The 142590-nt window shown below is 41.1% G+C and overlaps 10 protein-coding genes and 1 pseudogene across 14 annotated transcripts in view; 4 read left to right on the forward strand and 7 right to left on the reverse strand.

The window, feature by feature from the left end:
• Positions 1 to 10665: 10665 nt before the first annotated feature.
• On the reverse strand, positions 10666 to 33532 carry camkk1b (calcium/calmodulin-dependent protein kinase kinase 1, alpha b). Its single transcript, XM_078245570.1, has 18 exons — positions 32544 to 33532; positions 32189 to 32251; positions 26372 to 26689; positions 26209 to 26256; positions 26061 to 26114; positions 25914 to 25965; positions 25727 to 25836; positions 24652 to 24688; positions 24536 to 24557; positions 24351 to 24439; positions 23674 to 23873; positions 23384 to 23437; positions 23212 to 23285; positions 22448 to 22535; positions 21689 to 21817; positions 20188 to 20291; positions 16001 to 16051; positions 10666 to 11662 (listed from the first exon to the last, which is right to left on the reverse strand). The coding sequence occupies exons 3-18, from the start codon at positions 26609 to 26611 to the stop codon at positions 11590 to 11592; spliced, it is 1425 nt and encodes a 474-aa protein (XP_078101696.1). The 5' UTR covers positions 26612 to 26689; positions 32189 to 32251; positions 32544 to 33532; the 3' UTR covers positions 10666 to 11589.
• On the forward strand, positions 33506 to 35487 carry LOC144514472 (vacuolar protein sorting-associated protein 37D-like). Its single transcript, XM_078245567.1, has 4 exons — positions 33506 to 33652; positions 33854 to 34025; positions 34112 to 34185; positions 34900 to 35487. The coding sequence occupies exons 1-4, from the start codon at positions 33551 to 33553 to the stop codon at positions 35341 to 35343; spliced, it is 792 nt and encodes a 263-aa protein (XP_078101693.1). The 5' UTR covers positions 33506 to 33550; the 3' UTR covers positions 35344 to 35487.
• Positions 35488 to 35616: 129 nt separating this feature from the next.
• LOC144514458 (dicarboxylate carrier UCP2-like) lies at positions 35617 to 42454 on the reverse strand. Its single transcript, XM_078245560.1, has 6 exons — positions 41947 to 42454; positions 40679 to 40886; positions 39829 to 40032; positions 39098 to 39199; positions 38828 to 39008; positions 35617 to 38726 (listed from the first exon to the last, which is right to left on the reverse strand). Exons 1-6 carry the CDS (start codon positions 42070 to 42072, stop codon positions 38612 to 38614), a joined length of 936 nt encoding a protein of 311 aa, XP_078101686.1. The 5' UTR covers positions 42073 to 42454; the 3' UTR covers positions 35617 to 38611.
• A 2659-nt stretch (positions 42455 to 45113) lies between these two features.
• Positions 45114 to 65275, reverse strand: c2cd3 (C2 domain containing 3 centriole elongation regulator). Of its 4 annotated transcripts, none has more exons than XM_078245559.1 (33): positions 65056 to 65275; positions 63869 to 64138; positions 63634 to 63791; positions 62560 to 62738; positions 62264 to 62427; positions 62034 to 62166; positions 61782 to 61934; positions 61534 to 61681; positions 61308 to 61408; positions 60731 to 60934; positions 60519 to 60634; positions 60301 to 60419; positions 59689 to 59820; positions 59130 to 59588; positions 58842 to 58993; positions 58015 to 58258; positions 57429 to 57612; positions 57154 to 57337; positions 56798 to 56970; positions 56572 to 56707; positions 55283 to 55551; positions 52151 to 52228; positions 51469 to 52068; positions 51049 to 51375; positions 50811 to 50949; positions 50642 to 50706; positions 50359 to 50564; positions 50138 to 50268; positions 49912 to 50061; positions 49515 to 49699; positions 48017 to 48797; positions 47232 to 47340; positions 45114 to 45349 (listed from the first exon to the last, which is right to left on the reverse strand). In XM_078245559.1, exons 1-33 carry the CDS (start codon positions 65105 to 65107, stop codon positions 45212 to 45214), a joined length of 6639 nt encoding a protein of 2212 aa, XP_078101685.1. In that variant the 5' UTR covers positions 65108 to 65275; the 3' UTR covers positions 45114 to 45211. The 4 variants fall into 4 exon arrangements, with proteins under 4 accessions (XP_078101685.1, XP_078101681.1, XP_078101679.1 ...); XM_078245555.1 differs by having other exon boundaries at positions 50138 to 50271; XM_078245553.1 differs by having other exon boundaries at positions 52151 to 52231.
• A 280-nt stretch (positions 65276 to 65555) lies between these two features.
• On the reverse strand, positions 65556 to 78957 carry p4ha3 (prolyl 4-hydroxylase, alpha polypeptide III). Of its 2 annotated transcripts, none has more exons than XM_078245573.1 (13): positions 78658 to 78957; positions 77282 to 77436; positions 76936 to 77159; positions 74954 to 75103; positions 74827 to 74878; positions 74497 to 74660; positions 73476 to 73652; positions 70501 to 70565; positions 70206 to 70365; positions 70034 to 70096; positions 69452 to 69520; positions 68720 to 68816; positions 65556 to 68185 (listed from the first exon to the last, which is right to left on the reverse strand). In XM_078245573.1, the coding sequence occupies exons 1-13, from the start codon at positions 78843 to 78845 to the stop codon at positions 68115 to 68117; spliced, it is 1635 nt and encodes a 544-aa protein (XP_078101699.1). In that variant the 5' UTR covers positions 78846 to 78957; the 3' UTR covers positions 65556 to 68114. The 2 variants fall into 2 exon arrangements, with proteins under 2 accessions (XP_078101699.1, XP_078101697.1); XM_078245571.1 differs by having other exon boundaries at positions 73476 to 73655.
• A 2011-nt stretch (positions 78958 to 80968) lies between these two features.
• On the reverse strand, positions 80969 to 81937 carry or95a1 (odorant receptor, family 95, subfamily A, member 1). The gene has a single exon (XM_078244765.1). It carries the CDS (start codon positions 81935 to 81937, stop codon positions 80969 to 80971), a length of 969 nt encoding a protein of 322 aa, XP_078100891.1.
• Positions 81938 to 90127: 8190 nt separating this feature from the next.
• On the forward strand, positions 90128 to 92179 carry diabloa (diablo, IAP-binding mitochondrial protein a). Its single transcript, XM_078242959.1, has 6 exons — positions 90128 to 90264; positions 90564 to 90696; positions 90835 to 90960; positions 91321 to 91431; positions 91569 to 91665; positions 91974 to 92179. Exons 1-6 carry the CDS (start codon positions 90128 to 90130, stop codon positions 92177 to 92179), a joined length of 810 nt encoding a protein of 269 aa, XP_078099085.1.
• Positions 92180 to 95090: 2911 nt separating this feature from the next.
• LOC144513622 (odorant receptor 131-2 pseudogene) lies at positions 95091 to 95915 on the reverse strand (annotated as a pseudogene).
• Positions 95916 to 98866: 2951 nt separating this feature from the next.
• On the reverse strand, positions 98867 to 99799 carry LOC144513630 (odorant receptor 131-2-like). The gene has a single exon (XM_078244790.1). The coding sequence runs from the start codon at positions 99797 to 99799 to the stop codon at positions 98867 to 98869; it is 933 nt and encodes a 310-aa protein (XP_078100916.1).
• A 17646-nt stretch (positions 99800 to 117445) lies between these two features.
• Positions 117446 to 120905, forward strand: LOC144514523 (diablo IAP-binding mitochondrial protein-like). Its single transcript, XM_078245574.1, has 6 exons — positions 117446 to 117504; positions 117914 to 118046; positions 118150 to 118272; positions 119517 to 119627; positions 119811 to 119907; positions 120364 to 120905. Exons 1-6 carry the CDS (start codon positions 117461 to 117463, stop codon positions 120567 to 120569), a joined length of 714 nt encoding a protein of 237 aa, XP_078101700.1. The 5' UTR covers positions 117446 to 117460; the 3' UTR covers positions 120570 to 120905.
• Positions 120906 to 125505: 4600 nt separating this feature from the next.
• The window catches only part of nectin3a (nectin cell adhesion molecule 3a), a 38161-nt gene continuing 21076 nt past the window's right edge, over positions 125506 to 142590 (forward strand). The window contains exon 1 of the mRNA XM_078245580.1: positions 125506 to 125714. Within this exon, the coding sequence (XP_078101706.1) occupies positions 125642 to 125714 (73 nt within the window). The 5' untranslated portion in view covers positions 125506 to 125641. The remainder of the gene's footprint in view (positions 125715 to 142590) is intronic.

Here is a 142590-nt window from a genome sequence, read left to right on the forward strand (position 1 = left end):
GTAATGGGCGTTGCTATAGTGACATGCAATATGTGTATTTAGTTTGTTACTGAAAGTAAAAAAGGAAGATAAAAAATCACCAGTGATCACTTAATCTTACCAACTGGTGTTTGTCACATTGAATTATGATATATTTTGTTCTTTGAACAGTATTGAAGTACTTTTTTCATTTGTCATGCTATCCAGTTTAAATAATAATGGTGAAGTTTTCAGGCTCAATGTTTCTGTTATAAATTCACAAACACGGACCATATTTTATTTCTGACAGTATACGTTTTCTGTTTGTATGTTTTTATACCTTTTAGCTGTTCCTGAGTGACAAAATATCTTGAATGTGAGTCATTATGTAGCAGTTGCACAAGAACCGAAATAATAGCTATGATAATAAAAAAGAATATGACTAAATTATACATGCACCATTTCCGTGGTGGTCTAGTGTATTGTTGTATCATCACCCATCAGACAATTGTGTTTTTAAGGAAAAAACATTTCATGGGGGAAAAAAATGTTTTAACGCTTTGTGTTGTGCTCAACTACAGTATGTGCTTCCTTTTTGCCTGTATCATTATTTAATATGCCTCATGTGCAAGTTAACCTTTACAGGAGAACAGCATTTATCTGCCAGTATTTTAAGTTCCTGCAAGCATGTGTGCAAGTTGAATATTTTCCTCACAATATGTGTCAGATGGTACTGCTCTCTGTACAGCACATATACATAAATATTTAACACCAATGCACAAGTAGAGTCACAGGGAAAGCATAAAGGCAATTCAATAGAATTGGGTATTTATTAGCAGATGTGATAATTGACATCTTCAGAACAAACTTTAGACACTAAGGAGCTGCTTAAGAGCACAGAAAGCTGCTGAATGGATTCATCTTCATAATGCTGCTACTTCTAGATTATTACATTACTATATATTCATACAGATGGCAGTTTGTTGGGACTTTATTTGTCCTAATAGATGGCAGTTTTATTTTTTATCTCAGATGTGATGGCTTACAGTAAGAGAGAAACCAAAAGCCTTAAGGTCAGTCACACAACCTCGTTTATCATGTATGCCAATTATGTCATTATCATGAGTCAGCCTACATGAGCTCACACAGTATGTCACAGCTGCTTTGATTTATTTTTAACATAGTATAAAGTTGATGATCTTGAAGGCTCACCAGGCAAATAGCATGACATCCTGATGCCAATCTGCAACACTGCTCACACAGCTCATGAGTATTAGAATGGAGTTGAAAGTTTTGTGTGTTAAAAAAAGCGGAAACTGAAACTTTCCCTCATTTTTTTGTTTGAATATTTTTTTTAAAACCACGTCAGGAGACTTTCACCCACTGCCAACAATACCTGAATTTTGTTCCTTTTTCATTAATTTGTATTTTCTTTTCTGTGGTTTTTCTTTTTAAGTTTATATTATTTTGGATGTTGATCCTTGTTTCTGTTGTGGGGGGGGGATGAATTCAATTAGATTAAAGAAGAGCTGACCTGCTGGAAATTAGCAAAAGGGGGGCGATAGGGATACACACCGTATGCTCTGAGGAAGTTTTGGTTTCCATCTGTTGCCCATTAAAAGTTATTTGTTTATCGGTATTATTCTTTATTTTCATTTCTCTCTGTAACATAGCCATTTACAGTCACAAACACCACAGCTCATTTTCTTTTCATTCTGTAACTTCAGATTTTCAACATTTCTGTTGAGTTTTTACAGCCTAAACATTGATACAGGAAGTTAATATGACCTCATGTAATCCCTTGTGGGTCACACAGCAGGTGTGTGTGTGTGTGTGTGTGTGTGTGTGTGTGTGTGTGTGTGTACTGTATATGCCTGCACCATTGCATGTGTTGAGTGTCTGTGGGTAAACGTATGAGATGGAGTCTTTTTAGCTGCAGTGCAGAGACACCGCCAGCTCACACAACAACTACAGTATGTCTTAAATGAGGCTCTTTTTAAGGCCCACTTGCTAATCATTAACTAAATTAGGGCATAGATCAAAGAATATTGCTTCATAAGACAGCAGGTTTTATGATCACAGCAGAGGAGCAGTGCGCTGTAATAAAAATAAATTCCTGCATCTCATGATGGACAATGGAAGGAAAATCTGCTTCCCTTAGGTGTTTAGATTTGCATGCAAGTCGTGTTTTTTTTCTTTTAGTTTTTTACAACTAAACGTCAAGTTTATCTGAGTAATTATACCTATCTGTGTGTTTCAATGTGGGAGTCACACTAATTGATAAGCTGAAGTGGCAAGCTGCTGGATGGCCCGCCCTCAGACTGCAGCCTCTTGCTGCAGCTTGCTGCACTGAACCTTTCATGAGATGAAATTCTGTGCTGTGAAAGGTTCTCCTCACCAGCCAATCACTGACAGGCTCACTCTCCACAGCCACCAATCCTCATCCTGTTGCTAGGGCTATAATAAGTATCCCACTATTAGCCCAGCTCCTTGCTGCACTGCTCAGACACCTATTGCATCCCGTAAAAAAAAGACAAAAAAAGAAAGCTCCAAACCCACAGCAGGCATTAAGATTCAGCACCAACCTATCTTCCAGTCTGTGTTTTAATGCACTGCCACACTTTCAGGGACATTGGTGTCATCATTATTGGTAAATGTTGGTCACATCGTAAAACACACAGAGGCCTACTAATGGACATGTTTTTAAATCTCCAACAGCTACAGATTTAATTTAGCATGTTTAATGACAAATTCTGTCAAATTAAAGTAAAACTAAATACATGCCCCTCATAAAATAATGTGTAATTCATGTTGTTTACATTAAACATTATTCAGTTTATTTTATTGATGTAATTACATCCCTGGAGAAGATTATGCTTCAAAGGTCACATCTTTAGGATGCATACAAAACAGAAAATTGTTCAGGCGTGCTTCACTTCCACTTATACAAGAACTGCTCTGTCTGATCACTTTAATCACATGAAGCGCTATTTCCCTGAGAGAGGCTGGGATGACAACGCACAAGAGATCATTGGATCATATTTATGTCACACCAAGGCAAATGCCTTCTAAATCACTGCATCAAATTCCTCGTTAGCATCAGTGGACGGCCGCTATGATGCCATTTTCAGCAGCGTCTCATTGAAATGGTCCTGATGATATGAAAGCATCTATATCTTTGATGATTCAAAATAAAGTGAGGAAGCCAGGTGTATCTTGAAGATGAAACAGGTAGCATATTTTTGCCCTCTCTGAAATTCACAAGCTCTTTCAAGTTTGTAGAAAGGTAGTTGTGTACACATCCCCTCTATTCTTTTTGGGTCAGGTGCAGGATGATAGATTAAATAAATGAAGGGAAAATGGAGAGTATGTGTAGACTGGATTTAAAGAAATAGTTCAACATTTTTTAAGAAAAACCCTTATTTGCTTTCTTGCTGAGAAGATCAATACCACTCTCATGTCTGTCTGGTAAAGACACTGCTAGCAGCCAGTTATCTTAGCTTAGCACAAAGACAGGAAACAGGGGGAAACAGCAGGCCTGGTTTTGTCCAAAGGTAACAAAATCCACCAACCAGCACCTTGTTTGTTACAAGACTATTTATTTCTGGGAGTGTAGTTGGAAATAGTGTGGCACATGAACCCCCTTACTGTACATATATTGACTTAAAATTTTATTTTTTTGTACGGATTAAGAAAAAAGATATAGCATGTCAAGTTTGTTGGTTTAGAGGTGCTCGTAAGCAGCTTGTGTTTGGAGCAAGGCTATAGCTGTTTCACCCTGTTTCCAATATCTATGCTAAGTTAAGCTAAAAGCTGACTGTAGCTTCATATCGGACATACATTATTGATATTAATCTTCTCATCTAACTCTCAGCAAGAAAGAAAATAGGATTTTCCAAAATGTAAAACTATTTCTTTATGCTCCACAAAAAAAAGGCAATTATTCACTTGATGAGGAATCAAATTCCTTTTTTCCAATAAAACCTTTTTAGCTTAAATCCAGTGTGCAGATACTCCATTTTCTGACTTTCAAGTTTGTCTCAGCTCAGTCTGAAACAGCCTTTTGGGGTTTTTGGTTATTTTAGACTTTTGTTTTAACAGCAACATCACATGTTTTAGCCATGATAAAGATGTGGTGCAAGCTTGCAATGTCAGTTGGTCCACCACTTTGGTCTAAACTGAAATATTTTGACAAAAATGAGATGGATTGCCATGAAATCTTCTACAGACATCTGTGATCCCAAGGGGATGAAACCATACTGACATTGGCAATCACCTGATTTTACCTCTAGTGCCAGCAGCTGGTAGACATTTTTGGTTTGGAGTGACATACATCGGCAATTCAGGAAGCAATGTGTTTAGTACTAAGCATGCTAAGATGGTGAACATTATACATTATACCTGCTAAACATTGTATGTCAGTTTTTTCATTGTTAGCGTGTTAGCATTTAACTCAAAGCACCACTGTGCAAACAACAGAAACTCACAGAGCTGCTAGCATGGCTGTAGACTCTTGATTCAGTCTTAACAAACCTTTTTTCTTTGTTCATTCTAGACTTTTCAACATCAGATTACCAGTTTTCTCAAATCAAGTTTGCCGTTTTTTTATCCAAAAGACATGAGGTCAGTGATTTTTGTCAAAAGGTCATTGCACGGTCTGAGCATTGTTGCAGTCTATTGATTTCCTTTGCCAACTCCACATTGAATGCAGCATTTCTTGCTGTCTACAAATTCCTGCACTGAAAGGCGTTTAACCTCCTGTGGCTCTGGCTTTTCACAGCCGTTGTTGAGCCATTAATCATCAACCAAACCACATGGCTGTCATGGATGGTTTTGGGGCTCTAGGGCAAAAGTGGCAGCTCTGTGGACTGGACACACAACAAACAGCAGCCTGAAGTTTGACTCAGAAGTAATTGCATCTTGAGAATATTTTGTCTCATTTTAAAACAGTATGGATCGAGATTGATGGCTTTGTGAGTTTTGCGCCTGGAAGTGAAACCTGGCAGCTTGTGACCAATCAGGTGTTAGAAATAAATCCTTGGATTAACAATTCAATTTGATTCAAACACGAGGATTATATATTTCTGAGCAGCACAGCCACACAGATAATAAAAGAGACAGACACGTCGGAATTTAAAAAAGTTTATGATCTGACTCAACGTGATCTGCACCTCAAAGATGCAAAGAAGATAATAGCTGTGCAGCTCCAGAAATATCATCCCATTAGAGGGGGGGTGGGGGTGGGTAGAAAACAGAGATGGAAGAGAAAGAGGGGACCGATGTAGAAGCAGAGAAAAGAGACATATCTATAAATAGGCCTCCCTGCAGCCTGTGAGTAGACAGTGAGTAGACCAGAGACATCAATGTGACAGCCCCTCCTCTAGAGAGACTTTCTGCCTCTGTATGGATGTGAGAGTTCATATCTTCGGTTAAGAGTCTGATTCCATTTCACCTCCAGCTGAGCAAACACCTGACACAACATGAAGTTACACAATAATCAGCTACGATATCTGCTGTTTTCTTAAAGTTCATTCCACCATGATGTTTTTTCAAAGTTATGACAGGACAAAGAGCACTGCTGCTGGCACAAAGACAGTTGGTATGCATGACTGCTGCAAAATAAATTATTCAAGATAACATTTAGACTTTGTATTATTTATCAAAAAGTGCCACAACGTTCAGTTGAAGGTTTTAAGAGACTATTTTAAGAGAGGCAAAACATTGCAGGGTAGATTGAATCTGATAGGCGGTGGAAAGGTATCATTGCATGATTTTTGGGAGAGCTTCAACCCCCTCGAATACTGTAAATGCTTTTTTAATTTGCCTGCAACATACAACAACACTGCTGTCATTGAGATAGTTTGTCATTTTTTAGGATCAAATCACCTAATAATACTGGAGGTGATTATTAATAACTACAGAGGCTTGTGTGATGAACAGAAGTTTGTAAAAGGTGAGTCTAAAATTAAGTCCTCCCCCCTCCCACTCCCGTCTGTCTCACAGTTACGTCACTCTGCATGTTCTTTCAAGGCCTCCCATTGCAGGAGGATCACAGTCACACCACGTTCCCTGAGACAAAATAACATCATCACCATCATCATCAAAGTAACACAAGTATTATTATTATTTAAACTCTTATTTGATGTGTTGGTTACATATCTAGGAATTCATGAAGATGATTTACTTTATTGTAGATAATAGTCTATTCTCAAATATACACTTAAAACATTTCATCGGTTTCCTCTAAAAATACAGTTTCAAATTCTTTTTCTCCCACAATCCTCCTTTACAATAAATATCTGCAAAATAACCACATGCTAATTGATAAGCAAGCACAGAATTTTAACTTGTGACAAAATATATAGCCGTACTGTACGTATACTAAAGTGTACAGAACATGTTTTGTAAAGCCTAGGATAAAGATAGTCCTGTGACTTGCCATTTAAGAAACTACTGTGATATGTAAAGAAACTCATCTGTCATCTGTAGGAAAAATAATTTCCTTTAAATCGCTGTTCCCCAACTCATCCAATACTAACGCGTTGTCCTGGCCCTGTCAGTGTCTGATGCCGACGCACCATGCACTCACATGCACTATATTGAACTAACATGCATGTGCAGCCAGACCGGCTATCAAAACAGGGAACAGAGAAGCTCGGATTACAACACACACAGAGGGAGTGTGACTATATTCTCTGCTCAGAACACTATTACTCCTCCATGTCTTTACATAGCAAATACTTGTTTACTGCTATATTCATGTTCTGAATGTTGAGTACAGTCACTTTAATAGTGAGTATCAATACTATCCTGGTTAGGATGTGGGTTTTGGAGTATCCTGGTTTTGTGCACGTAAACAGCTTATCCTGGATAATACCTTATCCCGGTTTTGAGAAACCTTGATATGCTATGTTGCATGAATAATGTTACAGTCCACATTCCATTCTGTAAGAACTCCGACGAAAGTGATTCTCATCCATTTTATTTATATCCTAAATTGCAACACCGTTTTCTATCTGTGTGAACAAACTTTGGGACAATCCTTCCGCCCATCCTGACTCTTTCGTATCTTACCACATGTCATCTGAATGAATGTAGCGATTGTTAGAAAAAATATATATCCTTGTGTGTCTCATTAAACCTTTAGAACATTGTGAACTGAACCATGCTTCGTGTCGCATTGTTCTCTTTGTAAACACCTTATCCTGGTTTCTGAAGGCTCTTTGTTAATACAGAACATGATGACTGAGAAATCAAAACAGACCTGCAGGCAGATGATCAGAAACATGGATACTGTTATCACTTATACAGGGATGTGAACAACCAGGTGTGGTATGTTCCATGTTAACGCTACATCCCAAATATGATCAAAAACAGGATAAACACACTCAAGGATGTTCTTATACAAAATTAGATGAGCTTGTTGATAACAAATGTGTATTAGACCTGTTCCTGTGTAGGGCTGGGTATCGGTTACCAAAAAAAACTCAGTGAAGGGATACCTGCATTTGATCCTTAATGTACTCAGATCTAGAAATAATTACTATTTGTATGGTTTTGCTCGCAGCCAATCACCGCAAGCCTTCTTGGATTTAATGCGAGGTGTGACTGGCCCACTACCATAGCAGCTAGTGGTGGTGACATTTTAAGCAACTGAATGCTTCCATTCATATGAGTATCAGATGAAGTAGAAAAAAAAGGTATCAAATGAAGTACGCCACTGGTGTCGGTATCTGGTACCGATACGGTAACGATAGCCAGCCCTATTCCTGTGCAACAAGAGTCACTGGTGATGGGTAAGAGACTTCTTGGAGCCCATCCTCAAGCATCTAAAGCCTCCCTGGACAGTCGTACAGTGGGAGGATCCTCCACAGTCAGCCTTTTATCAGAGGAGGCGACCTATCTGTGTGACCTCCTCTGACAGAGCGCTGACCAGGGAGGTGTCCGCAGCGAGGAGGCCACACACAGTGAACAGTTAACGTCTCACGTTGTGCTAAATTTAAATAGCTGCATCTGTAGCCTATGAGAGAGTTCTTTCTCTTTTCCACTTGGCATGTTTTTCTCAGGTTTTTCTTCATAATCATGAAAGTGAGAATGAAATGGCATCACCTGGCAGGCTGTGGTGTGAATCTACAAATCATATGTAACGTATATTTTGGAAGTCTCAACTCCCAGACAGGCTGACAATGTGATAATTAACTGTTTATGACTTAAATAGGATATAGAGAATTTTGTGGATTCATCTTTTAATGCTAGGTTTGATAAAGATATGCAGGGTGTTGCTTTCTGCATATCGATTTTAAACAGTTTTGGATATTTCTGTGTTCTTTTACCTTTACAGGATCTAGCCCGTCATGCTTTTTTTTTTACAATTAGCTTCTCCAACTGGTTGACAAATTATACCTTGAGTGTTTGTGGGTCTGCCTGATGTCTGAGCTGGTGACTCATTATATATGTGGGCACAGGGGATTCCCAACAGTGCAGGGAGGACGATAAGAAAAAATTAAATAAAAAACCTTCCTCCACTCAGCAGCCTTGAGGGGATGTACAGCTCAGTTGACAGCGGGCCAGTGGGGTCGTTGTTGTAACAGGCAGCGAGCGAGACAGACAGAGAGACAGACAGAGAGAGAGAGAGAGAGAGAGAGACACAGAGAGAGAGAGAGACACAGAGAGAGAAAGAGAGAGAGAGAGAGAGAGAGACACACAGAGAGAGAGACACAGAGAGAGACAGAGAGAGAGAGAGAGAGAGAGAGAGAGAAAGACACACACAAAGAGAGAGAGAGAGACACACACAAAGAGAGAGAGAGAGACACAGAGAGAGAGAGAGAGAGAGAGAGAGAGAGACACAGAGAGAGAGAGAGACACAGAGAGAGAAAGAGAGAGAGAGAGAGACACACAAAGAGAGAGAGAGACAGACACACACAAAGAGAGAGAGAGAGAGCGAGAGACAGAGACAGAGAGAGAGAGAGAGAGAGACACAGAGAGAGAGAGAGACACAGAAAGAGAGAGAGAGACAGACACACACAAAGAGAGAGAGAGAGAGCGAGAGACAGAGACAGAGAGAGAGAGAGAGAGAGACACAAAGAGAGAGAGAGACACACAAAGAGAGAGAGAGAGACAGACACACACACACAAAGAGAGAGAGAGAGAGAGAGAGAGAGAGAGAGAGAGAGAGAGAGAGAGAGGAGGGTGGCTGACCAATGCTGAAGGGGTGAAATGTGGTGTAGTGACAGGAATACAGGGTTAACATTGAGAGCCAAGGGTCAGTGTTCAGCTAAATATCTGAGGTTGAACTACAGCTGGCTCTGGCTGTGGAAACTGAAGGGAGTCTGGGTGTGGAACCAGTTGCTGAAGCACAGTTTCCCCTGCCCATCCACAAAACAATGGCACCACAGTTACAGCCCAAAGCATAAAGACCGTATTATGTATTTGAAAATACAGTAGAGTAGAATAGAATGGAATAGAATAGAATGTGCATTACTACTCCAGCAGTGAGCTCAGGAAAAAGAGCAGTCATACAGTGAAGTTACTATGTATGAGCTCAGTATTGTGCTGTTGCATGGCAACAGTTTCCACAGAAATCTTTGCTCAGAAACACTCCTCTTTGGTCTTCACATAACTGCAACGGCAGAAAAATGGGCTGACTGCAGGAATACAAATGGTCTCATGAACCATTTCAGCTTGCAGAGGCTAAAGAGTTCATATTTCCAGAGCAGCCGACAGAAAATGTAACATAAGAGTTTTATTCTATTTCATATTCTAAACAGTTTTTCAGACTATTGTATTAGAGGCTGTAGGCCACTTGATGTTCCTCTGTGATAGAATATGTGCTACTACAGCTTCCATTCAACATGTCCTGAACTGATCAGATAATGGTACTAATTTGATTGCAATCCTGAATATGTCAAACTTTGTGCAAACATCCAGCTTCTCTCTCTAGAATGATTTAAAATGATTTCTACTGCTTCGATGAAAAACCCAATTGAGAGCAAATGATACATGCTAACCGCCGTATTTGTTCACAATGCTCACCCAAATCCATCAAATGAATAATAGTGCTTTGTTCTGTGAAAGTAATTGTTTATTCGCTTTATGCTGATATTAAAAGTAAGAAGAATGGTATCAGTCTTGGCAACAAGGTCCAATCATTTTTCCCAAAATGTGGAACTATTCCTTTTAAAGTTGTCATTGTATCATTATAACATATAGTCCTGTGATGGTCTATCTTTATGGACCTGACATCGTTGACACTGTTCCCATGTTTCATCAGTACATTTTCATAAACCTGGATTGGCTGTTCACCCGTTTAGATTATTTTGTTCGAGGTTTTTCAGTCCCTTATAACCAACAATTTGCAATACATTCAACGCTTCTTGTCTCCGCTCAGTGCTTGTTGCCATTGTCTCTTTACCACATTGTTCTGCTCTGTCTTTAGACCATCAGAGAGATTGTTCCACCTACTACACACACCTCCAGAGAATCCTTCAGGCCTTCTCTACAGTATGCTGAGTTTACATCATTACAACCTGCCTCTCCCAAACCTCAACGTGAAATATGATCAGGTCACGTGATGGACAGTAACGCTGTGATGGCGACTGTCAGTGGCACTCAAGCACTTTACATTTTGCAGCATCATGCCTCCAACTTATCCTCAGAAGTAGCTGAAACATCTATTTTTGCAGCACTATTAAAATGAGAGAACAGAGCAGTGTTGGAATACAGTTTTCATTTGGATAAAATATCTCAACGGTTACTGAGAGATGCTCTTTACAGATGGGGTTTGCAATAAAAAACAGAAGGTCTGAGATACTCATAACATTATTCAATATGATTGAAAATGTCTTAATCTGGAATTACATATTTATTTTAAGGATTTTGGAAGATATTTAGATTTTATTAACATTTTACATTGTATTCATTTCATTTGGTGCGGGGCTTTTTTTTTTGGCTTAGCAGTTTTGAGTTGTTTCAAATTATAACAAAGCCTAAAATATACCAATAATGAAAAGGGTGCAATGTTAAATTGTTAAATTGTTGTAAAGCAGGTATGTGTCAGAGCAGTGTATCCTGGAGTTGGAAGAGATCAGAAGTACAGAGTTGACCTCTTTACTTGTAACACAATGCTGCCGTCTACTGGTCTGGAAAACAAAGTGCATTTTCATACCGAAACAGGCCTTAGAAATAAAACCAGGCTACAGTTTGTTGGTTTGAGAGTGCACATAGAGATGTAAGGTCCTATGTGATGCTGCAGAGCATCTGTAAAGGTTTGACTAGAATACGCAGTGAGGTGGAGTATTTCAAATTATATTATGGCTGAAATATTAAAGGCCTCCTGGGGGAAAAAAGCATAACAACTTTGCTGAAGGGAACGAACAGAGTCAAACCAAGGACACAACTAAGAAAACAATGCAGCTGTAGTCACCAGGTTGCCACCTAGTGTTTCACATTCAACACGGCAACACTGCTATGGCCTATTCAAAAGGCTATATCAAATAATTATCAGTGTTATGCTATATAATGTGAGAAACAAAATTTAAGAATAAAAAAATAGGAAAGAATTAGGACAGAAAGAAAAGGTACAAAACAAATAATTTTATAATCTGTGTTCATGTGTCAAATCAATCTGTACATTTACTCTGCAAATGCATCGTCTTCATGCAAGTCCTCCAACTCGGCATCTCGGCTCCCCTCTTTGCTGACTTTCCTGTGGGGCGACAAACGCTCGCTCATGTTGCTGAAGGTGCCAAGTGAGATTGCAGATAATGGGGGGGAGACTGAACTAAAAATGTAATGGGAGTACATCATGTTCTCAGCAGCTCAGCTCATCACTGCTTATCCACATCAAGAGAGGCAGGGAGGCAGACCCAACGCAGCCAACAACACCTCCTGTGTGTCTTTTTAGTTTAGGTACAGCTTGTTGTTGGGCTTTGTCTGCCTTAAAGAACAACTCGGGGCAATTTTTACGTTAATCTTGATCGCTATACGTATGTATGTGAGTACTGTCGACAGCAAAAAAAAAAAAAACGAGCTGAATCGGTGCTAGCAACACGGAGCTGCTGCAGCTAATGCCCAGAGCTCACATTGCTAAAATGGCAGTTATGGGGGCATAATATAGGGTGACCAGATTTCCCGGAACTAAAACCGGGACACTTTGCGTGTGACCATAGTGCTCGTGCACGCACACGCTTTTTAACGTGAACATGTGCCAGCGCAGGTCAGACATAGACACAGACAGTGACTTCATTATTTGAATCGTAGGCTCCTCATCTAATAACAGTGCTTTTTCCTGTAAAATTAACAAAATTGCAGCAACAGCCTTTCAGTTTAGTGAGAGATTTGTTGAAATTTTTTCTAAAAAAAGTTTTTTTGAAGTGTTATTTTTAATTTATTTATTCCAATAACACCAAAAGAATTAAAATGATTGTGATGGTGAATTTTTATGCACCTATTTCTACTTTTTTTTTTAATCAATGTATGCTGCAAATATCTTTATGTAAAGAGAAACAGATTACAATCCAAATATAAAAAACATAATGGGATATATTGCAGTAAGACTCTCAGACATTCTGTATTACTTTCAACTATTTCTTCTCCTGTAGATCGACTTTACTAATTATATCTGAGTCAGCACACATGTAGCCTAGCATCATTTACTCCTCCCTGCTGTTTTGCGTCTTTTGTTGGGGAATTAACCTCCTTTAATGTGCATATGACAATTATTCACCTCAATGATACATTAATTCATTTTAATTTATTTATAAAGACCCTGGACTGTAATATTTCAGATGTTTGAGCAAGATTTCTGCTCATGTTCAAAACTTTGTGCACATTCAAAATACAGTAAACTGTGTTCTCTGTGATTTAGAGGTCATGATATTTTGAGAAAAATAAAGTGATAATAGGCTATTACAAGAATAAAGTCACTATATTTCAGAAAATAATCCACCATAGCCTGCTGTGCATTACGTGATTGCTCTGCTGATACGGTAGATCTCAGACCTCCTGACAGACTCAGAGCCCCGTTTGGGTCTCTGAATGAGACACATAGTTTAGCCACGGAAGTGGAAAACTGAAACTACTGCAGAAATACACAGAGCACAAACATAACACATCTGCCGCAGCATGTCCACAGCAGAGCACGCCCATAAACCTGAAGCTGTCCTGCATTTTACAGCAAGAGTGGACACTAAGCGACGCACAGGTCTGCTTCAGAGCTCCGTGTGTCAAACTAAATCATTAGTATTGCCCTCCTAAACTTTGTGTTGATGGCATCAATGTATTAGACTGATTTGGCTATGATTCCTCCGAAAACTTCACCTTTCACAGCTTTTCTCACTTAGAGACGGTTGCTAGGTGATAGCAAAGCCCGTCTGCGGAAAGCCGTTCCACTCCCCATTTAGCCCCATTATACCTATTTTGGTTGCAGTTCCACCAGAGTTCCACTGGGGGTGATCACGGTCCAGTGCTAAATGAATGGGACCCTATGGAGCTAGACAGCTAAATTTGTCTCTTTCGCCTGATTGTCGTTGAGAAATCTCAGATTTGATTGTAGTTTTTGCAAGTTCAACATGGATTATAGGTCAAAAGTTGAATGAACGAGTACTTATGTCCTTTTGATTTCTTACAGGTTGAGTCATTGTTGCCCATAACATGCTAGCATTCTGCTAATGAATGCTGATTGGTCAGTGAAGGACTGATTACGATCAGAGATCCCGCTTGACGGCATCCAAAGCAGAACCAGAATGTCAGAGTGAATATTTCAGCGTGGTCTTTAAAACATTAGAAACCTCTTTCTAGCACGTGTATTAACAGGGAGAGTCTAACCTGTCAGCTGTGGTGTATTAACAGAGAGAGTCTAACCTGTCAGCTGTGTTGTATTAACAGGGAGACCCTAACCTGTCAGCTGTGTTGTATTAACAGGGAGAGTCTAACCTGTCAGCTGTGTTGTATTAACAGAGAGAGTCTAACCTGTCAGCTGTGTTGTATTAACAGAGAGAGTCTAACCTGTCAGCCGTGTTGTATTAACAGGGAGAGTCTAACCTGTCAGCTGTGTTGTATTAACAGAGAGAGTCTAACCTGTCAGCTGTGTTGTATTAACAGGGAGAGTCTAACCTGTCAGCTGTGTTGTATTAACAGGGAGAGTCTAACCTGTCAGCTGTGTTGTATTAACAGGGAGACCCTAACCTGTCAGCTGTGTTGTATTAACAGGGAGAGTCTAACCTGTCAGCTGTGTTGTATTAACAGGGAGAGTCTAACCTGTCAGCTGTGTTGTATTAACAGGGAGAGTCTAACCTGTCAGCTGTGTTGTATTAACAGGGAGAGTCTAACCTGTCAGCTGTGTTGTATTAACAGGGAGAGTCTAACCTGTCAGCTGTGTTGTATTAACAGGGAGAGTCTAACCTGTCAGCTGTGTTGTATTAACAGGGACTGCAACCAGTTCAGAAGCTGGAAGTAACGAGAGAGTGGAACTTCTTCCCTTATTAGAAATTCTTTGGTGATAGCAACAAATACAGCATGGTCGGACCCCTACACATTGTTTAAATTCACCTACACTGTTAGCTGCTAGCTGCCGTCTGGGATGAGTGAGTGTGTTCAGCCAGGCTTTAGTAATAATCAGCAAGCAGCAGTTCCTTGTGTTTATTTGTAGCACTAGCCTGGTGCATGTCATCCAGAAAGCCATTCATGCCTTCGCAGCAATGAACTGTAGTTTATTTCTTCCTCAAAAATAGGTAATTGAGCACTGTAGTGGTTATGACCATATCAGTGACTATGTAACTACATGAAAATGGTCCCAATTATGTGTGTGCCTTGTAAAGTAAACTAGTGTTACAGATGGCTAACTGTAGCATCGCGCTGTCTCCTGGGAATTCAGTTGTAGCAGGAAAAGGTAAACAGTAGTGTGCAGATCGGAGCCTAGTGTGTGAAGAGTGAAGAGCGGAGGTGTTCACAAGGGAAGAAGCTTGGAGTAATGTAACTATGGAGAATATAGCAGATATACAACACACGGAAGAGCCTTTTGAGTTTGATGGTCGTCATTATTTATTTGAACCCGAGTATACAGACGATGAACTAGCCTCACAAGAGTTGGAAAGAACGAGACAGACAGAGGGGAAACAGGCAGATGAAGCAGCTGCTCCAAGCGCGAGCTAAAGCTAGGTTTCAGTAACGCTATTACTGTACAAGGCACAGACATAATTCTGCCCGTTTCCATGTAGTTACAAAGTCACATAACCACTACAGTGCTCAATTACCTATTTTAGAGGGGGAATCAACTACAATTTTCGCCGTGATGGCATGAACGGCTTTCTGGAGGACATCCACCAAACCAGCGGGTGCTCGTTGGATTGTTGTCGGCCGCGGCAAGCGAGAAGGGAGGAAGCAGAAGCAAGGACGCCGGCCGGGCCTGCTAGCCCGGCTAAGGAAACTACCACATCGATCGCCACTGCATCGCCTCCTACTCACCAACACCAGATGGATCACACACAAAATGGATAGATAGATAGATAGATAGATAGATAGATAGATAGATAGATAGATAGATAGATAGATAGATAGATAGATAGATATGCTACAAATAAAGAAACTGCTGCGTGATGATTATTACCGAAGCCTGGCTGAACACACTCATCCCAGACTCATCCCAGACGGCAGCTAGCAGCTAACAGGGTAGGTGAATTTAAACAATGTCTGAGTTGAAAACGCATCTTGTTGTCATGTATGGGGCCAGTTCATGTTGCACAGACATTTTAATTGCATTTTGTGTCTGTTAAGAGGCACAAAGGCACTCTTTATCTTATACCCCCATAACTGCCATTTTAGCAATGTGACCTCTGGGCATTAGCTGCAGCAGCTCCATGTTGCTAGCACCGATTCAGCTCGTTTTTTTTGGCTATCGACAGTACTCACATATGTATAGCGATCAAGATTAACGTAAAAATTGCCCGGAGTTCTCCTTTAAATCCTCTTAAAAAGACTGAACAAAACAACTAATGAGGTGTGCTGTGTATGAGCCGTCAGAGGTCAACCTTTTATAAAAATGTACCTTAAGGAAGGATGAACGTGAGGCGAAGACCGAGATAAGCCCCAAGAGCCACTGCAAAAAGGAGATGTAATGTAAGAGTCCAGAATTAGTTTGCAACACAGATCATGAAACACAAGATTTTATTGTAGCAGGATTGTAGTAGTTTAAAAAGGCATGGTCAGACGTTTTGGAAAATAAACCTCTTCTCTTTTTTAGCCAAGAGAAGAGAAGATTGGTACCACTGTCATGGCAAGGAGGGGTGGGGGGTAATAGGACACGTGCCTTTGGTGTGGGAGATCTGGGTTCAATTCCCACTGCGATACATCAACCAATGTGTCCTTGAGCAAGACACTTAACCCCTAGTTGCTCCAGAGGCGTGCAATCTCTGACGTATATAGCAATTGTTAAGTCGCTTTGGATAAAAGCGTCAGCCAAATGACATGTAATAATAGCATAAAGACTGGAAACAGGGGAAAACAGCTAGCTTCATTTCAAGTCCACCAACGAGTCCCTCTAAAGCTCATTGATTAACACTTTATATCTTGTTTAATTTGTAAAATGTGTGGTTTTGCTCTGTGTGAGGTTATGTACCAGACTAAAAACCACAAATTTAGGCCTACTTTTTGACACTTTGCTTTAGAGGTGCTCGCAGGCACACTTTATTTCTTTTGGACAGAGCCAGGCTAGCAGTTTCCCCGTTTCCGGACTTTGTGCTTGGCTAAGCTAACTGGCCGCTGACTGTAGCTTCATATTGAAAGACCAGATGTGAGAGTGGTATCAATCTCTCCTCATCTAACTCCCAGCATCAAAGTGAATAAGTGCATTTCAAGTTTCAGCATTTTTGAATTTTTTAAACCTTAATGATGGTGCCTCCATCAGGAATCTTTTATCATAGTGCGCCCCCATATGGATGATGATTCAATTTAATGCGTTTGGGTCTCCATCCAAAGTATTCAATATAAAATATTGAAATCAGATATTTTGAAATAAATAATTCTGTGAATAAATAGGCAAAATACAGAAAAGTGTTATATTACAATACATCAGCCAAGAAGATCAAATTAAAACACTTTGATCTTCTATTTTAAGCCACTGAGCCAAACTACACCTATTAAACTGGGAAATAATCTTTATTTATAGCCTCCCTTTTTATTCAGGTGCTCAAATGTAGTTGGAAGTTTTGTCCATAAGACCTGCTGCTGTCTAAAGATTTCCATCTCACATGATCTGTATAGATTTGACATGTGTGGGAGCCTGCAGTGCTGTGGTACTGCTGATGGTGGTGGGGCCTGCAGAAGTGTGGAGGAGGATGTAGCTGCAGCTCCACATCTCTTCACATGGAGGTGTAATCACTGTGCCAGCAGCCCCCCACAGACAGGACTGGCTTGTTAATGGAAAACAAAAGCAGCGCAGCCATTACCGCTGCCACAGGGGATTCCATTTACCTTATCAGGGGAGGCCAAATGCTTTCATCTGCCTGAGTGTGCTGCTAATTTCAGAACAAAACTAGATAAACAGAGTATAACAGCTAGTCGGTGTTCCAGTGGTGGAATGTAACGAAGTACAAATACTTCGTTACTGTACTTAAGTACATTTTTCACGTATCTGTACTTTACTTAAGTAGAATCAATAGTGCATACTTTTGACTTTTACTTAGTTACATTTTGCAGCAATTATCTATACTTTCTACTCCACTACATTTCTACAACGTTCCGTTACATTTTCTGATCAGTTTTTCCCCCTGCCAAAACGCCTTCCTGACCGTCACACGTTTGTCTCACCAGCGAAGTTTGGTTGCCATAGATACTGTATATATGGGGCACCGCCGAGCCTTCCTCCTGTGCTCCAGAGACCGGGCGCAGCGCCGCTGACCCTCGGTAATACAGCCTCCGGTAAAAGTGAAAATGTTTGCTTTTTATTATTCCCGTTTTTAAATCATAGTGGCCATCTATTTCTGTCCACAGCGTCGTTCACTTCTCCGCCAGGCTGCGTAAGACGCGTTCATATCTACAGTGGGGCAAAAAAGTATTTAGTCAGCCACCAATTGTGCAAGTTCTCCCACTTAAAAAGATGAGAAAGGCCTGTAATTTTCATCATAGGTACACTTCAACTATGAGAGACAAAATGAGGAAAAAAAAAAAAAATCCAGAAAAATCACATTGTAGGATTTTTAATGAATGTATTTGCAAATTCCTCGGGGAAATAAGTATTTGGTCACCTACAAACAAGCAAGATGTGAGTCTGCTCTCACAGACCTGTAACTTCTTCTTTAAGAGGCTCCTCTGTCCTCCACTCGTTACCTGTATTAATGGCACCTGTTTGAACTTGTTATCAGTATAAAAGACACCTGTCCACAACCTCAAACAGTCACACTCCAAACTCCACTATGTCCAAAACCAAAGAGCTGTCAAAGGACACCAGAAACAAAATTGTAGACCTGCACCAGGCTGGGAAGACTGACAGAATCTGCAATAGGTAAGCAGCTTGGTGTGAAGAAATCAACTGTGGGAGCAATTATACGAAAATGGAAGACATACAAGACCACTAATAATCTCCCTCGATCCGGGGCTCCACACAAGATCTCACCCCGTGAGGTCAAAATGATCACAAGAACGGTGAGCAAAAATCCCAGAACCACACGGGGGGACCTAGTGAATGACCTGCAGAGAGCTGGGACCAAAGTAACAAAGGCTACCATCAGTAACACACTACGCTGCCAGGGACTCAAATCCTGCAGTGCCAGACGTGTCCCCCTGCTTAAGCCAGTACATGTCCAGGCCCGTCTGGAGTTTGCTAGAGAGCATTTGGATGATCCAGAAGAGGATTGGGAGAATGTCATATGGTCAGATGAAACCAAAATATAACTTTTTGGTAAAAACTCAACTCGTTGTGTTTGGAGGGGAAAGAATGCTGAGTTGCATCCAAAGAACACCATACCTACTGTAAAGCATGGGGGTGGAAACATCATGCTTTGGGGCTGTTTTTCTGCAAAGGGACCAGGACGACTGATCCATGTAAAGGAAATGAATGAATGGGGCCATGTATCGTGAGATTTTGAGTGAACACCTCCTTCCATCAGATGAAACGTGGCTGGGTCTTTCAGCATGACAATGATCCCAAACACACCGCCCGGGCAACGAAGGAGTGGCTTCGTAAGAAGCATTTCAAGGTCCTGGAGTGGCCTAGCCAGTCTCCAGATCTCAACTCCATAGAAAATCTTTGGAGGGAGCTGAAAGTCTGTGTTTCCCAGCGACAGCCCCAAAACATCACTGCTCTAGAGGAGATCTGCATGGAGGAATGGGCCAAAATACCAGCAACAGTGTGTGAAAACCTTGTGAAGACTTACAGAAAACGTTTGACCTCTGTCATTGCCAACAAAGGGTATATAACAAAGTATTGAGATGAACTTTTGTTATTGACCAAATACTTATTTTCCACCATAATTTGCAAATAAATTCATTAAAAATCCTACAATGTGATTTTCTGGATTATTTTTCTCATTTTGTCTCTCATAGTTGAAGTGTACCTATGATGAAAATTACAGGCCTCTCTCATATTTTTAAGTGGGAGAACTTGCACAATTGGTGGCTGACTAAATACTTTTTTGCCCCACTGTATATATGGACCTCTTCACATCCGCCTCCCCATTTCCGCTGCTTCACACACTTTATTTGAAGTGAAATAAAAATAAAAAAAACGTCTTAAAATACATATTCCGATTCTAACAACATATTTCCGTTTTTATGCTGGTTAGGATAGGAACGTGTTTTAAAAGCCAGGCCTTGTTTGTGGTAGTGGACAGTATGGATACTGTCGAAGCTCAGCATCAAAATAACTGAACCAGCCCTTTGTAAATCACTGACCAAGGTGCAAATTAACCAAACTTTTTTTTTGGTAATATGCAAATAAAATTGAGAATAAATCGTTATGCAAGTACTTTTACTTTTAATACTTAAAGTACATTTAAAATCAGGTACTTTTACTTAAGTAGGGTTGTCATTGTGGCACTTTAGTACTTCCTCCACCACTGCAGTGCTCAAGATTAAAATTCAGGATATGATGGTAGATCTAACATATTTCATATGTGAGAGACATACTGTATAAAGTATGTTACTGACTGATCTATTTTTATCCAAGCATCTGCTCACTGCTTTGTTGTGTTAGAGGCCTTTAATCGCAGATCAGGATTTGCAGAGTAGGCCACTTACGTAAGAAGACCTCCAGGGGCAGACATGGACCTCTCAGCCCGTCTGCGCAGACAGTCAAAGGGATTACTGAAAGACCGCTTCCTCAGCATGGACTTCACCAGAATCTGCAGTGGACATCAGACAGAGTAGCAATACAAAACGTTTTCCTATCGCCAAGTCTCCACACCAAAGTCGGTATATACACTTTTAAACGTCAATGAAATCCTGATAATTAAACTGCAAACCTTTAATTGGTTAATCTTCAGGTTGTTTTTTTTTTTTAAAATACTATTATACCATCACATATTTTCTTAATTAATCTCCCCTTCATCCATATTGCAATTTCACAACTTTAGAGGAAACATGATCAACTAAATGGCTTTTTGTGTCCATCTATATCTTTGATTGCCCTGTTATTTGTGCATATAATAAAATAAAGCAAAAGGGAAGAAATACACAATAAAATAAGAAATGCACAGGTGGGCTTGTAAAAGAAACCCAACTAACATTGAAATTAAAGAAAGATGCATATACTTGCCACCAATTTACAAAAAGACAATTTTTTTTTAAATTTTTTTTTTTTAAATATATCTAAAAGAAAGTAATACAATTTCCAGACAAGAAATACCATAGATAAAACAAACAAGGAAGAAGACATAAAAACCAGGATTTACAATAACAGGCCTATTATCTGCATGGCTTTCATATACTTTTTGCTGTACTGCACATTGCTGCAGCTCCTCTTTTCACCCTGTGTTCAGGTCTCTGTTTTAGCTACAGAGTGAGAGATTGCACTTCTATCCCATCTTTGTTGGCAGTCGCACATGCTCAGTAGCTAGGTAAGATCACATCAGCTAGCCGTTTGTTTCTACAACTTTGGCCTGTACAAGGCAGGTTTAGCCAGGAGACTTCTCCTAAACGAGGGCGCACTTCTAACTTTGCGTGGAATACCTGCAGAACAGGGACATGGAAGTAGTTCTTTTGTAGATTATGGTGAACTAGTGTGTGTTGCAGCAGTGTTTTGCCATTCAGAACGAGCTAGCATGCCATGCTAGAGCCACCTCATTTCGGCCAGCCCTGCCAGTTTTGACCAGCTCACCCAGAGACTGAAGGCAGGACACATTCAGAAACCGTATCTCACTCAAAACAGCATGGATGGGTATTTTTTGCGTGTGGAAGCACCAGAGACACAAAATAACACCCCTAATCTCAGAAAAAGTGATTTTTTCATAATATGGGCACTTTAAAAACTGGCTAAAGCCAGTTCTATCAAACTGTGTACCTCACAGTTTGACAGTGCAAGAGTTCTACAGTCGTAAAAGGTTGAGATTTCATAAAAGTTAAATGCATTGTCCCGTATGTCTTTAAGACTATTTTAGGACATTTCAAGAAAATGCCTTCAAGCAATTGGCTGAAATAAATGTAAGTATTGGAAATGAGAAATTTTAATTGAAATGCTCAAACCAGCTGTGGTCTTGAAAGTGTAAAATAGTGACTAGTGAGGGAGCAATGTGCGACTCACCACAGTGGAAAGGCTGGGGATGAGTTTAACACTGTTCTGCACCTCCTCCTCAGTGACCTCCACCGCCGTGCAGTGCTCCTCCTCCAGAGGAAGAGGGTCGGAGCCGTTCTCCGTCACCCACACATGGAGCTGGAACAACACAACTCCATTAGGTTAAACAGTAATGCACATCGATCATGATGAACACTCTGTACAGTATGGTTTTATGGGTAATATTAATCAGATGTGGGTGTAAGAGCCATGTTGTATTGTTTACAATTTGTGGTATTTTATTCTCACTGCAAAAGTAAATTGTTTTATGAAATTTAAAATATGTAGTCCAATATACATTATAATGTAGGTAATGTTGTTGAATGTGCTTTGATGTGTGTTTTGCCCTATTAAAAAGACACACTCCACTAGTCTGTCCTGTTATTGGACAATTTTGAGTTGGTTTCTTTAAGTAGAGTTAGAGTAAGTTAGGCTTCAACGGAGCAGGATGTGGAGCAACTCGTTTTCTGACCACTGATTGTGGACTGTATTTTTGGTCAGTTTTTTGATAATCCAGCACAGTGTATGGATACTTATTTTTGTTTATCTTTATCCGTGGAATAAACAGTTTCTCACTTTCTACGAGCCTCGTCCTGTTTGGATAGTCTTGCATGTTGAAGTTGGACATAGTGGTCTACATGAGTCAGAACACTTTACATCCTACAAGAAATGGCAAGGAAGGTTTGCAACAAGCTGCCATTACAGTGGGAATTTGTCTATTCCGCTCACCTTAATTTCAGGGATGGTGATTCTTGTTACAGGGTTTTTATCCAGCATCCTTTTAATGAGCTCCTTCAATTCGCTGCTTATTAAAGGTCTGTGAAAAAAGCAAAATTATTTTAGATTTACTGATTAATACATTTTTGATAGTGGTTCCTGTTACAACCCACGCTCAGGGGGAAGCAACATGGAGGAGAAAAAAAAGAAAGGAAGTGGAATAAACCATTTTAAGTTTTTTTAGGTAAAATATTTCAAAACAAAGCATAAACAAAGTGTTGTGGAGTCACTGCCGGCTGAGAAGGTTCATTTGGAAACGATATAGAAAGATGATGCTAACATTAACAGGCGTGACATTTTTTCAAGGGACCACTTGTTTTTGATAATATGTGAAGTTAGTTACAGCGGCTATCATCATAGGACATACACTAGAACAGAAATACTAAATCAGTGAACAGAGAATAGAAACTGCAGGTGTGTTTGCTGCTTTCATTACAACTACCAATATCTCTTCTTCCACTAACCAACTATCTGCTTATTTACCCACTTTTTTTCCTCTCCAATCAAGAAAAATGTTTTAAAAGCTAGTCTGTAAATAATGTTTAATATTCCCATCTAATTTAACACCCAAAGTGTGATTGCAGATGTGCCAGCTTTTTGCCCTTCCCCAGAGAAATACTACACTAAGATAGTCTTGAACCCATACTGATATAATGTTGCTACATGTCTCCTATTAAAGCCAGATAGATATCTAAATGTCTTTAATATTTGCTTACATCTCTGGATACTCCACAGGTTTGTTCTTGATCTTGCTGTGCAGAGAGACGATGTATTCATCATAAAAAGGGCACTGGAACAGGACAAAGAAAATTAAATGATTAAAATGTTGAAATCAAATGTTGGACTGGCTTTTTATTCTTTAAATGCTTTTTCATTCTTTAATCTTACTTTCCCAAAGACAAAACAGTAGAGTGTGACTCCCATCGCCCACACGTCTAATGCCTGGTAAACAAAACAAACAGTAATTATCAGGGCTGTGTCATCACTGAAAAGCTCTGCGTAGGCGGTTGGACATAATTATTTGATAATTTCTCACAATTAAACACAGTCTGATACGATGAGTCACATTCAAAGCATAGGCCTATGTGACTCAGTGATGACCATTGTCTGTTTTCCATTTGGCCAACAAAAGAATTATCAGTCTTAGCCATAGGCTGTAAAATAGTCATTGGTCTCACCTTCCCGCTGAAGCTCTGCTCATATTCGGTCATCATCTCAGGGGCCATGAAGGCCGGCGTCCCCGCCGTGCTCGACAGCATGGCGTCTGTCCCTTCAAACTCGTTGCTCACACCGAAGTCTGCGATCTTGACGTGGCCGTCGTCCCCCAGCAGCAGATTGGAGGGTTTGATGTCCCTGTGGATGATCTTGTGGTAGTGCACTGTGATAGAAAATGCAAAGAATGCAAACAAGTGAATTGATAGTCTGCTGCTCAGCAGCCACAAGGAAGCGTGGTGCATTTGTGTAATTGTAGCCATATAGCCTTCCATTACAATGTTAATGACAATAAAATACCAGTGATAATGAAATTATCTCTCTGTCTTAAAAAGTTCCATATGTGCAATGTGTCGAATATTAGCTAAGCCATCTACTGTTCAAGTACTAATTTTTCAATTCAACTTTTAGATTTTGAATTCAACTACTTATTCACATAAGTAGTTGCACATATTAATCTCAGTTTTTTTTAATGTAAATTAAGACATTACTTTTAGCTTTTTCAAGGGCACCAAAGTTGAACATTTTCAGATGGTTTTAACACACAAAAAAAGGCATTATGTGTAATAAAAACAAACAAAAAACAAAGGTTACAAGTACAATAGATGTTTAATTTATTATTAAATCATATCTGTAAACTTACAGTACTCTATTCCCAGGACGACGTCTCTGAAGTAAAAGCGAGCCTGCTCCTCTGTGAAAGGGTTGTCTGTAGGCACCTCCATCACCGGACTGACCAACATGACATGGAGAAAAAAGTAAGTAAATATGTATATTATCTCTTAAGGGACAATTTAAATGCCAACACATAAATGCACAAAAACATACCCTTTTGTCATCAACTCGAAGGCTTGAGGACAAATAATTAGAATTGAATGACTCCCCTACTTTGGTGTGACACATAAGTGGCTAAACTCAATTAAAACAGATGAAATAGTCCGTACCCATATGAAGTCCATCTTCATCAGGATCATCAAGCACCTGCAAGACACGTTACATTCAGCTCAAGTCTAGTTGGTGATTAGGACGATAGGAATAATAATTCTAATAGGGCTCGTTCAAAAATGTTGATACTGCTACCAATACTGTGACGTTTATACTGGTAACTAATTTATACTTTTTTTCGATACCAATTTTATAAAACAAAAAGAAATGACATTACACATTACGACCCAAATCTTTTTATTTATTTTTCAGCTCCTACTACGCGAGTTCTTCCTGCATGTCGCTACAACAAGTACTTTACAGACAGCCAATCACCAGCATTACTAGATCTTGGTAGGAGCATACTGCATACTTATTGGCTCACTGACTCTGCTGAGATTTACTCTCAGCACTATTTTTCAAAGTATTGAAATTGGGTATTGAATGACAAGGCATTTTTCGATACTAGACGCCATTTGGTCGGTGCCTAAAAAGTATTGAATTCCGTACCCAGCCCTACTTATAGTACTTTGTGGGTTCTAAAGGCCCTCTATCACCCATGACACACCCACACAGGGGATTTCACTTATTTTAGCTGATCAGAGCTCTTCTCACGACTGTGTGGGACAATTTAACCCTTTATCTTTTTTATTAGAATATATAGTCTGGTGACAACATGTAATTCCCAGTGTAGCTTCATCACTATCAACCTACGCAGAGGCCTAATTAACCACAATAATAATAATAATAATAATAATAATAATAATAACCTGTAGGTGTGTTCTTTTTCATGTATCTTTAGTTGTATTGTTCTGCATTCGTTATATGCAACAAATAGATTTAAAATATGTTGGGGTTTTTTACATCTATGAAAACTTCCCTTTACAGTATTACATACATCCCTTCCCAATATAATTTTTATTACAGAAAATATACAGAAATATGCCAAACTACAGAAGAATATTCCAATCCCAAAGTGCTTTCATGGGACTCACAAACTGCATTTTAAAAATCACTTTTCTGACGGAAATCATTAAACATGCCAAATAAACAGCATATATGTAGAGCAGGTGAGGACTGAATCTTCTGACTGACCTCCACTAGTTTAACAACATTATGATGGTCCAGTTTCTTCAGGATAGCGATCTCCTTGTACACTTTCTCCAGAGGGAACACAGGGTTTGATCCTTGAGGAGGCATACGGCCTGAAATTGCACACAAGGAATTATGGAAACTCATTAGACATTTAACTGTTGTTAGAGATGGATATTGTTTTACTCACGGAAAAATCCACACAGCCTCATCAGCCTCTTTTTTGAAACAACTTTCATTGCCTGAATAAATGAGATAAAGCAAATTATGGTAATGACAAACTGACATTTAAACATGTACAATACTATAAATGCACAATTGATAGGCTTCAACTCACATAGTACTGCTCAGAATCTTCATTATAGGCTAATTTTACCACTCCGTATGAACCCTAGGGTGTAAAAACAACACATTTATAAACAGCTGCATAAATTATTTGTCATGACTTGTGTTCACTGCTCACTGGATGAATGTACAGCAATCACCTTTCCAATCTCATTTTTCAACTTATATTGGTTGAGCTGGACACAGTCCTGCAGAAAATTAAAAAAATAATTCAATCAGTTAAATATCTCATTAATAAACATGTTGAATTAAGTCAAAAATCCAACTCTGATTATAATTTCCGTAGCTCTGGAGTCTCCTCACATCAGCATCTGTGATGGACACACGTTTGGTCTCGATGGTGGGGTGTCGGGCTATGCGGCTCCCTTTCTCCTGCAGTGACATCTTCCTGTCTGAGAATCGGGTGGTCCTCGGAGCACCACTCCTGTAGCCATTAGGTGGTGTCAGGCGGTTGGCGGCCACGTTCATGGCTGCCACCAAGTCGGCCAGCTCACCTTGGTGCTCCGAGTCCAGCTCGGCCTTGCAGTTAGGGTCCCCGCTCATGGTGGTCAGTCCTCGTTCACTCACAGCTGAATGTCCCACAGCTGGATTGGTAAAATCACGAGAGGATGCATCACTGCACTAAAAGGAGTGGAGGCAGAAACGGGGAGACAAGAGATCACCAACACTGTTGAATAAAAAACCATACAGCTGGGTTTGCAAAGATGTGAAACTTGGCCTACTAAGCCAACTTTTTATATTGTAAAATGTATGTTTTTGTCTTGAAAGTATTCAATGTTGTTGTACTGAAGGGCTTCTGGCAGACTCCAAAATCATCTACCAAACAGAAACCTTTTTAATGCAAGAAACTAAATTCATAATTGCTTGATTTTTTTTTAAATTTTTTTTAACCATAGCTTGCCAATGCAGTGATTTTTAGCAGCTCATATCTTAAGAGATGCAGTATCTTTCACGCAAGTTTAAACTCTCTGCAAAGTTTCATACCATACTGCATGAATAAACATCTTTGGCTGGCTGCATAATGGAAAGTCAATATAAAAAAAATGTATGGTATGCTTAAAGGAGAACTCCACTGATTTTACATATCAAAGTGTCTGTTCACAGGTCCTGTGGTGTATTCCAAACCTGGCGAGCCAGATGGTTTGTTACATAGAACTATCTGAGAAGAACAACCTTTGAACCTTTGAACGCTCCACCAAAACAAGTTCCTTCCTGAGACTATTTTGCAGCGGCACCGTGGCTCTGTCAGGCGCTTAGCGCCGCCCAAGACGATTGTGATTGGTTTAAAGAAATGCCAATAAACCAGAGCATGTTTTTCTCCCATCACAGAATGCTGTGTGGACTAGCCAGACCCTCCTGCGCAGCGCTGTGGAGGAAGGTCTGGCAATGCGAGACTGCTCTTCACCAGACGCTGGTTAGCTGGTAGTTCAGACACAAACGCATTACTTCAAGTTTAACAAGATGGATTTCCATGTGATCCCACGCTGTACATCCGGTAAGCCAGAATAGAAAGAAGTGAGCTTACTAGACCTCCTTGCCTTTGCATGAGGCTAGCGGCTCAAAGCTACATTAGCTGCTACTAGCATAATGCACCTGAATCTCCAACTGAACTGTTGGCGGTTGAGCATTTTGGGTAATTTAAGCACCAGGTTTTGGCAAGGAAGAAAATACTTGAAATAAAAAATGTCTCTGATTCTGCGGCATAAATTTTGATCATCTTTATAAACCGCCCATCATAATTCTAATGATGCTAAAGGAGTGCAATGCTAAATGGGTGGAGTACTCCTTTAAGAAAGTAGTTGTCAGTCATGAAAAGTTTGAACATTTATTTAAATACATTACATTTTTTTTTTCCCATTTTAGTTAATGGGCTAAAATATGCAAACATCAACTATAGTTGTATAATAGAAAAACACGTTTCTCTGCACACCCACACAGGTGATTTTAATTACTCTACCTAATTAATCTCCGGGAACCATCACCTTATCGTGGTGGAGAGGTTTGTGTGTCCCTATGAACCGGAGGGCTGTGTTGTCTGGAGCTTTGTGCTCCTGGTAGGGTCTCCCAAGGCAAAGTGGTCTCAGGTGAGGGACCAGACAAAGAATGGTTCAATAATCCTATGAAAAATCGAGGAAGGGATGAAGTGACCCTGCCCGGAGGAAGCCCGGGGCCCCCGTCTGGAGCCAGGCCCAGATGGAGGGCTCGTGAGCGAGCGTCTGCTGGCCAGGTTTGCCACGGAGCCCGGCCGGGCACAGCCCAAAAAAGCTACATGGCGGACATCTCTCCATCCCATGGGCCCACCACCTGTGGGAGGAACCGCTGGGGTTGGGTGCGCTGCCACATGGGTGGCAGTGAAGATCAGGGGCCTCGACGGACCAGACCCGGGCAGCAGAGGCTGGCTCTGGGGACGTGGAATGTCACCTCTCTGTGGGGGAAGGAGCCGGAACTTGTGTGGGAGGTGGAGCGCTACCGGTTAGATCTGGTGGGGCTTACCTCTATGCACAGTCTTGGTTCTGGAACCATACTCCTGGATAGGGGTTGGACTCTTTTCTTCTCCGGAGTTGCCCAGGGTGTGAGGCGCCGGGCGGGTGTGGGGATACTCACAAGCCCCGCTACGTTGGAGTTTAACCCGGTGGACGAGAGGGTCGCCTCCCTACGCCTGCGGGTTGTGGGGGGGAAAACTCTGACTGTTGTTTGTGCATATGCACCAAACAAGAGTTCGGAGTATTCGGCCTTCTTGGAGACCTTGAGTGGAGTCCTGCATGGGGCTCCAGTCGGGGACTCCATAGTTCTGCTGGGGGACTTCAACGCGCACGTGGGTAATGATGGAGACACATGGAGAGGCGTGATTGGGAGGAACGGCCTCCCTGATCTAAACCAGAGTGGTTGTTTGTTGTTGGACTTCTGTGCTAGTCATGGATTGTCTATAACGAACACCATGTTCGAACATAGGGATGCTCATAATTGTACTTGGTACCAGAGCACCCTAGGCCAAAGGTCAATGATCGATTTTATAATCGTTTCATCTGATCTGAGGCCGTATGTTTTGGACACTCGGGTGAAGAGAGGGGCGGAGCTGTCAACCGATCACCATCTGGTAGTGAGTTGGGTCAGGGGGTGGGGGAAGACTCTGGACAGACCTGGTAAGCCCAAACGCGTAGTGCGGGTAAATTGGGAACGTCTGGAGGAGGCCCCTGTCCAACAGACTTTCAACTCACACCTCCGGCGGAGCTTTTCGTGCATCCCTGTAGAGGCTGGGGACATTGAACCCGAGTGGACAATGTTCAAAGTTTCCATTGCTGAAGCTGTGGTGAGGAGCTGTGGTCTTAGGGTCTTAGGTGCCTCAAGGGGCGGTAACCCACGAACACCGTGGTGGACACCGGTGGTCAGGGAAGCCGTCCGACTGAAGAAGGAGTCTTTCCGGGATATGTTATCCCAGACGACTCCGGAGGCAGTTGCAAGGTACCCGAAGGGCCCGAAGGGCTGCAGCCTCTGCCGTGAAAGAGGCAAAGCAGCGTGTGTGGGAGAAGTTCGGAGAAGACATGGAGAAGGACTTTCGGTCGGCACCAAGGTGCTTCTGGAAAACCGTTCGCCACCTCAGGAGGGGGGAAGCGGAGAACCATCCAAGCTGTGTACAGTAAGGATGGGGACGCTGTTGACTTCAACTGAGGAGGTAATAGGGCGGTGGAAGGAGCACTTTGAGGACCTCCTAAATCCGACTAATACGCCCTCTATGGTAGAGGCAGAGCTGGAGGATGAGGGGGGGATTGGCATCAATTTCCCTGGTGGAGGTTGCTGAGGTAGTTAAACAACTCCACAGTGGCAAAGCCCCAGGAATTGATGAGATCCGTCCAGAAATGCTTAAAGCTCTGGGTGTGGAGGGGTTGTCTTGGTTGACACGCCTCTTCAACATTGCGTGGAAGTCTGGGACGGTGCCTAAGGAGTGGCAGACCGGGGTGGTGGTTCCCCTTTTTTAAAAAGGGGGACCAGAGGGTGTGTGCCGATTACAGGGGTATCACACTTCTCAGCCTCCCGGTAAAGTCTACTCCAAGGTGCTGGAAAGGAGGGTTCGGTCGATAGTCGAATCTCAGGTTGAAGAGGAACAATGCGGATTCCGTCCTGGTCGTGGAACAATGGACCAGATCTTTACTCTCGCAAGGATCCTGGAGGGAGCCTGGGAGTATGCCCAACCAGTCTACATGTGTTTTGTGGATCTGGAGAAGGCGTATGACCGGGTGCCCCGGGAGATACTGTGGGAGGTGCTGCGGGAGTACGGGGTGAGGGGTCCCTTCTCAGGGCCATCAATCTCTGTACGACCAAAGCGAGAGCTGTGTCCCGGGATCTTGGCAGTAAGTCGGACTCGTTTCAGGTGAGAGTTGGCCTCCGCCAGGGCTGCGCTTTGTCACCAATCCTGTTTGTAGTATTTATGGACAGGATATCGAGGCGTAGTCGGGGTGGAGAGGGGTTGCAGTTCGGTGGGCTGGGGATCTCATCGCTGCTTTTTGCAGATGATGTGGTCCTGATGGCATCATCGGCCTGTGACCTTCAGCACTCACTGGATCGGTTCGCAGCCGAGTGTGAAGCGGCTGGGATGAGGGTCAGCACCTCTAAATCGGAGGCCATGGTTCTCAGCAGGAAACCGATGGAGTGCCTTCTCCAGGTAGGTAATGAGTCCTTACCCCAAGTGAAGGAGTTCAAGTATCTTGGGGTCTTGTTCGCGAGTGAGGGGACAATGGAGCGGGAGATTGGTCGGAGAATCGGCACAGCAGGTGCGGTATTACATTCAATTTATCGCGCCGTTGTGACAAAAAGAGAGCTGAGCCAGAAGGCAAAGCTCTCAATCTACCGGTCAGTTTTTGTTCCTACCCTCACCTATGGTCATGAAGGCTGGGTCATGACCGAAAGAACAAGATCCAGGGAACAAGCGGCCGAAATGGGTTTCCTCAGGAGGGTAGCTGGCGTCTCGCTTAGAGATAGGGTGAGAAGCTCAGTTATCCGTGAGGAGCTCGGAGTAGAGCCGCTGCTCCTTTGCGTCGAAAGGAGCCAGTTGAGGTGGTTCGGGCATCTGGTAAGGATGCCCCCTGGGCGCCTCCCTAGGGAGGTGTTCCAGGCACGTCCAGCTGGGAGGAGGCCTCGGGGGAGACCCAGGACTAGGTGGAGGGATTATATCTCTAACCTGGCCTGGGAACGCCTCGGGATCCCCCAGTCGGAGCTGGTTAATGTGGCCCGGGAAAGGGAAGTTTGGGGTCCCCTGCTGGAGCTGCTACCCCCGCGACCCGACCCCGGATAAGCGGATGAAGATGGATGGATGGATGGATACCTAATTACACCTAATTAGGCTGCAAATCCCCCTGGTGCAACACAAGTGACGATTGAGGGAGATGTCAATCAAGCCCAGTGTTGTACACACCCACACATTGCTCTCAACAGGTCTAATCAGGCAACTTAAGTGTAGGGGCTTTGATATTTCACCAATAAATCAAACTACCAAACTAACCTTTAGAAATACAGTCAATACATTGTTTTACCACACTATAGAATGTGATAAAAGTGTCTTACTTACCAGCAACATGCATTTAAACATACTCTGGAACTCCTTATATTCTAAACAACATTGAACATATCGTAATAAATGAGCAAAAGACTTGTGCCTGAGTCTCAGTGGACCTTTTTCACAGCACTTGTCATCGCAGGAAAAGCACAGGTGTAACTAATATCATTAATGCTTGCTCGGACAGTGAGCCAATGTGCACCAAACCAAGCCCCTGGAACTGGCTTAACTTCATGGAGGACAGTCTTCATTTATGTAATTAGCAACACCTGTGCTATTTCTGCTATCGCAAGTAAAACTATCTGCTGTAAAAGGTCTGATTTGGGGCTGTATAAAACCCATTGAGTTGAATCAGAATGCTATTAGAAGTCACTTTTACCATTTGTATTCAGCATAATAAAAATAAACTCCTTTATAGGCTATCCCTTCAGTGTTTATGTCTCTTGGCTTCCAAACTGCAGCTTGAAAACTGTCTGTTCTCTTGTCCAGAGATTTGTTTAACAGATGACACAAGCCTCAGAAAAATAATTAAAGGCAACATTAGTTGAGTAGAAAATGATAAATCTTACCCTCTGACAACAGTCTTAGCAGCAGATAAGAGTCAACTCCTTATCAGCACGACTCACCGTTGCCTAAAATACAGTACGGACAACTGAAAAGCTTCTTATGTAACAAGGTAGAAAGCTTTAATAGGCAAGTCAATTAATGATGCTTACACAATGAACAAGACTGTTATGGTATGTACACATATGTTTTAAAGAAAATATGTAAAGCTATAAAACATTTAATTAAAAATGATACACAAGAGTAAATGTCTGCAACGAAAGCCTTAAACTCATTGGAATCCCCTCTAACACTAATACTGACACTAATAAAATACTGTGTAAGATAAGATATATGAGGTGAAATCTTTGCTTTACTCACCCAGTGGAGGGTTCCTGTGTTGGTGGCTGTTGAGGTTAATGTGCATGTTGCTCTCGGGAGGGGAGACTCCTCTGTGTCTCAGTGCAGGACTTTCACTGACGAGCAGCAGCGCTCATCTTTAAGGATTAACTGAGGATGCATATAGCTGAGGCTGAGTTATTCTCAGACACTCTCTCTCACACACACACACACAGTGAATATATAAAACACATGATTGTACTTACAATAATATTAGTTGGTATAGCCTGCTCTGTATTAATCGTATATTTCTGAAATTAATTTCTGAATGATAAATTATAAAATAAGATACATTGAATTCAACCATTAGCTTTTCCTCATGGTGGTTTCTTACCTGCTTTGTTTGTGTCATTTCAAATACTGATTAAAAGGGCTTTTGAAGAAATTATATATTGAATAAATATACAGGCTACATAAATATACATTCTGCTGTAACATATTTGTAGACTGTGTAGGTCTTCGTGTACAACAGACACTATGGATACCACTCCAATCCTAACCTTAAATGAGGCTTTCAATGTACCTTGGAATTTTGACAACATATAGCCTATATACAAGTCCATAGCCTAGTATCATAAAAGACAGTCATGTGACAAAACTGAACTATGTAAATAAGAAATTATTCTAACGGACCAATTGATGGTTAGAGCTTATGACTGCAGACAATGGCACTGTGTTAAAGCCATTGATTGATAGCCTATTACTTTGTAAAAGCAACAAAAAAAATATTTTGAATGAATTTATCAAAACTTCTGCAGCCCATTGTCATCGACACTTTCCCTTAAAGGCATCATATCTATGAAACTATATCTACGAAACCTAACACGTCACTTGTTAAGGTTGTTTATGCCATATGCACTCTAGTCGTGTCGTTTTCTGACCTTGAATGCAGCATTACCAGCTCCCATAGCGCCCCAGCAGGATGCCTCGGGAACAAACAGGTACTAAACTTTGATGAAGCAAAGAGCTTCCAGTGTGGAGGAGTCATCATGTCTCTGCCAGGCCACTTCGGTGCTCTGAGGACCAGAGAGCTGCGAGAGCTGCTGGAAGATGAAGACAAAATCAATGACATTACCAGGTGCAGTGACAAGGTGAGTATCTGACACAGAGACCGACAGGAACATTAAACAAAGAGTCAGATTTCAGGCCAACACAAAAACACAAATAATTTGGATTGCAGACAAAAACTATTTTGCATATATCATGTGGATTATATTTCTTCTTATTCTTCTAGAAAACAAAACTCTCTCTCTGGATTCACTGTTTTGACCAACTATTTCTGGTTTTTCCAGTTTCAGGGGCTGCAGAAGGCTGCAGAGAAGATGCTGGTTTCAAATCAAATAATAGCCAAAGTCGGTCTGTCTCAAAAACCGAAATTTAGAGACGCTAAATTGCTACTTGCAATGAAGTACAAGGAACTGGAAAATATTAGAAGCATTATCCAGGCCAAACACGAACAACTTGGTGAGTTTTAAAATTACATTCTGGATTTCTGCTGTCTTTTTTTATTACCTAGCTGCCTTAACTCTATTGCATATTTTGTTTTACAGCAGAAAAATACAGTGTTCATTATGCTCAGTGGAGTCTGGTGATGAAGATAAATCATGCAGAGGAGGAGTGTGAGGTAAGTATTCCTATCAGTTTGATTTGCATCAGTGTGTGGTGTATTTTCTTTCATAGAAGAGTTTTACAATACAGCTTATATTCAATTAACATGTTAATAATTTGTTTGAACACAGTAGATAATAGGATCAGGGTGATCTTATCATAAAGAAGACATGCAGCAAATAAGAAAAGTGAGCAAGCTAATGTGTTTCTTCTGAAAAGAAACTTCCCATTATGGAGTGTGTCCGATAAATGTGAGACCAGAGTTCATTACCCATTCTTAGAGGTTTGCTACACTTTTTGTTCGTCAGATATTAAATTACATAAAATGTAAGTAATCTGGTTTTTAGTTGGTATACAGTTTATGTATATACTGTATATTCTTACACCATATGGCAAGGCAGTAACACGCCACCACCCCTCTCATAGAAAAGACCTGGAGGACAAGGCAGCATTGAAGACAAGACAAAAACAGACATGTCAGGAGAAACAGCTGGTTGACAGGAAACATGAGCACAAATAATACATCAGTCTAGCTGTTTCACACTTAAGAAAGCCAATATTTCAGGCTATTATAGAAGCAAAGGACAGGTCTAATCTGGTGTCACGTAATATCCTGTGTGTGTGTGTGTGTGTGTGTGTGTGTGTGTGTGTGTGTGTGTGTGTGTGTGTGTGTGTGTGTGTGTGTGTGTGTGTGTGTGTGTTTGAAAACAATGTATATCCCTCGTAATAGATGCTGTTTCAGAGGTTTGCGGAAAGGAAAACACTGCTGGAAGATTTCCTGGATTCCTTTCTCAAGTTGCGGAAACTCCAGCACATTAACATGTTCCTGGTGAAGAAACTCCAGGAAATGATTGAGTTTAAATCAACTCAGAGGCGCGGTGAGATTCTCCCTGACACTCTGCATTTCTCAGCAGAGCAGCTCCATAACTCCTGCCTCCCAGCCTGCGGTCTAACCACATCTGTGGCCTTACCTACATGTTGCTACCCTTCATTCCTGCTGCCCTGCGGCACCCACATGAACACTGCTCACTGTCTACAGCATGTACCGCTTTGTCATGATTACAATAAGTCCATACGTCCAGGAGTGCACGGACGAGGCCCCAAATGGCCAGCAAGACCGGTGCGTCTTCAGCCTCTGGTGCAGCAGAGGAGGCATCAGCAAGCTCCACAATGAAACATCAGCCTCAAATACATGTTTTGCATTTCATCAAAGTTAACAAAGTGAAAATAGTTTCTGGGCAAAGCTTCCATAGCACCAAGCATGAGATCTAGACGTTAATTTGACGTCATAGGACATCATTTTAACAATTTTTGAGTATTTAAGTTCATTCACAACATTAATAAACACTGATGGAGAGAGAAGTTCAGCATATTTTGTAGGATAGGAAAACATTTATATATCTCAATTGATGTATTGCATTGGCAGTGGTATCCAGAAGGCACTGGGCATAGTCAATGGATGGGTTTATTACGTATAGAGGAAGTACATGTCAACCTTTTCTTTTTGAATAGTCTGGCAATACAGTCTCATACTTTTGACTTGGATTTTTCAAGCGAGAGCCTCTTTGAGTGAGGAAAACTATCCAAATCTGAACTCACTGTGGTATCATTAATCCAACTGTCCAATCGTCACTCTTCAAATACTTTATTCTACTGACAAACATTAACATAATGCTCAGGAAAGGTCAGACTCTTAATCTTTTAGAGTTGCCCCTTTAAAATGGTCCCGTATCACAGAGATCCTGAGGTACAATTACGAGTTCACCCTGTGACTGTATTTTATTAATATAAATTAAATTAACATATTGCTTATAATTTTTAGGTAGTTTTTTTTTAACTTGACATTAGTGATTTACTACATTTCCCAGGAGTCTTCCAACCCCGCACAGAGAAAGGTTCTGAATGGATTAGTATATTAAATAAGCAAAAACAGCTACAAATATCTGTCATTTGCTGTTACACTGTGGCACGGAACAAATCAATGTGCATTTGATTGCTTATATGGAGGAGGTAGTACGCTAGATAACAAGACGGAGTCAGCAAAGCAAAGTGCATCATCATCTGAAAGTGAGAAAACTGGTTCAGCCAGATGACAAGCAACACCCATTTTAAACATCTGATTGCACAATATGAAGACACATGTATCATCATATCTGGTAAGAACATATCTGTTTCCTCCAGTCAGAGAAACGTTGGTCACAGTTGGTTGAGTGAACTTGAACTTCTCACCAACACTCGATATCTCAGTGTGCCGAGACTCCTCCCACTTGATTTACTCACAGTTCCCCCTCTTCCTCCTAACATTTACCAGTATGTCTTTTAATGAAAGGCCAAATGTAATCTTGTTAAACTCATCACTTGTTCAATATCTTTGTGTGTCCCAACTCAATTAACTAGCCTAAACACTCATGAGGGTTAGCCAGAGTGCCATATGGCCAAGCACAGCTTGCCATACTAATTCAACCATGGAGAAACCTCACTGACACTACAGGAGAGGATTACCAAGGTGGAGCATGTTTAGAGGCTTTTGTTACACCACAGACTTCAGTTACATCTTTGTCAGCAGCCTCTTTTGTCCCACAAGACTCAAATTGGGCAATTTTCGTGTCTGTCAGCTGATTCTTTTGTTGCCTCTTTCACCTCCGTGTCTCTGCATTGTTTGATGGAGAAGCCAGTTATTTCTGCACAGAAACGTGGAGCTCATATATACAGTATTTAGACTTAATGATATTAAATTACTGCACACAACAAGCGACATTGGGCCATATTCCAAAAAATATGGCAACACAATAAAAGCCTATTCTTAATGTAAACTCAGCTGTTATAAAAAAAAAAGCCTGAGTCATGTCTGAAAAGTGTCTGCATTGAGCCGTATCTCACAGTTAGGGGGTGTGTTATCTTCACATTGTTCCTTTGAATGGTCCCGTATAAAAGGGATTATACAGTAGAGTATCTATAACAGCCTCCGGTAGTAGAGCAGGTCTGGAGTGACAGTTGGCGGGGTTTGTCGTGTACGAAATGGGGGTCAATGTTGAACTTTTTTTTGTTTTTAGAAAAAGTCCTTTAAAACAGACTTTAAACTTATATTTTTGGTTTATTCCATTCATACTGTATTTCACTGTGGATTATGTCTTGTTGGTGTGGTTAGTGTCCTGTTTTAATGATATGCTTTGTTGATGCATACAGTATTACATTTAGACTTTTCAATTTCTGTATAATGTGTACCATTCATAGATACAAGGTATTAAATACATTTGAGGTATTTTTAGGTTTTAAGTGGTAATTTCCTAAAATGTACTTTGGCAGTATAGCCTACAGAACTGTGGCTCATTCCTCATAGAGCAAACATGATAAGTTGATAAATCAATTAGTCAATTGACAGAAAAACAACAAATCAATCAAATCAAATGCTCCCAGTTCCAGCTTCTCAGCTGTGAGGATTTGTTGGTTCTTGTTTGATGTGACAGTGAATCTGAATGGGAGTGTTTAGTCAGACAAAACAAGACATCTGATGAAATTGTGATGAGCATTTTTCACAATTTTCTGACATTTTAAAGATGATTTAACTCCCGCTCCAACAGATACATTCAAATGAAAGACTGCATTTTTTTCACATCATAAAAACGTGAATGTTTCACCTGAAACCAGATATGAAATGCAATACCCAACCAAGACCAATAAACCAATAAATGACTGTGCTCAATAGACAGCACTGTAAGTCTGACCTGGGGGAACCCTGCATCCCCATCCACACCAGACTTCACTCTGTAAAGAGGCCTTTTTCTCAGCAGACATTTTGATTTGTGATTGTAGGAAAAGCACAAGTGTTAGTCACAACTTTACCGATGGCTCCGTTATATTCAAGTGTCTCTGTAGCCATGACAGTGAGTCAGCATGCACAATACTAGAATCAGCCAAACATTATTTTTTATGTATTATCACACCCTGAAGAAGGCTGTCTGTGCCACTATGCATGGTTTGCTTTTCCCTGTCTTTTAAACGTTCTATTATGAAATAGCCAGTAAAATAAAGGCTTTTTAAATCATTTTGTGTTTTGAGTTCCTTGGATTTTCCCCAAAGAGCACCTTCAAACATCTGACTGAACTTCCTGAGCACCCTGGATTTTTATGTCTTTCCATAATTTTTTATCATTGGCACTTTTCTGTGAAAAAGGCCAATTGAAAACATTATTAGAAACATTGCTAGAAAAGATCTATTATGTGCAAGTCGGTAACAATTCAATATTAATCATCCCTGCAGTTTTTCCGTTGAGATAGGCTTCTTTAATTAAATGTGCAATTTAATCCCTGAGGCAAAACAGGTCCAGACCAGCAGCAGTCTAACCACACTGTCTCTCCTATGCGTGTGCCACTTGGTACAGACAGTCCTAGCTTTGCTACAACAATAACACCAATCCAGTGACAAACCAGCTGCCAGACAGGTCAGAGCGGAGAGTCCCGGGACTGTTGAAATCTCATGACAGCTCTCTTAATCTGCTCGTAGCTCATGAACATCACAATGTTCCAGGAACCCAGGCGAAGAAAGGAGGGCACAAATCTATAAAAAGAATCAAGAAAAAATGGCAGTTTTTCATTAACTTTTTGCTTTTGTCAACTATTGTTTCAGTGATTCTGACATGCTCACTTTTGACTACGTACCCCTTATAGAAAGCTGTGGGTCCCTCTTTCCTCAGCATGGTTAATGCACAGTTAATAGCACCGCTGTACATCCCAGGCGCTGAATTCATGAAGCGTGTTTTCACCACATCCACCGGAGATGCTACGATGGTGGTGCAGAAACCTGCCGCGAAGCCTGCTGTGAAGTGACACGGCATATTGTCTGTTGGAAAAACAATATTTGCTTTAGTTATTAAGAAGAGCTATAATGTGCCTGAAATGCTGGTGAAGAGGTGAAGAGTTTGCACTGACCTGTCATCAGGTCATACTTGAGGATGAGCTCCTTAATGATGTCATATGTCACCAGCTCGGAGCAGTTTACGATGGCAATACGAGTTATATTTGGCAGACAACCTGAAAAGAAAGGTCCACATTTTAAACAGGAAAAAAATCCATGCAGCAGAATCAGAGATATTTGCATTCTTCTTCCTTTGTCAAAACCTGGTGCCTACACTACCCACAATGCAACTCTATCTGCTGACAGTTGAGTCAGAGTTTCGTCTGTGTTATGCAAGCAGCAGCTAATGTAGCCATCAGAGATCAGGAGCAGGCTACAGATGTCTGGTGGGTTCACTTCTTTCTTACGCTACACCCCCAGGTTTATTTTGTGTTCAAACTTGTAGTCTTCAGACCGCCCCAACACAGCCTCAAGTGACATCACTTGAGGTAATTTAGCCAAAAGGCTTTATACTATTTTTTCCCCCCCATATGCAGTAGTTCTTCCCAACACCTGTTAACAGACTTGGATTTGTAAAATTGGTAAAGTTCCCCTTTAAGAAGATTTTCAAGTTTAACATCATTGACAATTTTTTTTTTAAATAAATATAAGCAAAGTTAAGTAAGTTATGGCTGTCAACTTGACATCTACAACTTAGGCTCTGTAAAAATAACTGCAGTGCTTCAGTACTTACCTTTTAGAGATTCTAATTGACTTTGCAACAGTAACACCTACTGTACAGTAATTGTTGCCCATTTTAATTTACCTTTCCAGAGTCCTCTAATGCCCTCATCCCTGGCGATGGTCTTGTAGGCATCAAAAGTGCTGCTGTATCTCTTCACAGAGTTGCTCTCAGGCAGGCGGACCTGAGCCTGGAACCTGACTTTCACCACATCAGTGGGCTGCGCAAAGGCCACCGCCATCGCTCCGGTGGTGCAGCCCGCCAGCAGCTGAGTCCCGATTCCTGCATCTGTGATGCAAGCAAAGACACTTTTTTTTCTCTGATGCCACAAGCAAGTTAAGACAGTAATTAGAGACTGAACAGAGGTGCAGTTTTGATAATGACAGATTTAGCTAGTGTAAATAAGTAGACACAAAAGAATACATTTGGCTGGGGAATTATCCTTTCATAATATCTGTTATGCTTTTTTTATTTGCCTGTCAATAAAATATTTTACTTGCAAACAATCAACAAGAAATAACAACATGCTACATGCAGGTTTTCCTGATTCTGAAGCTTCATGATAAGCATTTGCATTAAACACCACAGGTATTATTGGTGTTAGACTGCTGAACTGTATTTACTTTGAGGACACACTGCAAAGATAAAAGCAAACTATTCTGTTTGTTAACTTTCAAACTGGTTTTACTGGTTATCTGCAGACATACACGGAGGTGAAAATGTGTCTGCAGAAGTCTCTCCAGCTATAGTTGCAGTGATGGATGGAACAGTTAAGGCTTCCAGCATAATCACAATTCTATTCCCTGAAAGAGGAATCTGCTCTGTGCCCTATATGTGAATATATTCAATGACTTTTTTACAATTGAATTTACTGCTTAGTCTTGCATTTCTGCTAAACAGGGACAGATTTAATTGTCTCCATTTGAACACATACTTTCTGAGTCTCTGGTGTAGAACTGCTTCATGGTGTCGTACAGGCCGATGCGGACTGAGGCGAAGCCCATCTGTCTGTGCAGCCCTGCCACCAGTCCGCTGTACAGACTCTTCAGGCCCTCCATCTTCACCATGGTGAAGATGGTGCCGAACACACCTCTGTATTTCATCCTCTGGCCTTTCAATGACTGCTTGGATTCACCTTGAATCTAAAGTCACATAAATGCACAACAAAATGTTAAAAACATTCTGTCACAGGTCACTCATGATGTCTGGAAACCTGCACCAGCCAGCTGTCTGCTGTTCTCCAGCATCTCTTCAACCTGAGCCTGAGCCTGCAGAGGTTGCCGTAGCAATACTACACTGTTACTAAAGATACTCCGTTACATGTAAAAGTCCTGCATTCAAAATCTTACTTAAAGGTGTACTATGAGTTCCTGCATGACGTGACTTCTGTTGACGTTCCAAGTAAATTTCAAACAAAACAGAGCAAGCTCGCCCCTCCCCCTATGTTTCCGTAACTGTCATGACTGACTGTCACTAACCCCCCCCCCAACCATCTTGTCGGTGATTGGCTGGAGTGGTTTGTTGTATTTGAGTGTTTACGACCCCTGTGTTGTCTCCTGAGACCGGGCTGTTTGACAGTGTGTTCAGGGGGCAGGCAGCTAGCGGATCAAGGAGAGATGACTACCTTTTGAGACTAAAATGAAGTCGTGCTGAAACCCTGCAGGAACACATAGTGCACCTTTAAGTACAGTACTAAGATTTAGCATCAAACTTTACTTAAAGTACCAAAGGTAAAAGTACTCATCTTGCAGAATTACCCATATACTGCTTAGTGGCCTAATCTATAATAATACATGATCATTTATAAATGTATTTATAGTTCCTATTAATAATCTAATTCTGCTCAGTAATGAGTAACTAAGCTTAAGGCAAATGTAGTGAAGTTAAATGCACAATATCTGCAGTTGAAATAGAAAGTGCCATAAAAACGAAATACTCATACAAGTACTTCAAAACTGTACTTAAGTACAGTACTTGAGTAAATGCAGTTAGTTACATTCCACCACTGGTAAAGTGCTTTGGCAGCATTGTAGATCACCATGTAGTGCGATGAAATTTACAGAAATATAATTAAACAGTGAACTATATGGCTGTACTATGGCTGTAGTCAAAAATGAGGGGATTGGTTGAGGGGTTTCAGGACCTCAGTATTTCAATCACCACCATTCAGCGATGACTTTATGTACAGGTGATGGTCCTCACCTGCAGTCTGACTTTGGCTGTGTCCAGAGGTAAAGTGACCAGCTCGGCCACACAGCCAGCTGCTCCGGCTGAAAAGATCTTGACAGCGACTGTTGGGGCCAGATCAGCACTTCCTCCACCAACCATAGTTAATGACAAAGAATTAGGGACAATATCAACTGAATGCAGACAAAGCAGCTTATGTCCCGTGTGCGCTTTAAAGCATTATGGACTACAATTAAAATATTTAAACAAGTCAATCCTCTGAGGCGTCATGACAGATCCAGGTGTGCTAGCTGAGCCGACGTCGAGTTTCAGGTATGGAAAAGTTTGTCTTTTGAAAGCCAAAGTCCTCTTGTTGTGCCATTAACGTTAGACATAAAAAGGCTCCAACTTCTCATGCCACTTTTAAACAGTACAGAAACAGCCGGGCTCCGCAGACAGCCGACTGCAGTACTCGACACTCGCTGACGGGTTGAGCCGAGTGTCGGAGGCTTCCTGCACCAGATGTTGACTCTTTTAAACCAAGCTGCTGCACCGCCCTGCAAGGAAACCAGACACACCGCATGCAAACTACTTGCTTCAGGCCTATAATTCGTTTCGTTTATTTCACACGTCATCATTGTATCATTAAACACAATTTCAGAAGGTACAATGATCATATGTAGGATGGGGAAATGGGGAACGCCAAATAAGCTACTAAAAGCTTTCGGAGGGGGCCCGATAATGCAACAGATAATATACAGACACCAGAAACTCAATTTAAATAGACGCAACATAGACAAATACAGAATACTACAACAGAATACAGACACTTAAAAATAAAATAAAATAAAACAGAAACAAATCCAGTCACATAGACAATTTCCACAAACATCCCAGCACAAATATAACACTTATTCATCCTATGTAATGAGCAATTTCTCCTTCAGACTTTTCTTGAAGATGGAGACAGAAAGCGACAATTTCAAGTTTTCGTTCCAGATCTGCGGTCCCCTACAAACTACACTCAGGCTCGTACACTTTAGCCTTTGTTTTCTGCCAGTGATTAGGTGTTAGGTGTGATTGGAACAAGCTCACATAATCGGTAATTTAACCTATGAATGACCTGGAATATCATGCAGGCATTATGAAAGACATTATATTCGGTACGCCTTTTTTCTTGTTAAAGACTTCATTTAGCACTTTCCAAGACTTCTTGGAAGTCACCCTGTGATGCTTGTATGAGGTGTGTATAGTGTTTACTTTGACTTTTCCTTATTATAAGTGTAAGTTTATTCCTTTAATTAGTGTATATTTCCTTGTTCATAGCACTTGGGTTTTTTAAGGAATTTTTGTGGTTAGTTTTTATGCCTGATAGATTTTAAGATAGCCTTTGTAAGCCAGGGGTTGTGACCGGTTGCAATGCATACAGCAGTCTCCTCTGGGATGGCACAACAAATGGAGTTTGTGATCTCACTTATTAGGTTGTCATATGCAGTATCAGGATCATTGCAGTCATAGACTGCTTCCCATGTTTTGGCCTGTAAGCTTTCACTCAGTTGTTGCAGGGTTCTCTCATTTACTTTAGTTTTTGTTTTTCGCTGTGGTAAAGTAATCTTACTAGCAAGATCTAGAATAATACAATTGGAAAATGATCAGTAATATCAGAAAACACAACTCCAGATTCTAGCCTAGTGTTTTGAATGTTTGTAATGATATTGTCAATAGTTGACCTAGTGGAATGCGTTACTCTGGTAAAATGATCCATGGTACAAAAGAAAGAAGAAGAATGTAAAGTATTAATGAAGTCACTTTTTGCAGCATCATTTCTGGAGACATCAATATTGAAGTCCCCTAATAGTCTTTGTTTTTTCTGTTTATGGAAAATTTCATAAAATTTCCTCAAGTTTGTACAGTATCAAGGTCAGAGTCAGGGGGGGCGATAAATCACTCCTACTATAGTTTTTTTTTTTTTAGCATTTGTGAGGTTTATCTCAATAAAAAGTGAGTCCGAATGATTATCATCTAAGACAATGTCATCACAAACACTCATATGATGTCTGGAGTGCACATATAAACAAACACCACCGTCCGTGCGTCCAGGCCTGTTTTTGAGAACTAGCTTATAGCCATCAAGGTTAAGAATATCAGTAAAGGTCCTATCATTAAGCCAGGTTTCACTGCGACCAATAACATCAAAGCTACAGTCAGAGTTTGAGAGTAAGGTAGCGAATTCTTCATAATGTTTCCACAAGCTTCTAATGTTTAGGTGCAAAAATGAGTAGTTATTTGTATTATTTAACTTTTTAATTGTTCAGGAATGTAATATTTACAATTTAAATTCTTATCTCTATCAGTACAGTGTTTTACATCCCCTCCATCATAATTCAAATCATCGAAGGCCATATGGGAAAATATAGTCATATTTAAGTTGATTGACCAAAGAGTTTGCTGGGATCACATAAAAATAACATATACACGTAAAACCCATCCATATGCACGCACATGCTTACACAGATAATGTTAATCTGCTACTATTGTCAACAGAAAGTAAACTAGCTCCCTATTTTATTAGCTCTCTACCCACAACATTATGTTGAGAGCTTTTAAGGAAAGTCTTTGATTTGATGCCCAAGGCTTTCTGAGGACCATGGTAACCAGAGCCTCTTGGTCTGGATGATTCACCTGCCTTCAAAAGCACAAGGCTCGGTCTTATAACTTCATTGAACAGGACACAGACAACCCCCACCATTTAATTAATGATTGTGATCTGTTTAAGGCGCCTGTAACCATAGGACAACTGGGCACATTGTTGCCCCTTGTGGCCGTTTGGGTGAAAACTAAGAAACGCCTTATTAAATAAATATTTGGCTTTTATCCAAACAGAAATGTGCAACAGCCAATTAAGCACAGGTTCAATGTAACCTGAGGCGTGTTCTAAGAAGCAGGTTCTGGTATGACAAATAAAATAGCACTGTTGGTTGGAGCCTGACACACATGCACATGATAGTCATCAGAGGTACAGGATGCATGTAAAGAAACTAGCCAGTGTTTTTCCCCCTGTCCCAGAATAGATAAGCGGTGTAGCCAGCGCTGTGGAGATAGCTCTGGCAATGCGAGACTATGCACATGATAAATAAGAACATTGAACCTTATAAATAACATATACTGTATGTCAACCATATACAAAAGTATCCAGAGTTGAAAACAGTAAACAGTTAATATTTATTTATGAAAATACCAAACATTAAATTTACATGATCTGAAACCTCTGAGCTGTTCAGCAAACAAAACCACCTACGTACTACTGATTGTCATCAAAGTGAGCTGCAAATATTTTTGCTATTCTTTCAGTCTCTTTCTTCATGGACGATGGCGACATGTTGGGACGCTGTCGAGGACCTCTGGCATGTGGAATGCTGGGAAGTGAAGAGCACGGCCCCTGGAAAGTTCCAAACAGAAACACACTTGCAGTGTGAGTGCTGCAGCGAATAATGAGCCAAATAATACTATTATCTATTGTACTCAAAACAAACAAGCGTACTGAACGATTAGTCAAAGGATAATTGATTGTGTGGGTTTGAGGTGTGTGGTAACCTGAGTGACTGCTCAAACAGAACAAGCCTTTCTTTGAATATTGTTCATGGGTAGACAGTTTAACAGGCCTGGCATGTGTCCTTGTAGTACTTGGAGTACAATCAGGAAATCTGCAACAAGTAACTAGCTCGAACTGGTTCTTTAAAAAGGTCCTTCCTGTAAAGACGGGCACATCACGTCCCACTTAAACTCCAGCACCTACACATATATCTCCGCACCCTACTTGAAACAGGATCCATTAACAATGGTGTGACACAGAAATACCTTTCCATCAGTACACTGCGGAACACTGGGGAAACCTGTGTACATAATTAGTGTGCTTCCTCAGTTGTGAAGAATATTTAACAATGCATATCTTTTTTTTTAGTGATACCATAAAGTCTCTTTCTTATGAGAAAACAGTCAACTGAAAGTTACTAGAAATGTTAATGATGCAGCAATTTGGCTAAAGTTGATTGATGAATTAATGTAATCAGGGCAACTACAAACAAAAAGAATTACAAAACACAAGAATCCAATCGATCCATCTAAAGTTATTTTATATGTTTGTATTGTGTTATTTAAAGTGGCAATCCTTAAGATTTCAGTCCTGGTTGATTTAGAATTTCTACTTGATTGAAAGCAATGGAATTTGTGCTTCAAGTTTCACGGTGTGGTTGATACATGAGTTTCAAGTTTTCAGAGTTGTGTGCATAGTTCCATTTTGTGTGTGTATAATGGAGAAAAACTGTAATATAGCATTTACACAGACACCCAGTTCATGGGGTGGGCCATCACCATTGTGTTACATGGTGGTTACTTACATTTCTTTAAATGAAAATCTTCTATATTACAGCTTTAAGTCAATAAACCAACTAACAAACTAAGCATCATATGAAGTTTAACTCATGATGTGACATTTTAAAGACAAAAACACCTCTGGATTTATCGTGTTGCAATTTTTGTTGAGCACAGATGCCTAAACCCTGACTGTCAAGGATTAGGTAAATATGTACTGTACCTATGGTAAACACACAGTGCAGAAGGGAGGGTTTTGTTCTTGCAGTAAAACAGGTGCTGCATGCCTCTGGATACATCACAGCAGTGTCAGAGTGTACTTGAGGTGACAGATGGGATACAATTACACAATATTCAGTTGATCTTAAGATTGTTCAAAGTACTACGTCAACACCTTTCCAACACAACATACTAAGAATTGTTTACGGCGAAAAAAACATTAGCACTGCCACAGAGACTGAATGAGAGCAAAGAGTTGGCATATTTTTCATTGCAGTGTAAACAATGAACACCAGATGTACTCATGCTGATCCTATAACTGTGTGTGTGTGTGTGTGTGTGTGTGTGTGTGTGTGTATATAGAGTGGGGAGAACATGTATTTGATACACTGCCGATTTTGGAGGTTTTCCTACTTAGAAAGCATGTAGAGGTCTGTAATTGTCCAGAAAAAAAAATCCAGAAAAATCACATTGTATGATTTTTAAATAATTAATTTGCGTTTTATTGCGTGACATAAGTATTTGATATATATATTTATTTTTTTAATTTTTTTTAATGTCTACTTTATCAAAACAAATCTCTAAAAATGGGAACAAGTCATACATTCTTTAAATAGGACTGTGTGTAATAAAAGAAAATAACTAGATACTCAGTGAGTGGACAGTATAAAGTGGGGAAAAAGAGTGAGTGTGAGTGAGTGCCAGAAGTCGAGTTGGTTACAAATACTCACCGGGTCACTGGCGGTTTGGGAGAAAGAAGGAGCTAAACGTATGACTCTCATAGATGCCTCCAGTTGGTGAGAAGGGAGGAAGAAATTAGGGACTTCCACAGGGACCAAGCTTAATGTAGGATGTTAAAAAAATAAATACAGTATGATGTATCAGGCCAGTTAAGATCGAAGATTCATGAGATGATAAAGCTGGTAAATGACAAAAAAAGGACATTTTAAAAGTCACCTTATAAATCAAAGTAGGTGTAGGTGTTTATTCGCCTTATCATCCTATGTAGCAACTGTACAGACATTAGCCCTAAACGGACTGTTTGTTCGTTATAGGAGTGTCAGTGTGTGTTTTTTCTTGTGTCTTTTCCCTCCCGTCTCTCTCTCTCTCTCTCCTTTTCCCTCTGGTCTCTGTACATTTATGGAGTTGATTAATAAAGCCCAGAGATAGGTGCTAATTATTCTCATGGGGACATGTCTTCGCCTCAATTTGCACCCCGCTAAGCAAATTTGCATCTTTCCATTGACTTCACATGCAAAGTCTAAACAAACCGTTACAGCAAACAGTTTCAAACAAAGAACCAGTGACCATAGGGTGGCTGCCTCTGTTAATGTCATTACACCTGCACCTACTTCTTTCTGTGTATAGGCATGAAGCTGAAGGACAATTCAGTCACTCAACGAGTTTTGCCATGAATCTTTGATCTGAGATGACCATCTCAAACAAATTATAACAGCAAAAAAACTAATCTGATTAATGTGCTAGACAGACAACAACAAATACAGATCAAGGATACGTTTGGAGTGGAATGTCTCGAATGTCCAGGGAGCATGAAGCATCATGGGTATCTGTGGTGTGCAGTGTGGTGGGTGATGAAGCTCTGTCATCCGACCCCTCATTGGGGTCCTTGTTGGGTTCTTTTCTCTCATCTATAGCTTGTAGTGTCCTTTCACCATCTATCTCTGTGTCTGTAGTGTCTCCTGCTGATCCATCAAAACTGTCATTTTGTTGACGTTCACGTTCTTTTCTGGCACATTTGTGTTTTCCACTACAGTCGTGAGTTTGCAGATTTACCACCTGCCTTTCCTCGTCTTGGCTCAGATCTGGCTCCTCTGGTGCCTCCAGGCTCTCCAGGGAAGCCAGGTCAGGGTCTGACATGATGCTGGTCCAAGGACTGGTTTTGTCTGTTAAAGAGGTCACCTCATTGAGGGGCCTCGGCTTCACCACAACCTCCTCGTAATCTTCGTCTTCCTCTTCATCATCCTCGTCAGATTTCTCATCCCGTGTGCTACCTGTCCCATCTCCATCTTTGTCTGTACCTTCTTTGCTTTCATCCTCGGACACAGCACCCTTGTAGTTTCCTCTGTCCTTTTTTTCCTCAGAGTCTGTATGCTCTTCGGACATCTTTGGCAGTGGAGAGTGCAGAGGAGACAAACCTTTTTGGGAAGAATTGGAAGCTCTGTGAGGACTGGAGATACCATCACGGACAGTTTGTGGGTTGTTGTCTGCAACAGGGGAAGTTGTTGAGCTGCTGTGGGGGTCCGAGGGAATCGTTTCTAGGTGGTGTTCTCGTAGACCTGGATGAAGAAGACAGTGAAGATTTTAGCAACACTGCTCTGTGGTGTTTATGACTTGTTCACAGCTTGAAAGTAAGGTTATCATAAACCCATTTTGTCTGTGATCTAAAACTGTGCATCTGCAACAATTAATTGATAAGTCAATTGACAGAAAACAAATCGGTTATAATTGTTTTCAAGCAATAAAATCCACTAAAAATATAAAAAATATTCAAACTTTTTAAATGCTAGAATTTTATGGTTTTTTTTAATTTATTTATTTATCTTTTAGTTTTGGACTGTTGTTCATATATAAAACAAGCAATTTAAATACATCATCTTGGAAATTAGACAAAACCATATATTTATTAATCGAGAAAATAATCTGCAGATTAATCGATAATGAATAATTGTTAATTTTAGCCCTAAAATACCGTATATTAGCTTGATGTAAATAGCTTGGGCACTTTTAGACGGAAAGCAATGGAGTGTTGACTTTATTCCAATTGTTTTTTTTTTTTCCACATAGCTTTATTCACAGGACTGAAGAAGTGAGAAGTTACAGCGATGTCTCCATTTATGGTTAAAGTGAGCAAGCTAAACAGTAGACTGTGTCCGCAGTGAACTGGCTCAACTGCCAGGGTTGGGTAAACTAGAACAAAGTTTACTTTAAATGGTAAAATGACTATATATTAGACATTTATAAAAGAAATGTACCATCCATGTGTAAGAGCTCACCACTAATGATATTGTTGACTTGTCCAACTAACTGGTTGGACTTGAGAAGAAGCTGACATGTGTCCGTCTCTGTGTTGCTCTGTTCCTCGTGCTTGGTGCGACAGTCACTCGTGGATGGGAATGTGGGAGTTGAAAGCTTATGGCTGAAGTATCTCTGGATGTTGTCCAGCTCACTTAGTTTTTTCCTGTAAAAACAAAGAGTCATAGTCAAAGCGAAGATCTTTAAAAAAAAGGGGAAAAAAAGGGCTAAATTAGCAAATAAAGTCATCAGTAATTGCAAATAAGTATGTAATGCTTTTAATAATGCACAGCAGCAGAAGGAAACAGATATGTTTCAGCCCTAGCAAACATTCACTGTATAGAGACTGTAATGGACTGTATATATGAGGAATGATACCTGAGTGTTGAAAAGAGGAGCGAGCTAGAGGGATTGATGTCACCAGCACTGCTGCTACAGACAGAATGAGTGGCTGTTTGCTCATGCAGACTCTGATGGTAAAGACGTACTCTGTCCATATGCTCAATGTGGCGGTCGCCCTCACAGGACCTGAACAGAAGTAAAGACTTTGAATAAAGACATTTTAAATCATGACTGAATGAAAATGTGTAATTGTTCTACAAACCTTTCAGAGAACAGCCTGTCTGTGTGGTCGGGTGACGAGATCTTCTGCTCGGGGTGTCGGCTGATGTGAGAGGGGAAGCTGCTGTATGTGGCTGTGGTATGGTAGCTGAGAGGGAGTGCCTGGAATAAAGTCTGCTAACAAATGACATCCATTATTATTAAAATAAACTAAACAAGTTGTTTTTTTAAAACTGTATGTACAGTATGAATACTTTCTCTCACCGGTGTGTTTTTAGCAGCTTCTTCATTCACAGTTTTTCTCTGTCCTCGGAGATCGTGGACACCCTTTAGTGGAGTTATGGACACTTTGAGCTGGCCGTGACACTGACCACTGAAGTCTGTGATGTTGTACCAGCCACACACTGACTGGAAGCCACAGACTAAGGGGGACAGGTCTACAGAGGCAAATCCAATCACCCTCTCAGTTTCTATGGGAATAAGAGTGAATTAATATATCAAAAGTATCAATGTAATAAACGTCACAAAGTGAAACTGCTACCTGTACCTCCTTTGTGCCAGACTTTGAACACAAGAGATTGCTGTGGCTCGACCAGTAGCTGCTTTGAAAGCCTGTAGATTCAAAACAAATCATCAGCCCAATATTTGATATCATTATTTCAGTGAACCAAAGATATCCTCAAAGATTTAAGTTAATGCCTGGGATATAGCTCGACCTGCACTCATGTTGATGGTCCCACACAGGGCAGTCGGTGTTGGCTATGACAGCTGTGGACACTGGTTCAGCAGACTCTGCAGTGACGTACGAAACACAGCAGCATGGTGACCCTTCACTGCGCTCTGCTAGAGGACAGCCTGCCAGAGAAACATAACACACACATCATTATTAATGATAAATGTAAGTAGAAAAAAAAAAAAGGTGGAGGGGAAAAAGACTTCAGGTCACAACTTCACCCTTTAGATTCAGGTGCATAGCCCGGTCCACTGCGACAGTCACAGGGAAAGATTCAGCCGTGCTCATTTCTGTGTGCTGCACAGATGTGATGTCTGCAGTTGTTCTGGAGGATTTAGTCCTGTGTCTGCTTTGTGATTTTCTGGGTGTAGTGGGCGAGGGGGCTCGATCTGCTGCTTCCACCTCTTCTGATAAGAGCTCCTCCTGGCTGTCCGAGTCCAGCTGGGCGTCAACTCCAGCAGGGACGAAGCCTGCTGTCAGCGTGATGTGCACCCTGAGAGCAGCCCCTTGTAGATCTGCTGCTGAGCGTCTAAACAGTGGATACACTCCTGTAAAACCAGAACACTGGGATTACACACAGCCATCATTTAACTAAAGCAATCATAATCTGTTAAATTATAACCCAATTAATAAATCCTTACCACTGAGAGTAAGCTTCTGCTTAGGTGTCTTTGCAAAAGAGGACAGATCGACAAATGCTGAACCCACCAGTCGGTCTGTGTCTCGGGGCCTCTGTCTGTTGTCTTTTGTAAAGGCAACCCACACCTGCACCTCCAGCTTCTCCTCTCGAAGATACCACATCAAGGGCTGAGTGCTCCTTAGCTCCACAGTTCTACTTCCCTGGAAGGCCACTGTGGCCTGGCCTTCCTCCTCGACCGAGGGGTGTTTCATCTGGGAGCAGAAGGCATCCTGGTCGTAGAACTTGTACCTGAAGTAGCAGTAGGTGGAGCGCTCAAGCTCACTGAGGCCTGGCAGAAGCAAGCAGTGGACAGGTATCCATGCTCTAGGCATCGAAAAAGTCAAAGACATTTTTCTAATGCCGTCTCCCCAAGCTTCTTCATCATATAGCACTTCATTCTGGGCCATTTCCCAGCTCAAACCCTGACCAGCTTTAATGACTCTTTCCCTGTCTGAGTGGTGGGCAAATTTGACAGAGATCTCGAGGCCCCCGACCAAGATGTGCTGGTGCAGAGAAGAACTTGTTTCCTGAGGTATATAAACTCCAAACCATCCAGAAATACCTTTATGGTTGGAAAAAGAAACAAAAATGACTGTTTGTCAGACAATCTATTTTCCCAGCAGTCACTAAGAGTGCACACATACCTGTTCTTTTATGGAGGAGATCAGCAAGAGGTATTTTCAATGTGCCCAACATCACTTCCTTTGGCTTATGAGTGTATACTGCTGCAACAAATAGCACAAAACAAATGAGTAACTTACAGACAGATATTATTTACTAATATTAAAACTAAACACTTACGCAGAAATATTGCTTCTATAAAAGATAAATTCTGGAATATCAAGATGTCCAAAAACTTGTAGGTAAAACTTATTCACCATCCTTATATACAACTTGGAGAAGCTCTGGTAACAAATAACACACTAATTATGTGGACTTATTTAATTTTGGTTCAAATGTATCCTGTACATATTTTTATTAAAAGGATAAACCGGATAAAAGTAGGAGCACTGCTTGTTCAATAACAAAAATATCACTTGCACGTAAATTGTTACTGCAAAAAGAAATAAACATCATTTAAACATTTGTATTAATGGGTAACTGTGGTAAATCAGAAAAGCTTTATTGCTAAGTACCTTTTTTACACATACAAGGAATTTGTTTTGGTGTTGTAGGTGCATGTCACACATTCTCTAAAATAAGTTAAACAAACAGGTTAAACAGAACAAACAAGTATAAATATATATATATAAAAACACAGAATGTATTAAAAATAAGAGAGTAAGAATTAAGATAAAAAGAGCAGATTAAGTACAGTGGCATGTAGAGCCAGAGGGGGGGTGTGGAGAGAGTCAGGGTGGTTTCCGGGCCTTGTTAATAAGACTAGTGGCGGAGGGGAAAAAATTGTCCTTGTGACGTGAGGTTTTGGTCCTGATGGACCTCAGCCTCCTGCCAGAGGGGAGTATCTCAAAGAGTTTGTTGCCGGGGTGGGAGGGGTCAGCCACAATCTTTTCAGCAAGCTTCAGAGTCCTGGTGGTGTAAAGGTCCTGGAGCGGCGGCAGATTGCAGCCAATCACCTTCTCTGCTGACCGAATGACACGCTGCAGTCTGCCCTTGTCCTTGGCTGTGGCAGCAGCGTACCAGATGGTGATGGAGGATGTGAGGATGAACTCAATAATGGCTGTGTAGAAGTGCACCATCATTGTCTTCGGCAGGTTGAATTTCTTCAGCTGCCGCAGGAAGTACATCCTCTGTTGTGCCTTCTTCCACTTCCACTTGAGGTCCTGGGAGATGGTAGTTCCCAGGAAGCAGAAAGACTCCACAGTGTCAATTGTGGAGCCACAGAGGGTGATGGGGGCGGGTGGGGCTGAGTTCCTCCTGAAGTCCACAACCATCTCCACTGTCTTTAGAGCATTGAGCTCTAGGTTGTTTTGCTTGCACCACTTCACCAGGTGGTCAGCCTCCGACCTGTAGGCGGACTCGTCCCCATCAGAGAGGAGTCTGATGAGGGAGGTGTCGTCCGCAAACTTCAGAAGCTTGACAGACTGGTGACTGGAGGTGCAGCTGTTGGTGTACAGGGAGAAGAGCAGAGGAGAAAGAACGCAGCCCTGAGGGGATCCGGTGCTGATGGTCTGTGAGTTGGAGAAGTCTTTCCCCAGCTTCACATGCTGCTTCCTGTCAGACAGGAAGTCAGTGATCCACCTGCAGGTGGAGTCGGGCACACCAAGCTGGGAGAGTTTCTCCTGAAGCAGAGCGGGGATGATGGTGTTAAAGGCAGAGCTGAAGTCCACAAACAGGATCCTGGCGTAGGTTCCTGCGGAGTCCAGGTGCCGGAGGATGTAGTGGAGGGCCAGGTTGACTGCATCGTCTACAGACCTATTGGCTCTGTAGGCAAACTGCAGGGGGTCCAGGAGGGGGTCGGTGATGGCTTTGAGGTGAGAAAGCACAAGGCGCTCAAAGGACTTCATAACCACAGAGGTCAGGGCAATGGGTCTGAAGCTGGATGGATGGGGAGACAGCATCCGGTCCAGCAGCTTTCCTGGGGTTCTGTCTCCTGAACAGTCTGTTGACGTCTTCCTCATTGATGGAGAGAGTCATCACTGAGGTGGGTGGGGAGGTGGAGGGGGGGACCTTTAAGGGGGGGGGAGGTGGAGGTGATGCACTGTAGCTGGAGCTGTTGGGAGGTGTTGCGGGGGATGGTATCAGGGAAGACCCTTTGTTGGGAGGTGTTGAGGGGGATGGTTACAGGACTGACCCATTGTCCATCAAAGCGACAGTAGAACTTGTTAAGGTCGTTGGCTAGGCGTTGGTCATTGGTGGAGTGGGAGACTTTGGGCTTGAAGCTGGTGATCTGTTTGAGCCCTCTCCAGAAAGAAGCAGAGTTGTTCGCTGAGAACTGGTGTTGGAGTTTCTCAGAGTACCGTTGTTTAGTCTCTTTCACCGCCTTGCTAAACTTGTACTTTGCTTCTTTAAGTCCGTCTTTGTCCCCACTCCTGAACGCCTCTTCCTTAGTCAGCCTTAACCTTCTGAGTTTGGCTGTGAACCAGGGTTTGTCATTGTTGAAACTCACCCTGGTGCATGATGGAACACAGCAGTCCTCATAGAAGCTGATGTATGACGTCACAGCCTCTGTGTACTCATCCAGACTGTTGGTTGCAGTCCTGAACACATCCCAGTTAGTAGAATCCAAACATGACTGGAGATCCTCCACAGCCTCACTGGTCCACTTCCTTGATGTCCTCACTACAGGTTTGCAGAGCTTAAGTTTCTGCCTGTAGGCGGGGATCAGGTGGACCATGACATGGTAAGATAGTCCCAGTGCAGCACGGGGGACGGCGTGATAAGCATCCCTGACTGTGGTGTAACAGTGATCCAGAATGTTCTCCTCTCTGGTCGGGCATTTAATATGCTGTCTATATTTAGGTAGTACATGAGTGAGGTTTCCTTTGTTAAAGTCTCCAAGGACAATAACTAGGCAGTCCGGGTTGGTCCGCTCCACACACAGTATCTGGTCGGCGAGCATAGGTGAGTGCACCTTTGACTAGAATGTCCAAAATTTCCAGTGTAGGGAGAAGAAAAGTAGGAAATAAATCCTCTGGCGTTGTTTCCCTGATGTTCAAGAGCTCTTCTCTGGAGAAAAAGAGCCGGGTACCATCGCAAAAAACACAGTTAAAACACAAAACAAAACAACGCGCAGACACACCGAGTCGACCGTCTGCAGCGCCATCTTAGATCTTTTTTTTCTTAGAAATTTAACAGAATAAGCTTTCTTAAACCTTTGCGACTGTCTCTGTTCCAGACAGTGAAGACAGCAGAGGCTTCCTCCAGCTGCTCAGCCAGGCTGCAGGTTTCTCCACTGCTCCTCTGAAACAGCAGATCACAGGACATCTCCACGTGGTGGTCAAACTCTGGGCAGAAGGTCCTGGCAGCTACGCGGGTGCATCGCCTCTCATGCTCAGGCATGAAGGAGAGCTCGACTGTGACGTACGAGTTCACTCCCACACTGGCAAAGTAGCCAAATCTTTCATCTTGTTCTGATAAAACCCTGAAACAGATAGGCAGAAGGACAATAGCAAGCTGAAGCAAGTGAGGCAGTATAGATATGCATAAAAAGGAAATCAGCAATACTTTCAGTATGTTTTAAGATCTCTGCTGAAACACTTGCCATCAGACCAATTAATGGAGCTGAAGATCACTTTATTTGTTGATCTCAAAACTTACAGTTAAACAACTCAACAGCAATTTCTCTTCCAATGTAATAAGCTGGAGGCAGAAGTTTCAGTTGGTAGAGCTCTAATTCGGCAAATACAATCTAAAATACATTAACTTATGGCTAGATGGCCTTAAGAGTACCTCAGTGTCCTATTTTAGCTTGAACTGCCCTTCAAAAACAAAACAAATGAATTCAAATCCACAAACTTCGCACTTGTCATCCCACAATTAGAAACGGTTTCACACAGATTTACTCAAGCAAACACAGCTCTCTGGGCAGAATTGATTTGATTGCAGGGGAGTTTCCATTCCATTAAATTAAAGTGTTCATATTATGCTTTTTCAAGTTCATAATTGTATTAAGAGGTTGTACCAGAATAGGTTTACATGGTTTAATTTTCAAAAAATATAATATTTTTGTTGTACTGCACATTGCTGCAGCTCCTCTTTTCACCCTGTGTGTTGAGCTCTCTGTTTTAGCTACAGAGTGAGACCTCTCACTTCTGTCCCATCTTTGTTGGCAGTCGCACATGCGCAGTCCCTAGGTAAGGACTACTAGCCAGTCAGAAGCAGAGTGTGAGGGCGTGCCATGCTAGCAGCTAGGCGAACATTATAACGTGTGTTACAAAGTGATGCACGTTTGTCTCTGAAGTAAAGGCTGGACTACAATAGAGATGTTTGGAGCAGTTTGTGAACAGTGTTTGTGTGAACAGTGGCTTTTTCACTTATACAAACCTATAACATGCACAAAAAAGATATACAACACAATAAAGGAAAGGGAAAAAGCCCAAAAGTATAATATGAGCAGTTTAAAACAAATGAAGCTCCCAAGAGGACAGTGGTAGTGATGTACCTTGCGGCGGCCTGCAGCCCTGATGCTCTGTGCACTTGAACCACAAGTGTCACAACACGAGAGGCAGCTCCTTTACCAGTCTGACCTTCAGGTCTCACTGGTCGGTGCTTGTACCGAATGCACACATCTAGTAAGCCTGAGAAACATAACAGATCAGTAACAACATTGAAGATGCTAAATGTATCAATGCAGTATTATATTGCCATAACTCTGTGTGTCTGTGTACCTGAGGGCTGAGGCTGATGTCCTGTGGGACTGTCCGTCCTGGGAATCAGGGGCAGGGAGAACATTTGAGCCTTATTAGGATGCTGTCTCTGCATGGTGACCATGGCACACAACTTGGACAACGGAAGCATTCCTTTGGCCACAAGCTGGTCTCGGACGTTTGGATAATAATATCTGCAGAGACATGTGCATTCTTTATATGAAACCAGTAAGTATAAGGCTATTCTAGGCTATACAAATTGGAGAAGGATTTATGCACAGGAAAATTAATAAAGTTTCAGGGTGATGACAACATTTTAGCTGTAATGAATGCATGTTGAATTCCATTTTTCTCCACTTAGACAAGACAACACAAACCTGCACCAGACTTCAAACTGGACACCCCCTCCACTGCTTAGGCCTTTGCTTGAAAGAGAGCTGAGCAGCAGCCTCTGAACAGGAACTCCTTCAGGAGCCAGAAGCACATGAGTCTCAGAGTGACCAAACAGAGGGTCAGGGATACAGAGAGTTGTGGTAGTACGAAACACCTTCAGGTTCACGCCTGTTGGAGATGAGATACAGGTCAGACTGAAGCAGAGGGAAGAAAAACTTGGGAAATTCTTGAAAATGTCATACAATAAAAAGGGCCTTACTACTCTCTATGAGGTTTTGGTCCACTTTTGCAGCAGGGTCACCCTCCTGAGAGGGGAAACCGTACTGGATGTAGCAGTCAGCCTCACCCCACACTGTGGATTGCAGAGGTGTCAGCCCATTTACCTTCTCCACTCTTATGACAAACAGATGCTCTCTCATAGTTTCCTCTTGTGATGCAATCGCCTGAAGGAGAAACACAATTGTGAAATGAGGTGAAAGAGACTTGACCACTTGTCAGCACAGTTGCTGTGTACTCTAATAGTATGAGATGAGAGATTCTTGATTTGTTTGGTTAACATTTTTATAACTATTCAGCATGATCCTAAATCATCCACTTTCAAGAGTCAAATAAAAACAGGCAAACATGCTTCTCACATACTCCTTTATAAATATCTAAATATAAGCAGCTTTAAACCTTTGTTTACTTATTACCTTATTAATGTATTCGTAATATTTAGTACTTTTACAATGCATCAGCAAAGATTGCCAAATAACTTTTCTATGAACAGCCTTTGAAGGCGCTGTCTACCTGCAATTATCTGCCACACACACACAAAATGTAATGCAACAAAAATGAACCCTGACCTTTGTTTGTGAATGATGTTGGTGATCAAGCAGATGTACTGGTCTCACGAGATGAGACAAGCAGTCATATTCTTCATCCCTCTTGCGCTGGAGGGCAACTATCTGTTCTGATTGGCCCATAGCCAAAACTACCCTGAGATGTCCTTTACAACTACCTGAAAAGACATCAATGACTGGCATGTAGCAGTCCACCCCTAAGACAGGGTACTGCGCCTGGAGAAGAAGGTGGGCAATCTTTGGATCCCTGAAAGGGAGAAAAAACAAAGAGGAGGGTTACTGGTCTTGCGTGCAGCCTCACTGTGCCAGGTATATTTTAGTCCACATTTACAAGGTGTGTGTACTGTCATTTGCGGTGAGTTGGAGTTTCATTTTGAGAATTTAAGAAATGTATGACATGTAGGATGAAAGACGACAACATATTGTACTGGAGGAATACCACAGCGCCTCCCAGAGGGCAGGTTAAATAAAAAAGGATGTAAATGATCCCCATATTGCCTGCTCTGAACTCAGATATCACAGTTGTGATTTTGTAGTTTGAAATTTCTACTAAAGACAAAACTAATGATAATTATCAATTTCAATTAAGCTGCTGACTATTTTCTAGAATAAAAAATAACTTGATTATCAAAAAAAAGTAGATACATTTTCTGTCGAACAAATTATTATTAATTAAGTGACTCGTTCCAGCTCTAATTTCACCATAAAAAGTTACAAAATACATGGTGATCATTCTGTAAACTGACTCCTAATCCAAACAAAAACATTTAGTTTTTACTTATTTCTGTTTAAAAAGAATTCTAAAAACACGTTGTCTTTCTACGACTTGCCTAAATGACATGTAGAACTGGTGGAGAGGTAATTTCACAAGGCCGAGGAGTTGATCCTGCTCTGAACATCTGGTTTTCTGCCACACCTCGATTACCATCACGTTATTTTTCATCCGCTCCAGCAGCTTGGTTGTTAAGGCCATAGGAGTCACCTGAGACAAAGGATAGAGAAAAAGTCACGTGGGTCAGTGAGATTCTTCATTTACAACATAGAAGAATGTTGTTTTCTTTGTAGCCTAATTAAAAAAAAGTAAAATACTGTAAGAAGACTTGATCTCCTGGACTAACCTGAGCAAAGTTGAAAGAAGGATTTGGCTGACCCCAGCTGATGACAGATCTCGCCGTCTCATCACACCAGAGTTTACAGTTCAAGTACACGTTTGGAGCCTGCATGGGCCCACAGTTGAAGTTCTTTCCATCTGGCACCATGAGTAACGTATGCAGCAGGACCTCAGGATCCTCCTCCACCTCCACCTGCTGCCGGGATATATGAGGAGATGTGTGGAGGCCGGGATGGGCAGAGGGTTCTTTCGAGGGTTTCTGAGGACTCAAAGAATTCAGTCTGGAATTTTCAAAAGAACCAGCTGGTAACTCCTCCCTGCCAATGTCCACATGTTGAGATCTGGAGCTGGTCTCTCTCTGTGGACCGGGTGCAGGTTGTGAAGGTGATGTGTCATTCCAAGCCAGCTTGCTTTTACTTTTTTCAGAGGAGAAATCTTTGTTGTCTGTAGCAAGTTCTAGTAACACCTGAAAAATAAAATAACAATCTCTATAAAAGTCACTTGGGTAACAAATATCAGGCTTTCAAACATAAATTCCTGGGTAAAAAAAACAAACAGTACATTACCTTCAGAGGTCCAATCTCCTGTGTTTCACAGTTTCCTTCAACGCTCTGCACAGGTAAGACAACAGACTGACTCAGCTGCTTGCTCTGCAGCAAACAGCGCAGCGGGAAAACTGCCTTGCCAATGGGAACAGGCTGCAACAGGAAAAGTCAAAGTCATCACCAGCGCTTCATTACTTTAAGTACTTGATGATGATTTTTAATGAATGTCTACCTGTGTTTCTAGGCATTATTAGAAACAGGAAGTCGTTTTTAGTTGTTTTATATGGAAGTTGATATTTCATAAAAGGAGTTACATTAAGAAAGAACCTTATTTTTTCAGTGGTGCTAAATGATATACTGTGTGCACACATACTGTATATAATATGCCCATAAAATAAAAATAATCATAAATATCCATTCAAAACCACCAGAACTGTGTTGTGCAAACAGGTCACATTCTAAATTATTATTACCAGAACAACTTACATCACAACTTAATTTAAATAGACCCAAATGTAAACCTTCGATACTTGTAGATAAACAACAGTCACCCTGAGTCAGTCACTCTTAAACCAACCAATAAAACTCATTGTAACCAATCAAATGAGTAACGTTTAGTCCAAAGCTACTTACTTTCTTTTGGTCGTTCTTTCGTGAGTAAATCTTGAAAATCAGATCAGTTCCCCACCACTTTTCAATTGTTGCTGTGCTGAATTGGACAGGAAACACAGAGTGCTGATGGAACTTCACGGCTAAAAAACATAGAAGAGTCAGATTCAGTCACAAACCTGTACCAAAAACTGTTTTTCACTCAGCTAGGTTTCATAAAAGCAGATTGTAACAGGTCATACCTCCTCCTGTGACTTTACTGGCAACAGCTCTGGTCACCTCCGCATATCCTCCCTTACTACCATCATGTCGACTAGAAGTGGAGGCCATCGGGAACATGTACTCGATAAAATATGTGCTGATGGAAAAAGAGAGGAGATATCACAGGCTTTTGTTAAATAATTCCAATATTATTTTTAAATGAGATCAAAATAATGTGAAATGTTTTGCCTACCACTTCTTGCTGGTTAATGGTCTAGGAGGTTTCCCTTTACTAGAGGTCTTTCTAGGTATGTTGGTTGCATTGCCTGGAGGTGCAGTCAGGGAAACGATGGTCACTCTCGCCAGCCGGACCAAACTCAGCAAAGTCAACTGCTCTGCACTCCCGCCAGGAGGGATTTCACCAGCATCTGCAGACCGCTGAGGCTCTGGGTTTGGACTGGACACAGTCACAATATGGTGAATAATTGTCTTAAATGTACTAAAGGTTATATCTAGTCTATTTTCATACTGAATGTTTGTCTGAACTATATGCTATCCCGGTACCGTGCATGTATCCCATATATTCAATGTAAATGGTTTATTTAGCCGGTCAATTTCCTTTTGCGTTCTTTGTAACTGGCTTATTTATAGATGTTGATCAATAACAGTACCTTAGGGAGAAGATATGCCCTTTTAGAGTAGCTATATTTAAAGGTGGAGGGATAAAAAACATTGGATGGCACACACAATCCCAACCCCTACCAGATCTTCTGAAAGGATCTTTTTACTGTCCGAGCAGCATGGCTTAAGGAGCATGTAAAGGCCCTCACCCTCTAATGATCTTGGGTCCGGACTGTGTCGGCTGTTTTTTACTCGAGGACACTGTTGCTTGATCCTCCTCCTCAGTGTCGTTTGGTCTGATATCTGACATCTGAAGGAAAAGATGAGAATGACCATTTGAAGAATGACTTCAAATAACCCTCTGCTAAAAAAATAAATAATAATTACATAAAACATGCTTTTTCCCTGACAATCATTAGAAAATCGTCTACTTACAGGAGGTTTATAGAACAAATTTTCCAGTAAGCTCTGATCATATTGTGGATCATTGAGCTCACTGTCTCCACACACACTGCTATGGCCAGACAGAGATTCAGATAAGGCGATATCTCCATCCCAGAGAGGCAGAGGAGACGTGTTTAAGCTAAACAAAAAAATAAAAACAGTAAAAATCTTGTAAAAAAAATTAAATAGAAATGCTTACATTTTCTCTCACCTTTGGAAGTAAATGTGCACATAAGTACCTGCCGAGGAGCAGATCCACCGCTCTGTTATCCATGTCTACAGGACAGTCTAAGCTGCAGTCTGAGACTACAGCAACATTATCAGAGTGCTTGAGAGTTGAATCAGCATGAAGAATATTTTGAAGAAACATCCCAGAGGGAGAAGGAAAGGGCCTGCAGACAAAGAAATGAAGTATTATAGATAGATAGATAGATCATTATAAGATGATAAAAAAATATTGTTGTTTTTTTACAAACTTTTGAAACACTAACTTGGAAGGTGGCAGGATGTTATCCTTTGGGAGAGGCAAAGGGGTGTCTTTCAGAGCCGGGACACAATCCATGTCACATTTTAAAGATGATACCACCATAGCATTTCTGAGCTTGTTCCCACGCTCTAGAATAACTGAGATGAGAGAAAATGTTGGGTATTTGTTAAGAGACAGTCAAATTTGTGTGTTTGTGGTTATGTACATCTGATGTGTAGTCATGCTGCAACCAACCTGAGAGGATATCATTGGTTGTATGGCCACAAGGCTCCTGATTTGAAGGATTCACAGTCGTTTGACTGTTCAGAGATCTGTTTGTTGTCGGTATCTGATTCTCCAGTGACTCTTCTTTGCCTTCATCTTTCTGGGCATTTTGGAAATATAAGTGGTCTTTCCCTCTGAAAATATAACAGCAATATATACAGTAAGATTATTATGCTCAGAATGAAACTTTCTACCGGTGAGCTCTTACAAGAAGACACAGGCATTTGATTATGAATAGCAACATCACAACAGCAATAACTTTGAACCTTGGAGTGTTTCCACTGCTGCTCCCCGCTGATTCTTTCCCGCTGCAAGCTGAGAGCGATCTGGACTGCGAGGGCACAGTCAGTGTGGTGACTTGTGGTCCTTCAATGCTGATATCTGTGATGGGACCTGAGCTGCTGCTGTCATAGGCTTCAGTTAGAGGCTCCAAATTAAGGGAAACCTGAGAAGGTTAAATAAAAAAAATTAAAAAAAAAGCTAAGATGAGGATTTTACATGGTTTACTACTGCTGATACAAAATGATAAACAACTTGAACATTATAAATGTTGCTATCCATCTAACTATTTATGGGGTTTCACTGGTTTGTTTGTCAATGCCACAATTGTAAATGATGATAAGAGCCAGTTGTGGGTGATGAGTCCTAAATTACTGAATACCCAATAAACACTTTACAGATATAATCATGAAAACAAAAAAATGTTAATAGGCTTAAGAGGTTATCATGGCTTTAAATGTAACTTGTGATACTCTTTTGTCCTTACACAGGAAGGTCACAGTCCGCTACAAAACAGCACCCCTGCATTTGGTAGAGATTAGTTGTCTTGCCTAGTTTAAGTGGAGTCAGGGTTTCCCCTGCCATTAAAAGGTTTAGGTGCAGCACCCAAGCCATTTTGTGCTGCACCTAAGGCGAATGATTCTCAGATTTAATGACTGTAGATTGTAGTCTAAGTTTTGTCTTTAAGCTTTTTGAGTATTATTTATTCATGACCTGCTCTAGCTTTTCCAACGTTTTACACACAGATATGGTGATAATAATGCTACAAAATGATGTGAAAAAGAGACGCAAAACTACCACAAAGGGATACAAACCGACTACAAAGAAAACAAAAATGACCACAAAGAGACAAAAGAAATATATGGGGAAATTGCTGGGTTTTTTTTATGAAAAATGTAAAATTTTCTTGAGGAAGGACCCTTAAATCCTGCGCGCACCTAAGTTGTCAACAAACCGAGGGAAAACACTGGGAGTCTCTCTATTCACTACATTTCAGTATACCAAACATAATTCCACAAATGCAGCTGGCAGGTAATATGTGCATTCAAGTTCCCACTCACCTGTAATTCTCCCAGCTTCTCAGATGTCGGAGATACAAGAGTGTAAAATCCACTGATGGGGTGTGCCAGAGAGAGACGAGAGATGCTTGCAACCTGAGCCCGTGCGATCGGCAAATGATCCGGTTTGGTCAGAACTTCCAGCACCAAAGAGCTCATATCTGTTCATCAATGACAGGTTAGTGGCTGATTTTAAACAACATTTCAAACTCAAACTTATCAAAGCCTTCTTAGTTACCTGTAAGATATGAAGTAAACTGCTTTGGACCACAGCGGATGGGGAAGCGAGCTGTGGTCTTGATGGTCTTCTGCGATGGCTGTGATCCATCTCTCGGAAAGAAGTGTGTCCCGTTGGATGACTCTCCCCACCAGCGCAGCCTCACAAATGTTGCAGATGGAGGCTTCTGAACTGTCCATAATACACGGCTTATAATCACCCGCAGGAAGCATCTTAGCTGGCCTTCGACCAGAGGAGGGAGGCTGGTGGCGGGGGACACATCGCTTGGGACTGCAAAGTGTTATTTTTGATTACAGCAAAGTCAAGACACAAACAATGCAAACACCGTAAATTCTACAATCATGTCACCATTATAGGACAGGCAAGGTAAGCCAGTAAGAGTGGTATTTGCTACAGGTTTTAGCTAGATGTTGGCTGGTATAACAGTTATATACTATACTGTACTGTTCACTGTGCAATCATTTATAGCATGCTGAAATTGAAAAACTAACGAAATAAGTTATTAAAATCTGTTTTACACACAGGACGAGTTGTATGTAATATGCAACAGTGAAACACTGTTCATTAATTTGAAGACGAACTTGACTTGTTTATTTATATTTCTGTGATTTTGCATGAACATTTTCGTATTAATATTATAGTAATAATTTCAGCCATATCACCCAGCCTTACTGTTCAGATGTGTATGCGGAAATATCCTCATGATTCCTTTTGAGCTACTGTATGATGATTTCAAAATGACTGAGTTAATTATACTACTGACAATGACGCATTAACCCAAGAGTCTGACTATAGACTAACTACACAGCAGGCAGCAAATACAGGAATGCAACATTGTAAGAGACCCATTTCCACTAAACAACTGAGTCAATTGTGATTATTATTGACAAAGGACGTTATACTTCGCTTCTAGCATCATTTGGCGAACCAACAAACCCACAAACTGCGTTACAAGTTCAGCTGCTTAACGGTACTTCGGCACATTCACAACAAAACATGCAAAAACAACATTAACCGAGAGAAAGTAAGAGCATATTACCTAACATAACATTAGCTAGTAAGCTTAACCCCTAACCCTAACCCTAACATACGAGGCTAATGTGAGACTGACAGCTGAAGCTAACAGCTATGTAAATTATCGAGCTGTTTTGCTAGCATGTAAGTTAGCTAAGCTAACAACAGCTTACCTTTCTTTTTGCTGCCTCCAGCTTTGACAGACCTCTGTTTTCTGCTCTTCATTCCGCAGCTCAGTACGTATAGCTAGGTTATGAATGACAACCTTGCCAAAGCAGGAGGTGAACCGTTAGCAGGCATGGTTATATCACACTCCATCAATAATCCGTTTAACAGAGCCAACTGAGCTGCACACACGCATACAAATGGCAGCGCGCAAATCTGTTTCCGACTTTCCAGTCTATGGTTTCCGAGACAACAAAAGTCCGAACGTGCCGCCTTCGCTGCCGCTGCTTTTCACAGAGGCATTCTGGGAAATTGAGTTTATTTTGTACAGTGGCCGCCACCTGGTGATAACAGTCTGAGGGCAGGTTTAGCTCAGATTAAAATGATCAAATGTGCCTTTGAATGATTGCACATAATCACTCTAATAATAATTTCCGATCTAAATCTTGTGGAAAAAAAAGTATTGCTCTCATTTTACCCAAATATGCATTTGACACATACCTTAGACAATTTTTTTATTCAATTGATTTATATGTCACGTTTGTTGGCAAGGGGAATACAAAGGCAAGAAAATAAAGCAATATAGTGAAAGCAATAAAACATGAGTGCAATTCCATTTATGCATCCTAAATTCAATCTAAAAAATGCCAGTGTTATCGTTGCACACATTGTGACCCACACTAACATAAAATTGCACCAAACTGGTGGGAGGAAAGACATTCAATTCTATCCACAAAAATAAAGTCAAAACAATATAAATTAAGGAAACTTTACAATAAAAGCACCCCATACATATTATCAGAGTGAAAAAAAACATTTTAACTCCATGCAGCCTTCTTTTACATCACCAGCAGAGGGTAGCACTGACCTAACTAACAGGAGTATTAAGGGATTTTCTCTTTCTCAAACCTGAGATTTAAAAAGCCTTTCTGTACTTCTGCTTCACTTTATTTAGCTGTTGCTGGACAGCTTCTCTGTCAGTCAGTGTTGTATTCAAGTCTATTTTTCCATCAGATATGCACACAATCACTGATGCTGTAACACAATCAACTGGTTCTCAAAATGTTTCACGTTAGGACGGTTCCCAACATGTTAAAAAGTGTAGAATTACTGCATGTACTTGACAACGTGTTGAAGTAGACATATGGTCTAGTCGTATGCTTTAGGTAGTCTGGACTATGCTCTTGCAACAAGCCTATCTGCGGCCATGTTTGTTGTGGTGATCATGGTAACGGTAAGGGCCACTCAGAGTGTTTAGGAAGAGTGCAGAATAAAGCCCTTTGAATTCTGGGAAAAGCCAGCTTCAGGTGGACCTGTGAAAACATTACTTAAACCTTTCTGCTTTCCTGGTTTGTTATGTTTGTGATTTGACTGTACAAAAAAACCCATCAAACTGAAAAATATATATCTATGATTTGCATAGGACATAAAATGAATAATTTTCTGCACTGGTAGCTACAGTATGTGTTTCTATAAATAAGCCTAGAGTTGTTGCAAACCTTTTGTTGACAAAAGGGTGTCCATTTTTTTAATTAAATAAACTTGTGGTCTTACATACTCAGTTTTCTGTCTAAATATACTGTAGCTATAACTGTTTTTAATGGTATAAATCCTTGCAATGAAACAAATAAGAGCTTCAGAAAAACAGCATTTTGCTTTTCATCAAAGCCAAGGGAGAATAATCAAGTCCTGCTGTTTAGTGAACACACAGGAATGTGCAATATGCATCCAGTATACATCCTGTTATATTTTCTGTGTCAGTGTTTGCTTGGAGAGTGTGTCCGTTTGTAGCCTATTCACTTCGGGGAACTGGAAGGAAAAGATTTGTGATCAAGCAGAGATATTATTCCTCTGTCATACCCTTATTTTTCTCTCTCACAGATCCCTTTATTTAATCTGCAGGTTGCCCCCCAAAAAGGTCACAACAATGCTTATAGGGTCCAAGCTCATAAGGGGAATTTGAATACTATGTTTTAATACTTCACTCGGTTTTAAGATGAGTTATGATGACCTAATTAGACACATAGATCTGAGTGGTATGCAGGAAGCGTTGGTTGTGTGAGTTCAGACAAATTCTGGAGCAGACGTGTTCCCAATCGCTTGGCGTGCAGAGTGTGATTAATGACGGCCAGCCTCTGAAGCTCAATAAGAGGCTGACAGATCTGGTTCATCTGTTCCAGCCAGTTATTGAAAGAGTCTCCCACAGGCAGCAATGACCACATCGTCCAGTCAGCTGGAAATAAACAGGCACACTCACAATGACTGGTTCCTTTGACTCATAGCACCAGTCTGAGCTGCTGTCCTGAGGTGTGACAGAATAACGCCAAACAAAATCTCTGTAATATCTGTTGAACTCAGATATTACCTTTAAAGTCACATGTACAATGCCACATGCTCTGTATCTGCTTGTTCTTCCATGCATTTCATGGAAGCATTATCACATTTAAATTGACTTGAATATTTAAATCCAAAAACAGCATTTTATTTTTTGGCTGCAACATTACAAACAGAAATGTCTACACATTGTGCTGTGATTCAGGCACATTAGGTATCTTTGTAAACTTCTGCATCTACAAATTAGAAATAAAGTTCTTAGAGTCTGCACAAAGTACAGCTGTGTTGATTTTTATAGACAGAACCTAGAGTGGGCCCAGTGTAGGAAAAGGGCTGCATCAGTTTTTAAGCAAGCAGGAGAGGCAAACATCCTTGCACAGTTCACTGAAACCAGCACAGTGTGCAAAGGCAGAGGCCTCACTCCATCTGCAGGAACTGGCCAGTAAGAGCAAGAGAGCATTTGGTCTCTGGGGGCTGATTGCCAAATGCCCTAGTCCACTTCTACCCCGCCTCTCAGCCTTGTGCCATCCATATCCACTGCAGCACTGTACGCTTCAGGCTCCCTGGGACCTGGGGCTCCAATCACAGATGCAGGCTGCCCCATAACTGCTTTAACCTCCCCTGCCTGTGTGCTCACTTTCTGGCTTCCTCCTTCTCTCCACCCGCAAGTGTGCCTCTCAATTGTAGAGGCTGGCTCTTGCAAGGGGCCCAGCTATCACTCCACCCCTCTCACTCACTCTTCAGGATTCAGGCTGCAGCGATGGTGGAACTCTTGGCCGTGCTCATGGATCCATTTGTTTGCCACTGGAACATAAAGAAAGATGCAAACTGTTTTAATATTTTAAAGACAGATGGGGAAAATCTGCATAAATGAAAGTTGCCTTTGCATCTTTTAAATACTAGAATACTTGGCTTCAAGGCATTCACATTAATCTCTGATTATGTATGAGTAATTGCTTTAAACAACATAGCCACCAAATGCTTCTGCAGCTGCTTTGTGATGATTAATATTAAGATAGTTTAACTGGGTCCCTAAAACACATTTTGGGAGATTGATGTCTGGGCCAACTGACAGATGTTCAGCTTCCTAGATGAGCGCTCAGTGTCTGAACTGCACTTTGGAACATTTCTAAATGCATAAGGCAACGCAGATGTTGCCTAGCTCCTGTATGACAGGAAAGCTGAACACTGGAAACGGACCATGATAGTGATGCAAAAAAAACCTAATCTGTTTAAAAGAGAACAAGGACTCCTGTGCCTTGCTACTTTCCATATTCACATCCCTTTTTGGTTCCTTTAACAGCATCATCACATCATACTGGATCTACTGACTCTTACCCCATTTGTCCCCTATAAGTACAGGGCAGCCGGCATGCAGTGTGTCTGCGTCTCCTTGACCATTTCTATGGAGATTCCACCAGAAAATGGCAGCTTTCTGTGAAATGAAAAACATGAATCACGTAAGAAACTAAAAAAAGTTGCAACTAACAATTATTATCGATAATGATGACAATTACTTTCTTGGTTAATCTTTTGGTCAATTTTGTTGTACAACAGTCCAAAATATACTATATGAGATACAGAAAAGCTAGGTTTGTCATTTTTGCTTGAAAATTTAGCAAAACAATGAATCAATTACTACAACACTTAATTATCTAATTCATCTTTAATCTAAATATCCTAGGCAGACCCGGATTTCATAAGTAGTAGTTACACTATTTTATTAGTTATTTTCTCTATAAACAGCCAGGAAGTGAGATTAATAAAATGAAAGGTGAGGGGTTTAAACCCCAAGGATGGCCTGGAAAACCTTCCACTGCAGCTCATTTATCAATGAAAATACACCTTCAACCTCCACTGAGGCTCAACTATACAACAGCACCATTGTAAATTTTTTTTAAATCTCATGGCTGTTGTTGCTATGATCTGACCTTTTAGCATTTTGACAGCTGCGCCAGAGAATGTGAGTAAGGCGCGGAGTGAAGTGAAAATAATCTAGATCGAGGCAAAAAATTACACGAAGACAAAAGAGGCTGCTTTTCGCTTATCTTCTACATTTGCAGAGTTTACCTCCACGACGGGAACGCTGAAGTTGGCGTAGATGAAGGCTGTGCACCCACCTGCCTCGACAGAGCTGAGCTGTGGAAAAGGACATTCCTTCAGAGTTGTGTCTTGTGTTTATGTGCTTGTGTTATGAAAAGCCACTGTCCTCTGCACGGTTTTCAAAGTCTTGCAAAAAGCCATTTTAGTCACTATCAAATGTTCACATGGGTTGTTCTTAATGAACATAGCAATACTAATGACGTATAATGTTGCAAAATAGCTAAAAAAAAAAAAAGGTATGTAACAGATTAGTTAGTAAAAATTGCTTTAATAAAAGGAAGATATGGAATATGGAAGAAGGCTGTTCTGGAGTCCAAAGACAGAGTTTGATTTCAGTTTGTTGCATGGCAGAACATCCATAAAAGTATAATTTAAGCACTGAGGTCACATCTAAGCTGAGTTTCTCAGGCACGTTGGTCCAAAGTCTTGCAGCATTCATGGCAAAGGCCTGACCTCTGTGTTTTTAATTTAGACTTTGGAACAGCAACCTGCCCAAGGACCTCTGGCTGCTTTCTGGATCAAACAGGGTCATAAGATGGTTTTACTCACATATATCATAAAGGTTGCCACTCGATTCCCAGTTTTCAGCTTGAACACGGGACTTGAGGGCGACTGGAAAATGTATAACAGTTGATACTGATTAATGTAAGCACAGACAACATGCACAGTCTAGCAATTCCAAGTGCTGGAATGTGTTAAACAAGTCCAACAATCAACTTACTGTAGCATGGTCAAAGTGAGGCTCATAATGGCCACCAATCCCATAATTCACTACTTGGAGGTACTCGCCATATGGATGCATCACATTCAGACCTGTGAGCATGGAGATCCTCTGGTCCAGCTTCCCTACAGTGGAGTGTGCTGAGCCCTTCAGCCATGCACTAGAAAAATGACATTGATAAATAGCGACTTAAGAGGCAAAAGTATATCTAACAATTTGCAAGCCGTTTAGGGTTTTAAGTTTAATTTATAACTACAAGTGTTATAAGTAACCATTTGTTGCAAGTCATTTGTACCTCTTGCTGATGCGGTACTCTGCCGTTGCTTGTTTCTCTCCAGCTGCCACCACAGATCGTTTCAACTTGTCAGCAAAGACAGAAAACAGCATTTTATGAGTGTGTGATTGTTACAGCAGCCAAGCTTTGATGACCAGCTGCAGGCCCTGACAAAATGCGAGTAATAGCATGAAAACTCGCTCCAATGACGTATTCGAAAGAAAGACTGAGGGATAGGAGGTTCAGATGACCATCTTGCCCTGGAGGTATATTACTTTCATCTTATCTTCACCTTGTCAGCATGCATCTCAAAGTCTCAGTCTGGAAGGGAGTCTCGGAAAGTCTGCCCTTCTTAAAATTAAGCCGCCGATTTATTTGGACTGCAGAAACGTCACATTCTGCTTATTTCATACTGTAAATGTTTTCCCAATTTGCAACATGTGCATACACTGGTACGTTTTCTGCAGTAAACCGGTAACACGATATTTCTGATTCATTTTGCAGATCCTTCTCCTGATGACTTCCAGGCAACGTATGGCCATCAGAGACATTACATCATTTAACTCAAAAAAGGACTTCCACAAGAGGGAAAATGCTTAACACACACACCTAATTTCACACATGAAATCATCATCAAGAAAGCAATACAATGACATCTGTTAACTCCAAACAGTGCGAACCGTGCTCATGCTTAACGAATGCTGCCCACTGATCCAAACTAATACCGTACCCTGGGCCTGTTTTCAATAAACCCACAGGCTGACATAATGATGAAATAAGTACAGGGGTTTCCATCTGAGCAAAGCATGGAAAACTCCTTGAACAATGCCAAAACCTCACAGAAACTATAACGCACAAATTGACTTTGCCCACCAAATATTCCCTAAAGTAACTGAGCCAGCTCTGAGAACTGTGCACTGTTGCTTTCCACTAAATGAGCAGAAAAGCGATAGTTGCTTACATATAGATACTGAGGCTCCATGAGTGGACTGTATATCAGTGGAGCCCAGCAGGGTTATTTGGACAGTTTGAGGCGCTGAGCCAAGTTTTTATAGTAATGTATCCTTCATGCCTTACTAAATGTTTGAAAGCAGACCAACTCTTCCTCCACAGGGTCTTTCCAATAAGAGAAGGTTGGCTTCAACCCCAGCAGCCAGCGAGACCCACAGCAGAGCAGATTATCAACACACACACGAGGGCAAAGGGAAAATAGAAACAGTATGCTGGAACAGACTACAGCAGGGCTCGGGAACTGAGGATCGTGGAACTCGGGGACTGCCTGCAGGCAGCAGCAACGACGGTGGATCCCTCTGGTGGCCGGCGGCGAAGGCGAAACCCATCCGGCGGCCGAGCATGAAGGTGGAATCTCTGTGGGCCAAGCAGGACGACGAAGACAGAGCCCCTCAAGCGGCCGAACAGGTCGGTGAAGACAGAGCCCTTCTGGAGGCCGAGCAGGACGGCAAAGGATGAGTTCCTCGAAAGGGCGGACAGGATCACGAAGATCTCAGGAGGTCAAGCAGGACGGCGGAGGAGAGCAGACTCTGGGAGAACGGTCATCGAAGACTCTTGACGGCTGGACGTCAGCTTAGGAACAATGGTCAACTCCGACTTGAGAACACTGGTAGATTCAGGAACAGTAACTGGTCAGCTAGGGCTCAGGAACACTGATCAGGGGTCAGGCACACTGGTCAGGCTCAGGCCCAACAAGAGGTTGATGCAGGGCATGGCGCTGGGAGCCAGGTTTTCCTTTCCTCCGTCTTCGGCCTCCACGAGTCCCAGGAAATATAGCCAGACGGGTCCCCTCAAAGGACTGCTTGCTGTTGGGGATACCTGCTAGATAGGTAGTAGTTGAGCAAACAGAAAAAAGTTCCAGGGAAGCAGGCTGGGTCAGGAACAAAGAACCTGTAGCTAGGAAGCTAGTAGGCTGAGAAACATGCAGACTGGTTGTCTGCTGCACATGTGGCTCGGAAAGGCCGTCAGGCTTGGAGACAGAGAGGCGAGTTGGCTGCTGAAACTCTGGAAGGCTGACAGGATTGGAGACTGGAAAGCTAAATTCTCTTTCAGTAGCCTGCCAGCGAGCCTCCATGATGCTCCTAGCAAGGACAGGATCCTTCTCATACAGCCCGCGAAAAAATTCAATCATGAATTCACCATTAGAGTCCAACGGGTGAATGAGAGACTCACAAACTGCTGGGTCCATTTGGGGTCGGATTCTGTCACGGGATACAGAAAATGGAAGACCCAAACGCAGTAATACAGAATAAAGAATTTAATGGCAAAACTTACAAAAGGTGTCCAGAGGTTGGCAGGCAAATACAGAAGCAGGTACAAGCAGAATCCCAAAAACAGGAACAGGAAAAACACAGAACAGTGGCAAGCAATCCACTGACAAGGACAACCGAGAAACACCAAACAGAACACACAGCAACAGAATACAATGATCCGACAAAGACAGAACAGAGACTAAATAAACCAGATAACGAGGACTAGCAAGGGACAGGTGACACTAGGCTGGGCAAACAGGTGAAACACATAAGACAATCACAAGGGCCGGAAAACTAAAGACAGGAAGTAAAGTAGACAAGACAAGGGAGACAAGAGATTTCAAAATAAAACAGGAAACAGAACATAACAGAAACTCACAATCATGACAACCAGAGCCAACATCAACAGAGGGTAATTTCCTAGTGGAAAGCCACAAAGACATAATATATCCCAAACAACAATATGAACAAAGACACATAAAAAACATATCTGGTAATTGTGTCTTAATTGTAGAAGATTGATTTCAACAGACTCTTTTGAACTTTTTGTGAGTCCCATGAGAGAAAATTCTACAAACATGGGATTACAAAACTATTTGATGACCTAATTGGATAAACTGCAGTGTTGACTGTAAAAACATGGCTCTATTTATTAATTCCCAAAAAGCTGATGTGTTGTAGACATGTGTTTTTTATTTTTTAACTTGCAAGTGATGAGGAAAATGCACTTACTCCTGGCTGGGCGGTCCTCTTGATGTCCTCAGCCTCTGTGTCAGTGATGAAGCTGTGGTACAGGACCACGTATGGCCGCAGGCTCAGCACTTCACGTCTCACCGGCAGCAGTAGCAGTCCAGGATTCCCATTGGTGAAGTAGTCACAGAATAGTCTGGGGTTTTCAAAAAGCATTGGCTGCTGGGAGAAACAGGCATCTGAAGTCAATTAACAAGATCAAGACAATACATTTTCATCTGCAAACAATTACTCTTTGCATTGTTCTCTCTCCACAAAAGAAAATCTGACTTCAGAATAATTCTATTTTTTTATGGACTAGGAAACTCCAATTACAAACTATTGGATAAAGGTTCAAACTTTGTCAAATATGTGACAAACTATTTGGAGCTGTTTAAAGGAAAATGAAAAACATTAAAAAAAGACTTATTTTTGCAGTTATCTTTAGCCAAAGCAGGTATAATGTTCAGTTCAGTGCATGCTGTTTGGTGCATGCTGGCGTTAACATTTAGCTAAAAGCACCACTAGCATGGCTGTATACTATTGTCTATGTGATTTAAATAAAGAAATCATCACAAACTGCTCTGGAATAACAAATATAACAACACAAGGAAAAAATGCATTTTCTCAAAGCCTCTTTCTACATATAAGTTGCTCCCTGGGTTGACATACTGTGAGTCACTGCTGCTTTTCAACATTGGACTACAGATGAAAAATCGTCTTCTGGCTAATTCGAGCATTTTTAACCCATGTATAATGTGTTCTATTCATTTGCACTGCCCCCTTCTAAAATAAACTGAATTGAACATAAAATGTACAATGGCAGATGACCAACATATGAAAAATAAGATTTATTGGTATGTCACAGGAGGACTAGACATGCTATTGAAAAAGCTAAATTTGAATGCACATTTGGTTGTTATTATACAATTAAGAATGCTCTGGTTGTTGTATTCACTTATCTATGATCCCTTTCAGATATTATCCTTATACACGCATGTGTTGAGAACGCTGTGATGAATACCTGAGAGCCTTGGGTCTGGCAGAGCCTCTCATAAGTGTCCCTGGTCCTTAAATTATTGGAGGTGGGTCTCCTCAGCCCATCGCCTCTTATTGATATGGGTGGACTCGTACCCAGCAGCTTCTCGTATTTCTCAACATTCTGCAAAACTCTTCCGTTCATTGGATCTGAGAAGAAACGTGTAAATACTGTAGATTATAGGGCATGTTTTTTTGTTTTTTTTATTACAGTGGAGGCTTCAGTTTAGAGGTGCAAGTTCTTAGAAGTAAAGAGGGTTATAATGCACCACAGACCGGATTAAAGTAAAGGGACAAGTTAAATGAAAAGAATTACCATGGTTCAGTAACTCCCAAGATAGACTGAGAGCGTAGGAAATGTTTCCTGTCTGAAACAATAAAAGGAATTTAAGACAAGTGCAATCCACCGATCATCTTCCAAATGTGCATGTGCTTCTACCTACTTTGAAGTGAGAAAAGGCCAGGTGATCCAGAGCATCCTCTAAAGTCCCTTCATTCTCAGGGCTCCACTCGCCTCCTGTTCCCCTGAAGAGACGCACCGACTCCTCCAACCACTGGACAGAGTGGTAGTAGTCCTCCTGCTCGTAGGCCACCTGTGTAAAGAAACACCTGGGTTACAGCCAGTCTTTCCGAAGGTGGACCAAGAGTCTGCATGTTCGTACAATATAAATAGTACTACTTTCTCAACCTGGTCTACTGTCAGCATGTCAAGCGAGATTACACCTGTCTGACTTTTTAAGCAAGTACATTGTGGATAAAGAAAAGTAAAGAAAACACTGTAGAGTCATGAACAGGGGCTACAGTCTCTCTTCAGCTGTTCTGAATCCCCTTTTGTAGCTGAATTGTCTTGATTAAGTAGGTGCTGACTACAGGCCGGACAGCACCCACAGAAAGAGGGTGACATGTGGCTCCCCCGCGTCACAGATTATATCAACAACCCCTGACACAAACAAAAATGCCAGTGTACCATTTATCCCCCAAAAAACACACTCTCAACTAATCACACATACCAAGTTATCTACTCTACCACTCACCCAGTTCACAACATTGCACCCCGTAATTTGGGAGCTGTTAATCTCTAAAGAACCAATTCATTCTTAAAAATAGTTTAGTATTCTGCAGATCTCAGAATAGCCTGAGGGAAATACCTTTAATCTGCTTTAAAATGCCTCCAAATGAAACCGACAAGCTACAAACCCTTTTTAACAGGAGAGGTCTAAGAGCCATATAAAAGCATGTTTTACTGACAACACCCTCAAACTAAGCAACTCTGTTAAAAGATGCTTTTAGATAATCTCAGCCTCAGTACAAGTAAAGGCAAGCTCTGCTCTTTGCTCTGAACGCTTTTGTTGCGTGAGATAATGTCTTTTCCACACAAGAGGATGTCTCTCCCACACAGTGCCCTGCCCTTATACATCACCACTGTACATAAACAGTGGAATTTTAGTGGGGAGACCTTTTTCTTCTTCTTTCATACTTGCATAATAGTATCTTCACATGTCTCACATTCCCAGGCACGCAATGGAAAGAATTCCACTTTTTCTAGGCTGACTGGATGGATGCCCACCACACAATGACTGACAGGTTTGGAATCAAAGTATTTTGCAGACATTTGGAATGGGATGTTAATCAAGGACGGACTTTTTCACAGTAAAATCTTCCAAATATTTTTCAAATTCATTACTTTACTCAGATCTGGTTCAGAGAGCAGTACCATATTTAGGGAGACTCCACCAAACTGTGCACTAGAGTCTAATAAAGACAATGCAAATTGCCCAGGTGTTTGGGGATGGTACACTCCAAATGAGGGCAGACACCAATACTCCTTGTCATCCTGAAGAGGAGGTGCCCGCTCTGCATCTATGCATGTTGCCATTTATTACAAGGATACAGTCTTTAGTCCTCAGTGTAATACAACTTATATTGTTATGTGTATGTGTTCATATTTGATATAATGCATTTAGTCAATTTAACTCAGCTAGCCATTTAAGTTTGTGTAGCCTAGACAGATGGGTTACATCTGTTGAAGGAGCTGAGGGGATTACAATTACATTTAACTGGAACAATTGATACAATTTCATGTGACAAATTAAATTAATTGATTGATTGAATTGATTGATTGCCTTTACATTCATACTCTAACACTTAACTGGTGTATATGCCTGCTCATGTTTTAATGATGTGATGTGGGCCATTTTTCTGCAAATTGAGTACTTTGACTTTGGATACTTTTTAGCTTATTATGCTTCTGTTCTTTTACTTAGGTAGGCTTTTGAGGACAGGACTTTTACTTGTAATGGAGTATTTTTAGATTGTGCTATTGGTACTTTTTCCTCAGTAAAGAATCTGATTACATCTTCCACCAAAAGAAAATCAAGTAAAAACAACAGGAGGAAACAATAAAGGAAAATAATGGATTGCGTACCTTTCCAACCAGAAAGCAGTCATCACCAGACAGCGGGACAGACACTGCAGGCAGGTAGATATCAATAGGCTTGCCTTTAGTGACTCTTTGGAAACAACCACGCACAAGGCTTGCAACTTGGAGAGCATACACATCCTGCAGCCTCATCAACCCCTTGGCGGCCCCCTGGAGGTCTTCCAGTTTGGGCAGATCGGCCTCTTCCTCCTCATAACTGGACCTGAGGGCTGGAGAGCAGAGGGCCAAAAGGTGAACTGGGGGGGTTGGGTGGTGACAGCTGAGAAGAGGAGGGGGGTCGGGGTTTAGTTATCACCACCAGATGTGTCTGTAAAGAAGGTATTAAGCCAACCTTGTATGTTCTCCAGGGCTTCGTTGCTGTAGACTACATTCAGCCACTCGGAATGTAGCCGCTTGATCAGGGTGAATGCCACCAGCGGGTTGGCCATCGCTGTTGCCGGGCCTTTGTAAAGTTCAGTGTGCAGGTCTAACACTTTGGCATAAAAGCTGTTGGGGGGGGGGGAGGGTGAATTGTTGTTACAAGAAGTATGGAGAGACAGAGTGCTAGGACAGTTTCACATTCAGCAAGTGAGTCCTGGGAACATTGAGGTGCTCTTGAAAAAAAAGAAAATCATTGAAAAAAGCTCTTTCGCAGAGCAAGGCTTTATTTAGTCCGGTATATTGGTTTAAAAGACTGACCAATTACTACCTTACAAGGCAGACATAGTAAAAACCATTGATTAAAACTGGTACTTTATATAGACGATACACTGGAAAGCTTTCATATATATATATATATATATATATATATATATATATATATATATATATATATATATATATCATCCCAAAGCGTATCACTCAAGATGATGACCATCATTGGGCACAATTAAGAGGGCCGTTTATAGAAATGGTTGATAATTGGTCAGGATAATTTAGGTTTTTATACTTTATATATGAGGGATTGAAAGCTATATCTGCAAAGTTTACCTCTATTATATCATCACCATGACATATTGTTGAAACAGATGAATAAAGCTGATGCATGACTATACTTTCCAACCTCACACCACAAAAGCCTCTACAATTAAGCAGCTGTTTCCAATTTCATGGTCAAAAGGGCTCCTGAAGAAAATTAGAGGCAAAAAAACTGTTGAATCATAATCATAAATTGGGGGAAGTGATTTGTTATGTTTCCAGCATAAAGAAGGTTTCTGAGTGGAAACAAGTCCAGTGATAAAAACCTTCGTCCTGTAAAGAGGCACCCTAAAACCGAACTTGCACTGTGTTATTCCCATGAGTTTGGACAGTGAAGACAAATATCTTCAGCTGGTAATCAGACATGAACCAATAATGTCATCAGGTGACATGTTTTGCTTTGGTGGGCTCATGCAATTTTTGTATAATTTCATCCAAATGAGGTTTATTTAAATGCAGGATTCCCAGCTGTGGGTCTGAAAATGTGACCATATCCTAGTTAAACCCCCACATGTGCTCTTATCATGTGCAAACACTTGTTCCATTATTACTCACTGTCTGTGGAGGGGCTACAGGATTTGTCACAGTCTTTACTATTAAGAGACTTTTCTTGAACTAAGAAAAACTGTGAATAAGTCTTTACATTCTTCACAGACAGTTCAGATTTTGTCAGGATTTTGCACCCACAAATCTCTGAGAAAATCAATGAATAGTGTAGGCTAACTCCATGTCCTCACGCATGCCACTCACCGCTTGATGTCCTCCAGTCTCTCAAACTCGTGGTCGATATAAATTCTCAAGTAATCGATCAGCTTCCGTTCAACACTGATCGCCTGCTTCACGTTCAGCAGCGACGTGTACATTTCCCCTAAAGACACGGGAATCACAGCTACAGTCAGGAGACTCCAGCTGAAGCAAACCCATGTGGGATACTTCATCTCCACCGCAGATAATAAACGTATTGCCTCTTTTGTGGAGTAGCTTCAGTGAGTGGGCTCCTCTCTCACTGCTCGGAACCTACTGACGATCCTCAGGATTTACAAGAGTGCCTCTAAATTCCTCACGGGGGTCTCCCTCATCTGCTCTGACATCAGCTTTCTCCTTCTCTGTGGGACTGACCTGCAGCCTGAATTCAGTCAGGACAATTAGTTTCTCATTATAGCACAGCATTATATTTACGCGATTAATAACAGGAATACATCAAACTTTATGGAGTTGGGTCCAGCGCCAGTTTGTGCAGACTGGTTCTGATTAAACGAGCTAAACATTTAGTTTGAGCTTTGATTGATGCAAATAAATGATGGAAATTGATTAAACCAGGATGTAATCTATTCACCTCTTTCATTTAACTATTTTCTATTGCTTTAAAGTGACCGACTAGGGCAAGTAATTTGCTGAATGACAAAGCATTAGGTAATGAGTTTGGAGTCAGTGTGACACCTGCTGGTGAATCCCCTGAATAACAACCAAACTGCCATTTTAACACTGCACAATTTGAGTGACTTTATTGTAGTGCTGAATCTTAGAAAAATATAGGCTATATATTAAAATGTTATTATTGTTATTATTATTATTATTATTATTATTATTATGTGATGCGCTAGATGGTAACAAAACAAACAAGGAGCCTATGCAAGGGATTTACAAGTGACCACTTTACTGTAATATTTTCCACCAAAACAAACTCTCATCATTCCTCATATCATTTCATAATTCACTAAGTGATATGTATGCACAACAATGCACAACAAAGTTCATTATGTGGTCTTTTACACTGGTAGGTGCAAATATAAAATCAGTACATAAAAGATTGATACATAGGCCTACATAAATGACCTATTCACAGGTAAAATTTGCACTCTGTATTACTTATAATTCTGATATTAATATGACAGTATTACCTCCATACAATAAGTATATAAAAAACACAAGACCTGTAACATCATCTTCATCACTTTTGACCAGTATCAAACATGGTAACTACAAGTTGCATGCATGCATTCAACAACACCGGGGAACAGTTTGGGCATTCACAAGCAGTATCAGTGTAGTGATCTACAATAATCTGCAAGCTTTTTTGTGATTTTAGGCTAATAAATATGTGTTATACAGTCTAACCGTAGTGGATTACAGAAAGCTGGAAGCATTAGCTTACCTGCTCCAACCCAGTCACACAGTTAATCAGAAACCCTGCATGATCAGCGCTGCATGCATATTGAGACAATGAGAGGTTATATTCCAGAAGCAGCTGCCAGACTTTATGTAAGATACCTTAAATTCACTCACTCAATTGAGAAATCTTTATTGATGCTGCTGGCACAGAAATACGGTCACTGCCTGGTTTATGTTTAACAGCAGTAGTGACAGTGGGTTCTGCAGGTCTGATAGTGCTGACTGGAACTCCAAAAAAAGGATTGAACGGTTTCATGCGTGCATAATACACTGTCATAAATATTCCCACTTTTCTCACTTTGTTTAACAGTAATAAATAAATAACATTACTGACTGTGGCAGGCAAGAAAAATATGAATTGCTAAGTTTGTTATTTAAACTCAAGACTTTTCAGTACCTTCCAATTCCTTTTTTGAGGAAACTGTACTCACTGCTTTTTAAGACTTTTCAAGACCTGCAGAAACTCTGTTTTAACATCACAAATAGATCTTTTGACATTTGTACTCTAGGTTTGAGAACTCTGTCAAAACTAGGGGTGCACCGATCCGATATTAAGATCGGATATCAGTCCCGATATTGACAAAATAGCTGGATCGGGGATTTGAAAAATTAACAGATCCATGGGCCAATCCAGTTTTGTTAGTTTTTTCAATACATTACATCTATGTTATTTTGTCTTAGTTAGGAAAGTAGTGTTTAGTTAGGAAAGTCTTGTGCCTTTATTGTCTTCCACATGGTGGAAGGAAGGTATAAGGTGGAAGGTATACAGTGTATTATTAATTCAACAATGGTATTGGATCGGTATTGGGTATTGACAGATACACAAAGCCCAGGCATCGGTGTCAGTATCGGGACTGAAAAGGTTGGATCGGTGCATCCCTAGTCAAAACTACATCAGCCAGTTCACGTTGTCCTGCAGCTTGCCTCTCACACCCAGTTTGACTTTGTTTGAGCAGCAGAGAAATGTTTTCTCGATGCAGCCCCTGACACTCTGATCTCTAAAGCCGTAGATGAGCGGGCTGAGAAAGCGTGGAATAAGGATGAAACAGAAATAATTAAAAAAGGCAATGTCCTCTGGCAGCCAGTTGACATGCAGCACTATGAGATTTTCAGTAATGGGGAGAGTGAAGGCCAACATGCACAGCAGCAGCTGAAAGCCGTGGAGCAGCACAGTGTGCATGGCTTTGCTCACAGACACTTTATCCTGTCTCAGCTTCCTGGTTTCCAGCAGGATTCTCACATATGTAAAGAGGATGATAACAGCCACTACTGCAAAGAAGAGAATATTTACAGTAGCTTGGAACAATGCCTGGATAGGAGATGCGTTGACAACGATAGATTTGCAAAGTACAGAGGTAGAGAGGATATCTACAGCACGATCTCTTTGCCCAATGGAGTAGTGAATCATGGGGAAGATACAGCTGATGAGCCACAGGGACAGAATAATGATCCAGATACGGTCTGAGCGCCAGGCGGCCGGCCGCTGCAGGGGATACAAGATGGCAACATATCGCTCCAGTGACATGGTGGCCAGGATTAAAGGTGTGTTCTGGAAAGTGGCAGTGGACAGAAACAGCAGAGGAATACAGTAGACAATAGCAAATTTCACCTGACCCATGACAAAGAGGAAGAGCAGCACAGAGGACAAGAGCTGGAGAGTGTCATTGATCAGCATGTAGGCAAACAGGATGTAACGTGAGGTGTCCAAGAACTGCCTGTGAGATGCAAATATGTGCAGCATGACAAGAATGCAGCAGAGGAAGACGCAGAAGAAAGGGATAACCACACACACTTTGATGATCACAGACAGACTTTTGTGGGAGGTTGCATTGCCTGGAAATTCAGTCAGATTCTGCATTCTGCAACTGTGCACTACTAGAGCAAACCTGTTAACAAGAAAATATGTTAAAAGTTCATACACCTACTAAAATACATCCACAAAAAGACACATTGACAAAATTGTATAGGATAGAATGAGAATAGAACTTAGCCAATATGACGAAAGAGCAGCAAACTATTTATAAATGCTTAATAATTCAGTGAAAACCCTCAACTTTGTAAGAGAAGAATGTACTGTGTTGTCTTTCCTTAGCAACCCCCTCCCCCCAGCCTTTAAAACTGACTACTGTGAATGAATATGTACCCAACCTTTAGAATAAAAGAGGCCTCTACGCACCTAAGAATGTCTTCATCAGTCAGAAGAGTTGACCAAGCTTTAGTTTCCTCTTCTTATCATAAAACGTCAATGAAATACATCTCTGGGATGTTCTTCCTTTATAAAGTGTTTGTCCCAATTCACATCTGTTTGACTCAGACCTGATTCCTCCAGAGATACATTGTTTACATGCTAGTGTCATACAGCATGATGTTTCTCATTATCTAATATTCCAGTGGGGAGATGGGATCCTGTTGCAGTATTTGTGGAAGCAATCAAGCAGACACAGTTCACAAAGTATAGCATAAAAATAACTGGTTTTGATCAAAAACAGAAGAATGCATGGTGGCATGGTTACTTTGAGCATAACTGTAAACTTAACTGTATTACAACTATCTGACCGTTGTTCAAGCAAAATGACGGACAACTTGTTCCGTAACTTGGTCCACTTTAATGCCCGCTGCTACAGTAGGAAAACAGAACACAGACAGAGGCCTAATTAGGCCTAACTTTCAACCTTATCGATTTGCCATGATCAAAAGCGACCCTGTTCTGTGGAAAACCAATTAATCTGGCTTGCTCTATCTTAAAAAACCGTCATCTAAAACTTGTATAATTTGTGGTCACTGTGCAGACTCGAGCCGAGACTCTGAGCCGGTGAGCATCTGTGAAAACTAATAGCACTGAACAGTTTTGGGGGAAACTATGTATAACTCCAGGATAGACTGGACAACCACACTGGTAGCTGCGAAACGTCCCTTTTTTGCTGATGCAGAGTTTCACTTAACTGAACCTTTTCCAGCTGGAACAGGGAGCTTCATATTGATTGGTGGCACTGTCCTGATTCTGCTGAGTTGACATTGTCAAGTGAGATGGGTCAGTTGTTCCAGCTGTGTCTTGTGCAAAGCAGTTTGTTAACTGTCCAGCAAAGTGTTTTGGCAGCATCCTGCAGATTATAGAATTGCTGTAGGCCCTACTCGATGATTACTGCTGACTCGTAAGAAATCATCACAGGACAGGCCCAACGCTACATCGCCACCGTGTCTGCTCTACTGCAAGTAAAACACTTTCAAGCTTTGGAAGTAACTACATACATTTACTCCAGTGCTGTAATTGACTATTTCCATTTTATGCTACGTACTTTAACTCACTCCACTACATTTCAGGGGCTAGTAAAGTTACTTGACAGATTCAGATTATTAATACATATAATCAAAAAATAGATTTGTATTCATTATTAAAGATAAAACTAGCCCCCACCTTTACCAGCTGCAGCATTAAAGTACACATTCCTCCTGAGGGTAAAGGTTTTCTGCTGGAGGAAGGAGGCGGTTGCTCAATCAGCCATGTTTTTATTATCAAACAAAATCTTCATTTACCCATGATGCATCGCATCTAATGATAGTCAAGATGTGCAACAAATGAATTTAGACATCAATTTGAAGTCTGACTATTAGTTTAATGTAAGCCACAGTCAAAGCTTATCTTTGTGAAACTGGCCTCAGGAGATAATAAAAAGTGTTGGTAACGCTTTAGATTACAGCCTGCAACGTACAGCGTAATTACTCGGAAATGATGGTGTACCAGTACAGCATGTACCAATACTTATACAATGGGGAGAACAAGTATTTGATACACTGCCGATTTTGCAGGTTTTCCTACTTACAAAGCATGTAGAAGTCTGTATCTTTTATCATAGGTACTCTTCAACTGTGAGTGACGGAATCTAAAAATCCAGAAAATAACATTGTATGATTTTTAAGTAATTAATTTGCATTTTATTGCATGACATAAGTATTTGATACATCAGAAAAGCAGAACTTCATATTTGGTACAGAAACCTTTGTTTGCAATTACAGAGATCATATGTTTCCTGTAGTTCTTGACCAGGTTTGCACACACTGCAGCAGGGATTTTGGCCCACTCCTCCATACAGACCTTCTCCAGATCCTTCAGGTTTCGGGGCTGTCGCTGGGCAATACGGACTTTCAACTCCCTCCAAAGATTGTCTATTGGCTAGGCCACTCCAGGACCTTGAGATGCTTCTTACGGAGCCACTCCTTAGTTGCCCTGGCTGTGTGTTTCGGGTCGTTGTCATGCTGGAAGACCCAGCCACGACCCATCTTCAATGCTCTTACTGAGGGAAGGAGGTTGTTGGCCAAGATCTCGCGATACATGGCCCCATCCATCCTCCCCTCAATACGGTGCAGTCGTCCTGTCCCCTTTGTAGAAAAGCATCCCCAAAGAATGATGTTTCCACCTCCATGCTTCACGGTTGGGATGGTGTTCTTGGGGTTGTACTCGTCCTTCTTCTTCCTCCAAACACGGCGAGTGGAGTTTAGACCAAAAAGCTCTGTTTTTGTCTCATCAGACCACATGACTTTCTCCCATTCCTCCTCTGGATCATCCAGATGCATCCACTTTCTTCATTCGTTTCAGGGTAGATGGAGTGATGAAATGACTTCTGAATCACCAAATAAATCTGAACTTTGAATTTGTTTTAAAATGACCCTGTTTCTAACAGAGCAAACTACATTTTTCATTTATAATTTGGGGATAGTTAAATTAACAGAGTTGTCATGAAGGGTAGACTTAGCTATAGAGACCAAAACCGTTTTTTGAACCAGGCTTTAAACATGTTTTATTCTGCTGTAAAGTTTTTAACCTGGGGGTCTATAGGAATTGACTGACTTCGGCAGCCAGCCTCAAGCGGCCACTCGATGAACTGCAGTTTTTGGAACTTCCACATGCATGTGCATCACTGCTTAGCACGGGAGATTGCCCCTTGGTCGGTACCGAGCATGGATGTATTAATAGTACCGAGACGTCTTCTCTTTTCTGTAACTTCCTCTTAACATTCAACTGAGAGAGCTAAAAAAAACTACAGTAACGTTGGTGTGCTTTGCTACTGATCATTGCTCCAGCAGGTCCTCGAAAAAAGATCGCCTTGTATTCTATTCTTTTATTATAAGTATGATGCCGAATTGGTTTATAATTGTATTTTGTGTCACCAGAGATGGCAAAAGTACTCACCTCCCGTACTCAAGTACAAGTACAGATACTTGTGTTAAAAATACTCTGGTAAAAGTTGAAGTACTGATTTAACTTCTTTACTCAAGTAAAAGTAACAAAGTACAGGCTTGGAAATGTACTTAACGTATAAAAGTAAAAGTAGCCTTGTGAATGACAGCTACCTGGACCACACTAATGTTAGCAGAGTTCAAGCTGAGAAACTTCAGTGGACATGGAGAAAAGGCTCTTTATATGGCATTGGCTACATTTTAAATGGATGTCTGCCAATAGGCCTAAAACATGACATATATGATTATTGTGACAGAGACTGGGACTCCAGCTTAATAAGATCCTGACTGAGTAGAAAGATATGAATTCAATTGTGATTCTGTGAGAATTCACAGATCCAGTTTCTCTTTTTTAATCTTCCCCTTAACATTTAAATGAATCTACATGTATGTGTGTGTGCTCAAATATGGCTTCTGGAACGAAAATAAAGGATAAAATATAAATTACTAAACAGACATTAATTAAGAAGTTCCCTATACTTTTAGAGTTACGCAGCACATTCACCAGGAGTCATTCTTGATGCCTACTATCTCAAACATCTCTCTCAGATAAGGCCAAGGATGATTGGAAATGTCTTGCTGCTTGTCTGCCGAATCTCTGGGATCTCCGTTTTCTTCATTTTCAATCACGTCTCCGTCCATACTACTATGTGCTAATGTTGCCGCCATCAAGCCGCAGTGATTTGCTGCAAATGAATGGCGCCCAATCTGTCGAGTTGTCTTGTAGAGGTGCGTCAAGTGCAACGTATGTTCCCATCCAATTAGATTGAATTCGTTATTGATAACGAGAAAAATAATAACAGTAACTCCACTGAAATTATTTGAAACTAAAGTAACGAGCCAATTTTGTAAAATGTAAGGAGAGGTACCGATATTCGTGTTAAAAATGTAAGGAGTAAAAGCAAAAAGTTGGCACAAAAATAAATAGTAAAGTAAAAATATCTGAAAAATCTACTTGAGTACAGTAACAAAGTATTTGTACTTCGTTACTTCCCATCTCTGTGTGTCACATGCTTTTTGTGAAAAGTTTCAAAATAAAGTTGTGGTCGGGGATGGTTATCTGGCAGTAGACGGTGGGCCAGGTGTCAGTGTTATAGTCATACTGCACCTTGTAATATAGCCTAGAGAATGTAAAGTAGTTACATAATAACTACAGTATAATGTATTTCTAAATTTCTCCCAAATGTCCAGATTATTGCTCAGTGCGTAATATTAGAATAGGTACATAGTAGGTAAAAAATAACTACAGTATAGGTAACGAGTAGGTAAAAAATAACTACAGTATTGGTAGATAAAAAAATAGTATAGGTACCCAGTAGGTAAAAAAGAAGTACAGTATACCTTATTTGTAAGATCCCAAATGTTACTCCCTTATTCCATAACTTATTCCATGTTTTTCCCCAATACCTATGTATAAGTATTGGTAAGTAGCCTACTGTCCTGGTACACCCTTATTCCGGAGTAATTACCCTGTACATTGCGGGCTGTAATATGAAGCATTAGCAGAGTGTTCATTGTCAGCTGTCAGCATCTAATATGTTGAGAGGCTATAAGGTAGAGCTGTTCAAATTATTCTCAATATACTGTTGATATATATGGACTTAACAATGTTGGTTAAGGTGATAAAGTTCAGGCACATAAACAACATGTGTTACTATACTATCAGGCCCATAGCAGGTTCATGGTTAGCAAGTCAGAGTTAAAGGGCGTTGCACTTCAGAGGCTGTTAAAGTCTGTTTGGTTGTTACCATAGAGAGAGGGGGGGGGGGGGGGGGGGTGTTGACAGTCAGTCGATACAAAGATAAGTACTGGATATTTTAGGACGCTGTGTTTCTTTTGGTTGCTTGTTATGTGAATTGTTTTGGATTAGCAAATCAAAAAATGTGCATCACTGAATATCGTGTACATTTTTTGCCACTAACAATGCATTAGAGTAACCACAGGTTCCAGTTTGTTACCTTATGTGTAAGGCTGCTCAGATCTTTTTAAACTGTAGTGCAAAAGGTACACAAACAGCTTGAAAAACACTGATCAGGCACAAGACATGGACATTCACTGCATTATCTTTTTGGACTGTGTTCCAGAGTCACACTCTTACACAACGTTATTGAAGTCAGTAATCAGAGTAGAGGTGTAACCTTCAGGTGCAACATCAGTAATGTTTTGAAGAAGATGATGAAAACCAGAAAGAGATGTTTCTGGAGTGTAAATGACATACTATGAGTGCAGTAAATAAGATGTAACGTGAGGTACTGTGCGATATCTCCAGAGCATGGTTAGACAGCGTGTCCCCTATCCCCTGCTTAGTAATTAACAGACTGGTTGATTATTAACGCAAGGCTCCGGAGTCTAATTGTGCAAACTGAAGTTTACATTTGTTTGTCAAACAAGTTGACTCCGTTGAGAGCAGTTCACTGGGGCTCATCAGCTCTGTACGCATGTCCTGCGTCAGTAATCAGGACTGCAGGGGATTGGAGCAAAATCTGTGTCCAAAACAAACTTTCGGCCTCTGAACCCCAGTGGACGCCACCTCAGCAGATAACAGTATTTGCAGGCTATCAGACAGAATGAGTGATATTGCCAAACTTTGGGCAGCAAGAATTTTAGGGAAATATGAAATGGCATGAAGAAGTGACAAATAGGCTACAACTAAGGTTTTGTCTGTAAAGCTGAGAAGAGGGATGTGAATTAAAATTGTCATGCTCTTACTTATAGTCCGTCTGAAGTCACCTCCATTATAGTGTTGTGATCATAGGTCATGATGTTGTTCCTAAGGCCATCAAAATGTAAAGAGCATCATTTAGTATTATCCAGCTTCTATGTGTGCTTGTTTTGTTATTTTTGATGATAATGTGGCAACAGGCTAGTGTTATCAGAGACACAAAACAACAAATAGGCCTCATAGCAAGAAGGTGCCTGACTTTAATATAAAGGAGTTTGCATGTTTTGCCCATGTTTATACATTTCATCTAGGTGCCGTGGTTTCTTCCCATTTTCCAAAGACATGCAGGTCTGGTGGATCAGCAATGTATCTGCCTGTAGGTGTAGTTGTGTGTGAAGGTAATTGTCTAGTAGGTATGTAGATAGATATGCAATAACACAGTTTCATTAGGCTTTCCATTTTCTTTTGTAGATTTTCTGTAAATTTGTTTAAAGTTTGCGTTACATTTCAAAGGAAACACGCCTTTTTTGCTCTATCTTTGACTGGACTGGAAGGGCGAGTGTTAGCCCTAAGAAAGCGAAAGTCTGTCACTGAGTCTGTCCATGAGTGATGAAATCACACCATTAGTCGAAGTGAGTGTGATGACTTGAATGTTTGTGTTTCGTTGCCCTTTCAAAATGAATTTCCGCTACACAGACTTTTGCCTCCACTATAGCCCAATCCATCAGCTGATTAACTTCCTCAATACATGGTTGTTGTTGTTGTTGATGATGCTGCCTCCTGCTCCTGATGCACGGCACGCCACTGTGTGTGTGTGTGTGTGTGTGTGTGTGTGTGTGTGTGTGTGTGTAGTAAAGTACAGTTTGAGTCAGATAACTAGTCAAGTGACTAGATGATAAGATGACAACTAAAACCCATAAGTATTTATTAGTTATCCATCAAGGAGTGTTGGTTACAGGGGAGGTTTTTACCAAAGGCCTGGTGTTGAGTTGTATTACTGTAAAAAGCTGTACAAAATAGTCTATATTTATAATACACCATGTGCTTCTGTAACATGGTAGTGTGAGGTCCTGTTTTACCAGCAAAAGAAGTGTTTCCACTGTTTAAAAAAACTTAAAAGTTCCACAGGATGATTCTTCAATAATTTATTAAACATAAAGCAGGTTACTTCGGCACAGCATAAACTGTACTAAAAACAAAACTCTCCTCCTTTTTCTTTGTCCTCCTTCTCCTCTGCACCTGTTTCACATCCATCTTTAACAAGCACATCATACTATCCTGTGGCCAATCCTGAGCTGTGGGGGGGTGTGGTCCAGGCACTCACAGCTGCTTCTCATAACCTTGAGTCCCAGTCAAACAAACAATGAAGAAAACACAGCAAATCCACAAAACCATGCAAATAATAACTGTTAAAACACGCAACTCACCTACCAGTAAAACCAAATGCAAAATACACACTGCTAAAACTCAAACTGGGCAATAAACCAAATCATGCAATGTTGGAATCAAAATGAAAAGTGATGAACAAACTAAGCATTAATTATGAACTGATCAGCGATCATTATCTTTTTGATTTCTTACACCTTGTATTAATTATATGTGGTTTGTATAAAATGCCAGAGCACCTTTTAATTTCATGCACGATCTTGAAAACACCCCAATAATTGACCCAGCGGCAATTTCCAAACCTTTTGAAAAAATAGTCAATTTTCAGATTAAGGTCTGATTATTATTAAATATATTATATTATTTCATCCTGAACTTAAAGTGGTCCTCTTTCTCATGCACACACACTCAAACACACAATAGAGCAAGAGAAAGAGAGAGAGGAACCAGCACAGAGGTTATGTCTTGGTATCTTTTTTTTTTTTGATAAAGCCAATTACGCACATTTGCAGGAAGAGTCAACAGATCAATGCGTTTGACGCAATGGAATGGGGCTGGGGCCTTACAAATACCTGCAGGACATGACAGTTGGTCATCGTCGAGCAAACGGAAAGATTACAAGCATCGAACAAGATCATTTTTCTGACTTTACAAAGATAAGCGAGCGTACAGTAGAGCAGACAGAAAATCTACTCTCAGGAACTAATATATATCATATCTTATAAATACATTCTTCAAGTGCAGCAGATCTAATTCATCTGCAAAATGCAAGCTGTTGGTAAGTGTTCCGTGTGTGCTAGTCGTGCTGCCGGAGGACTTCTGCGAAATCAGACAGACTTTTCACTGCTGCGGAGCAACAAGAGTGTGCTCAGGAGAGGAGCCACCTGTATCCGTTTCCTAAGGTAGGTTATGAAAAATAAGCAATAGTATGTAATTTTAACAAAGCCTGGATCTCTGCCACCTATTGAAGCTTTGCACCTTCAATAGCTTATCTATCTTTTTCTTTGAGTTTAAACAACTTTTTAACATTTTCAGGAGATTATATGAATTGTTTGTATTAAGTTCAGGTTTAACTTCTCCTAGATTTTGCTAATTTAAACCATAATGTATATATATATATATATATATATATATATATATATATATATATATATATATATATCTAACAACGTGTTCATATTTTGTCCTTATTTTTCTGCAGCAGTTCAAAGAGTGACCTATTTAGCAGCATAAAGCCTGGAGTCCAGATGTTTGGGGAACAGACAGATCCTGCACATATGAGCATAGCACCTTTCAGTGTTGGCCATGGGCTTGATGCTATTCCTTCTACACAGGTGGGTCAGTCTCCTACCAGGGACTATCAACTGCATCTGCACAAATCGTGTCCCTTCGGAACAAGTTTGTTCTTGTTTTTCATATTTTGTATAGAAATTGAATGGAGGAGTTAAAATACTGCAATCCCCTCTTTGTAGCAAATGGAAAACCTCTCTCATGACTCTCTGATCAGAAGAGCAGCCTCCGTGGTGACAGACAGTTCAAGTACCTTCCTCTCCCAGACCTCCTTGGCTCTCATAAATGCCCTTAAGGACTACTCAAAGGTGGGTTTTCATCTTATGTGTAACATTTTATCCACAGCTTACGATTGCCAACCTCAGTCTGGGAGTTTAATTCATCATTGGGTAGAAAATATACTCACGCTACATTAAACAGTAGCATGAGAAGGCACATTACCACCACCACAATACAGAGTTGATGTATGTCCATATTGCTAAATGAAATGGGCATAGCACAATCATCATGATTTGAATCTCTACCTCTTTGCATAATTTCATGCTGAGGATAATACCTCCACAAAGTGGCTTTATGTTTTTGCATTTGATAAGAAGTTTGCACATGTACTAATCCAGACTTTCATATTAAAAATGGCCCTGTTCTGTCCTTCCTCTGTTTGCTAACAGGCTTTGCACACACGCATTGCTCTCCAAAGACGGTATTTAGCCTCACTGGGAAAACTGACCCCAGCAGAGAAGGATTCATTCCTGGAGGTTATCAATGGCCAGCGTGCAGAGGTTAGTTTGTGTTGTTGAAAACAAATCCAAATGTTTCCTAGCATTCAATTTTTGCGGTTAAAATCAGCTTTTACTCTTGCTTTTAGAATATGCATTTATTTTATGCATTTGTCTCATCTTTTTGTCCAAACAAACAGGTTAGTGACAGACTACATGAATGCAAACGCTTTGAGTCAACCTGGATCAATGCTATCAACTTGTGTAAAATGGCAGCCGAGGCAGCAAACGTTTCAGGTGAGCGAAATGTGTGCCTGAGTACAGCTATATTTCTCAAAGCTTGATGGAATGTCATAATGCTGTTGTATTTATAATGATGGAATTATGATAATAAAATAAGACATAAAATCCTATTTTTCTTCTGTTCACTTTAGAAAGTGTACATATCAGATGCTGTCACTCAGTAGAACTTTAGTTCAAACTAAATGTATTGGGCAGGAGTGCCATCTTAAGGTCCATATGTTTAACCTAAGATGGTGTTATGTCAAACCTTGAACTTTCTCAGTAATTTGACAATATGCGTGTTTGCATCTGTGTGTTTCCAGGAGCCGAGCAGGCGTCCATCACAGTGAGGACAAACATTCAGATGGCCCAGTCGCAGGTGGGGGAAGCTCGGAAAATGTCAGCGGCTGCAGATAAGATGTTGGCCGAGACTAAAGTAGAAGAGATCCAAAGGATGGCAGAATATGCTTCGTTTCTAGACAATAGCGAGGAGCATGAGGTGCAGGAAGCTTATCTACGAGAGGACTAACACAAATAGACAGAGATATTGGAACAACAACAACAAATATTTGCATGCTTTACCTAGGGCTGCACAATTAATTGAATATTAATCGCGATCATGAATTTGGCTTTCCACAATTATATGGTCACTGCGATATTGATGTTTAAAATGTGTGCTCCACTCATAAAAAACCTCAGTGTTTATGCCAGAGCCCCAGGAAGTGGGCTGGGCTTTGAAGCCAATTTGACACAGAGGCCAAACTGTGGACTTACAACTTCCATGTCCATCACGTGATGCCATGGGGCCCAAAAAGATTTTCCCCCATAGACTTTACATTGGGAAAAGGACATCTAAATCAGTGGATACACGTTTTTGAGTCAAGTCAAGTCAAGTCATTTTATTTGTATAGCACATTTAAACGAACAACAGTTGACCCAAAGTGCTTTACAGCTAGAGCAGGGAAGGCAGAAACAGTATGCCTTAAAGATACACAATCAAGTGTGCAAATAATGTAACATAGAATAAAACAACAATGGAACAAAATTTGCAAATACAAAAAAATAAAAAGTTCAGTTCAGTTCTTAATCTTAAAAAAAAAAAAAAAAAAGGAATTAAACGGAGTTAAAAGCAAGAGAGTAAAAGTGCATCTTCAGGTTTGATTTAAAACTGGCAATTGTGTTACAGGATTTGATATGGGGTGGGAGGGAATTCCAGAGTTCGGGGGCTACTACAGAAAAGGCTCGGTCCCCTCTGGTTGTTAGGCGTGTCTGGGGGATGACAAGGAGTTGGTGGGTTGTGGAGCTGAGTGACCTGGCAGCAGAGTAAGTGGACAGGAGATCAGAAATATACAGAGGGGCTTGACCATGGAGTGCTTTAAAAACAAAAAGTAAAACTTTAAAATGTATTCTGAATTTCACTGGCAACCAATGAAGCTCAGCTAAGACGGCAGTTATGTGGTCATACTTTTTGGTGCCAGTGAGGAGTCCTGCAGCAGCATTCTGGACTAATTGGAGTCTATTTAAATTATATTGGGTTAGGCCTGTGATAGTGAGTTGCAGTAGTCTAAACGTAAGGTAATAAAAGCATGAATTATTGTTTCAAGATCATTCTTAGGTAAAACGTATTTCAGCTTAGCTACTGTTCTGAGCTGATAAACACTACCTTTAACAACAGAGCTGACTTGTTTATTAAAATTAGGAGAGCTGTCGAAGAGAACACCTAGGTTTCTGACCTCACTCTGCAAATTTGATGACCAAGGGCCAAGGGCATTGCTCAGGTTTTTTGTAGCGGTGGGGGATCCAAATAAAATCATCTCAGTTTTCTTTGTATTCAACTGGAGGAAGTTTGCTGCCATCCAGGATTCAATGTCCTCCAAACAGCTAAAGATTGTATTAATAGATGAAGTGCAACCAGGGGAGATGGGTAAGTACAGTTGTGTATCATCAGCATAGCAGTGGTAATATAAGTTGTGCTTTTCAAGGACAGAACCAAAGGACAGCATGTATAGGGAGAATAACAGGGGGCCAAGAACTGATCCTTGGGGGACGCCAAATGTAATACCCACTGGAGAGGACTTAGTACCTAATTTCACAGAGAAAGTTATTTCTGTCAAGTAGGATTTAAACCAGCTTAAGACAGGGCCCTGTAGTCCAACTCCATTTTCCAGACAATAAATAAGAATGCCATGATCAATGGTGTTGAAAGCAGCACTGAGGTATAGGAGGATGAGCAATGCACATGATCCAGAGTCAATGGTAAGTAAGATGTTATTATAAACTTTGAGTAGGGCAGATTCTGTGCTGCGGAGGGCTCTGAAGCCAAATTGGAATTTATCCAATGTATTGTAAACTATTCAGGAAAGAGGAAATCTTCTGGAAAACTGCTTTTTCCAGGATTTTAGAATTAAAAGATAATTTAGAGATGGGTCTATAATTACTAAGGTCATTGGGGTCAAAATTGATTTTTTTCAGCAGTGATTGCACCACTGCATGCTTGAAACCAGAAGGGACAACACCAGTACACAAGGAGCAGTTCACTATAGCTAACACAATTGGACAAAGGACATCAAACACTTCTTTAAAGAGTCTAGAGGGGATGACATCAGAGGGGCAGCACGTTTTTGAGTGTCACAACCCCCATGAAACGACTCGTTTCACTATCAGGTTTGGATAAATGATAGAACAGACTCTCACACTTAGCTGAAATTAAAACAGTGCTGCAACACGTGTCTTTTGAATTCAACTAAAGACATTAATTTTAAAAGATTTAGTTTGAAGAAAAAAACAAACAAACAAAAATATCCAAATCCCAAAATTCAAAACCGAATACCTACCCAAAGAAGGAATATCCGAATAGTCTAGCCCTACTAATGTTATGCAAAGATTTGTACATTAGCATAAATGTAGCACAACATGGAAGTGAAAGTGATTTTGGCCATAATGGTGCAGCCCTACTTTCACCTTTGAAAGCTATGAGTTTTGATTTCCCTATTGTGTTTCTCTTCCTCTTTCTGTCTTTTTGAGCCTGTAAGATGTTTAGGTTACGATGTTTGCATTTACACAAAGAAAATCTAAATTTGAAAAAGGAATGAATAGCTATCAATTTGTGATTCTTCAATGTTGTATAAATCATTATTTAAGACATGCATGTCAGCTGCTTTATAAGCTCCAGGAAAATTATTATTGAATCTCCAGTAAATGTTGTTTGGCAGTGAGACTTATCCAGTATCGGATCACAAAGTTGTTTATTGTATGTTTTGTTGTAACAAAAACATTATTTTATAAAGATATTGTTTGCATCATTGTATTTTTCACTGTTCACATAATAACAACAAATAAAATGAATCTTTGACTATTTGATTTGCATACAGCCAATTAAATCGATTAGAGTTAATATTTACTAAGACATAAACATTATTTTCTGTAGAAAATGTAGGGCTCTAATGTGTCAACTGAAAATAATTATTCTTGACAAAGCCACAGAGAACATAATATTTCAGTGCATGAAAAATTGTTTCATCCCTGAGGCCATAAATGAGAGGACTCAGTCATCTTGGAGCGAGACTAAACAGTATGAAGGTTATGTACCTGACATGATTAAATCATTTGAAATTATTCTGAACTACAGCAGCTTCTATGAAGGGACACCACAGCTGGATGAGACAGAGCAGCAGCTGGAAACCATGAAGAATTACCGTTCTGAGACCTTTCCAGTTTGACTTTCTATTCTCTCCTGATGCAGCTTTGGCCACTTTCATTATTTTAACATAGCAGAATAGAATAGTTATACACATAATCAAGAAGTAAAACTGATACACAGCTGACCTAATGTGATCCTGCCATCTGTACAAAATGAATATCTCAACAGAGCATATACTGTATTGTTTGTAAAACCTATGCAGGGGCATGCAAATAGCCACGTATAGCTCAAGGGTCATTGCTGTCAGAGTAACTGGGGTGACTGTAATATATAGAAGTGCTACAACAGAGATAATGATACTTGACCAAGCATTCATGGTGATTTCAAAATAGTTGAAGATCAGCAGGATATCAGACATGAATAATATAAAGCTATCAGACAGTAGTGTAACAGCAAATAACATGTAGCGTGCAGTTGTGTGTAAGCTCTCCTTTTTTAAAAAGGTCACAATAAGCAAAAAGTGAATGCAAAGAAAAATCATTTCCAGGATCTGCACAATAATGACCTTGTCGTTGATCTGCCTTTGTAAAGGTTCACCACCAACCAGTAAGCGGTTATCTGCCATATACAAACGTATATATATATATATATATATATATATATATAACACTGGCCACTTTTGTTTACTACCCAAAGCTCATAACCATAGCTGCAGGTTGTAATGTGTAGGAGAAATCCACCATTTTTTGGCATAGAGCCATGGATCTGAGGTTTCAAGAATCGGTCAGAGCCTCCTTTCCAGTACCCTGGAATAAACTTTCCCGGGAGGCTGACCCTGATAATTCGAGCACACCCTCGTCCAGTTCAATCTCACTACACAAAAGGGTTTACCAGGCAGCCTCCCCCGCCATCTGATCTCACCACCAGGTGGTGAGCAGTTGACAGCACTGCTCCGCTGTTGGCCCGAGTGTCCAAGACACACAGCCACAGACCTGATCATATGACCATAAAGTTGGTCATCAATCTTTGGTCTAGGGTGTGAACGCTTGTTATGGTCAATCTATGACTAGTGAGTCCAATGTCAAAGCACCACTCAGGTTCAGATCTGACCGGCCATTCCTTCCAATCATCCCCATCCAGGTTTCTCCATCATTGCCCACATGATAGATGACGATCCCCAGCAGAACTATAGAGTCCCTTGGTGGTATCCTTTCTACAATGACATCCAGAGACTCCAAGAAGACTGGTTACTTCAAATTGTTTGGTGCGTAGGCACAAACAAAGAGTCACAGACATCCCTTGACCGACTCACACAGTGTTTTTCCTGCACAGAGAAAGTTTTAGCACCCCCAAAGAGGTTTTTAGGCAGCACCAAAGGAATATCAGAAGTGCCAAAACATCTGATTTTCAGCAGCCGCTATATATTACACTGCAGCTGGCGCTGATTTGACTGGATCTGATTGCTCCGCTGTAAAGCTAGCGCTAATGGGATTTCCGTTACAGAGTTAGAGTATACCCTGGGGGACCAGCGGCGCAGCGAGAAGCTGCTGCTGACGGGCGCGGAGCTCTCAGTCTTTTTTGGCAACAGGCTGCGCTGCCGTCTATCAGTATTAAATTGAGACAGTTTAATAACCTGTTAAAATGTTTCGCAGATGTGTTAAATACTAGTCCAATTCCGTATATGGGTACAGTTGGTTTTAACACCTGATGCGAACCATACGGCAGTATGTATGAAAACCACAGTTGCGACAGCTTTATTGGCATTGACCTGACTCCCTGAAGAAGCTGCAGAGGTGGCGGTAGCCCGCTCCGTCTCTCTGCTGAGCCCCGTTCACGTAACAGCAGCAGTTATACTGTATTTCCCACTATGATGGTTGCATTTGCAATTAATCCACGGTTCACATGCAAACCGAACCGTAGGGGCGGTCCGTTACACTACTACTGTACTGTATATTCAACTTTACTGATAATGTATTGATCAATAGAATGTATTTCTAAATAGAAAACATTACACTTTGTATTCATAACACTATTGTATTATTGTACAATTAGCTTCAAAAGTAATAGCAGTTACCTTATGTAAGTCACTCCTAAATTTTTCAACTTGGGAAAAAAGTTACTGTTATGCCCTATTCATACTTATCAAAAGAACTGGACTTCGTGGTCAAGTGTAGTCGGTTGTGAAAGCCCCAAGGGGTTCTGACCAAGCGTCAGTATCTGATGAGTTGGGAATAAGAAAGGGTTGAAAGCACAAGTGAAGGCACATTGTAGCTCAAGCTCTTTGACCATATGCTTACATTTTTCTACTATGTATAACAGTCTTTGCGAGTCAGTATATGCAAGTGCAGAGCATGTGTGAATGTAAAATCTATCACAAGAGTGTTCCTGACTGAAGTGTAGATCGTGGAGGTCTTTTTCAGTTTCCAGTGTTAATAAAGCATTAAAAAACAGTATAGAAAATGGGTGGATTAACTTTATTTTACAAAAACAGTCAAGTGTCATCAGTTTGTACACAAATATTTGCATTTATCAACACAGATTTCATTTTGTCATTAGGGGAAATGCATTTGGTTCTACCACAATTCAAACCAACACATACTTTGTTCAAATTATTGTATTTTAAATACAACCGATATAGTGTAATACAGTGAACTTGGGCAGACTTCTTTAATGGTCTGTTATGCTTATGAACTGTACACTTTGAATTTGAGCAGGCCAGGAATAGTTTAAATATGAAATTTTTTCAATGTTGGGGAAGTTCAGTGTATTGTTTTCCTGAAGACTTTTCATCAAGAAATTGTGATTGATTTATACAAATATACTGATCTTAGACCCAAAGCTCTGTTTTGCTCTCCTTTTTATATTTTCACACAATTAATACAGAGCCACTGATGTGTGTTGTGCTGAATAATGTGCATACTGTATATCAATGTCACAACTCTCTGTTGGCTCTCTATCTTCTTTCTTTCCAGTATAATGTACCAAAGCCTGATAAATAAAGATAGATAAAATATTTATGTGGCAATGAAGAACCGTGACCCATTAGTGTAATCTGAACTAAAAACCACAAAGCTGCTCAAGGCCCCGCATTAGACTGGTAAAGTTATTAAAATTCAGTTGATTAAAAAAAGTGATAAGCAGCATTATTACATAAAAAGTCAGCAACTTAAAACACACAATTTTGTTTTCTATACTCTCCTACTGTACTTTACTATAACAAGTAAATGATTAAGATTGCTTCAGGCTTTTGAAAGCTGCAGTTGATGAAATACAAAAAAGGTCGGTCACATATAAATTACAATAGCAATGATGCAAACTGTGCTATTGTAGTATTTTCTGGAATAAACGTCATCACACATTGTCCTTGAATCTTGCACCAGGTGTTCATTGTAGCAATACAACATTCATTATTAAATTGGGCCAGACATTTTCAGAAAAAGGTAACCATAATGATCCACAATGATCAACAAGTGCATGGTAAAGGTTGATGGAGAACTGTATCTTTTACAGATTTTAATTGCATGAGTAGCCTATAACAAAGTATTGGCTGCATGTATTGAAAATGATTATGGCAGGTCATGGCACATTGTTTTTTACACAGTAATATCTAAAAGGGACATAGTATTTCAATGCAAGAAAAAAGTTTTCATCCCTAAGGCCATAAATGAGAGGACTCAGACATCTTGGAGCAAGATTAAAAGTTATGTAATTAAAGTACCTGACATTAATGTATAACATTAAATTAATCTGGAATACAGCAGTTTCTATGAATGGACACCACAGCTGGATGAGACAGAGCAGCAGCTGGAAAGCATGAAGAATTACTGTGCTGAGCCCTTTCCATGATGACTTTTTGTTCTCTCCTGATGCAGCTTTGGCCACTTTCATTATTCCAATGTAGGAAAAAATAATGGTGACAGACATGATTAAGAAGTAGCACTGATACACAGCTAACTTAATGTGATCCTGCCATCGGAGAAAGACAAATATATCCATGGAGCATATCCTATATTGGGTATACAAGTTATGGGTGACAGATGCAAAGAAGATGGAGAGAACAACAATACAGGGTACAGAGCTGAGGCCGTGAATGATGAGGATGCTGTTCAGAGCGCTACGAGTGGAGCACAGCTCTCCATGACGCAGGGGCATGCAAATAGCCACGTAACGCTCCAGGGTCATTGCTGTCAAAGTAACTGGGGTGACAAAAGTATACAGAGACAAAGGAATATAGATAATGATGCATAAGCCAATTTGCATAGTAAAACGGAAATAGCTCAGGATGAGCAGGATATCAGACATGAATAATATAAAGCTATCAGACAGTAGTGTAACAGCAAATAAGATGTAGCGTGCAGTTGTGTAGAAGCTCTCCTTTTTAAAAAAGGTCACAATGAGCAACATATTAATGCAAAGGAAAATCACCACCAGAACCTGCACTATAATGACCTGTTCAGTGATGTGACGCCTCAAGGATTCACCACCAGCTATTGAGTTGTTATCTGGCATATTGTATATGTATGAAAAATATTTTACACACTTCCAAACGCCAAATGATATACCTTCTAATATCAAAATGAGATCATAAATCCTAATACTTTAATACCCAAGTCCACCTTCTTTGAAATCAAAAGATGTAAGTGCAGTTATTTACCAAAACCCCTCCCTGCAGTAATGTAGCATTGTGGCACACAGTTTCAAATGTCTTGTGCTGAGCTCTGCAGTCTTTTAAGGGAGGACTGTGCATGTCCCTTAAGTCTCTTAACTGCTAGTACCACTAATTGGCTATCTATAGACAGATGTTAGATACATTGAGTGCTGAAGAGTCTCTGAGTGACCTCACTAGTGCTACTGCCAGAAGGGATTGTAAAATACCACATAGAAAAAGTACCTTTGGGCAGTCAGCCTTTTCCTACCAAGCAGCACATGCCTGGAACACGATAGCCACAGAACTATGGAACATCACATCTTTCAACTCTTTCTCCAAATCTATAAAACTGGTTGACAATGCTGTCAAAATCTGCTGTAGTGGTTATGTTTTACTGTATGTGGTTTTATATGTGTTTATTTGCTTCAGTCTTTGCTCATGTGCTTTTGTATGTTTTCTTTTTATGCAATCAACCTGCCAGAAACGGCAGATGAAAGTGTGGCTAAATCTGGCACATTTACAGGACTAATTGTCCCTTCCTAAATAAAAAAAAAAAATGTTCTTAATAGTTATTCCACATTTGAATATATATAGGTGACTGGAGTTTGTGTCTCAACACAGACTTGCACTAAATGTAACTGTCATTCACACACTGCCATGTTCTAAAATAATTTAAATTTAAAGTGCCCATATTATGAAAAAAACACTTTTTCTGGGATTTGGGGTGTTCTTTTGTGTCTCCAAAAAACTACTTCCATGTGCGCCCTCATTTAGAAGTCTCCCAGCTAATCCTGCCTTGTAACTGACTGAAGGTGGAGAAACAGCCTTTCTTTTACTGTCTATGGAGCTAGCTAGCTGACATGATCTACATCTGAGCTACTGAGCATGTGCGAGTGCAATCAAAGATAGTACAGAAGAAGAAGAATCTGCAGCAGTGAGAGAGAGCGGTGCAGTACAACAAAAATATGTTGGTTTTTTTTTTAAATTAAACATGTAAACCTATTCTGGTACAACCTTAAAATACAATTATGAACCTGAAAATGAGCATAATATGGGCACTTTAAGTGTACGCTATATTTAGAATATTTCTACTGTCAGATAGCCCTTTTCGACAGGAAACCAAAGCTGTTACCTATCCATCCATCCATCCATCTTCGTCCGCTTATCCGGAGTCGGGTTGCGGGGGAGCAGCTCCATCAGGGGACCCCAAACTTCCCTTTCCCGAGCCACATTAACCAGCTCCGACTGGGGGATCCCGAGGCGTTCCCAGGCCAGGTTGGAGATATAATCCCTATATAAAAGGCCTCCTCCCAGCTGGTCGTGCCTGGAAAACCTCCCTAGGGAGGCGCCCAGGGGGCATCCTTACCAGATGCTCAAACCACCTCAACTGGCTCCTTTTGACGCAAAGGAGCAGCGTCTCTACTCCGAGCAGAGATGTTCACAAGTCATTTTTTGAAAGTCCAAGTCGAGTCTCAAGTCTTTGAGGGGCAAGTTCAAGTCAAGTCTCAAGTCTCTGGCCATCTGATCTGTCCCTAACACTGTATTGTTAAATCTTATGAATTCAAAGCATGTCCTGTAGCTCCATCCATACAGTACAGTATTAAAATCAGTTGTGGGATAACTTTATGGGGTCTACTTAACACATCCTAGACCTCGGACCTGGTGAAATATTAAACTAAAGCTGTCACATCATGTAGATACAACTATAAAGATACAATCTGCCTGTTCCCAGCATTAGCACAACACTTTGCGATGGTTAGCTTGTTACCTGTGATTATATATGCTAAATGTAACGTCTCTTTCACTCAAAAAAATCTAATGTCGAAGTGAAAATCAAGAGAAAAGTGGCAGCGCATCATGCATCTCAGTGTCAGCCCAAATTACGCACAATAAGCAGTATGAACTCACTGATGTAATGCAATTTATTTATTTATTTTCTAAGTCTTAGTAGGCTCAGTGAAACTGAGTCCAGCGCGAGGGAGACCCGACTCAGAGGAGGAGAGGTTAGTGAGGCCAGCGTCTCCACGGCAGGTGACAGTGCGCACGGATCTGCTGCGCCACACATGGATGAAATAATGAAATAGTAAATAGGACTACAGCAACAGAAATATGTGCAGAATTAAGACAGTCAAGACGGCCCAGTGTTTGGTGGACCGGGTACACCTTGTTCACTTAATAGCCTACAAATCATCCACGGGATCATTTACGCATCACGAGTTTGCCCACCCGACACAGCGTTTGTTCCTGGGGAGATGGATCCGTGCGTTCCGCCTCCTGTGCGCCATGGATGTCTGAGCCTCAGCAACCACTAACTATAAAGATACAATCTGCCTGTTCCCAGCATTAGCACAAGACTTTGCGATGGTTAGCTTGTTACCTGTGATTATATATGCTAAATGTAACGTCTCTTTTCACATTAGTGTGTGAGTGACTGACCTATTTAGGTGCGTTTTGAGATGCCTGATGAAGTCCGACGTTGTTGATCCGGCATCATTTATCTTGGTGCCACACACCTTGCATGTAGCTGTTAGCTTACTGCCTCTGTTTACCAAGTTATTGAAAGCAAAACTAATGAGAAAAGGCACAACTCCAGGAGGATTTGGTGTCGCCATCGTCAATGTATTTTTTGATATGTGAGTGCGCGCACATAGGCGCATGCGTTATGTTGCACATTATGGCAAAGGGCCGGGGACATGCAGCTCGTCACACGTTTCCCCGTATATGCGCCAATAAAAGAAAATAGAAATACATGAATACATTTTGATTTAAAAAGCAATAATTGCATGAAAACAGGTTGTTGACGAGTCTCGAAGCTCGAGTCCGAGTCAAGTCTTAAGTCTTTTGGGTCGATTCGCAAGTCAAGTCTGAAGTCAGTCTTAAGTGCGACTCGAGTCCAAGTCTCAGACTCGAGTCCCCATCTCTGACTCCGAGCTCCTCACGGATGACTGAGCTTCTCACCCTATCTCTAAGGAAGACGCCAGCCACCCTCCTGAGGAAACCCATTTCGGCCGCTTGTACCCTGGATCTACTTCTTTCGGTCATGGCTGTTATCTATGCTCTCTTCAAAGCCACCAGACTATTGATAAAAACTGTAATATTACCTCGTAGAACAAGGGAGTTGCTGGTCCACCGCTGCCTTGATTGGTTAGTATATTATTGTTATTGCGTGACATTGGTTAAACCAAACGATGCAGTTGCTGAATATGTCTCCATTTAAGATTGACTAAGGTCAGTTTAAAGCCTCTGAGCACCCACACAGGTGATTTTAGTTATTCTGGCTGATTAGACCTCTGCTAAGGTTGAATGTGGGCTTGAGCTTAGTTGGGAATTCATTAGGTACCTTCTTACCAATAAGAACAATAAAGCTGTTATTTGTATCTCAATAACTCATCTATGACTAAACTGTCAGTATAATATAAAATATTTGTAGAAGCCAGATGCACATGTTTTCTCTGGCACAAAGCTCAAAATAAATTTAAACAACCTCACAGCTACAACTGGTGGTATTTGATCACAAACACAATACACATCCGTATAATATTGCATACATTTGACAGAAACACATCAACAAGCATGTGCAAGGCCTCAGATTACCAAACTGTGCCTACTTATAGACACCATAACTCTACTACTATACTCTATACTCTACAGCTATTTGGGTAATATTTATAGGTGATTTAGTAAGGCCTCATGACCATAGAATGTATAAAAGAAGTGGACATAGCCAGCGTGATGTCACCCATTGGTTAGTGGACTAACATTTTGAAGTCTCAAGTTTGGCATTTTGCCATCTCTATCTTGGTGTTTTGGAGCCAGAAGTCCACCAGGAGAGGTCCTCATATCCAAGGACCTCTCCTGGTTAGCCAACACCACTGCAACCATCAAAAGAGTACAGTAAGTATATGAGTAAGTAACAATTTATTTAGCTTGTATATAGTACTTTTTAAAACATGCAGTTACAAACTGCTTCACACACATGCACAATACATATGAACAAATAAAAAAGAATAAGTATTAATTACTGAATACAATTAAATTAAAAATGTAAATACAGCATAAAGGGGCTGTAGACCTCTACAAGAAGGCTTGTGTGTAAAGGTAGCTTTTTAAAAGCCGCTTAAACTGTCCAGAGTTTCAGCAGATCTGACAGACTGAGGTAGAAGATGCCACAGGGTTAGAGCTAAAATAGTCTCGCGTTGCCAGACCCTTCCTCCACAGCGCTGCGGAGGAAGGTCTGGCTAGTCCACACAGCATTCCTAGATAGGAGAACAACGTGGTCTGGTTTATTTGCATTACTTTAAACCAATCATAATCGTCTTGGGAAGCGGTGCTAAGCACCGGAAGCAGCAACGGTGACTCTGCGAAATAGCCTCAGGAAGGAACATGTTTTGGTGGAACATGTGCACGTAGGGAGGCGAGCTCTAGAATTAAATGGCTGTCGAGTGTGTGATGAGGATTTTACTAAAACAAAAGATAAGAATTTTAGAATGCCAACACAAAGAAAGCAGAAGGTGAGGGACATTCGGCGGAACCTCCGGCAGCACCGGTACAATCACGTAAATTAAATATCGTCAATATAGTCTAGAACTAAAATTGCAAATGCACAATCCCCTTTGGTCTTGTAGTTGGAGCAAGGAATGGATAAAAGGCCAATATTTGAGGAGCTGAGTGGGTGTGTAGTGGAGTGAAGAACAAGGAACTAAAAAATGTAGCGAGGTAAAGGTCATGTAATGCTTTGAAGGTAATCAACAGGATCTTGTACTGTATTCTGAATTTCACCACAGACTGCACTTCCTGAGAGTGCTCAGGAGGCACAACACTGAGAGGAAGCTGCTAGTGGCCTTTTACCAGGCGATCATAGAGAGCCTCCTGACATACTGCTTGTCAATCTGGCATGCGAGCTGCCCTGCTGCAGATAAGAAAGCGCTCCAGAGAGTGGTGAAGACTAAGAAAATCACAGGCATTGGCTATACTTTGGGCACATTGAGCATACTGTGGGCACACTGTGGCACATTGGGTATACTGTAGGCACACTGTGGCACATTGGGCATACTATGGGCACATTGGGCACACGGTGGGTACATTGGGCACACGGTGGGCACATTGGGAATACTGTAGGCACATTGAGCATACTGTGGGCATATTTGGCCCACGGTGGGTACATTGGGCATACTGTGGGCACATTGGGCATAAGGTGGGCACATTGGGCATACTATAGGCACACTGGGCATACTGTTGGCACACTGTGAGCATGCAGTGGGTACACTATGGGCACACTGGGCATCCATTGGGCAAGACATTGAAAAACTTACTTAAAAATGTACTTATCACAGCAACACATTACATTTTAGTAGAAGTAATTAGTGAAATTATGCAACGTTACTTGCACTTAATGAGGTAACTAGCAACTGTAAGTAATTACTTTTTTTCAGAATTTAGCACAACACTGGGTATGTTAAATAGGTGTTGGTTTGGTAAATATGGTAGGACTGTATTAAGAATGATGTAGTTCATATGGGTGTCTCACTGGGGTGTCGGTCAGAACACAAAGGAGTCGATGTCATTCAATCCAGAATTTTACTTGAGTTGTTGAAGGATTTACACAGCACAGCAAAGCACAATAGAGTACACTTTTGGTATGTACCAATGACTATATTTTTATATAGTCATCTATGTGTAGGTGATTAGGAATATATGTGTTTTCTTGTATGTGTGTGTTTGTGTGGTCTGAAATAAACAAGAACAAACAAGAAAGTACTGTTAAGTCTGTTAATTTCCCATTATCAAGTTAACTAAGCATTTGCATTAATACAGAATAAACTGACATTTCTGTACTATAGTAGCTAATTCTAATGGCACGACAGTATTTACCAGCGAAATGCAGTACAACAGTGCCACCTAGTGGCTAACTTAATTAACATTAGAATGCACGCAAAAACGCTGGTTGAAACTCCCTTTCGGTGTTTCTGTTGCACCAGAGCTGTATCAGAGGAAGCAGCACGAACTCCTGGTGGGCTTGAAAGGGATTGAGCCTATAGCTGATGACATCTTAATAGTGGGCTGTGGCAACACGGAGGAGGAAGCCATCCGAGACCACGATGCAAACCTCACCGCACTGATGGACAGATGCAGGGAAGTGAGACTGAGGCTGAGTCTGAAGAAGCTGCAATTTCGAGTTAGGGAAGTCCGCTTTCACGGCCACGTCCTCTCGGCCGAGGGCCTTAAAGCTGACCCTGACAAGATCAGAACGGTTCTGGACATGCCCAACCCCACAGACACTAAAGGTGTGCAGCGTTTTATGGGGTTTGTAAACTACCTATCCAAGTTCATGCCACGCTTATCTGAGGTCTGAGAACCACTGAGGAGGCTGCTCGATAAGGATGTGCAGTGGCGGATGCCCGGATAACTCAGTTGGTAGAGCGGGTACCCATATACAGAGGTTTACTCCTCGACGCAGCGGGCCAGGGTTCAACTCCGATCTGCGGCCCTTTGCTGCATGTCATTCCCCCTCTCTCTCCCCTTTCATGTCTTCATCTTTCCTGTCAAATAAAGGCCTAAAAATGCCCCCCCCCAAAAAAAAAAATCTTTAAAAAAATGATGCGCAGTGGCACTGACTGCCAAAGCACAACACAGCCATGAATGAGATCAAGACGCTGATCACGGTGGTGCCTGTTTTGAAGTATTATGACATTAACAGGCCGGTCACCATACAGAGCGACTCCAGCCAGACAGGCCTGGGCTGCTGCTTGCTGCAGGAAGGACAGCCAGTTGCATTCGCATCCCGGGCATTGTCCCAAACAGAGCACAATTATGCACAAATCGAGAAGGAGTGCTTGAGTATTGTGTTTGCCTGTCAGCGATTCCACTACTACCTGTATGGGAGGAGTGATGTTACAGCAGAGACAGATCACCGCCCATTGGTGTCCATCTTCAGTAAGCCCCTCCTCAGTGCACCAAAGCGCCTCCAGAGCATGCTCGTTACGCTTCAGAACTACTGCCTCAAAGTGGTGTACAAGCCAGGCCCTGAAATGTACATCAGTGACACGCTCAGCAGAGCTGCTACCCCACCCCAGAGAACAGACGCACAGTACAGGCGGGAAATGCTCTGCAGCCAGCAGCAGGAGCAGTACGACACCGCAGCAATTCAGCAGACAGATTATCTGAACGCCACCAGCCAACGCCTCGCACAAATCCGACAACACACAGAGGCGGATGTGTGCCTTCAGATGCTCAAGACGGTCGTGCTTGAGGGATGGCCAGACTGCAGAGAGGAGACGCCCATAGCGATCAGAGGGTACTGGGCCATCAGAGACCAAATCAGTGTGCAAGACTGGGTACTCTTTATCATTCCTAAGACTTTGCGACCGGAAATGCTGAGACGGATTCACTACAGCCACATAGGGGGAGATGCTTGCTACAGGCAAGCCCGTGACACACACATTTTGGCCCAACATGCAGGGGGAAATCAAAGACTTTGTACAGCAATGCTCTGTGTGCAATGAGTACGCACATGAACAACAGAAGGAGACTATGATGTCTCACCCGCTCCCCACACGTCCCTGGCAGATAGTGAGCATGGACTTGTTCAACCATGCAGTTAAGGATGTCTTGCTCGTGGTGGACCACTACTCTGACTTCTGGGAGGTCGATCTGCTTCCTGACCTCTCAGCTGAAACTACGGTCCTGAGGTGCAAGGCTCAATTTGCACACCACGGCATACCAGACCAGGCCATCTCTGACTGTGGATGTCAGTTTGCATGTGGAACTTTCAGGACATTTGCAAAAGAGTGGTGCTTTGAGCATGTTACGTCATCACCAAGACACCCAAAAGCCAATGGCAAAGCAGAATCGGCAGTAAAGATTGTGAAAAACCTGTGTAGAAAAGCCAGGCGAGGAACCATGGAAAGCTATCCTCCACTGGAGAAACACGCCCACGGAGGGACTGCACTGCAGTCCTGCACAGCGCCTGATGTCACTGAGACTGCGGACGCACCTTCCTGTGGCGGACCAGCTGCTGATGCCCCAGGTCATCACTGAGATACCGGTCAAACTGTGTGTGAAACGCCAGGTGGCGAAACTAAACTATGACAGATCAGCATGCAACAATATCTCACATACAATGCTCAAAGGTATCTAAACATATAGAAATTACACCGAACAACTCACTTTTCAGCAATGACGCACACATCACACACACAGCTGTTGTCTCCCTCTCGCTCCGCTGCGCATCTACCTTGAGCTGACGGTTGGAATGTTCATACTGACGCATGCCCACAGGTACAGCCTTTCCAACAGGGTACTAGTTCTTCTTTTATAACTGCATGTCAGATGGTCAAATAGCTTCAGACATCCCCTTTTCCCAACTCCACCAACCATCTCTCTAACTTTCTGAAACCAACAATCCAACATTTCACACCCACTTCATGGGCTGAGTGGCCAGCTGTGCGAGAGTTGGAAAGGATCCAGGGTTTGAAGTTTTCTATCAAGCTTTTAGGTGTACAACTTAGTGCAACACTACAAATGTCATTCAGGTATTTAAATTCACAAATTCAAACAAACTAGTTATTTTCTAGTATAACCCAACACTTAGTCTTGTTGGGGTTATGGCCATCCCTCTCTGGAGCCCAGCAGGTATCAGTCATCCCAGTTTTTCAATAATTTGTATGCACAAATTAGTAATTTGCACCCGCATATCATTTCCTGCACACCAACTAATAACCCTTGAATTGCTAAATCTGTGCCAAAAAATTACTTAATGTGGCCTCAGCTGTTTTACTATATAGGTGCTGAGCCTGCTCTTCCTCATATACAGGTGCTGGTCATATAATTAGAATATCATGAAAGAGTTGATTTATTTCAGTAATTCCATTCAAAAAGTGAAACTTGTATAATGTATACATTCATTCCACACAGATTGATATATTTCAAGTGTTTATTTCTTTTACTTTTGATGATTAGAACTGACAACTAATGAAAACCCCAAATTCAGTATCTCAGAAAATTAGAATATTGTGACAAGGTTCAATACTGAAGACCTGGTGCCACACTCTAATCAGCTGATTAACTCAAAACACCTGCAAAGGCCTTTAAATGGTCTCTCAGTCTAGTTCTGTAGGCTACACAATCATGGGGAAGACTGCTGACTTGACAGCTGTCCAAAAGATGACCATTGACACCTTGCCCAAGGAAGGCAAGACACAAAAGGTCATTGCTAAAGAGGCTGGCTGTTGACAGAGCTCTGTGTCCAAGCACATTAATAGAGAGGCGAAGGGAAGGAAAAGATGTGGTAGAAAAAAGTGTAAAAGCAATAGGGATAACTGCCCCCTGGAGAGGATTGTGAAACAAAACCCATTCAAAAATGTGGGGGAGATTCACAAAGAGTGGACTGCAGCTGGAGTCAGTGCTTCAAGAACCACCAAGCACAGACGTAAGCAAGACCTGGGTTTCAGCTGTCGCATTCCTTGTGTCAAGCCACTCCTGAACAAGACACAGCGTCAGAAGCGTCTCGCCTGGGCTAAAGACAAAAAGGACTGGACTGCTGCTGAGTGGTCCAAAGTTATGTTCTCTGATGAAAGTAAATTTTGCATTTCCTTTGGAAATCAAGGTCCCAGAGTCTGGAGGAAGAGAGGAGAGGCACAGAATCCACGTTGCTTGAAGTCCAGTGTATAGTTTCCACAGTCAGTGATGGTTTGGGGTGCCATGTCATCTGCTGGTGTTGGTCCACTGTGTTTTCTGAGGTCCAGGGTCAACGCAGCCGTCTACCAGGAAGTAGAGCACTTCATGCTTCCGGCTGCTGACCAACTTTATGGAGATGCAGATTTCATTTTCCAACAGGACTTGGCACCTCTTAATTGGCCAGCAAACTCTCCTGACCTTAACCCTATAGAAAATCTATGGGGTATTGTGAAGAGGAAGATGCGATATGCCAGACCCAACAATGCAGAAGAGCTGAAGGCCACTATCAGAGCAACCTGGGCTCTCACAACACCTGAGCAGTGCCACAGACTGATCGACTCCATGCCACGCCGCATTGCTGCAGTAATTCAGGCAAAAGGAGCCCCAACTAAGTATTGAGTGCTGTACATGCTCATACTTTTCATGTTAATACTTTTCAGTTGGCCAACATTTCTAAAAATCTTTTTTTTGTATTGGTCTTAAGTAATATTCTAATTTTCTGAGATACTGAATTTGGGGTTTTCATTAGTTGTCAGTTACAATCATCATAATTAAAAGAAATAAACACTTGAAATACATCAGTCTGTGTGGAATGAATGTATACATTATACAAGTTTCACTTTTTGAATGGAATTACTGAAATAAATCAACTCTTTCATGATATTCTAATTATATGACCAGCACCTGTAGTTTTGATGCTGCATTGGATGCTTCCACATAGCTAATGCAGAGCCAAATAGAAAGTGGACAATCTAAATCAGCCACATAGGATTAATACTATTTTGATTTTGGGAAAGATATGTGTATATACTTTTTTATATACTATACGATTTTGGTTGTTTAAGTCAATATTATATTATATATTGACTTATATTATAGTGTAAAAGACTAGATGTTTGCTTACAAATCACTGAGTCAAAAAAACAAATTGAGTTCATTTTTAACAAGACAATAAACACAGGCAGCTGTAAAGCTTTCAGTTTGGCCATAGTTAAACCACATATCGACATGAAAGTAAAAGTTAGTGAACCTAAAGTGCTGGTTTGATGAAACTAGGGCACAACTTCACATATATGTGATAGTTTGTTTTGCAATCAAATCGTGGATGTTGCCATAAGTTTCTAGCAGTATCATTAGGGATATCATGAGGGAATATGATGGTGGTGTTGGCACTCTGCAGACATGGTTTGTTTTTCTCAATGTGGATTGAGACAAACAAAACCAGAGAGAGTTGATGCTAATGAGCTGATCATCATTATTCTCTTATGGCAAGTAAATTCCTGTGAAACTCATTAAAGGTGACAGTTAATTGGTTCATTAATTATTTAAACTATCCTCTGTTGATTTGGGCTCTGATTTCGGCCGGAACATAACATAAATGTTTTTAATAGTTGGAAAACTATTGATTTGTCTTGTAATATTAATAATAAGAATATTTATAATATTAACTTTTGGCCACAACTGTGGAAATGTGCTTTCCCCTTCACAGGTTGCACACATTGTTGTGAAACACAACACAATAAATACCACAACATGCACAGTATTAAATGAAGGTAACTGTATTTGTTGCTAAAATAACCACTTACTGCAGCTAACTGGAGTTAGCTGCCATTAGCTAGTTAGCTTGGTTAGCTGTACAGCTGTCTAGCTGACTCAGCCCCAGGATGCAAAGAGCCAAACCCAGAAAGAAAACCATCTCTGTACTGTATTTTCTTTTGTCAAACTGTGTTTGGTTCCGGTCCAGCAACTTTGGTTGTGTTCACTGGGAGCTGCCAGTCTCGGCAGAGTCAGCTAAACTGCTAGCATGGCAGGTGAACGTAATGCATATTTAGGGCTATTTTAACAATCTGAAACGCAAGTATCAAACGCAAGTAGCTTTGTGGGCGGATCTCTTTGACGCAAATCTAAAATGGGTTGGTCTGAAGAAGCTACATTACTCATAGGTGTGGTTTGTGCGTGTGGCCAAATGGCCCCTGAATCATTACCATTCAAAGGTCTCCCGTTGTGTTTTTCAAAACAAGCACATGGCCAAGAAGCCAGCCTACAACAAGGCACGGCTGGCAACCACTAATCACTGCCTCCAGCTGCCTCGCGTTTGCCCTTGTCAGACCAGGACAAAAGGAGCCACGCCGACCAAGGCAAGTGAGTCTGTGTTTGCCACTCAAGCTAACCACTACTCTGTTTCCTGCACCCAGAAAGCCTGTTAACTAAAGCCAAGGAAGACTGGAACCGAACGACCCATCAAACTTCACTGGAACTCAAAGTCTCCTGTCCCCTCCTTGCACAACTTCTGCTGCACCTCGCCTACCCAGCTGAATTCCCCAAGACCTAATCCCAACCCTGCACACCAGCCAAGCCACGAGGGAGTTACACCGCTGCACTGCTTACTTTGTTGAACAAAGAAAAATAAAGCACCCACCTTAGTTGGTTTTCACTGCAGTGTGATTCTGGTCCATTCTTGTCCCGCCACACTGGTGGAGAATGCAGGCATGAGAAGGATGGATCCAACTGCTTCACAACCCCAACAGACAGCCTCCCGTCCTACTGCCGCAGCTGTGGGGGACCCCATGCAGGTTATCCTGCAGACGCTCGTCCAGGGCCAGCAGGAATCACAGCAAATCACAACAGCCCTTAGTGCCCTGACTCCGCAACTCCTGCGGATGCAAGACCCCGGTGGACCTCTGGGCCCCCAAACCGCTCATGATGTCGCATGCTCCCACCTCACAAAGCTCACTGCAGACGATGACGTGGAGGCATATCTCTACACCTTTGAACAGACTGCTACCAGGGAACGGTGGCCTCGTGCTAATTGGGCCGATAATCTTGCCCCATACCTTACGGGTGAAGCGCAACGAGCCTACCAGACTTTGCCTTGGCCAAATGCAAGGAACTATGACTTTGACTCGGTCTCTCTCCAGTAGCAGCAGCCCAGCATTATCAGTCCTGGTCCTACTCGCCTGACATACCTGTTTGAGTACAAATGACTAACCTCATACGTACTACCCAGAGATGGCTCCAACCAGATCGACTGAATGCCCAGTAGATCACAGACCGAGTAGCGATGGATCGCTTCTTACATGGCCTCCCTAAGTCAGAGCGGCATATTGTGAGCCTGGCTGCTGCCGAAAACCCTGCTCAGATGGCTGACGCCACAGAATGAGCAATGCCCTTATGCGTGATGGTCCCAGTGAATGAGGTGCCACAACAATGAGGCCCCAGAGACGTGACACAGGGATTTCCCCTCCTTGTCCTTCCCCCTCAATCCACCAACCTACACCACGTGGAAATTAGGGATCGGATCCACTTGTTAAGCTGGGCTGTCCAGATTCAGGAGCAGACACGGAGAAAAGGTTGGAACAGGTATAGAGGTTTATTGAACACAAAAGTAATGAAGGTGCTTTGAAATCCTCTGGGGCTGAGAGCGGGCAGACAGGCGAGAGGCAGGTCCAACAAAAAAACATGTAGGCTAAGGCAGGCAGACTGGGCTTCCAGGGCTGAAGCAGGAATCTGGAGCAGGAGCAAAAAACACACAAAGTCAAACTAAGCTTACAACAGGAGATACAAAAGGCAGACTTTCAAAAAACACTTAGGCTGGCCGTAGCGAGTGTTACCACTTGGGTGAACAGACGATCTGTTCTGTCGGGTATCAGACTGTGCATGCCGACGCGTAGGCTCGGGTGTCAGCCTCCATGGTGGCCCACCAAAAATTCCTCTTAAACATAGACAGGGTACGGTTGAAGCCAGGGTGACAGCCGAACTGGGAAGTGTGGACCCACTGCAAGACCTGGGAACGAACAGAGTCAGACACAAAGATACGGTTAGCAGGACTGTTACCTGGGTCTGGCTGATCCCTATGGGCCCCTCTGACAGCAGCCTCAATCTCCCAGGAGATAGCCGCTACCACACAACTGGGTTGGAGGATGGTGTCTGACCTGGGAATATCCTCCACGGGTTGATGAATTCGGGACAAGGCATCCGGCCTAGGTAAGCCAGGTTTTTATGATCAGTCCAAACAATAAAAGGCTGTTCAGAGTCCTCCAGGAAATGCCGCCACTTGTTAGGCTGTACAAATGCATGGGAAGTTTAAAAAGGTGGAGAATGACGTAACTCATACACTTAACTTATCAAAAGCTGCACCTATGATTATTAATCTGCGATTAATCTAAAATGTCAGCGATCCAAAATGTCAGTCTGAGACAAGACATTCCAGCTAGGGGCGCAACTTGCTGCAGCTGCTAACAACCTTGGTGTGTTGGGCGGGCATCTCGGCTAAACGCCCCCCCCACACACACCACCGTCTAAGACTAGAGGAAAAGTCATGGAGTCACCAGACCCTCTAGGACAGGGGTCTTTAACGTTTTTTAGGCCAAGGAGCCCATAGCTGAAAAAGAGACGGAGTAGGGCCCTACTACACATACAGTGGTGTGAAAAAGTGTTTGCCCCCTTCCTCATTTCCTGTTCCTTTGCATGTTTGTCACACTTAAGTGTTTCTGAACATCAAACCAATTTAAACAAAAGTCAAGGACAACACAAGTAAACACAAAATGCAATTTGTAAATGAAGGTGTTTATTATTAAAGGAGAAAAAAAATCCAAACCATCATGGCCCTGTGTGAAAAAAGTGATTGCCCCCCTTGTTAAAACATACTATAACTGTGGTTGTCCACACCTGAGTTCAATTTCTCTAGCCACACCCAGGCCTGATTATTGCCACACCTGTTCACAATCAAGGCATCACTTAAATAGGAGCTGCTTGACACAGTAAGGTCCACCAGAAGATCCTTAAAAGCTACACATCATGCCGAGACCCAAAGAAATTCAGGAACAATTGAGAAAGAAAGTAATTGAGATCTATCAGTCTGGAAAGGGTTATAAAGCCATTTCCAAAGCTTTGGGAATCCAGCGAACCACAGTGAGAGCCATTATCCACAAATGGCGAAGACATGGAACAGTGGTGAACCTTCCCAGGAGTGGCCGGTCGCCCAAAATTACCCCCAAGAGCGCAGCGACGACTCATCCAAGAGGTCACAAAGACCCCACAACAACGTCCAAAGAACTGCAGGCCTCACTTGCCTCAGTTAAGGTCAGCGCTCATGCCTCCACCATCAGGAAAAGACTGGGCAAAAATGGCCTGCATGGCAGAGTTCCAAGGAGAAAACCACTGCTGAGCAAAAAGAACATCAAAGCTTGTCTCACTTTCTCCAGAACACATCTTGATGATCCCCAAGACTTTTGGGACAACATTCTGTGGACCGATGAGACAAAAAGTGGAACTCTTTGGAAGGTGTGTGTCCAAGTATATCTGGCGTAGAAGGAACACTGCATTTCATAAAAAGAACATTATACCAACTGTAAAATATGGTGGTGGTAGTGTGATGGTCTGGGGCTGTTTTGCTGCTTCAGGACCTGGAAGACTTGCCGTGATAAAAGGAACTATGAATTCTGCTGTCTACCAAGAGATCCTGAAGGAGAATGTCCGACCATCTGTTCGTGTACTCAAGCTGAAACGAACTTGGGTTCTGCAGCAGGACAATGATCCTAAACACACCAGCAAGTCCACCACCGAATGGCTGAAGAAAAACTAAATGAAGACTTTGGAGTGGCCTAGCCAAAGTCCTGACCTGAATCCTATTGAGATGTTGTGGTATGACCTTAAAAAGGCCGTTCATGCTCGAAAACCCTCTAATGTAACTGAATTAGGACAATTCTGCAAAGATGAGTGGGCCAAAATTCCTCCAGGACGCTGTAAAAGCCTCATTGCACGTTATCGCAAACGCTTGGTTGCAGTTGTTGCTGCTAAGGGTGGCCCAACCAGTTATTAGGTTTAGGGGGGCAATCACTTTTTTCACACAGGGCCATGATGGTTTGGATTTTTTTTTCACCTTTAATAATTAACACCTTCATTTACAAATTGCATTTTGTGTTTACTTGTGTTGTCCTTGACTATTGTTTAAATTGGTTTGATGTTCCGAAACACTTAAGTGTGACAAACATGCAAAGGAACAGGAAATGAGGAAGGGGGGCAAACACTTTTTCACACCACTGTAGCACAAAATTCTGGGCCCTGTAGAAAGGCATTCTCTATGGGTCCCTCCCCACATCTACAGCTATTCATTCTAGCATCTGTTTGGGCCCTCCTCACCCTGGGTACTCAGTCACCTTTCCACCCCTAGTCCGACACCCCTGCATAGATAGATAGAGAGATAGATAGATATGATGATAATTGGCCTGTTTTATGTTTTCCTGTGTGTAACAATAAACTCCAGTGAAGCTAATTAAAAGTGGTTAATAATGGCATCATTAATTATTTAACAACTGCTCTGTTGATGTTGGTTTGGCTAATGAATGCATCTGTAATCATTTGTTTGTTAACAAAACTTTAAACAAAATGTTTGCATTCAATGTCTGAACATTCAAATATGTTCTTATTAAAAAGAAAATATGGGAACCAAAGAAATTGAAAACATGATAGTGAGGTAAAGTCAGTTTACACACACATTAACAACTGCAGTGTGAGCAAATATAACCCTTGTTTGATCATCTTTATACATCACATATATCTTTATTTGACATAAGTTACTTCACTGGTATAATGAAATAAATGGATGACCCACTGACTCTACAGACTTCTTGACAAAAATATTGTTAACCCTATACTGTGCATAACATGACCATCAATATTTTCTTATGTACAATCATGAAGCTGTTGTTGCTGTAGAGAAGTAGCAATAGGTAAATGTCTGATTATGATGTCTTTACAGTAGCAATCAGAGATTTTGAATAAAGTATTGTTGTTGTATGGTTCTGCATAGGTGCAGTAGTTATGACATACCACATGACATCACAACTACCAGTGGTGGAAAGTAATTTCTAAAAAAATGTAATTAAGAACTGTAAATACAATTTTTGAGGTAGGCCTACTTGTACTTGACTTGAGTATTACCACCTAGTTCACAACCATTCAGAGGCAAATATTGCACTTTTTACTCCACTAAATTTGATAACTTTAGTCACTAGTTACTTGACAGAATCAGATTATGTAGAATATTATCAACAACTACACTGTGAAGTATTATTATTGTTGAAGATAGATGACATATTTTGATTGATGAATTCACAAACTACCTATACCCAGCAGTAGGCCTACATGAAGTTATTAAAACTAGCTCCACCTTTACCAGCTTCAAGAGGTGTAAACAATTAATGCACCAATGGTTATAATTATAATTATTATTATAATAATTAAATAATATCTTGAAAATGGCCATTCTGCATAATAAGTACTTTTACTTTTGATTCTTGTATTTTGATGTGAATACTTTTGTAATTGTCTAAGTAACCCTAACAAAGTAAGCTTTTTCATTTCATTTATTCACTGTGGTATTGCAACGTTTTTAAGATGTGAGTAGGCCTATCTCTTTCACCACTGTGCATTGTAGTAGTTCAATAAAGTTAAAGTGCTATATCAATTTCACATTATTAGAATATTAATGACAATGCATTCATGTGTAGTAACATTTTACTCTGTAGCTGGTAGAGCTGAGGCTATTACCGGTATTACACAGTTATGACAATCTTTAAAAACGCGTTATATCTGAATGCTTATTCCACCACTGACAACTACACATGGAGAGAAACAAGACCTGGGTTATTTGAACACTCCAATGCATTTTGCGCTATGTAGGGACATGCCAGATGAGCAGACAAACATGGCTAACCCGGGCTAACCACAAGATGATGTTGCCGTTTGACCCACGAGAGGGCGACAGTGTTCAGTCTTTGACAGCTTCACAGCCGCGGAACCTTTGCTCAGTGACGACGAACAACATTTTACTGTGGCGGACCAACATGGCCGCGCTGCGGAGGGTGACAACCTGTTTCCGTCTCCTCAGGTAGGTGTTTTATTGTGTTAGATAACGGTATGCAGGTAAAGTTTGTAATTTAATGTATACACAAATTACTAAACTAACCGACCCTTAAGAAATGACATGCTGTTGTGGCCTTAAAAGAGGGAAAATGAGAATGTTTTGCTTCATAGCAGTGTTGGCAACAACAACCGGAAGTAGAATACACGTTAAACATGTTTTTCATTGCTTAAATGTATTCATTAATTAGCTTGTTTTCTTATACAGAAGTAACTCGATAAAGAAGAGAAAATGACCGCAATGTTAAACTAGCTTTAGCTTTGGTCGCTAGTCAGAGATATAAGATATATATATATATAATAGCCATAAATAGCCTATACGTGACGTATATCGGGGCATGGCTGTTTGAAACTGAACCTGGTTTTGTTTTGTTCAGGAGTTCGGCTCGTGTCCTGTTCAGCAGCAGAAAACCTGCAGTCCACAAAGCGGGCAAATGGACAAATGTTGTGTATCCAGGTATAGCGTCTTTAACTGTGGGCTATGGGCTGTGTGCTGTACCTTTCAGACAGGTGAGTCTGTCACCACACCAGAGATAAAGGCATAGGAAATAACAGCAGCCATCTACAGTATATAACATACAACATCCACGTATCTTGTGTATTTGTCTCTCAGGTTGAAAACCTCTCTCATGACTCTCTGATCAGACGAGCAGCCTCTCTGGTTACAGACAGTTCAAGCTCTTTTCTCTCTCAGACCACTTTGGCTCTCATAGATGCCATCATGGAGTACTCAAAAGTAAGTTTTGATCTTGTGGTCAACATTTCTTTACACAGTGTGATTTGATGATACTGATCTGCACCAGGCAGAAAAAATGGAGAATATAAATAATGTTTTGTTATATACTGTATGTAAATATAAATATTATGTATGGAACAGGAGTTGGATGAGTGAGCTGAGGATGAAGGTTTGAAATGAACCAGGGATAAAAGTGGAGCAGGTCGGGGTCAAGGTTTGCATGATGTAATGTGTAGAGAAGCCAATGGCAATGTCTACAGATCTGTTTACAAACGGTAGTGGGTTTTGTTAAGTATGGCTATAAACCTTACAAGGTTAGTTGATCCAAATCACACAAAAACATACCTTTTTTTCCCCACTTACCTTAGTGAAAGACATACAAAGACATATCTGTGACTTCTGCTGTTACTCCAATACAACAGAGGTGAATGGCATTTTATTTGTGGCAATAATAGTTTGAAAAGTGTCCACACAAGACATAATCCTCTGTGCTACTCTGCCTCCCTAGTTAGATTTTTAAAGTCTGGGTAAAGCAAAAATAAATGTGTTCTGATTTTGTCACACCGCAGTAAAATCAGCCAGCCAAATCTTTAGGATAAAAAAAAATTGCCACGTATACAAAATCATAAAAAAAAGAAGCTGTATTCTCTGCTCTGAGGCGCTTGGGGCGTGTCGCTGAAGGCACTGAGCCGAAGAATGAGTCGCTGCACATCGACAGATTCTGGTTAGCAGCTTACTCAGTAGCACTCACAGTCTATGGTAGCACAGCAGCGCCCCCCCCTTCACAGCTGTGCGCAGTAACTGCTTGCGGGCCGGATAGCTGATTCAAGCTGCAAGACTGAAAGATACATTAGTGACGGCTAATTTTCTTGTGTCCATAATGATTGTGGCATTACCGGAACACATATTTATTAGACTAAAAGAGCAATCGTAGCTCACCCAGCTTGAACAAAACGACACTGATGCTATGCGCTCTAACGTCGGTAGTAACGCCGTTTTCATGTAGTAGGGGAGTGGTTATGTAAAGGATAACTCCAGTGTGTCATCGAGCCACGATTTCAGGCCCGCCCAAACTAACATGGACACAGAAATGGTGAAAAGGTGTTTTAACAGTCTAACTCCACAATTCAGTACTACACAGTTAACAGTCTTTTCACAAAGTATTTCTTAACATGTAGAATTTGTAGATTCTGATCCGGACTTTAAATGTAAACTGTATATGTCCTTCCTCTGTTTGCTAACAGTCTGTGCACACACTCATTGCCCTCCAAAGGCGATATTTGGATTCACTAGGAAAACTGACTCCAGCAGAAGAGGATACAATCTGGCAGGTGATCATTGGCCAGCGTTCAGAGGTCAGTTTGTGTTGTCCACTTTGCTGAAAAGTACTTTAAAACAAACCTGAGCATAGCATTCAGTTTTTCTGTTAATTTATTAATTGACGCACCATAAATATGACATCAGACTTGCAAACTCTACACAACAAACAGTTGTAGATCTGTTTGAGTCGGAATGTATCATTCTCTCTGTCCTGACAGGTTAGTGACAAACGAGATGAATGCATGCGTTTTGAGTTGAACTGGGTCAACGCCGTCAAGCTGTGTGAAACGGCAGCCGAGGCAGCATACATCTCAGGTGTGTAAAAGACAATGTCTGAGTGGTTATATGGCCGTGTGAACGAATGGTTGGGTTGTCATGAAGTGTTGAGGCAGGTTTTCTTAGGGCTTTTGTTATGATAAATAAAAGTGTTAAGCTGTGAATCATCTTCTCAAAGCTTTGTACGTTGTTGTCTGTGCCTGTTCCTATTCAGCTGCTGTCAATGTTACACTTTGGACAGCGTATGGATCATTTGCTGTCACTCAGCAGGCCGTAGTGTAAAACAAAATGGTGATGATGGACAGGAGTGTCTTCTTAATGACCACACCTAATGTCTGAACTTAAGCTGTTGTGATGTCAACCTTTGAACTTTGTTCAACTGTGTGTGTGTGTGTGTGTGTGTGTGTGTGTGTGTGTGTGTGTGTGTGTGTGTGTGTGTGTGTGTGTGTGTGTGTGTGTGTGTGTGTGTGTGTGTGTGTGTGTGTGTGTGTCCAGGAGCTGAACATGCATCCATCACAGTGAGGACAAACATTCAGGTGGCCCAGTCGCAGGTGGAGGAAGCCCAGAAACTGTCGGTAGATGCAGATGCGAAGTTGGCCGAGACTAAAGTAATGGAGGTTGAAAGGGTGTCCCAATATGTTGCCTCCTTAGAGAAGAGTGATGAAGACGAGGTGCCTGAGGCTTATTTAAGAGAAGACTGAAACAAATATCCTGAGTTTTAGAAAACAAGAAAACATAAAAAAGTTTATTTGCTTTCAAAGTAAATATCTTTTAATCATTCTTACAATGTCTTCTCTCTTTTTAGTCTTTTACATGTTTGGCTGTGACTCGTTATTTGGATCGTGCTCAAATGTGCTTACATCTGCACATAATCGGCAATATAAAAAAAATAATGTTGAATAATGACTATCAACTGCTTCTGCAGTATAGAGGATTAAGTTTTCGATCCACTATTGTATTGTGACTCGACCAGCATCTGATTTTTGTTGTTATATTTTGTCAAAATTCATTGTAATAAAAACAAGACAGTAATAAAACTGTTTATTTGGTTCTTCACTTAATACACTAGCATCAGAAAATAAAACGTTTAATTTCATGTTTACTAGATGAATATTGTGTGTACCGAAGTGACTAGTGGATAAGATTCAGTATTGTGTTGCAAGGTCTGGTTTTTGTAACATTGTGTTGATCCAAATGACTGAAAAACATTTGACCAGCGCTAGAAATGGAGGGAAAACAATGTGACCACTTCACATGGGAGCCGAAGAAAGAGAGCCGTTTTAAACCAGTATTTGCCAGATTTTTTTTCTGACTTAATTATTGGTTTGATACATACAGTATGTTACACATGAGCGGTGTCTGTGCAATTGTCCCCTGCTAAAGGGACCAGAAGCCACTTTGTAAACACTGTAAAACCTACAGACGCCACACAATTGGCTGACTAACACTGTTTTTGTGAAATTCAACCAATCAGCTGGTGTTACTACATTTTTTACATGTTACTCAGAAGTAATTTTGTATGACTATTCCATCCACTGAAATTTCAATTTGCAAATTAAGGAATTTCCCACTGATTCCCACTCGCGTACCTCTGAGAACATATATAAGGTTGCTTTACTTGTTATTTGCATCTCTCTTTTTCACTCAACAACTCTTCCTTCTCTGCAAATTAGCCATGTCCTTACTCTCCTGTAGAGCTTTTAGGCCACCTCCTGTCATCACTTCATCTACAGCATCACCTCTTTCCACACTTTATCAGAACAGAAAACAAACCGCTCTACCTCTGGTCAAAGAACTGGTTGACACAAAACAGGAGAATCATTTCATATTTGGATAGTTTTGTTTCCAGCACACAAGTTACAAAATGATTTAGGCTGAGGTGTGGGCAGCTGGTCAAACATGTAAAGGAGTTAAATGCAGACTGACGTTATTTGCATGTTTACAGGACTTCACAGTCTTTAAGCGTTCAAACTAATTCTTAAAACAGTAGTCAGGTGCCCGTATGTACAGTGAAACAAGACGTAAACCCCTCCTTTTATTCCAGCAGATGGCGATCTAAATCCATTTTCTATCTTTCATTACAGTGGGATGCACTGCGTTTGCAGGTTCATTCCTAGTCAGTTGAAATGTATTTATTGGTGTCACTATTTACTTACTTTTTTATGATAGATATTAATAGATATGATCTATTTTATTTGGTGATTAATGATTGTGATAAACCCCATATTGTTAGGACCCTTCATGTGAATATACTGCATACCCTGTTGCAAATACTAACATTTGTACATTTGTATGTCCTTTATACAGTATATGTATGTGTCGTGTCTCTAAACCAGCATGTGCACATACAGTACAGAATGATTGTGCATGCATTTTAACCAGTTTGAACCCTCAACACGTCTTCTTTTCCCACTGTTGTTCTTGCCTCCACAGTATATTATATACTGAAGAAAGTTAAACCAGGCCTACACTTAAAGAATATACACCTAACCTGCAAGTCTATTACCAGATCTACTCATTAAAGCCTTATCCTTCTGTAATCTGAATAAGCTCTGTAACGGGTTCGCTATCTTAATGGTCTCCACCTATGCCTTCCAAAGGTCGGTGTGTACTGCAGAGGGTCATTTCAGAGGGAGCTCATTATGTTGGAGACCTATGTGGAGCTGCAAACACAAGTGTGTAGCGTCAGCACTGAGGTGACCTCTCTCTGCTTTAGATGGTCAAGCCTTGGCAGGGGATGGGACCATGAGAATGGCTACAGAAGAGGCGGTGTGGGTGGGAGCTGTTGAGGTGTGCAACGACTGGCTCACCAATGTGACTAGTGAGGAATGTTGTGTTTAACAATGGCTGTTTTCACAGACTGTAAAACCAAATGTCCCAGACCGTCTGTGTGGATGTGCACCTACTGGTCACAGGGGGGGAAGGGGTGCCAGTGTAGCCTTGCCTTTCTGCCTGCAAGAAAATGTAAAAGAGCTTACTATGAAGTATTTTTGCAGCATAAAACCTCAATGAGGTAACTAATTACAAAGGTCATGGGCCTTAAATGCCCATAAACTATTTAGTGCTGCTGCAGGGGGTTTGAGCATTTATGCAGCATAAATTATGCCAATGGTGTGAAATAACCCTTACTGAAACTATTTTACCCAAATTGGTGATATCATTAACACATTCAATGTTTTGTGGAAGGAAAATGAGATGTGATTTATCATCTCATAAATGTGCATGCCTCCTCACTGCTCTGACTTTACTGTTCCAATGCAAAGTGGCCCAGGAGGGGAGATTGATTGGTGAAAAGGGCAGCACTTTCACCTAGGGATTTATAGCTCTTTGAGGATATAAATAAACCACCAGAAGGAATAAAGGCAGGGGGTACAGTGTGGTGACATATCATGGGTCATGCTTTAATCACAGTGATGCTGAGCCGTAGCACTGGGAGACAGAGCTGGTTAAATTTTGCAGGAGATGGAGACTCCATGGAGAGTTCACGTCCCCTGATGAGGACTCTAATACAGGCTATGAAGATGTCACAGCAAAGTGAAATGGGAAGCTCGACATGCGGGAATCACAACTGAGATGAGCATTTTTGCTTATCTCCAGTGAATAAATACGATGTCCGCCTAAAACTGCTGAGTGAGCATGTTTATCAGTTCAAGCTTCAGTGCATGATAATAACACCGTGCTGCACACAACGCCAGATTCCTGAATGCGTAAAAGCTGTAATTATCTCAAAGAAAAGAACAATGCAAAGAGAGGAGTGCTTCATTACCACTTTGTTTTAGGACAGAGTATTCAGTGTGCACACTTTTCTTTTCCGAAATGGGAATCAGTGAAACACTTTCGTTGCATGTGACTGCTTTGTCCTTCAGTAGCTGATCTCCTGGGGTTTATATTAACTTTCATATTCACTTCCACGAATACTTTTGTCTCCAAAATACGTGCCTCAGCAATCCCTGATTATCATCATCCGGTTGTAGGTTTATTCATTTTAACTTTTAGCTGAACTATTTCTGTAGAATTAGGCCTGGTTAGTGATAAAAAATTGTTTTTCTTTTGTGGCAGCTTATTTTAGTTAAAGTTGACAGTCCTAAAAATCTTTTATTATATAAAAGAGAGATATATATATATATTTCCACAGAATGAATGTGTAATGTACTGAATATAGTTAATAATAATAATAAAAATAAGATTAGGTTATGTAAACCTGTGTTATCCATATTTTCACTGATTGATTGAATCTGCTACAGGAGTCTGAAAGCCCTTAGAAATGTGTTAACATTTATATCAGCTTACATTTTATAACCTGCATATGAAAAGTGAATCTATAAATAGGCTGGGCCTGGTGGTTAGAGAGACTAATGTGCAGGTCCAGTTGCAGGTCTGATCGCCACAACGCCCACTGGATGTGCCAAGACCAGACGAAGGTTCAGTGTCTCCTTGATGAAGACAATGAACCTTTACCTGTTCAGTCACTACTGTGAAGAAGATAGTCATTCTTAAAAAGAAAAACGGTGATTTAGACAAGTAATGGTTTCATTGCAGTTTAGTGTGCATGTTTTCACAAGTGGGCTCCCGGAACAAGGGGATTCCCCACTGATCCACACAAAATTCCACTTTTATTTCATTATTTTTAGGAGAGTGAATATGCATAAAGATCACTATTTTATAATGCCATGTAAATATGAAGCAGTTATCCGCTTATGTTCTATCCAGGGTCAGATTAACCCTCTAGGACCCACTGACAACCCCCCCCCTCTCCCAACCCTGTTACTCCCACTTTCTATAAACTGTGTAGGCAAACTTAGAAATTAGTAATTCTGTTTATGTAACTTGATTAAGCACATTTAAGCAACATGCATAATGTAAGTGCAGTATAAAATAACGCTATAAAGACCGTTAAACTAGGTTTTAACTCAGGGCCCCTCTACAAGGATGGGCCCCAAAATGATAACAAAGCCAGTGTCAACTTAGTGGCCTTATCATGGCAGTTTTGTTGTGCTTAAGTGTTGCAAACCATATTACTGAACAAATGTTCAATTAATGAAATTACCTAAAACTAATCGCATGTGGTGAACCTGGAGCCTTTGGGCCCCCCTGAGGTTTTGGGGCCTCAGGGCAGCTGCTCACATTGTCCAGCTGGTAATCCAGCCTGGGTCCTATCCAACAACTGAAGTCCTCTCTAATTTAATAGGTAAGTAAGTAAATAAGTAACCAATGTCAATCTATTTAATCAATCTTTGATGTGAGAATGTTTGAGACTCCCTCTGCTACTACTGCCCTACTGTTACTACAACAAACACAACTACTGTACTACTACTACTAATTTGACATAGCATATGATGAAGCATGTTTTAAAGATTCTCAACACACAAATGCATCATTATTAAAAGGGTTAAAATTCTAATATGAAATTATATAGTTGTGCATTGGGTTTTATTTTTAAAGTATATTTTCCTAATAATAACATCTATAAGTAATGTGTTGAATGCAGGATATTTAGGCTACTTTACTATACTACAGTAGTGAAAGAAGCCACAACTAATTATATCACCACTCATATGTGTCCAGTGTTAAAGCAGAACAAATCAATGATTGGGACCGTGTGCGTGCGTGCGTGCGTGCGTCTGTTGTCCTGCAGAAGTGGTACAGCCCACGCGGATCGGTCGCTATGGAGAGCAGCTCCCCAGGAGCGCGAGCCAGCCAGACAGAGCAGCGACGAGCGAGGAGCGAGTAGGACGGATCAGAGAGTGCCGAAGCGCACAAACAGACAGGAATCATGGAGAAGAGGACTTTGCCATCTAACGGACTGCAACTGTTAACAACACTTCTCACCTTTTACGGACTTTCTTGTGAGTTAACGGTTTCTTTGTCATTTTGCCAGTGCTACTTTTGAGGCCATTGAAAGAAGTTGCAGTGGAGCTGCTCTGAGACTCTAACGTTAGCTACAATCGCCAATTCAAAACCGGCTAACGTTAGTCCTCGTTGTGTTTTGGTTCAAAGCCTGCTAGCTTTATTTAAGCTAACGGTTCGTGTGTGTGGATCCTACATTACGTCGTCGGTAGGAAAGTAAGTTAGCTACTGGCGTCAGTCAGAGTTAGCTATATAAACCTCGCTTGTCTTTCACATTTGAATACAACTTCGTTAACGTTACTAAAATAGTTTACGTTAACTTATACCCCACACAGCAACTGCTAATTACACACAGCTAGCAATTAACGTTAGATTTCCATTCCTACTGACTCCATTAGGGACAGGCGATAACTTTATAGCACTGATTTGGTGGTAACGTTAACTACACGCACATTTTCTAGCCAACATTACTTCCAGTGTGTCACATCACGACTTAACTAGCTAATTTACATGACTCAGGGTTTGTGGGGGAAGAAGTTTCTCTCCAACTCAGATATAAACTAATTGAGGAGCAGCATTGATTCGTGGTGTACAAAAATAGAAACGAAATGGAGTATTGTGGGTGTAAGCAAAGATGAGCTCCATTGTGAAAAGTGTGCCAAGGAGTGGTTGGATATAGATGGGGGGGATAAACGTTATGTGATACAGGAGAGGAGAGGCAGCGCAGACCTCTCCGCTTTGGGCGTGAAGGGTGGCAGGGGAAATGAAGACATATTTCAAGGAAGGCACTGCAGTCACAGAGTCTCTGGAAGTATTGACCTGCAGTTGGGCTGCATGCCAGACACAGCCCCTTCCAGTCTCGATACTGTCCCAAGTAGTGCAGCTGGAGAGCTTTGCTGTATCCCAGTCCTGAGCTGGTACTGCAATGCCATGCAATGACAGGCCTGCTAAGACAAAAGAAGGGACAAACATTGAAGGATGCTAAAGTAAATACTGCCCAAGAATGCACCATTTGTTTTTTCCTGAATGCAAGGGCAGTAAAGGTGTCTTTATTTTATGTTGATCGACTGATTAGATAAACTAATCTTTGCAGACCTGCAAAGATTAGTTTATCTAATCAGTCGATCAACATAAATGTACTGAATTTTTGAGGCTGACACTGATACCAGTAGGCTATTTGATAATGACACGGGCAAATATTAAACACATCACATAATATAACCAAACAATTTTGATAAGCATCAATAAAAATAGTTTTTTAATTAATTGTGATCAATACATACTGACTGGTACATTTTACAGTTAACAACTAACTGATTAGTGCTTATTTTTGTGGACAAACTACGTAATGAAGACACTGTTTCCAAATAACCTCAAACATATCTATGGCAATTCTGTACTGCAATTTCTTGTCAACGTCAGCAGACATCATATAGTAATACAGTCATGTGAAAAGATTAGGACACCCATGCTAAAATTGATCTTAATGCCTTAATTAAAAAAATGAGGAAAAATCCAACCTTTAAGGACACCAATTTTGTTTGTGAATGAATAATGTATCATAAATAAATAAATGTTCTTCCTTAAAATACAGGGGGCATAAGTCAGTACACCCCTATGTTAAATTCCCATAGAGGCAGGCAGACTATTTTGAAAGGCCAGTTATCTCATGGATCAGGATACTATGCATCCTGATAAAGTTCTTGGCCTTTGGAATTAAAATAGCATCATCACATCCCCTTCACCATACCTAGAGATTGGCATGGGGTACTTTCCATAAAATCATCTCTCAATGCAAATCAAACCAGCTGTTAGGCTAACTGACATGAAACCATGCCAGTCTCTAGGTATGGTGAAGGGGATGTGATGATGTGGGGGGGCTATTTTAATTCCAAAGGCCAAGGGAACTTTATCAGGATGCATAGTATCCTGGATCCATGAAATAACTGGCCTTTCAAAATAAAAGTCTGCCTGCCTCTATGGGAATTTAACATAGGGGTGTACTTACTTGCCCCCTGTATTTTAAGGAAGAACATTTATTTATTTACGATACATTATTCATTCACAAACAAAATTGGTGTCCTTTTAAAGGTTGGATTTTTCCTTGTTTTTTTTAATTAAGGCATTAAGATCAATTTCCAAAAGATGATTTTTTTATTCCTCTTTTTAGTCAACTTTAGCATGGGTGTCCTATTTTTTTCACATGACTGTATATATCTGAGATAAGATAATAGTGGCTGATATATTGGCCTAGCAGATGCATCGGTCAAGCTCCAGTATGTGTGTCTCTACGGCTGCCACCAGTGTCATCTGTCAAAACACACACACACACACACTTGCAACACATACTTTTACAGAGTCCTTTTCATACCAAACTTTTTCTGTCTTTACCCACAAAACACTGGTTCATAAATCAACACAGGGAACTGATAAGCAACGCACTGTTGCAAACTAAGCTTAGCCTCCAAACAGTGCTGTTTGGTACCATGTGTCTGCTGATTTTCAGTTCAACTACTCACCTTGACAGCCAAACAAGCTGATTATTAACACAGAGGACAAACTAGCCAGTGAAGGTTAGTTTTGGTGTCGTGTTTGGAAGAGAAAGGTGTGCTGGTTGTTGACGCTCAATGACATATGGTTGGAGCCCATGTGGCCCAGGCCTACTGTTGGGTGTTCAGTGCAGCACAAGTATGCAGGGGGACTTGGTGTTAAAAACCTTCCTTGACTGTGCAATTTTCTGATTCCCTGTAGACGGGGCTGTGAGGAGGGGATTCATTCAAGGCGTGGCGACAGGCGGTGAGGTCTGTAATTGAAGACCATAGTTTTGTGGTTTTTTTCTCTTGGGGCTACATGATTCATAATCTAAATAAATAATGTTGTAATGGAGCCACCTAAATTACAGACTCAAAACAGAAATAGATTTGAAAAAGCAGTGCACTGACAGAGCACATTTGTTACTCCTAGAGGTGAACGTGCTTCAGTGGTTATTAATTGAACACAATATGTAGCCAAGAAAGTAGTTTTGTCATTGAAAATATAAATCAAATAGCTACAACTTTGTCACCAAAGGGCAGATCAGGTCAAAACATGTTTTTGGGACCTTTTTGTTTGTGGAAGGTGGATAACTTATTGTAGGGCTGGGCAATATATCGATATAGTAATATGAGACTGGATATCGTCTTAGATTTTGGATATCGTGATATGACATAAGTGTTGTCTTTTACTGGTTTTAAAGGCTGCATTACAGTAAAGTGATGTACTTTTCTGAACTTACCAGACTGATCTAGCTGTTCTGTTATTTGCCTTTTCCCCACTTAGACATTATGTCCACCTTACTAATGATTATTTATCTAAAAAAAGTGTGAAGATATTTTGTTAAAGCACCAAATGTCGACCCTAGAATATCGCCGCAATATCGATATCGACGTATTTGGTCAAGAATATCGTGATATCTGATTTTCTCCATATCGCCCAGCCCTAACTTAATGTAATTTTCACATTAACATTACATTTTTGTTATAGATGTAAAGATATATTTACCTGCCAACCTTTCTGGCTTCTCTGGAAAATTACATTTTATCACACTAAGAAATCTTGTCTGTCACAGTGAATTTTAGGGCTGCACGATATTTAGTTTCATCGTCTACATCGCGATGTGCGCATGCGCGATAGTCACATTGCAGGACGTTGCGATGTTGACGCTACAACTTCTTTGCTGCTTGATTAAAAAGTAAACTTTCACCGTTCTCCTTTTCCATGATTGTTACCGGCCGACCCTTCCCCTTTAAAACAGGTGGTCATGTGACGTAACGTTAGTCCGACGGGGGGGGAAGTGAGGCTCTCCGTGTGTAGAAAAGTACCGTAAGAGGCAGCTGCCGCTGACACAGTGATACACATGCTTTTCCATGGGTAGTGAAGCTCCAGTAGTCAGTGTTTTATGTTCGCTGCAAAGACAAACTAAATCACCTGATTAATGCAACGTAATCACGACATATCCCGGCCATTTTTCACCACAGAAAGCTGCTACCAGCCAGGCTAAAGCTAACATAGTTAGCCTAAAGAAACAAGGCGTCTGTCCCAACTAACGTTATGGTTCGGAGCCGCGACGCTGGAAACGTAACACTAATCTAATTTATCAACAACCAAAGCAGGCCTCGCTAGTCGACCACAACCTGAAATTTAGAGGAAGCAACATGCATGCATTATTAATATTCACTTTAGCCTGGATTGATATTCTATGAATACAATGGTGTCATGTCAGTCAACCAGTGTATTTCTTCCTAATGTCCCTCTCCTAAATCTCGTCAGAAGAGTCATCACAGCCTTACTTGCTTTGGTTTTTGTAAAGCATTAAAGTTCAACAAAGACTGGTTCACATAAGAACATTTCCTTTTTCATTTTTATTTTCTATGTAGATGCTCTCTCCTACAAAATCACCCCAGTAGTTGAGAATGATTTAGTATTTCTAAATAGGGCTATTTATGTCCTTGTAAAAAATGTGTCTTTTTTTCATATCGCAATATATATTGCAGGGAAAAAAAATATCGCAATGTACGTTTTTTCCAATATCGTGCAGGCCGAGTGAATTTTACTCGATTCACTTGATACTTTTACCATTTTTCAAACAATGATTGGTTTAAGCAAGCAAGTTCAGGCATGACTTAGTAAAGTAGACCAACTCGTGGTCCACTGACTAAATATGCCTGCAGATGCCAACATTTCACTGTTGTCTGGTGTTTATTATCCACACTAGTTACTTTATATTGAAATTATATACAAGAAAAAGGGGCTTTAAAGTAAGTTTAAGCATTTGGATTTGGATTCTCTGGATCTGTGGGTAGCAGCTGTAGCATTCATCTGATCCTCTCATTTGATCTTAAATCTCAGCTGTGAAGCAGCAGACTGAAAACTCCCAATCACATTAAATGCATGCAGTGTTTTCTTTTTGAAGGAAGGCCATCAGCAGATGAGTGTGCTGCTTTATTGTGGGACATGGAGGCAGTGTGTGTGTGGGGTTTAGGGAGCAGGCTGTGGCCACCAGCTTCTGTTGACTCCACCCTTTGCTTCCTCTTCCCCCGACAGATGTGACTGACTGTCAGAGGCTTTGTATGGCAAGCTGTTCCCTGGTGGTCCATCAGTAAATTCAGAGCTTTAACCCCCAGTTTTAGCTTATCCCTGGACTTGTCTGAAACCAGGATAAATAAAAAGACACTGCAGTCAATTGTTGATTACTTTCAGCACACTGCCCTCACAAGTCTATTCATCACTGCCTGCACTAACCTGTTCTAACCTGAATTATCCTAACTAAAGATTCTGTATGATACTCTATTAAAGGGGATCTGAAGATTGCACCAATTTCCATTCATTCCAATTAAAGTTACTTACTTACTCAACACATCACATCTTTCTTCTTCCTTGTTTGCTACCGTGTCTAGCGGCCCACTGCATATGCGCAATATTGAAGTGAAGATTTTACAAATATTAAGCCTTCATGGTTTAAAAATCTAGCCTGACAAGCCAGACCCACATCCAGATGTTGGGTCTGGGAACTCACCATTGGTAGGGCTCAATCCAAGGGGCGGGATAAATGGTTGTCTTTCAAATTCCCTCTGCATGCAATAGGATAGCGCTACAACTAGGGCCCTATGAAATCCGTTTTATTTATTTTTTCAAATTCCGTTTTATTTTTTTCAAATTCCGTGTTTTCGCATTTATTTTTAGCCCTTTCGGATTTTTCGGATTTGCTTGTTTTCACTTCTAAGCAGTATTGACCTTTTAAAAACTCTCTGCTTGCAATGTTTAACAAGAAACAGACATATCCTCTTCATTTTCTCAAGCGGTATGTCAGCTTCAGCGCACACTGCAACAAAATCTTCCACAAACTCGCGCCTTGCATCTATTGATTTTGTCGTTGCCTCCATGGTAACCTGGAGGGATTTGCCCGCTGTGGATTTAGCTTTGTTCTTGAGATGAACTTTTGATTTCAAATGGTCGTTACATGTGTGTTTGCGGGTCCAGTCAACCGTATGTTGACAAAACAGTTGTAGTCCAGACTCATAGTAATCGTTGGGGTATTGTTCAGCCCGGTATTTAGCAGTCAATTGAGAGTTTATTAATTTTTTCGCCACCGTTGGCTTATCAGAAGCCACTCGCTTCGACATTTTTTTTCCCACGCAACAAACTCAACGTGAGGACGTATGGTTACTAGGCAACATGTTTAACAATGCCATTTGGCCACGGTTTAGGTAGAGACCTTTCTCCGCTTGTTGTTTTAAACAAAAAAATGAGAAGGAAATATAATATAATAACAAAATATATGCAAATTCCGTGCGATTCCGCGTGTATAAGAGTTCTGTTTTCATGTGTCAATTCCGTAATTCCGTCCGCGTTTTCCGCATCACGGAAATCATAGGGCCCTATACAACCAACCAGAGCAATGCTAGTTGATAGATTAAACTTTTGCCGTATCTGGTCGCCAAAACTCCGAACACATCTTCCTTTTTTAAGAATGTCTTCAGTGCTTAACTCCAAGTTGCGGCCAAAGCCGATTCCAAAGACCGCTGTTCGCCAGCAGCAGCAGCCATCTTCTTTGTTTTCAAGTAGCAGGGAATTCACGCAGAACTGTCACAACTCTGCCGTCATTATGTTATGCCCGCCCACCGACTCTATACACGATGTGATTGGCCTGACCAGAATTTGGTTTTTCCAGCTCGCAAGCCAACAGAGAGTTGCTAGACTGACCCTGGCTTACAAATCCACAATACAAATAGTTAGAATTGACCATATTTACAGTTTGAGGTGTAAACAGTTTTACATGGTTATGGAATTTTTCTTAACCCAGGCATTTTAAATCTGCCTCGAGGAATAAGGCTGGCAATAATATGTATTTTTCTTATTGTCAACAAATCCCATGAAAAAACAAAACCAACAATGAATGGAAGGCCAAGGCATGATATGGCTTATTCTTCCATTGTTGTCCAAAAAATAGTAAAAACGCATCAATGTACCACACCACTGCACTGGGTGATATGAACCTACATTACCATGAACATGGCCTCTGGAGGTTATTTTGAGTCAATCCCACATACACAATGCTGCATAAATACTAGCTAGCTTACCAAATATGAGGTTATAGTCACCAACAAATGCACTGCACATTTAGTCTTGTTTGAGGAACGTTTGCTAACAACTACAGTGCCCAACTTTTTTAGGAAATGTCTTTCTTTTCTTTTTTTTGTAACTCAGTTTTTAAAGATTTGCACCTTCTGTAGGAATGAATGGGCTTGGGGATGGGTGCCAGAGACAAGGTCTAGAAGTTGCAAAGCGTTGAGGGGCGGAATAACACTTTGTTGAATTTGGTCTTTCTGTGGGATTTAATGATAATGACACAAATATAGAATCACACTAGCCTCAACCTTTAACCCAACCGTCTGGTTTCATGAGCCAAGCACAGTGCTTATGCTGGAATTCATTATTTTGTGTCTACTTCCTCCCCAGGCCAACATTGGGAGTTACCAGTCATTAGGACCACAGTGCATGGGTAATTAGCCATTCAAAATTGGGAGGAAAAGGAGCAGCATGCAAAAAATACATTGCAAATGCTAATATTAGGGATGCTATTTTCACTGTGTGTTAGCTAGTATGTCTTGTCTACTGACTAAATCTTGGATAGACAGGAATTGACTGTTCCAATTACTGAGTCATAGGAAACTACGTGGTTAAAAATGGCTTCCAGAGATTTCCGTGGTTAATTACCTACTGTGAATGAACACAGGGAAACCTTTTTAAACCCTTTTTTTGCCTGCTGTTTTCAGGAGTCTGGGTTTTTCCCCGAGGTTAGGGTCACGTGGATACACTGTGGATTCACAGTCCATATTAAAGAGGTATACATGCAGGATGTCCACAGTCAGCAGTTGAATCTCCCAGGAGGGGAGCGCTGGGGTTATGGGAAACAGGTGTGGCTGCTTTTCACCACTCACTCTTATTTGTTTCACTCATTCAGCTGTCAGGTGGTTATGATGTTTGGGATGAGCACACAGTCAGTTGTATACACTGACACACCCCCTACCACCCAAGTGGGAGATTATTAACACCCACCAGTCAAATACTGGGAGGTGCTGCTGACTGTAGCAAGTAAGCTATCAGTACAGTAGTGTTGTCCTACACAACCGGAACATACATTATACTGTAGCTAATGGAAGAAATCTCTTGTTTTTCCGCTAATGTTTTCGGCACACTTGCAGCTTGGATCCCTCAGTATTACACTCACCTTTTGTACATTCTATTTCTTAGGTCTGTAGCACCTTGTTTATCTAGTGTCCAACCTGTGATATATGTTAAGAATGAAAATAGACATTTGATCCAAGATATCTGGACAATTTCAGCAAAGTCAGTCAACCAACTGTTTTAATTCTCCCCCTACAAATTTAATCTAGTCTTCACCATCTGTCTTATCAACAAATCTCTGATCTATGATATACAACTGAATTTGAGTGTATGAAAGTGGAAACACAGAAAATATTAGACTTAATCACAGGTCTAAAACCACAAGTGAGCAGGACATGTTCACTGCATGCAGTATTTACAATAATGGAGTTGCTGATGAGTCACAGTCCAAAACTGTTTCTTGTAGTACTGAGGGTACAGTTTGAACTTTACTGCTTTTCAGCCGGGAACATCGCATCATTTGAAGCAGACAAAATTAATCGGAAATGACACTGATGAGTTTTTACTATTTTTTCAGAACTTTAGTGTAACTTTTCTAGGTTTCAGCATCCACCCTCTCCCCTCATTGTGTGTGAGATAACATTAGAAACAGAAACCGAGGGAAAGAAAGACATGTCCCCTGACTCAGAGTTCCCTGATTTTGGCTTGCTGTGCAGCCCTGGTCCTTGATGCAGATATATTGCTGTAATGGCTTGAACAGGATTTTGCACAACTGTATCCCTGCTGGTATTCAGCCAAATTATTGTGTATTCCCCTGCCATCCCTGCTACACCCCTGTAGTTTGCATTATTCTGCTTTAGTTGCTGATGCTCTCTTCATTTTCAAATAGACTGTAAAGCTGAATATATTTCCCCTCTTGCTGTAACAAAGAATACCACATGTTAATACTACATGTTTAGTACTGATGAAGGAACATGTACTGTCTTTTTCAACAGCTAAGCTGCTCTGTCACACAAGTGTAGAGTCAACGATTACTGTTGCAATGTGGTTGCTATTTTTTGCCTGTACTTGGATTGTGAAAAGGATCATAACAAAACAAGTGGCCAGTTCTAATTAGGGCTTAAAAACAATGTTAGAATAGAGTATCAGATATTGCATGGATTAAATTTCATTTTAAAGAGGAAGGCATCACAATTTAAAGGTTTACAACCCAGAGCTGTTAGACCGAGAATAAATGGGGTACTACTGCCTTTATGTACTCAAAATATTTGTCTTTTACATCCAAGTGAGGTTCATATTATGGGAACACTATGTCAAACCAGACATGTAACCGGAGTCCCACAAAAAATACACTTGGGTGTTGTCTTACTGATTTTTGTTGATTCTCTATGGACTTAACAGTGTGGGAGGGAGGTGTGTAGTACATTGCAAAGAAGGGTGTTGACGATATTCCCCTTCGATTGAAGTTTAGACTTAAGTTGTACAGGATTTAGGGCAATAAAACATCATCAAAAACATAATTGACAGAGCAGTTGGCTAAACATTTTGCATTGGCATGTTGTCAAATACATGTATTTGTGTTTTTATGGGAAATCACTATAGATGTGAACAGTCAGCTGTGATTTTATTTTAATCCCAAACTGACCTAGGCACCTAATCTCCTTGTTCTCACTGTTCAAAGTGGGTGGTAATTGTAAATCATGAGAAGCGTTTTAATTTCTTGCAGAAACAAGGTGAGAGTATGTGCCGGGAAAATTGGCGGGGGGGGGTTGTTGCGGGAAAATGAACTGCCTCTGACCAGGATAATGCTGCTGAAATGCCACACTGACCAAACTACTGTTTTTTTTTTATTGACCATTGGTACACACAGTACAGAGGCAGATTTTTGTCGGACTGCTTTACTTCCTCCCTTGTTGTGAAGTGGGGGTTGCTGACATGCACTGTGCTGATTGCATTGAAGAAAGTCCAAAGCAGCTTCCTCTATTTCTATACTGTACATTTGTTCATTTCTATAGACTTTATTGATGGAGCGAGCTGCATCCAAAAGTGGCAAAGTTTGGGACACCAAAAAACATGAATACACAAAACCCTAATAGGTGAAATAGCTAAGGGAACACAGACTAGTTTAAAGACTACCTTTATATAACAAAACATCTTATCTCCCTACTAACACTCCAGTCCTACTAGCATTTTTTAACAACTGAACTGGCACAAGATTAAGTAACATACTAACAAAAATAAGGATTTGTCATGCTCTCTCTTTACTCCTTTGTCTATTTAATAAATGGGCTAATACAATTATGTAGCCTATTAAACACACTACAGCAAATAATGCCATACAACTTTAGAGAGAAAAAAGAAGTGATGCATGCTGGGCAGATCTAGCACTCAAAACAAAGCCTGACCATTTTTCTTGTATCAATAAAAAATGGTCATAGCACATTTTTAACTTAAGATTGTTGGCTTTTAGTCTGTCATGCATCAATAGCAATGTATTGTTCACCACCGGTATTCTTAGCTCTATCTCTGTACATATTGCAAATCAATGCACATTTTTTACATAATACTAGTCCAGTGTGTGCAGCCTACATGTGTCAGTCACTGACATCATGTAGATCCCTTCAAATAAAGGGTTGCTGGCAGAAATAGGCGTCATAGTGGACAATGATGGGAATAATTTTAAAGAAAACAGTCTTATTCCCTCTGGGGTCTCTGGCATGTGGGAAACTATGTTTCCATTATGTTAGATCAGCCTAATGAAAGTACAGTAGCCCATTTAGACCCAGTGAAGGGCAGTGGAGTCTGTGATTAGTATAGAACCCATTCGCTCTCTCAGCAAAGCTCCACCCTTACAAGAGCCTGATCTCATTCTGTCCTAATGAATGAAAATTGTGTCTGGTTTTATACGTTTTTTTTTGTTTTTCAAAGGACAGTGACATGTTAATGTGTTAAAAACAACATGTCTAAAACCAATGCATGATTCTTGAATGAAAGGCTCTCACGTCTAAGCTGTCCTTTTGCGTGTCAGTATGGTTCATTGCTGGGTTTACACTTGAGCATTGTTAAGGAGACTGCTATGAGGAAAAGGATATTTCTCTTCTTTTTTCACAATGTTTGGGAGCACAGCTGTGTGCGACATGATTGTGGTGTCCTTGCAGTGGGGATTGCAGCCTACAAATGTAACTGCAGTGAGTCAACGTTGAGGAAATGCCAGTTTGGATTATAAGGTCAACATACAATTTATTTTTTTACTATCACAGAGGTTGTGTAGATTGGACCTGGAATTATCCTTGGTAGCTTGTCTATGCTGTCTTTGTTTGGCTTGATGGTAGATTTCAGTGGATGCTGTGAATAATTTACTAAAATCACAACAGATACTGGACCAACCATATAACGGCACTGTTCTGAAAGTATGAAGGCTTCCGTTGTCTTTGCATGATGTCTGGCTAATTGTTTTATGTAGCAAATGTCTAAACATCTATTCATGGCTGTCAGCTTCTGAAGCAAGATAATGTTTTTTTGAGAACACTCAGCTAAAAGAGGACCGGAGCAGTAAGGATGTATTTGATGAGCAAGCAGACCCTGACATAAACAACATTTCTACCCCGGTGCAACTTTCAACACTACTGTGCTGTGATGGTACAATGCAGGGCAGTCTCTATTAGCGTTAACGTGTCAGGGACAGAGATCTTATACACTTAACCTCTAATTGAGAGACTCCCATTGTAGCTTATATCCTTATTAAGAAAACCTCCAAAATTAAGTTTCCTTTTCACACAGCAGCTTGGTAAAGGCCTTCCCTTGCTTTCTGTGACCATCTGTGATTTTTCAAATTGTCTTTTCTTCTCCAAAGTTTTGTCATTTGTCATTTTCTACTTGCATGGAAAAAAATAGCATTGCTGCCCATCTCTGGGTCCATAGCACTGTGTTCACATACTGAAATGCGTCAAACCCCCACATCAAACTAACAAATCCCACACAATATGGCTGGACGCTGTAGGAGTGTTTGTGTTGCCTTGGTACACAGTGGCAGGCATTGTCCTTCACAAGTTCTACAGCATAGCTGTAGTCGACTCTGATGAGAGGTTGTAACCTATCCTAGCACTTCGTATGTCAACACTATTGATCTTTTTTCTTTTAAGCATGGATCTTTAATCAAATGCGACCTGGATGAGAAGGAAACAGAAGTCCACATTGCTATGGGGGAGCAATGAGAAAAGGGTTTTGAAGTGGACAGTGACATGTGAAAGAGTCCCGCCCGCCCCTTTTTAAAGGCCTGTCAGCCTGTGTTTGTTTCCACCATGAATTAGCCCACTGAAAAAGCCTCACGCCCTCACACGATATAATACTAGGAAGGAAGGGGGTATATTAGAGCTGGTGTAACTAATGTTTTCTTCACACTGCACAAATATTTCTTACGATAAAGACATGCTATAAAACAGGCAATACGCCACTTTGGCCTATCCTGTCTCTAACTGATTGAGACAAAGTTATAGGCCTCACAAAAATAAAGCAAAGGTCTGGGGGCCTGTGTTAGCAAAATAGACATTGTCTGTTTGTTCTTCCTGGTCACTCCTAGAGTAACAATACCAAGCAATTGACTGCACACTGACTATTGACTTCTTTGAGTTGCCAGTGTTTAAAGGCACAGACAACTTTTAGAAAAAATGCAGGCCCAGTGGATGATGTATTGATGAAGCGCTATCGCAAATTCCCAACTGTTACAATTTTTTGTTCATTTTCTACACATGGCTTACCTACGGCTGTTGCTACAAAGTTTCTCCTTGTCCACTTAGAGATTGGGTCTGGAACAGGTGCTGTTGTGGGCATTAGCCCACTGAGACATTATTTAATAATTGTTATATGAATATATCTAATAATCATATATCCATCCATATTCATAGATTGTTTTGTGTGAGGTTGGCAGAGTTTGCCAATGCAGTTTTCAAATGAATGTCAATGAACATTTTTTAAATGTGGCCTTGAGAATCAGATGGAAGTTTAATAGTCAGCTAATGTTGCCATTGGCTTCTACTAGACTAAGGGACTTTAATGCTTTGAATGAGTATGAATTACTGCACTCATTAAACAGTAATGAAACACTGCCCTTCAGCCAGTGTTCACCTCCCACACACACTTGAAAATTACTGAAGCAGGAAAGCGGGTGAGAACTATGGTAGGTCTGGTGCACCCCAGGTTGCTTGCTGACACCTTGGAGAGTAGAATGACAGGAGTAGCCATCCACCTTCCATCAGTTAATAAGGGGCACTTTTTGTCCACTTTCACTAAAAACAGCTATTTGAGGTTTTATCTTCATTGCTGGCATTTATGTCAAACTTAAACAGTATTCAATTACTCTTTACAGGATAACTATTTGATAGGGTCGATGCGATTACACAATAACACAGTTTCTATACCAAGCCTTAAACTGATGTGCTGCTCAGAGAGTTTATAGCTATTGCTAATTTAAACTTTTGTCCCTAGTTTAGCTTTTACATTGTACATTTTGTCATACATTTTCTACTTGCATGGAAAAAAAACATTGCTGGGTCCATAACACTGTGTTCACATACTGAAATACCTCAAACCCTTGCAACAAACAATAACAAATCCCACACAACAAGGCAGGATGCTTTTTGCCACAGAAAGGAGCAAAGGCGCCGTATTTCCGCCTCAGTATCCCGAGATTCCGGAAGCAAAAGAGGCGTGCATCGTTAATCAACCACCCAAACCCAACCCGTCCCACAAACCACCAACTGTTTGCATTATAGTAGCACATTTGTCAGTAGAGAGAAGGACCGAGAGAAAGAGAGAGGGAAGGTGGACTATTGCATGCAGTGTTTCTCTAAGTTATTAATAACTTATTAAGTCACTTTTTGGGCATCCTGTGGTTGTGCTCGCGCAACTCTACTGTGTGTAGTTCCGCCCTGCCGGTGTCCCTTTACACATACTTCAGTACGGCTCTGTGACTACCTTCACTGCCGGCTTAAAGGCGCAACAACTCTGTCCCCCCCCCCATTCCGTCTTCGTAACTTTCACACAGACGGCGAGGCGGATTGAAGGCACAACAGTCCCACCTTGAACAGGCTGTGTAAAAGGGGCTCAGGAGTTCGAAGCATGCCAAGCCCAACCCAGGCTCACGTTGTGCATGCATTACTCCGTCATCAATAACCCCATGACCTGAATACTGCTCCTGAAGTCAGATGACAGGGATCTCATGTAGACACTCTCAACTCTGTACAAATCAACCATCCTGTCTTTGTAGTGCATACTATAAATGTGTGACTTGGTGGTCTGAACCACTCTGTCAAACTGTCATGTACTAATATCAGCTTGTAAAAAGGATTGACCCAGCCTACTGTAGTTACATTTTTATGTCCTCCCATGGCTCACACTGTAGTATATGTCTTTACTTCTGCCCGTTTCACTTATGTATTTTCTCCCAATAACTGCCCCATTTCTTTCTTTGTGTCCTTATTCATTCTCGCCTCACTGTATTTATTTCTGAATGCTGAGATCTCAGTTTCCTCTCGCTTTAGTCCTAAACCACACTCCCTACTGCACAGATCTCATGTCTGCATTCTTCTCCTGTGAGGTCTTCAGATCAGTCTCATGAGTGCTGTTTGACATGATAATCTATGCATGGAGTTTGTCTACATGAACATGACACATTGTCTATTTTGTTGCTGCATGTGAATGTTTTCTGGCCTTGTATCCCTCCTCTCTATCTAGCCAGGAGACAGCCTCCTCCTTTGGGGAGGTCAGGGCTGAAGCTAGGTCAGGTCTGGGTAGGTGGAGTTCTTGGCTAATCAAGTGGCTGACGTGGAATGTTTGAGCCGGTTGCCAGGCAAAGAGGAAGGTTTTGATTTAACATTGCGTCTTTAGAGCAGCTTGTCGCAATTACTGATGTCAGCAGGGAAAGAAACAAATATGAAACATTTCTTCAAAGGGCAAGCATATCCTTCCCATGAGTTCATTCTTTCCTCGGGTTTCTCAAGGAAAAAGGGGGCAAAAGTGCAGTCTTTTTCTCTTTTTAATGCCAGGGTTCATCCTGTTCTCTGGTGCAGGGTGTCACACTTTGAGTTGACTAAATGGGTTGCAAAGTATCAAAACAGTGACACAGCATAAAGATAGATGTTTGTCCTATTAAAATTATTAACCTCATTTGTTTACTGGATAGGAAGATGGATAACCAGTAGTGAAGCTAGTGACAGTCCTGAGCTGTGCCTCCACTCTGCAGCAGTACACCTATATCCCTGATAAAACAGCATGACTGCTTTGTTTAATGCACTGCTTACATTTCATTTGCCTGCAGTACTTTAGATAATATTTCACGGAGCTCTAGTTTGCGAGCTCTGGTTGTGTTCCTCATGGTCTCAGCAAGCAGTGCCAAGTTTCCCCACTCTCCTCCTGGCTGTAGGTATCCCATGCAGAGGCCATCTGTCTCTCCTCCCATAATGGTAAGGGTGGAGTCCTCTTTAAGCACTTCCCCCCCTTTCTCTCCCTCCTTTCCTACTTACTCCCAAATGCTTACTGTAAAACAAACAACATAGCATGGATGGAGTCTAGTTTCTCTGTATGCTTTGACAGGCCTGAAAGCTGACACACTGAGATAGACAAACTATGTCCGGTAGCAGTTGGAGTGTTGTGTCAGGTAGCTGCAGTATGTAGAGCACGTTAGGGTGAAGCCTGGTCTGAGACACGTGTCTGCATGCATCACCACAATGTCACGCATGCCAAGCATGTTAGTTTACCACTCAGACAACCAGTGCTGCAGGATAATTTTTTTAATCAGCATGACATCTATATTCTTGTACCAGTTAAAGATATTTATATTTGCAAATGTATCTCACTGTCAAGCTTTTATCATGGCAGTATACTTTTAATATATTTTTCCAAGCAAAACAACCTGAGTAGCACTAGTAGGGTGACAACAAACAGCTGTCGTGTCAGCTCAGATGACTGTGGTGTGCAGAATGCAAAAGCCACATGGCTCTGACCCTGATTCTCCCCCACACCAGTGCAGAGGACTCTGGCAGATGCAATGCAAACACAGGGTAACACAAGCACTGCTAAGCACATTATAGTATATAATGTATTGTGTGGGGAAAAAAAGCTGTATATGGAACCCTAAATTATCTTGGAGAAATGGAATAATAATCCAAAAGTGACTTTCCCATATGTCTTTCCAAGTGAACGACAAATAAGGCAGGCTGAGTTATATTAAGTACTTTAGTTTAACAGGTTAAATACAGTGCAGGACTGTGCTAGATCAGCAGAGAAAAAAAACAAACCGGAAAGCCCAAGTATTATAGCACAGCATGAAACTTCACAACACAATGCAACATGCATTTAGGACTCAGCAGCCATTTAAACAAAATGCCTGACTCTTACACACACATGGGATGAGACACACATTTGGAAGAGAGAAAGTGTGTGTGCGTGTGTGTGTGTGTGTCCACTGAAATTACAGGGGACGTAATGGAGCACGGGGAGCCTCAGCCTCCTTTGGCTATATTCCTCACAAACCAAGATAGCATTGCTGTGGCTTACCACTCACATTCATGCCAAAGACTCAAAATACCAGCCAGTGGACCCACTTTTATAAGCTTTACTCCATACACATCCGAGACTACGTACGATGTGGAAATTTATGGCTCCCAAATATAGCTTACTCCGACTGCAACCGTGTCAAGAAAACTGAGACGC

This window comes from Sander vitreus, chromosome 3, assembly GCF_031162955.1.
Source record: "Sander vitreus isolate 19-12246 chromosome 3, sanVit1, whole genome shotgun sequence".
NCBI lineage: Eukaryota > Metazoa > Chordata > Actinopteri > Perciformes > Percidae > Sander > Sander vitreus.

What these genes read in the sequence shown, in the direction of transcription:
- camkk1b (XM_078245570.1), bottom strand. Translation starts at nt 26,611, where the DNA reads ATGAGCGGGGACCCTAACTGCAAGGCCGAGCTGGACTCGGAGCACCAA. An exon ending in ATGTTGTTAAACTAGTGGAG is followed by an intron (nt 24,689 to 25,726) that starts GTCAGTCAGAAG and finishes CGTGTCTTGCAG; the next exon opens with GTGCTTGATGATCCTGATGA. An exon ending in CGTCCTGGGAATAGAGTACT is followed by an intron (nt 23,874 to 24,350) that starts GTAAGTTTACAG and finishes TTTCTATCACAG; the next exon opens with TGCACTACCACAAGATCATC.
- LOC144514472 (XM_078245567.1), top strand. Translation starts at nt 33,551, where the DNA reads ATGTCTCTGCCAGGCCACTTCGGTGCTCTGAGGACCAGAGAGCTGCGA. An exon ending in GGCCAAACACGAACAACTTG is followed by an intron (nt 34,026 to 34,111) that starts GTGAGTTTTAAA and finishes TTTGTTTTACAG; the next exon opens with CAGAAAAATACAGTGTTCAT. An exon ending in ATGCAGAGGAGGAGTGTGAG is followed by an intron (nt 34,186 to 34,899) that starts GTAAGTATTCCT and finishes CCCTCGTAATAG; the next exon opens with ATGCTGTTTCAGAGGTTTGC.
- LOC144514458 (XM_078245560.1), bottom strand. Translation starts at nt 42,072, where the DNA reads ATGGTTGGTGGAGGAAGTGCTGATCTGGCCCCAACAGTCGCTGTCAAG. An exon ending in CTACACCAGAGACTCAGAAA is followed by an intron (nt 40,033 to 40,678) that starts GTATGTGTTCAA and finishes CTTGCATCACAG; the next exon opens with ATGCAGGAATCGGGACTCAG. An exon ending in CCCACAGCTTTCTATAAGGG is followed by an intron (nt 38,727 to 38,827) that starts GTACGTAGTCAA and finishes TTCTTTTTATAG; the next exon opens with ATTTGTGCCCTCCTTTCTTC.
- c2cd3 (XM_078245548.1), bottom strand. Translation starts at nt 65,107, where the DNA reads ATGAAGAGCAGAAAACAGAGGTCTGTCAAAGCTGGAGGCAGCAAAAAG. An exon ending in AGCAGTGGAAACACTCCAAG is followed by an intron (nt 62,428 to 62,559) that starts GTTCAAAGTTAT and finishes TTATATTTTCAG; the next exon opens with AGGGAAAGACCACTTATATT. An exon ending in GAAAGAACGACCAAAAGAAA is followed by an intron (nt 59,821 to 60,300) that starts GTAAGTAGCTTT and finishes TTCCTGTTGCAG; the next exon opens with CCTGTTCCCATTGGCAAGGC.
- p4ha3 (XM_078245571.1), bottom strand. Translation starts at nt 78,845, where the DNA reads ATGAAGTATCCCACATGGGTTTGCTTCAGCTGGAGTCTCCTGACTGTA. An exon ending in GAGTACCGCATCAGCAAGAG is followed by an intron (nt 70,366 to 70,500) that starts GTACAAATGACT and finishes TCATTTTTCTAG; the next exon opens with TGCATGGCTGAAGGGCTCAG. An exon ending in TGGCAACCTTTATGATATAT is followed by an intron (nt 69,521 to 70,033) that starts GTGAGTAAAACC and finishes CCTTTTCCACAG; the next exon opens with CTCAGCTCTGTCGAGGCAGG.
- or95a1 (XM_078244765.1), bottom strand. Translation starts at nt 81,937, where the DNA reads ATGCAGAATCTGACTGAATTTCCAGGCAATGCAACCTCCCACAAAAGT.
- diabloa (XM_078242959.1), top strand. Translation starts at nt 90,128, where the DNA reads ATGCAAGCTGTTGGTAAGTGTTCCGTGTGTGCTAGTCGTGCTGCCGGA. An exon ending in TCAATGGCCAGCGTGCAGAG is followed by an intron (nt 91,432 to 91,568) that starts GTTAGTTTGTGT and finishes CCAAACAAACAG; the next exon opens with GTTAGTGACAGACTACATGA. An exon ending in CGAGGCAGCAAACGTTTCAG is followed by an intron (nt 91,666 to 91,973) that starts GTGAGCGAAATG and finishes GTGTGTTTCCAG; the next exon opens with GAGCCGAGCAGGCGTCCATC.
- LOC144513630 (XM_078244790.1), bottom strand. Translation starts at nt 99,799, where the DNA reads ATGCCAGATAACAACTCAATAGCTGGTGGTGAATCCTTGAGGCGTCAC.
- LOC144514523 (XM_078245574.1), top strand. Translation starts at nt 117,461, where the DNA reads ATGGCCGCGCTGCGGAGGGTGACAACCTGTTTCCGTCTCCTCAG. An exon ending in TCATTGGCCAGCGTTCAGAG is followed by an intron (nt 119,628 to 119,810) that starts GTCAGTTTGTGT and finishes CTGTCCTGACAG; the next exon opens with GTTAGTGACAAACGAGATGA. An exon ending in CGAGGCAGCATACATCTCAG is followed by an intron (nt 119,908 to 120,363) that starts GTGTGTAAAAGA and finishes GTGTGTGTCCAG; the next exon opens with GAGCTGAACATGCATCCATC.